The 142,346-nt window shown below is 31.9% G+C and overlaps 17 protein-coding genes across 22 annotated transcripts in view; 6 read left to right on the top strand and 11 right to left on the bottom strand.

The window, feature by feature from the left end:
• Window positions 1-1,904, top strand: part of LOC126683259 (probable ribosome-binding factor A, chloroplastic) — a 3,465-nt gene extending 1,561 nt beyond the window's left edge. The window contains exons 3-6 of one of the 4 annotated variants that reach the window (XM_056106012.1): window positions 57-264; window positions 490-777; window positions 957-1,062; window positions 1,502-1,904. In XM_056106012.1, coding sequence (XP_055961987.1) covers window positions 57-200 — 144 coding nt within the window. In that variant the 3' untranslated portion in view covers window positions 201-264; window positions 490-777; window positions 957-1,062; window positions 1,502-1,904. Of the gene's footprint in view, window positions 1-56; window positions 265-481; window positions 820-956; window positions 1,063-1,492 lie in introns of all 4 variants that reach the window. The other 3 variants (XM_050379106.1, XM_050379108.1, XM_050379107.1) reach the window with 3 other exon arrangements.
• A 2,785-nt stretch (window positions 1,905-4,689) lies between these two features.
• Window positions 4,690-6,808, top strand: LOC126681215 (probable cysteine protease RD19B). The gene is made up of 4 exons (XM_050376692.2): window positions 4,690-5,244; window positions 5,332-5,451; window positions 5,820-6,066; window positions 6,329-6,808. Exons 1-4 carry the CDS (start codon window positions 4,720-4,722, stop codon window positions 6,598-6,600), a joined length of 1,164 nt encoding a protein of 387 aa, XP_050232649.1. The 5' UTR covers window positions 4,690-4,719; the 3' UTR covers window positions 6,601-6,808.
• Window positions 6,809-9,834: 3,026 nt separating this feature from the next.
• On the bottom strand, window positions 9,835-18,457 carry LOC126680890 (V-type proton ATPase subunit a3-like). The gene is made up of 18 exons (XM_050376156.2): window positions 18,155-18,457; window positions 17,730-17,774; window positions 17,151-17,273; window positions 16,953-17,060; window positions 16,084-16,194; window positions 15,823-15,996; window positions 15,081-15,218; window positions 14,827-14,934; window positions 14,246-14,353; window positions 13,980-14,128; window positions 12,504-12,657; window positions 12,097-12,257; window positions 11,802-12,008; window positions 11,505-11,688; window positions 11,321-11,404; window positions 11,029-11,222; window positions 10,591-10,650; window positions 9,835-10,364 (listed from the first exon to the last, which is right to left on the bottom strand). The coding sequence occupies exons 1-18, from the start codon at window positions 18,314-18,316 to the stop codon at window positions 10,160-10,162; spliced, it is 2,475 nt and encodes an 824-aa protein (XP_050232113.1). The 5' UTR covers window positions 18,317-18,457; the 3' UTR covers window positions 9,835-10,159.
• Window positions 18,458-28,639: 10,182 nt separating this feature from the next.
• On the top strand, window positions 28,640-32,492 carry LOC126682911 (uncharacterized). Its single transcript, XM_056105771.1, has 8 exons — window positions 28,640-28,983; window positions 29,208-29,311; window positions 29,452-29,557; window positions 29,948-30,046; window positions 30,159-30,224; window positions 30,836-30,938; window positions 32,033-32,080; window positions 32,283-32,492. The coding sequence occupies exons 1-8, from the start codon at window positions 28,888-28,890 to the stop codon at window positions 32,363-32,365; spliced, it is 705 nt and encodes a 234-aa protein (XP_055961746.1). The 5' UTR covers window positions 28,640-28,887; the 3' UTR covers window positions 32,366-32,492.
• An 872-nt stretch (window positions 32,493-33,364) lies between these two features.
• On the bottom strand, window positions 33,365-36,580 carry LOC126682910 (uncharacterized). The gene is made up of 8 exons (XM_050378681.2): window positions 35,079-36,580; window positions 34,892-34,966; window positions 34,717-34,779; window positions 34,558-34,632; window positions 34,374-34,448; window positions 34,185-34,247; window positions 33,921-33,974; window positions 33,365-33,845 (listed from the first exon to the last, which is right to left on the bottom strand). The coding sequence occupies exons 1-8, from the start codon at window positions 35,106-35,108 to the stop codon at window positions 33,591-33,593; spliced, it is 690 nt and encodes a 229-aa protein (XP_050234638.1). The 5' UTR covers window positions 35,109-36,580; the 3' UTR covers window positions 33,365-33,590.
• A 179-nt stretch (window positions 36,581-36,759) lies between these two features.
• Window positions 36,760-37,917, bottom strand: LOC130015499 (cytosolic sulfotransferase 16-like). The gene has a single exon (XM_056105770.1). It carries the CDS (start codon window positions 37,830-37,832, stop codon window positions 36,861-36,863), a length of 972 nt encoding a protein of 323 aa, XP_055961745.1. The 5' UTR covers window positions 37,833-37,917; the 3' UTR covers window positions 36,760-36,860.
• Window positions 37,918-46,860: 8,943 nt separating this feature from the next.
• On the bottom strand, window positions 46,861-50,214 carry LOC126682909 (uncharacterized). The gene is made up of 2 exons (XM_050378680.2): window positions 47,885-50,214; window positions 46,861-47,798 (listed from the first exon to the last, which is right to left on the bottom strand). Exons 1-2 carry the CDS (start codon window positions 49,970-49,972, stop codon window positions 46,968-46,970), a joined length of 2,919 nt encoding a protein of 972 aa, XP_050234637.1. The 5' UTR covers window positions 49,973-50,214; the 3' UTR covers window positions 46,861-46,967.
• Window positions 50,215-54,574: 4,360 nt separating this feature from the next.
• LOC126680663 (F-box protein At1g49360-like) lies at window positions 54,575-55,672 on the bottom strand. Its single transcript, XM_050375820.1, has one exon. It carries the CDS (start codon window positions 55,670-55,672, stop codon window positions 54,575-54,577), a length of 1,098 nt encoding a protein of 365 aa, XP_050231777.1.
• A 3,194-nt stretch (window positions 55,673-58,866) lies between these two features.
• On the top strand, window positions 58,867-63,535 carry LOC126682914 (uncharacterized). Its single transcript, XM_056105963.1, has 9 exons — window positions 58,867-59,071; window positions 59,254-59,357; window positions 59,496-59,601; window positions 60,004-60,102; window positions 60,213-60,278; window positions 60,447-60,563; window positions 60,638-60,740; window positions 61,765-62,834; window positions 63,141-63,535. Exons 1-8 carry the CDS (start codon window positions 58,976-58,978, stop codon window positions 61,971-61,973), a joined length of 900 nt encoding a protein of 299 aa, XP_055961938.1. The 5' UTR covers window positions 58,867-58,975; the 3' UTR covers window positions 61,974-62,834; window positions 63,141-63,535.
• Window positions 63,536-63,855: 320 nt separating this feature from the next.
• Window positions 63,856-70,036, bottom strand: LOC126682913 (DNA replication licensing factor MCM4). Its single transcript, XM_056105964.1, has 17 exons — window positions 69,903-70,036; window positions 69,040-69,690; window positions 68,530-68,658; window positions 68,348-68,429; window positions 67,612-67,744; window positions 67,457-67,528; window positions 67,059-67,376; window positions 66,756-66,968; window positions 66,563-66,661; window positions 66,177-66,337; window positions 65,872-65,968; window positions 65,635-65,796; window positions 65,250-65,330; window positions 65,063-65,141; window positions 64,271-64,407; window positions 64,135-64,188; window positions 63,856-64,038 (listed from the first exon to the last, which is right to left on the bottom strand). Exons 1-7 carry the CDS (start codon window positions 69,922-69,924, stop codon window positions 67,224-67,226), a joined length of 1,242 nt encoding a protein of 413 aa, XP_055961939.1. The 5' UTR covers window positions 69,925-70,036; the 3' UTR covers window positions 63,856-64,038; window positions 64,135-64,188; window positions 64,271-64,407; window positions 65,063-65,141; window positions 65,250-65,330; window positions 65,635-65,796; window positions 65,872-65,968; window positions 66,177-66,337; window positions 66,563-66,661; window positions 66,756-66,968; window positions 67,059-67,223.
• On the bottom strand, window positions 63,964-67,037 carry LOC130015486 (DNA replication licensing factor MCM4-like). Its single transcript, XM_056105736.1, has 12 exons — window positions 67,014-67,037; window positions 66,756-66,968; window positions 66,563-66,661; window positions 66,396-66,458; window positions 66,177-66,337; window positions 65,872-65,968; window positions 65,635-65,796; window positions 65,250-65,330; window positions 65,063-65,141; window positions 64,271-64,407; window positions 64,135-64,188; window positions 63,964-64,038 (listed from the first exon to the last, which is right to left on the bottom strand). The coding sequence occupies exons 1-12, from the start codon at window positions 67,035-67,037 to the stop codon at window positions 63,964-63,966; spliced, it is 1,245 nt and encodes a 414-aa protein (XP_055961711.1).
• A 4,944-nt stretch (window positions 70,037-74,980) lies between the features above and the next one.
• On the bottom strand, window positions 74,981-76,527 carry LOC126682472 (protein SHI RELATED SEQUENCE 1). Its single transcript, XM_050378185.2, has 2 exons — window positions 76,038-76,527; window positions 74,981-75,511 (listed from the first exon to the last, which is right to left on the bottom strand). The coding sequence occupies exons 1-2, from the start codon at window positions 76,297-76,299 to the stop codon at window positions 75,138-75,140; spliced, it is 636 nt and encodes a 211-aa protein (XP_050234142.1). The 5' UTR covers window positions 76,300-76,527; the 3' UTR covers window positions 74,981-75,137.
• Window positions 76,528-84,577: 8,050 nt separating this feature from the next.
• On the bottom strand, window positions 84,578-90,155 carry LOC126680145 (coatomer subunit alpha-2). Its single transcript, XM_050375204.2, has 5 exons — window positions 89,873-90,155; window positions 89,486-89,722; window positions 88,230-88,724; window positions 85,019-87,988; window positions 84,578-84,936 (listed from the first exon to the last, which is right to left on the bottom strand). Exons 2-4 carry the CDS (start codon window positions 89,691-89,693, stop codon window positions 85,038-85,040), a joined length of 3,654 nt encoding a protein of 1,217 aa, XP_050231161.1. The 5' UTR covers window positions 89,694-89,722; window positions 89,873-90,155; the 3' UTR covers window positions 84,578-84,936; window positions 85,019-85,037.
• Window positions 90,156-91,184: 1,029 nt separating this feature from the next.
• Window positions 91,185-97,408, bottom strand: LOC126683185 (uncharacterized). 2 transcript variants are annotated; one of them, XM_050379025.2, is made up of 11 exons: window positions 97,206-97,406; window positions 96,899-97,002; window positions 96,644-96,749; window positions 96,111-96,209; window positions 95,936-96,001; window positions 95,650-95,766; window positions 94,628-94,702; window positions 94,006-94,108; window positions 92,860-92,907; window positions 91,849-91,970; window positions 91,185-91,529 (listed from the first exon to the last, which is right to left on the bottom strand). In XM_050379025.2, the coding sequence occupies exons 1-11, from the start codon at window positions 97,278-97,280 to the stop codon at window positions 91,431-91,433; spliced, it is 1,014 nt and encodes a 337-aa protein (XP_050234982.1). In that variant the 5' UTR covers window positions 97,281-97,406; the 3' UTR covers window positions 91,185-91,430. The 2 variants fall into 2 exon arrangements, with proteins under 2 accessions (XP_050234982.1, XP_055961969.1); XM_056105994.1 differs by lacking the exon at window positions 94,628-94,702 and having other exon boundaries at window positions 97,206-97,408.
• A 13,838-nt stretch (window positions 97,409-111,246) lies between these two features.
• LOC126683135 (B-box zinc finger protein 20-like) lies at window positions 111,247-113,191 on the top strand. Its single transcript, XM_050378970.1, has 2 exons — window positions 111,247-111,464; window positions 112,168-113,191. Exons 1-2 carry the CDS (start codon window positions 111,279-111,281, stop codon window positions 112,642-112,644), a joined length of 663 nt encoding a protein of 220 aa, XP_050234927.1. The 5' UTR covers window positions 111,247-111,278; the 3' UTR covers window positions 112,645-113,191.
• Window positions 113,192-114,404: 1,213 nt separating this feature from the next.
• Window positions 114,405-127,018, bottom strand: LOC126680605 (kinesin-like protein KIN-7D, mitochondrial). Of its 2 annotated transcripts, none has more exons than XM_050375754.2 (25): window positions 126,308-127,018; window positions 126,094-126,191; window positions 125,910-125,999; window positions 125,744-125,796; window positions 125,107-125,172; window positions 124,615-124,668; window positions 124,284-124,343; window positions 123,930-124,008; window positions 123,765-123,832; window positions 122,869-122,925; window positions 122,682-122,786; window positions 122,213-122,317; window positions 121,428-121,535; window positions 121,208-121,339; window positions 120,912-121,094; window positions 120,093-120,308; window positions 119,167-119,304; window positions 118,676-118,795; window positions 118,513-118,563; window positions 117,738-117,785; window positions 117,379-117,525; window positions 116,019-116,753; window positions 115,142-115,216; window positions 114,877-114,987; window positions 114,405-114,755 (listed from the first exon to the last, which is right to left on the bottom strand). In XM_050375754.2, the coding sequence occupies exons 1-24, from the start codon at window positions 126,664-126,666 to the stop codon at window positions 114,967-114,969; spliced, it is 3,168 nt and encodes a 1,055-aa protein (XP_050231711.1). In that variant the 5' UTR covers window positions 126,667-127,018; the 3' UTR covers window positions 114,405-114,755; window positions 114,877-114,966. The 2 variants fall into 2 exon arrangements, with proteins under 2 accessions (XP_050231711.1, XP_050231710.1); XM_050375753.2 differs by having other exon boundaries at window positions 115,087-115,216; window positions 126,308-127,017.
• Window positions 127,019-137,874: 10,856 nt separating this feature from the next.
• LOC126679781 (D-ribulose kinase) lies at window positions 137,875-141,281 on the top strand. The gene is made up of 9 exons (XM_050374761.2): window positions 137,875-138,019; window positions 138,125-138,354; window positions 138,722-138,861; window positions 138,957-139,209; window positions 139,318-139,450; window positions 139,915-140,003; window positions 140,180-140,457; window positions 140,576-140,645; window positions 140,935-141,281. Exons 1-9 carry the CDS (start codon window positions 137,950-137,952, stop codon window positions 141,127-141,129), a joined length of 1,458 nt encoding a protein of 485 aa, XP_050230718.1. The 5' UTR covers window positions 137,875-137,949; the 3' UTR covers window positions 141,130-141,281.
• Window positions 141,282-142,346: the final 1,065 nt, after the last annotated feature.

Here is a 142,346-nt window from a genome sequence, read left to right as displayed (position 1 = left end):
ATGTACTGGTATGAATTTCGATTCTTAGATATGATGTGTTTGATCTACCTTTTCAGGTAATTGCGATATTAGATAAACTTAAAGCCGGGAAAGAGGATGACTTGAGCGAAGATGAGCTTTCGGACTCATCTGATTCACCTCAAGATGATAGAGATTGGGAAGGTGATGACCCTGATAAAGAGATTATTTATGTAAATTAGATGCTCATGCAAGTGCCTGACTTTACCGATTTCGTAGTTTAGGCATAGACAAGCTTCCTATAAGGTTAGTATTATTCACGGCTTTGTGCTCTTTAATTGGTGATGCTTTTAGTTGTTTATGTTTGTTCAATTGTTTTCTGAAATGAAATAGTTTTGGATGGGTATTTCTGCATGCATATTGATATTGTTATATTTTCTTACCACATGAGAACTTTTTGCTTTTTGTACCTTCTTGTTCTTGGTTCTATGGCTCACTTTCCCTGTTGCTTTTGATTTGACAGCCTTGCAGTGGGATGGATGAGAATGCTGTGGGCACCTGTAGATGCATCCTTTGCTGATGATGCACCTCTTTTTTACCTTCTGGCTTTCGTATTATTTCCCTTGATTCTCCAAAGGTAAGCTGAGTTTGGTTACATTGATTTTCTATTCCATACCTTTTTTGGAGCATCATATCATCTGTTCAGCGAGTTGCATTAGCACTAACTCCTCCTAATTTGGGGTCTCATGCTGGACTTCGAACACCACTTTGCACTCCGGAGGAAGAGATACTTGCTCGTTGGATCTGCCAGAATTATAGGTATGCTGCATGCACTTGCCGCCAATTTGTGTGGCTTTATATGTATGTTGTTCATCTGATGCTTGATTGTGAGACATTAATATATTTTCCGTACTATTATGCAGTTTGAATTCCTTTTGCCTAATTAGTGTTCTACTGAGATTCATGTTTTACTTGATGGCATGCTCATTACTTTGCAGGTGCTACATGGGTGTAGATTTACTCAAAACTAGCAGTGAAGGAGGCGAATCCGTCCTCAAAACTCCATGGCATAACTCTGATGCTATCATGTGCTGCTCTCTAAAGGTGCGACTGAAATTTTATCATCTTTTCATGAATGACATTGCCTGACTGGGAAACTTTGGTTCCTGAATATGTCTTTTAATTCTTAGAAATGAGACTGGACTATCCAGTATCAACATTATGCTTTTATGATACGTGGAGTAAAATTTTCGCTACTTATCTATTGTAGCAGCATCATTTTCTGTGCTAGAGACTCTTTATAGTTGCTTTCTTTTATAAATCCCTTATTTGATGAAGATATCGAAACTGAGGAAACAAGATTATTTGTCATCATCATCTTTCAAATTTATAATTTGGTATTGTTGACATTATAAGTTGCAAATATAGTGAGCTTCTTTTTAGTTTGAGCTTATATGCATTTGCATTTATATTTCCAATTTCATCCAGTTCTAGATTATTTCCTTGTTGGGCCAGTCTGATTTAAAGGCTATAGAAAATGCAGGCATTGCCGGTCTTCACTTTTGCAAACCAAGCGGGACTTGACATGTTGGAGACGACTTTAGTTGCTTTGCAAGAGATTACTTTGGAGAAGATATTTGATGATCATGGACGGAAGACTCTTTGCTCTGAATTTCCACAGATTATGCAACAGGTTTAGAATATTGTTCTGCTGTGATTGCTAGTTCAGTACGTCAATAGGTTTAGCAGCCAGGCAGCATGCCATCGTCCTTTAAGACTCTCGTAATAGAATTCATTCCCACTCTCTGAAGAAGAAGAATGCTGCATGGAGAAAAAGGATATTTGGACACGTACTTGGAAAAATGGGATAGTTTCATTTCTATGATAAAACTGAAGCTTGGTGTTTAGTGTTCCACATGTTTATCAAATATAAAATGTTGATTTAATTTCCGGTCCATAATATTTGTCCCATTTGAAATTCTTTTGTTATCCATAATATTTGTCACATTAAAATTTTAAAAAAATATTAATTGTTTTTTTTCAAATTTATCTCTAGCATAAATAATTTAGTAAGGGTAGAAGCATTAATCAAACATAAAACTATTGGTAATTAATATGGACAATTTAGTAAAAATATATACAAATCAAGACATTTATTAGTTTCTTAATCTATGTGAAATGGCTAAATGCGACAAATATTATGCACCGAAGGGAGCACCTTCTAATCTTTACTCCCTCCGGTCCATAATATTTGTTGCATTTGAGAAATTTTTTTGATCCATAATATTTATTATGTTATAATATCAAGAGGTTATTTTTCCATATTTGCACTCTATTAATTTATTGAAAGAGAGTGTTTATCCCACACAACGGATATGCCATGTCATTTTTACAACAAGCCAATAATCATTTGCGATAGGGAATCTTTATTTATTACTTATTTTTTTATCATTAAACATTTGCACATGGCTAACGCCTCATTGGTTTGTTGTACGAATGACGTGGCGCAACCGTTGCGTTGTATAATTATTAATTGAGAGAATACAATAAACAAATGAAAATGAGAGTCATAAATGTAATCAAGTTTCAATGTAGGGTTAATTTAGTAAAAGTGTTTATAAATTAAACATATTAATTGTTTTCTTAGTTCTTGTGTCAAAGTCAAATGCGACAAATATTATGCACCAAAGGGAGTATATTTTTATATGTAATATGAATAATTTTATAAAATTCATAAAAGGCTAATTCTCTTAAAAACTATCGACTTTTACTTTTTTCTTTTCAATAGCACCACGACTTTATAATTTCGTCGCTTGCACCCTATTTCGTATTTTTACGTTTAAATATTAAGATAGTGCTATCTTAATATATATGTTTTTCTTTTAAAAAAAATAGGCTAAACCTATTTTAAGGTCCCTAAATTATACGTTTTTTGTTCATTAGGTCCCTCAACTTTTATTTGGCTTCCTCAAGTCCTTAAACTTTTATTTTTTTGGTTCATCAGGTCCCTCAATTTTTTTTGGCTTCCTCAGATCCCTAAACTCTTGTTTTTTGATTCCTTCGATCCTTAAATTTTTATTTTTTTTACTTCATTAAGTTCTTAAATGGATCTCCCTTAAAGAACCTAATGAACCAAAAAACAAAAATTTAGGGAGTAAGTCAAATATATTTTGAAGGTCTGATGAACCAAAAAATAAAAGTTTAGGGATCTGAGGAAGCCAAATAGAAGTTGAGGAACCCGATGAACCAAAATTGTATAGTTTATGGACCTCAAAATGGGTTTAGCCAAAAAATACTCCCTCCGATCCATAATATTTGTCGCATTTGACTATTTCACATAAATTAAGAAAGTAATAAATGTGTCTTGATCTATATGCTTTTTTATTAAATTGTCCATATTAATTTCAATTTTTTTATGTTTGGCTAATTTTTTTTATTCTTACTAAATTATTTATTGCTAGGAATAAATTTGAAAAATAACAATAAATGCTCTCTTAACATTTTAAATATGACAAATATTATGGACTTAAAATAATTTCTAAATGCGATAAATATTATGGAACGGATGGAGTATAATGTAATAATTTTTACTATATTTAATAAAAAAAATTAGTAAAATGGAGTCCGTTATGTTTATGCATCCAAATTCGGTCCACATTCATAATTTTCCAAAAATCTAATCCTTTTTCTTTCGGCTTTTATCCTTTCTATGCGCAAAAAAACACAACAGAATTCCAGAGCAGCCCACCAATCAATTAACTATTCAAACCCAACACTCAATCTTTTCCACGTGTCTTTCTTTAATTGGTAGCAAGCTTGTCCAACTCCTTAAGTTATCCCCAGCAAAGTGAACCTTTTTAGACGGGTAGCTGCCTTCTAAGCTACCAGTCTGTTATCTTATACGGGTTAATTACTTAAACACCAGCAAAATGTTCATAACGTACATTTTAGTATTTATATTAATCACTTTAATTTCTACTCTAATTTAGTTTACACTTTATTCCGAATCCAACTGACTTGACTCTTTTGAATGCAACTCTATATCTGATCTTGATTTGGTTCTAACCTAATATTCGCTATTAAAATCATTGGTTAATAAATTAATTTAATACGACTAGAACCATATTTTTTTAAAATATAGATAATTTTTTAATTTTAATTTGAAAAATTAAGTTCTAATAAAAAATACGAACCTAAGACAAGCTCATATTTGATGAAAAAAACTACGTGTATAAGTCTAACAAGAGCAGAATCAATACCCAATCTAATAAAATAACACTAGTAATTATGCTCGAATAAAATATTTTAATACTTTCATATGAATAATACTGAATCAATTTTTCATATGAATAATACTGAATCAATTAATTTTTAATATTAATGTAATTTCTTTTTTTGGAAGAAAAATATAATTACATTTTTAATCATTAATTTTACATGTATTTAATAAGCATTAAGCACCAATATTAATTTACATATAAAGTATTATCAAAATTATCATTTTTTTTGTCAAGAATTCAATTTTATAAAATTTATTATAAGGGTACTAGGAGATAAATATGTTCTTTTTCGAAAAGGAGATGTATTTATATATTTTGCTCATCAATAAAAGTAGAAGGATATATTAATAATACATAAAACTTTAAGGATGTATTAGTAAATTAATAACTATACGTTCAAAATACGTATAATACAAATCCGTCTCTGTGTATATATAATCACACTTCATCCCGTTGGTTTACTCTTACCTAACCTTCACCAATGGCTATTCGTTTATCATTCTTCCTTCTCTTCTCTCTCCTCTCCGTCGCCGCCGTTTTCGCGGAGGTGACGACCACCGTCGACGGCGATGATATATTCATCAGGCAGATACTCGACAAAACGACCTACCCAATACTCGACAAAACGACCTACCCAATACTCGACAAAACGACCTACCCAAGATTAAACCCTAACAACCTTGTCGGAGCAGAGCATCACTTTTCTCTGTTCAAAAGTAAATTCAAGAAAACTTACGCATCACAAGAAGAGCATGACTACCGATTCAAGATTTTCGCTCGTAATTTACGACGGGCGGAGCGTCACCAGGAGCTGGATCCGACGGCGACTCACGGTGTGACTCAGTTCTCCGATTTGACTCATGCTGAGTTTAAGAGACAGTTTTTAGGGTTAAGGAGGTTGAGACTTCCTAAAGACGCTAATGAGGCTCCGATTTTGCCTACTAATAATTTGCCGGAGGATTTTGATTGGCGGGAGAAAGGCGCCGTTTCTCCGGTTAAAAATCAGGTAATTTTAAATTATTTGATTGATTAGGATTTGAATTTGATGATTGATTATGATGCTGATGTTGAAATTTTCTGTGATTTTTTTTAGGGTTCGTGCGGATCCTGCTGGAGTTTTAGTACTACCGGAGCATTAGAAGGTGCTAACTTTCTAGCCACTGGAAAACTTGTTAGTCTTAGCGAACAACAGCTCGTAGACTGCGATCACGAGGTTTGTTTTTTCTTCGATTTTCGATGTTTTGTACTTTGATCGTATTGGAATTGATTGTTTTAAAGTTTAATTGCGAAAATTTGGCGTTGACTTTTAATATTAATACTGTAATAGTGATGAATTAAGACGGGTAAACTGATTAAAGGTTTGTTTAATTGGATTTGGTGTTTGATCGTATTGGAATTTATAGTTTTTACTTAATTATTGTGATCAATTAAAAAGTTTAATTGCGAAAATTAGCCGTTGACTTTTAATTTTAATACTTAATACTGTTATAGTGATGAATTAAGACGAGTAACTGATTAAAGGTTTATTTAATTGGATTTGTTTTGTCTGATAGATTGAAGTTGTGTGTGTATTATGTGCAGTGTGATCCTGAAGAACAGGGTTCTTGTGACTCTGGCTGCAATGGTGGGCTCATGAATAGTGCTTTTGAGTACACTCTTAAAGCTGGAGGTCTTATGCGTGAGGAGGATTATCCTTACACTGGTACTGATGGTGGTGCTTGTAAATTTGACAAGTCTAAGATCGCAGCTAAAGTATCAAACTTTAGTGTTGTTTCTCTTGACGAAGAACAAATCGCTGCTAACCTTGTTAAAAATGGCCCTCTTGCAGGTAAAATAGTGTCTCGGGTTTGAAATTGAATGATTAATTTCTTTTTTGTTCAATTGTTCGTTTAGATTGGGCTCACATAACATATAGTAAACTAGTGGAACTTGACTAAACTTTTTATTGTTTTCATTACGAGTAGTAGTTATTTATAGTTATTATTAGTTATTCATGATGAAATTACTAGTTAGTTGTAATGAATATGATTATAGATTCATATAAACCATTCGAGTCATTACTTAACTTTGTTGCTTGTTTGAATGCGCAGTGGCTATCAATGCTGTATATATGCAAACATACATCGGAGGAGTTTCGTGCCCTTACATTTGCTCAAAGAGGCTCGACCACGGTGTGCTATTGGTTGGCTACGGTTCAGCGGGCTATGCTCCCATTCGGTTGAAGGAAAAGGCTTATTGGATTATCAAGAATTCATGGGGAGAGAAGTGGGGAGAGAACGGATTCTACAAAATCTGCAAGGGTCGCAACGTCTGCGGTGTGGACTCCATGGTCTCAACTGTTGCTGCTGTCCATACTGCTTAGAAGTTGGCTGGTTGCTAATAATTGGAACTTTTGTACATATGCAGTTTCAGTTTGATAATTTAAATCTCAAATTATGTACTTGTCATATTTGCTCAAAGCATTTGATGGAAATTTCTTGGAAATTCCTATGCTTTGGACGGTTGCTTTCAGAACAGATTAATTATGTGGATTGAATTTTCATATAAATTTCCTATGCTCTGCTTTGTCACTTTGTCAGGATTTCTCCTAAGCTGTTCTTTGCTTTGTCATATTGAAATAAGCTAATTGTAAAAGATCCAATCATATCGGATAAGACATAATAGTTCTTTGTTTTCCCCATAATTGCTGCTGTATTATATTTCAAAATTGATTAATATCCCATCCCATTGATGAAGCATGGTATATCACTTTTCATATACTAGCTAGCCAATCATCACTTTTCATATAAAGTTATCGATCATACGTATGGTAAGAATCGGGAGGATTCGCAAATCTTGGCGCGTTCTTTCTCATCCAAAATCATCAGTGGTTTAGCTACCTAATTTAAAAGAAAAAATCACAATTGGCACCAATTAGATTGAGAATTTTTAAAAATTCATGGATGAATTTTAAATTAGTGATGTAAAATTCACAGATTTATAAATTTACTGTTTGCAATGAATATAAAATTCATGAATTTATGGAGATATATTAGAATAATAAAATGACACAATTCATTATGCATAAAAAATCATGGACTTCAACTTTCTTACCTAAAAGGTGAAATTTTAATGATAGATTTATAAGTTTGAAGAATTTTAAAAATTTATGTATTCTCATGTTATTTTTTCATACCAAACCATGAATTTCGGTGAAATTTACGGATTGTGCGGAATTCATGCATTCTGTTCCTTCAAAATCCTTCAATCTGCCTTAAGTGAATGTTATATATGAAAAAACATGTCCATCCCTAAATTTTAATCTTTATGTAAAATATTACATCTTATTTCTCTTAATTTCAATTAAAAGCTACTCCACTGATCATCTATGAGAAACACAAGTTTAGTAACACAATGATTCTTGAAAAAAATATAGAAAGTACTGCGCCTTGTGTACTCAATCGTGTTGATAATAAGGTGGTGTTTGGTTCAGCTTTTTGGTGGAGGTTTTAGTTTTTACTTTTCAAAAATCTTTACTAAAGTGTTTGGTGAGATTATTTTAGGAATTTTTTGAAGCTTTTTGAACCTCCAACAGCTGCTGTTTGAAAAACTCTATTTTGCAGCTTTTTGCCAACAGCTGATAGCTGTTTCAGTTCTTTTAATTATTTAGACAAAATATATTCTTTTTTTAATATATAAAATAATGTAAATTATTTTTTAATACTCTAATTGTTTATAAATTATATAAGATTATTTTATTTATATTAAAACAATTATAATTTAATAATATTTTTTAAAATAAATCATAAATTTATCAAAAAAATCTCTAAATAAATCTAAACTAAATATTGTCTCTTATAAAAAAATAATAATTAATATTTTTATTAAATATTATATAATATAATATATTTATAGTTTAATAAACAAAAAAATATATCTTTTATGGTTATTTTATATATAAACAGCAACAACTAATCAAATCTCACCAAACACATATAATCAAACAGGCCCTAAATGCCCCCATATCGGGTGTAAATGGCGATTCTATGGGGTATGAGGTATTCAAAGCATTACTCGCAACAAATGCTGTTAAGATAGTTAATTTTGTCACAAAAAAATTGTCAGTTTGGTAAATTACAATTTCAGAATATTTGCCTGGTAGAAAGTTCTTGGAAATTCCCGTGCTTTTGTGGTCCTTGTCAGAAAAGCTTAGGACGCATTTTCTTAATGGCTTTGTCAAGAATCATGAATTATCTAAATTAAGATCCAATACCACAAATGTCACATCATTTTACAATATATTTACAAATATATATATATATATATATATATACCTTTTCGACTTTTTTTAGTTTATGACCTAAACTTTCAAAATCTTTAATTTTAGAGTTAAATAGCAATTTATCCTTTTTTTTGCCGGAAAATTTGCCCTTTTAACTTGTAAGTAATGAGCAATTAACAAATAAATTAATTTTGTTAGCAAATCAGTATACGAACTTGGTAATTATGGACTATTAGCTCATTTTGGAAAATTAACTTACAAGTTAAGGGGATAAATTGTTAATTTAAAAGACAATTAAATTACAAATTGAGGGGACAAATTGCCCATAATCACCAAGTTTGTATACTGATTTGCCCACAAAATTAATCTATGTGTTAATTGCCCATTGTTTACAAGTTGAGGGGGCATATTGCCAAGTCTTTTAACTTTAGCCAATTTTAATTATAGCTATTTGTTTAAATTGGAACAAAAAAAATGGACAAATATACCTTTTACATTGCTTCATGCTTGAAAAATTTGTATGAAAAAAAAGACAAATTGAAATAATATAAAAACAGGAAGAACATATTTGACTTTTTGGAACTTGGTGATTATGGGCAATTAGCCCATTTTGGAAAATTAACTTACAAGTTAAGGGGATAAATTGTCAATTTAAAAGATAATTAAATTACAAATTGAGGGGGCAAATTGCCATAATCACCAAGTTTATATACTGATTTGCGCACAAAGTTAATTTATGTGTTAATTGCCTATTGCTTACAAGTTGAGGATACATATTGTCACTTAAGTCATTAACTTTAGCCAATTTTAATTATAGCCATTTGTTTAAATTGGAACAAAAAAAATGCACAAATATCGTTTATATTGCTTCATGCTTGAAAAATTTGTATGAAAACAGACAAATTGAAATAATATAAAAGCAATGAGAACATATTTGACTTTTTTTCCACTTAAATTCTAACAATATGATAAAATTGACGATTTTACAAATTTAGACCATAAATAAAATCGAAAAGGTAAGATATATTTGGATTATCAAGCCTTTTTGGTTCTAACTCGTCTAAAAAAATTATTTAACTTACGTTGTTACTTGTTAGGATATCATTCTTCTTTGTTTTGTTCAAATAAATTTTACAAAATTGGTTAATTTTAAAGATACAGAAACAAACCAAGTCATTTGGTTTTAGAACACTTTAAAATCCTTGAAGCAGCAAACGGGAACATAATCAGTAAATTCTGCATGACAGCATAAGCAGCATAACTGTGAAAGTCCATGCTAAATTTCCAATGCACCAATATCAAAAATAATAATAATAGTAATAATAATAATAATAATAACTTTCAATGAGGCTATATGTTTTATTTATTAAATAAAACAATAACTTAAAGGTTGAAATAAATTAAATATGCTCATTATTACACTCGGCCAGAACCGCCACATACAATATGTGTAGGATAGAATTTTTCAACACAATAACTCACCCGCCAAACAGAGAAAACTGCTCATTCATTCCAATAGAAATATCCGGAACGGAACGGAGCAGTGCTCGAAATGGCAACGATCACATTTGATCATGTTCAAATGAATAAATATCAAGATAAATCATTTCATACCTATGCACATTGAGCACCACCGACTTTGATGCTAATCGTGAATGCATCATTCATCTTCATCACCAACCAATGCAAATGAAAAAGGAAGAAACTTATAACCATCGCCCTCATAGAACTTGTTTTGGAATTCCACCCAATGAAGACGCAAAGCATGTAAGAATGCACTTAGAGTTTCCATCACCAACAACACACCGACAGTTGCAAAGATAAAGATGATGACCCCAACAATAAGGATGAGTACATTGTTGAACCTGTGATAAGCATGAAGCAGGGTCACCGATCATTGTAATCATCATTTATGCAAAAGTCTTCATATTTCTGATAACCGCTAACCAATAAAACAGAGTATCCAAATCTCTTGCCAAGATGAATTCAAAAATATTGACTTAAAAGTGAAATAAAAAAAAAGAGTGACATGTGCATGATGCTTAAATTGCTTTACTGAACCGTGAAGAGCCATCGGAGACTTTAACTTACCCCATACTAAGGAGAAGAACCTTCTCATAAAATACAGTTGACAACTCTGAGTGGGCAAGACTGCAGAAAGAATAATACAAGATAAATAATAAATTTATGTCTCTTTAAAAAGATCAACACATATTCAAATAAAATGAAAGATTATGAGAAGAAATTACACAAAAGTCAATTATTGAAATATTTTCAGGAAATAGGGGAATTACAGCATTCTTCTAACAAGCCAGCTATTCCTTTCTTTAGTTCATGTTTTAGATAAATAATAGTACTTTCATCATATTATAATTCTAGTTTCTGTAGAATAAGTATTCTCCTAAGAACAGAAGAATATCCATTTAATTACTTAGGAATAGCTATTCTATTCAATATGCGAACTAAAAATGGCCAAAAATTTGAACAGAATCAAAAGTATTTCTTTGTTTCATATTCATATATGCATACCTAAGTGCCCATAAACGAAGGTAAGAAGCTGTGTTTGAGACTGCTCCAAGTACAAACTCAATAGTATGTATCAACTGATGCACAAAAACTTCACTGAACTCAAATTCCTCATGGCCATGAGAATCATGGTTCACCTCCACTTGAAGAGACTCTTCGCTGGTCTCGAGTGGTATGTATGACTGGCCTTGGTGCCTCTAAAAACAAGACCAAAAGAATCAAAAAAAGGAAAAAGTTTTATGTGTTTATAAACATATCTGATAATAAACTTATTAAATGGAAAACCACAACATACATTTTCGTGTTGCTTCTTCAAAAGAAAAGGCTTTGGAAGCAGCATCCATGGTACGGAAACAAGAGCCAATAATAATAGAACAAGCTAAGAACATAAGAAAGGATAAAAAAAATTAGAGTTGTGTGCATCCATGATCGATATATAATGGGTATGTAAGTGTAAGTATTGAATCGATAGGACCAACCTGAGCTGTTCTTTGACCAGGGAAAAGTTCGTTTTCCCCCAACTCATCTGTTGGGCTCAAGAACATGTATATCATTACATGGTATAAATCTGCTTGAGAACCAGTGCACCACTTCACAATGATAAGGAGTGATAAATAGCCAAACAAGCTGTTTAAAAATATAATTTGGGGAATAAACTGAAACCTGAAAAAAGAATAGAATTTTTCCTTAACCACACAAAATACTTCACTGCTTCCATAACTGCAGAAAAAAGTGAAGGATAATGAAGCCGGTGGTCTCCATGTTGTTAAACTTACCAAACATTAATGCTACTCTTGAAATACAATGCATTAAAGAAACTCATTATTATTCCAAGATTCATCTGAGCAACTCCAAGTAGGATTGACATTTTCATCTTCAGAGAGTTGAGAAATGGCAGTTCACTGCGAGAGCCATGCCACACCGGATCCACACCAAATGGATATGCAGGACCCACTTTAATCAATCCTTCAGTAGTAGCATCCCTGAAGAAACATGCACGAAGTGCTGGCATTTAGTTTAAAGTTCATAGAAAATGAAATTAGAGAATGTATCAAAGGCTTAAGTCAATACCTGCAGGAAATATCGCGACATTCATATGCTGAACGACCAAACAGCTCAAAGGGGACCGAGAAGAATTCATTATAGATCAAGCCAGTGTAAATCGAGAAAAGCGACATCATTAAGATAACATAACGGCCACCAAAAGCCATTTCAGTGATATCCCCAAGTTTCTGTTGTTCACAAGAAAAAATGTTAGATAATTTTCAAGATACAGAATCAACAACTGACTTTATTCTCATTAAAGAGCACATATGAGTAGAAGGATAAAGAAGAAAATTCATCTGCCATCACATCCCTAAATGAATTTGAAAGGTGAAAGATCATTTAAGACTTTGTGAGGCCAATGTTACAGAAGAAGATAGAAAGCAAGCTACGCATGATATATTCATGATGATAACAAGTCAAGAGGAGTTCACCTGGCTGGAAAGTTTTTTTTCCTTAATTAGAAAGATTGAAGTTGCAAGTAACAAGCATATTCCGTGCCCCCAATCACCAAACATGACAGCAAAAAGAAAAGGGAACGTAACGACAGTAAATACACCAGGATTAGCTTCTTGATACTTGGCCACCCTGCAATCACATGAACAAACACCATCTTATTTCTACCAGTGAACTGTACTTCGTTAATGAAATCAAATAAAAAAGACCAATTTATAAACAAATGAACATACACATGCATGCATGTCCAACAGCTTATGTGCAGATGCTGGTGTAATTCAAGATGCTTAAATCTCAGAGCAGCAACTTTTGGTTTTAGTGTGTGCATGACCTGCCACATCATAGGCCATATGCAAAAGCAAGATTTGCGCTTGGCTTGTAAACCACATTCTTATTGTGTATTTATTATTAGGCCTAATTACTACAAAAAAAAAATTAACTTTGAAGCGTTGGTCAATTACATCCAATCTTTTCAGTTTCACCAATTCGTTCAAATTGAAAGAAATTTCGGCGAGTATTTTTTACATGGCGTCCCACTAGGCATCGGACCTGAAAATTTAAATGCAAAAAAATTCCTAATCGAAAAAACCATAAATTTTGAAATTATTTTCATATAGTTCAATTGAAAAAATATGATATCATTTCTGGTCATTAGAACTTTTTTACCCTTTATATTTTTTAGGTCCGGTGCCACATGGTATGATATGTAAAGAATACTAACCGGAATTTATTTTGATTAGACCATAATGATTAGAATCAAAAGAAAACTGAAAAAGATTCAATTACAAAAAAAACTGCAAAGATTGGATACAATTGAAATATATTTTAAAGTTCAGGAGTTTTTTTTTGGTCATCAGTCATTATTTTTATTAGCATAAGGGTCATATATGCCCCCAACGTTTGGGCTCAGGATCATCTACGTCCTCATGGTTCGAAAAGGTGCATATATGCCCCTAACGTTTTTAAATGGACTCAATTAGGACCTCGCGCTTAACACGGTTAGGGGCATATATGATCCTTAGTGGCCTAAACGAGCCCATTTAAAAACGTTAGAGGCATATATGCACCTTTCCGAACCATGAGGGCATAGATGATCCTAAACACAAACGTTAGGGGCATACATGACCCTTTTTCCTTTTTATCACTGCCAATTTGTAATTAAACCATATCTACATGATACTTATTATCAAAACTGCAAAGATTGCATCTCTAACTTGGGTGCCGTTTTCTATTGGGAAGACTTGTTAATAAGCAATGTTCATATACACAATGTTACTCTTCCAGCAATAACAAATGCATGCGGATGAACAGCATGAAGCATCTAAGTCGGATGATCAGAGGGGACAACTATAGGCGGCTCAAATGAGATCAATCACAGTACAATGTAGCTGAGTTACTTAAATTAGCAATGTAACCAAAAGATGTACATAAGAGTACTTTAAACCAAAACTCACCCATATGCATCGACAATTTCTTGAAAAGCAGAAGTAAACTTATTTGTGCGAAAATATGTAGGTGGTGATTCCTTTGCGTGCAGCACCTGGAAAATGGATCCAACCTGTGAATTGGAATCAAATGCAGCTCGTTGTAATGCTTCCTGGATCTGCATGAGTCAAGTTCAAAATTTGTTTACTTGTGATCCCAAGCATATACTTTATTTGCATGTTGTAAATGGCAGAAAAAGCTCATTTTTCACTAAAGCCAAACGATCCACATCCACCTGCTTTGAGGCAAAAATAGGACTCCATCCCTCAGCGACAAGACACTTTTTTGTTACATCAAGACTAAGCATGTTCAGAGTGTGATAGACAGATTTCTCCTTCCTCACCTGTATGAGTTCAAAGAGTTCATTAATGATTGAATACACTCCAAAAAAGCAAACACCATGAAACACACATGTGAAAGAATTAACCATACAAGACATGTTACATTTCAATAAAAGTGAGAAGTTGATGATGGGAAGTCTCAGATCTGATCAGTAATCATACTAAATGCAAAGATACAATTGCTTTATAATGAAACTGCTTCATGTTTCAAGCTTTTTGAATTATTATAATTATTAATGAGAGAAAGAACATACTGCCAATTTGATCACTGGAAGCTACACTCACAATTTGATTACTCGGTGAGAGAAAGTAAATGAAGTGAATGAAGCATCTTAAACAAGCAACAAGCATGATGCCATGATGAAAAAAATATATCAAAGTTTCACAAGGATGTGAAAAGAACAGAAGGGTCGGTTTGTCTTTCTAGCAGGTGTATTTGTATATGTGGGTGCATAGATGAGAACACAATACAGACCATAGTGTTCCACTGCACGAATTGATCACTGATTGTCTGCAACAAACTGGTCCGATGAACCAATCCCGCATCTATGGTAGTCTTCAACTCTGAGATTCTTCCTGAGACCTGAAAATGGGAGTAATAACATAAGTCAAACCATATCATAAACATAAAAGATAGAGGAAATGCAGAAAACTTCAGTCATATACCAATCAAGAAAGGTAATTATGCACAAGGTAGAAAGAGTATAAAAAACAAGAGTAAAATCATACTTCAGTGATCATCTGGTTTTGCTTGCCAACATCCTCAGTGAATGAATAACGATTTGCCCCAAAAGCTTCACATATTTTGAGTATTTTTGTTTTAGATTTTTCTCCAGAATAGAAAGCAGCAAATACATTCTTCTCAACCTGTGCATTGACATCACACGTCAAAAAATGGAAGTGTGGCATGTACGAACTGCTGAAATGAAGAAAGGAAAAAAGAGAAGAAAAAAAAATCTGCAGCAAGCTCACAATCATGCATTAGTGGATGCAAATGACTTTACAATGAATCATACATCACATTAAAAAAATGAAGAGTACCATGTAGCCTCGAAATTGAACTAAGAGTCCGAGACTAAAAATCTCTATTAATTTAAGAAAGCAGTGATTACTGGATCTACAGTATTATCTGCAATAGCACAAACATGTTCCTCCACAAAATAGAGTGTGTATGACACACAATTAAAATGAAATATGAGTTGCAATCCTATTACACATAGTATTTTTAGTTGCAGATATCATGTCCATAAAAAATATAAACTAGCCTCACCCCGATGGTATCTATCTTTCCTAACAGATCAATTCAAATGATAAAGACTACCTGCATGGCAAATCAGTAAGTCTCGGAAAGCAATTTGCACTAATTGACCGGCTAACTAGAGGGACAATTCTTTTTAATAGGAAAAAAAATGAAAATAAAAAAGAGAAGGTGACAAGCTGTTGATTGGCAAAAGCAGTGGCCGTAACTAACCTTCTCCCCTGAAACAGGATCAATCACAGGCTCCTCGATAGCAGCCTGCCTGATGAACACATTGCCTCTGGTAGCACGGAATATGATCCTCTCAAATGCAATAGACTTATTTTTGGGAACAAGACCAGTGAGAAACCCCAACTTTACTTGCTTTGACGAATCAGTAGATGCTTCCTGAGGAACAGCACAAGATTAAAATGCTACAAGTAAATTTAGGATCCAAGTATAGGTAAAAAACCAAAAATTTATAGATATACATACTTGATCTCCTAACAAAGGAGTCTCCAACGATTCTTCACCAGCTTGACGTGATTCCAATTCTCTCTGCTGAGCAGCTGCGCTGCTTAATGCTGAAGTAAAAAATTCACCAGCCTAAAAGGAAGAAATTAGAATCGTGATTGACTTATCACAAAGCTAGCAAATATTGTGACTTTAATATCTATTTGACGAGATGAGCATTTGATAAGTGGAGACTGCAAGGAAAGGATTTACTACAAAACTAACATTCAGATGAGAACAATCTGTACCCATGATTATGCTGACTGAAAAAACTAAAGCATGATCATGCTAAGTAGAAAAGCAAAAAGGCTGCTCCTGAAATACATTCTTGCACTTCACAGCTAGACAGATAAATGAGCTTTAAGATCCTTTTTTAAGAAAGACTTCTAAATTCTAAAAGCACATTAATTGTGTCAACTGGAACAGGTATCAGACTATTGCAACAAGAACACATGGAAAGAAGTAATGAACTTTACTGAGCTCAAAACCAACAAGCCAAAAGTCCATCCAAGGACTACCTTTTTAGTTCGCAACCTTGCCGCCTAAATAGCTGGCTCAAATTTCAATGGCCAGATCTACTATAAACCAGTAGCAGATTCGGGCATTATTGTTTGGAAGAATAATAACTCACTGAAGATCCACCGATTCTATATCTATATACAAAAATCCCTTCCTAAGCTTTCCTTTTCTTGCTTCTCTTTTCTTCCACTAACAAAAAAATATAGATACAGCACACTACCACTAGGGCCTCCCAACCTTAAGAATATCATATGTGCGCCTCTCTATGAAATATACTATTACTAACAAATCCAACAATTACTACATAGTACTAGAACAAAAGGTATCCATACCTTCTGGAGAACAAGCTTCAATTCTACGAGCTCATTGTAAGAGCGCTGTAATTTATCATTATTAGCATTCATTTCAACCAACTCTGCTTCAAGTTCTCCAAGTTTTATCTGGAACATTCAAAAAGTAGAAAAAAAAAAGTCAAAAGTATGACAACTAAAATATACCTAACTATGTACTTAATCAATATCTTGACGTACATCTAGACCATCCATATCAATGTCAGTTCGTGCAGTAGATTTGGTCGAAGGTGTTATGCCAGCCTTTTCCATTTGCTCCTTGAAAAAACGCAACTTCCGAGCCATCTCACCAGTTTTTTTTATCTTAACAAAACAAAGATGCATAACGATAAATAATACATGATTAACCATAAAATTAACCTTCAATACAATAAGAGATTTATCACATTGACAAGTGACAACAGAATTGATAATTCCACAACAGGAAAGGTACAGGAGCATAAACTTAAAATACTGCCATTGTTTCCATAACCACATGTATCTAAAATACAAAAAAAAAAAAACTTTCAACAGAAACTAAAACAAAGTTGTTAGGAAGCTTTTTCAACTTTGAACACATATCAGAAAGAGGTGGTCATAAACAGTTCCGAAATCATAGTTAATTTTTCTTCAACTTAAAGCTACACGAAAGTGAAGTATTTGACATAAATAATTGTTAAAAAGAAGTTCAAGAACTTTACTAATTATCTATTATTTCTTTTCATTAGTGCACGTCGGCCAGATACAATTAATATGCAGAGTAAACAGAACATAGTGCACCTGAGAAGCATAAGTTCTCTGGAAGGGGCTCTTCTCGGAATTGAGCTGTAAAAACCAAAACAATCCATAAGAAAACAAATCAGAAGCTGAATATCTTACACTACAATTCTTGCAGAGTATTTTCCGACAGTCAAAAAATACAGGAGTTCAATTTACTTGCGATAATGTAGTCGATTCTCATATCTAAAAAGCTTACAATGGCTAAATCTTTTACTTCTTTCAACTCTAAAATGCAAAAATTGAAAGGATGCTAATGATTTATTCCAAACAAGGCATAACAATATCCAAAAATCACAGTAATTGATCGGAAGTAAATTTCAACTAGCTAAACCAAAAAACACATAAAAACAACCTATAAATTTCAATAAAGAAAAATAATTAGAATGCGATTATTATGTAGAGAATTCGAAAGGATTGTAACTGACATCTTTGAATTGAAGGAGACCGAGGTCGCCGAGATAAGAGACAGTGAGATGAGCAGATTCGATAGGGATGATGAGCTGGACCAATTGCATCGCCTCTGACCGGAACAGATCCATGGACGGACAGCATCCTCCTCCTCCTCCGTGACCAGCGGCGTCCGCCATTTATCCGTTCGATTGTGGATTTTGATTCTGTTTTCACGAGATTAGTGTAGAAGATGAGAAATAAATATGGACAATAAGAGCTGGATTTATTTTTCTTTGTACTGATTTTCTAATCTGTCTATTAATTATTTTATTTTATTATTTAGAAGGAAAAATACAACTTCTCATAAGATGTGTCATGCTTGGTTCACGGCTTGTAATTAAATGGGCTTTTTACACAAACAACCTATATTGGCTAATTGTTTACTTTTATACATGTCATATTTTTCACTTACTAAACTACCATACACGGAGCTGATTATAACTTTTATACGGATCTTATACATTCAACCCTAATAGCACAATCATCATAATTTCATTTATTTTCTCTCTCCTCATCATTCAATTCTCTCTTCCTCTCAACTCATATTTCTCTCTCTTCCTCTCAGCTCATCTTCTTCTCTCTTCCTCTCCGTCGTCTTCCGCTTAGCCGTCCTCTATTTCTCCGCTCCTCCGTCATCGTTCTCATCATCGTCTCCGTTGTCATCTTCGCCAACGCCATCATCTCCTCTGCTCGTCGTATCATCTATTTGATTTCAGATCTACAATTTATTCATTCTTCTTCTTTTTTATTTTCAGATCTACAATTGTTTTACTGTTTTTCACCATTAAACATGTATATAGATTATATTTCAAGAATATAATGTTAATTTCATGTTATGTAATATAAAATTATGGTTATATGGAATAATTTTTTGTTATTTCTGCATTTTATTTTTGTGTTTGGTTGTATTTTTGTGTTTATTTATTCTGCAGCTCGATTTTTTGATGATGGTTGATTATTGAATTATTATAATGTTACAGTGTTGTTGATTTGTTGTTGATTTTGTGTTGATAATCAATTGGTATTTCCTTGATTTTAACATTGGAAAAATTTGTTTTTTAAAAAAAATTTGGCAAATTAGATAACTTTGTCAGCGAAATAAACTAAATAAAATAAAATTTAACCGAGGCTAGATAATTATATGTTTGCATTATTATGTTGACATATTGTTGATTTCTTGTTGATATTTTATCGTTTGTCACAATTTTACAAAAAATTATGTTCTATTTTATTCCTTATGTTGATTCGTTATTGATTTATTGCTGACATTATGTTGATATGTATTTCAACTTTTTTTGATTTTCAATTTTATGTTGACATGTTGTTGATATACTGTTGATAACATGTTGATTTTTCAACCATAGAAAGAAAAATAAAGTTAGTCTTAAATTGATGTATTAATGAACTATTGATATGTTTTTGATAATATGTTGATTGTTTCTGACTTAAATCAATCAATGTTCTCATTTTACAAACATCTTGACTAAATTAGCATTAATTGTTGATTCGTTGTTGATTTATTGTTGACATTATGTTGATAAGTATTTTAACTTTTTTTGATTTTCAATTTTATGTTGACATGTTGTTTATATATTGTTGATAACATGTTGATTTTTCAATCATTAAAAGAAAAGTAAAGTTAGGCTTAAATTGTTGTATTGATGAGCTGTTGACATGTTTTTGATAATATGTTGATTGTTTGACTTAAATTAATCGATGTTCTCATTTTACAAACATCTTGACTAAATTAGCATTAATTGTTGATATCATGTTGACATTATGTTGATAACAATGACAATAATTCAAATGAAAAAAATAAAATTATTTCTACATATAAAAATAAAAATATATTAAATATACACCAACACAACAGTTCACAAATTAAAGAAATCTATTTTAAAATATTTTTTTTCTCAATTCTCTTTGCAGCTGCACAGTTTCTTCAAAATCACTTGTATAATTGTTTTGCGTTCCACCTCTCATACCTAACTAAATTTCGACAAAGATGGTTATGATACAGTTTCATTTCATCCAACGAAAATTTATTTCACAGACAATATTATCTTATTTGTCAATGTTAAAATAAAAAGAATCAGTAGATATCAACATAATATCAACATAAAGTCAACATAAAATCAACAACACTGTAACATTACAATAATTCAGCAATCAATCATCATCAACAAATCGTTCTGCAGAATAAAAAAAAACGCAGAAATACAACAAAACACTAAAAAATGCAGAAATAACAGAATTTTATTATATAAAATCACAAAATTATTCTATATAACATGAAATAAGTATTAGATTCTTTAAAAATACTCTTTATACATGTTTAATGGTGAATCAACAGTAAAAGATAAACAAATTACAGATCTGAAAATAAAAAAAAGAACAAAAAATTTCAGATCTAAAATTAAAAAGATAAAAGAAAGATGGCGCGGCGAGATAAAGGCGGAATGATGGAGGCGAAACGGCGGAGGCGCAACAACGGAGGCGGAACGGCGGAAGCGAAGGAGTAGAAATCGTGATTTTTTTTTTCACAACTCAAAAGAATTTACAGTTATATAAATAAGAACGGTTGAGATAACGATGAAGTAGAGATGAAAGCAAGAGGAGTCGTGCAGTAATGGAGATAACGTACAGCAAAATCGTGGAGAAGAGAAGCGAAAATGGCGGAGAAGAATGAAGAAACCGCCAATTGAGAAGGAAAATAAGAAACCGGTAAAAAAGAAAGAAATCCAAAAAAAAAAGGTTAGGTTTCATAAAATTGATGGTGTGAAAAGTAAAGATATAGATTGGGCCGTATAAAAGTAAAGTCTAGCCCAAATTCTGTATTTTATATAAAAAGCCCTAATTAAATGGCATAACTAAATGGTCCTACAATTTTTGTGATATTAGATTTTTGGCTTAGTCACCTAAAAAAAACAAATATTTACATGCGGTTACAATTCTAATCATAATTTTAAAAATTGTCAATTTAAACTTATTTTGTTAAGTGTATTTTAATTGTAGGCCAAATGATCAAAAAGGCCAAACTTTTCATGAAACATTTACAAAAATTTAAATCTTTCAATTATATTCAATTTGTCCTGAAACTCATGATTTCGTTTCAATTATGTTCAACTATGTAATTTTACTCATGTGCCGCCTACGTGGTACTGATGTGGTAATATCACACATCAGCTTCACATAAGTAAAATTGTGTAATTGGACACAATTAAAACGAAATCATGCGTTTCGGGACAAATTGGATAGAATTAAAATGTTTGTATTTTTGTGAAATTTTTATGAAAGGTTTGGCTTTTTTTTAGTTATTTGTCCTTAATGGTATCTAACTACTCAATTTGAAGACATATTCATTTAAAAAAATAAATCGTTTTGACTTTTTTCTAATCCTAACTATTTTTTCTTAATTTTGGCAATTATATCCTAGTTTTGATAAGTATATTTTAATCAAAAGAAAAGGTTAAATTTAGTTAGGGTCGAAATTTTGCTGAAAGGTTTTGCATTTTAGACGAATAAGCCATTAAATTATATGAGTAAATGTAATTAAAAGCTGAATGTGAAAAATATGTTAAAATTTATTATAATTTATTTAAAATTGAAACAAAATGTACAAAAATGTTTTTTATATAATTGAATATGTTTTTTTGTATAGGCCGGTCTTACGTATTTTATTTTTATAATAATAAATTTTTAGCATAGTGTGTACATTACATGCGTTGTTAGTAAAAAAATAATGATTTTTATTTTAGAGTGTATTGAGATATTTCAATAAAAAAATATTGAAATCTTTACAAGATAATAATGAATATACAAAATATACAAAATATTTCTAAATAGTTAAATTAAAATTATTCTAAATAAAATATTTTTTGAAATGGTTTATTTGTATATAGTAAATTAAAAATTGATGATGAAAGAGTCAATTATGTCTTTCGTGTTTGACTCGAGGGTTCGGCTGACCTTCCATTTTTAACAACATACTGAAATGCGCTTAATATTTTAAAAACAAACTAAATAATTATCTTTCTTCTAATATTTAAAAATTAGAATTTTTTTTATGTGAATTATGATATTCTACGTAGCTCCTTGAACTTGAAATGGTTCAAATATGCCGTTCATATTTGGCATGTGGTTCAAATAGGTCTTTATATATGAATTATATATATATTTCATATATGAAAATATTCAAATATATCATTACTGTGTATAAAGAAATATACCCTTTATATGTGAAAAAGTTCAAATATACATAAAAAAATACAATATTTTTTATTTAGCAGCTTGAATCATAATGGCTTGTTCGGAGTTTAATCGAGTCGTGCCAACTCACGAACTACTCGAACTATTTGGGTTGCCTCGATAAATATGTGAAATCAACTCGGTTTTAAAATAGTCGAGTTTGGGTTCGGACTCTTCGAGTGAGTTTGTCCAATCAAGTTTGAGAACTAAAATATATAACTTGATGATCTGGTGAGCATAGTCAAGTTTTAATAATTTATATTTATATTATTTATAATTGTATAAATTAACAATAATATTTATTGTTATATGAAACTTAGCCATAGAATAGTTATACAGATAATCGAGTTAAGTTCATACGAGATTGACATTAAATTATTATATCGAGTTAAATCTCAAATTTTTTTTAAAAAATCAGCAGAGTTCAAATTGAATTTCAAATTTCAATTGTCGCAATTGTATCGACTTTGAGCTTTATCGTATTTTGTTTTTACTGTAATGATTATACTATTAATTGCAAGCATCATTAATACCGTTTTTTGACATGTTTACAATTCATATTTTTTTATTTATAAAAAATATATTTTTTATTTTTTTAATTATAAAAATATTTTTTTACTTTCTACCTTTAATGTAGTTGTTTTATCGATTCTTTTTTTATATTTTTTGTGGTGTTTTATATAGTGTTTTTATGGTATTTTTATAGTGTATTTTTATGGTGTTTTTATGAGTTTTTAGTGTAAAATACACAAAGTGACAAGAGATCTAAAATAAGTTGTGTATACAAAAATTAGATTACAATCTTAATGAAAAATCTAAACAGTCACAAAAACGATGAAGTAAAAGTTGACGACGACGAATTTTTTCTTTTAACACCACCGGAAAAGAGATGACATTGAATTTTTCTTGAACAAAATACCATCAGAAAAAAATGACGACGATGAACGTTCTCTGATGCAACTAGTGTTGATTTTTTGTGCTCGTAAATCTGTGGCTTGTTGTGCTCGTAGATTTGAAAAGGAGATAGAGATTTGAGAGAAAATAAGTCGGTTTTGGCTGTATTTGTGAGAATGGGGCTCTAATTAAGAAAAATGATATTTTTGAAATTATTTTTTAAAAATGAGTACTGAGCGAAATTAGCAAATTATGAACAAATTTTTTGTAACTAGTTTCCAAAATTAGGATAGTTTTGAAAATCTCTCATTTATTTATTTTTTCTTAATATATTATAAATTTGTAAAAGAAAATATCAACTAAAGAAAATAGATAAAAGAATCGAACAAAGGATCAATTCACCCTCTAAACTTAGCACAAAATATCAAATATGTCGTTTTTGCCGCTTTTGATACAAACAGACCCAAAACTTGCGTTTTCGTATCAAATCAGCCTCTCTTTCATTCTTGACCACTCTCAACTTGCGTTTGAAACACACTCTCATGATTAAAAATCTTAAATGATCCTTATTATTTTAAAAAATTACAAATTAATACCTAAATTTAAAAATAAAAAACCTAATTTTAAAAAAAAAAAATTGGAGGAGGTCTGCTTTCCACCGTGGAGCAGACCCATCTGGGTCTACTCCGGCTTCAATGGAAAAAACAAATCTATGAAAAGAAAAATCCGATGAAAATAAAATTTCGGTAAAAAAAGGAGGGGTGAATTAGAAAATGATTAGAGTTAATTATGTTTTAATAATGTAAAAATTAGGGTATAATTAAGAGTTTTAACTAAGTAAAATATAATATTTTTTGATGAATTTAAGTAAAATATAATTAATTTAGATTAATTGTGTTTTATTAATTTAATTAGAGTATAATAGAATTTTGATTAATTAGAATATGATTTTTTTTCACAAAGACTAAAATGTCCATTAAAAATAATGAAAATTACAAAGAAACAATTCTTCAATACATTGAATGAACTATTTTAATAAAGATGATGAGAACTATAAGAATACAGTCATCAACTAGGATTTTTCTAACCACCGAGCGGGTCACTCAATTAAGATTAGACTTGATTTTTTGATGAATTTAAGTAAAATATAATTAATTTAGATTAATTGTGTTTTATTAATTTACTTAGAGTATAATAGAGTTTTGATTGATTAGAATATGATTAATTAAATTAATTAAATAAAATTAAGAAACTCACTCTCTCAAGGGCTGATTTGAGTTAAAAACACAAGTTATGAGTTTGTTTGTACCAAAAACGGCAAAAATAACTCATTTGATATTTCGTCCCAAATTGAGGGGGTGAATTGATCCTTGTTTTAAAAGAATCGTTAGATTATTATCAACCCCTATATTATTACGGTTTTGTCTTTTAGAATTGTACCCATTTTTCACGAAGTTTCAAAATTTTCGTAATGTTTTTGTTATGGCACATCATACATATCTCAGGCATTTTATGTCAAAAATCCATCTCTTTTTTATGCAACTACGTGAATCTTTAGTAAAAAGGGATATTTTTTATTATTATAATACATTTATTACTGCATAAAAATAAATTGATTTTCTTAAAATGTGAATGATTAAATCCAATAAAATTAGTATATTATCAACCCCAAAACTCATATCATAATTGTTCATAAACTCCTAGTGAAACAGATTTGGACCGACTGAAGTAAAATTTCATTAAAAGTATTAATCATTCCTTTAATTAAAAAAAAATTAGCTCCCGGTAAAGTGTTCAAATTTGATTTATATGAATTAAAAAATTTTAAAGCTTCAATACTTAGTAGCCCAACATTTGATAAAAAAAATATCCAAAATGTGAATATTCATTCGAAAAATCATCTTATCACAAATTATTGCAGCCTAATTATAAAAAAAAAAAACAATTTAAATTTTTGCACGTGGCTGCATTTTAAAGCAGAATTTTTAATTCTACTGATATTATTTCAATTTGACAATTTTGTTGCAATTTTATTCATTTTTTCTATCAATTTAATTTTTTTTAATCTTTCACCTTAATACAATAATTATTTATTTTATTTATTTATTTGGCTATTTTTTTCTTCAAACTTGCTTGTTTTTTGTCCTTCAACTACCAAGAGTTAGAGAATTCAGAAATACATTTTAATATTATTATCGATTATTTTTAGATTAAAAGTTAAATTTTAAAATTCAAAAAAAATGAATTTTACTCATTATAGAGGTAATATAAATTCAACTGAAAATAAAGACAATTAAATGATTAAAAAAATTGAATAGAATACCAACAAAAAATAAAATTGAGATAGTATTACAAAAATTATAAAATTTGATTTAAATTACAAACACACGCAAAAATTTAGATTTTTTTTTACAATTAAGCTAATACCCAATAATAAACCATATAAATTATACTCTTCCGGTCCCCATACTTTTCGGATCCATGGAATTTATACATTTACAAGATTAACCAAGCTATTAACTATGTACTTAAAACTTTTTTTTGGGTTGCTTATCCGATTTTCAGGACTTCGCCCTAGCACCTCGTATGGTGGGAGATTCTACCAGCAATCTGCGTTTTCAGTTGTTCAAGCATCAACAAGATTAATCAAATGGATTAAGTGACTAAAATCAACCAATATTATTCATCAAAATAATAATCAACCAATATTCATTCATCTCTTCGCCTTACTGTGTCATTGTTTTATGAGCAGGAGTTGCAAGCACGTCGACAGCAATATCTATTTTTCTTGACATGAAATTGCCAAAACTTTATATAGGAGTTATTAATCCGGACCATTAGTTCAGTATTTAATGAGGTAATATCCATGTCATAACGGACTTGAGAAGGAAAATGCTATTTAACCCGCTATATTGTACCAATTTCATTATCCCTCCTTATGTGGCAGTATTTAATTCGTTAAATTCACCTCCAAAAGTGTATATCTTAAATTCCAACTTTTAATTCATCCACTCTTTTAATGACACGTAAGGTGGGTTAAAAAAGGTGGGTTAAAAAGGAGGGTTATATAGCATTACTCGACTTGAAAAAATTATAAAAGAAGCTTTGGAGAAATTATTGCCTATAATACTCCAAAATTCTTGTGAGGGAAATTAAATCATAATAAATTCGATTTAGATAACAAACCTCTGATGTTGAAGAACAATCAAATCTTTATTTCAAATAAAGGACAAACATAGAAGAACTTAACAATTTAATACACTGCGAGTTACTAAATTGAGTGTTTATCCCATGATTGTGCCTTATTTACAACAAGCCAATGAATATTTATTATTTAATTTTTTTTATCATTATTGCACATGGCTAACGTATCATCAGTTTATATCACGGATGACATGACGCAACAGTTGTGTGCAATAATTTTTCAAATATTAATCACACTACACAAATTGGAAGAGGAAAATTATTCTGGTGACAGCAAAAAAATGTTAATCCTTAGGATTTTGTTGTTTTGTATAGTTAAATACAAGAGCTAACTCTAATACTGCTTGTGGTGGGTTGAGATGTAGCTAGATATATACTCTCTCCGTCCCAAATTGATAGGCAATTTAAGAAATTTAGTAAATTTATGAGAAATGAGTAATTTTATAAAAACATACCACACCCTTATTTAATACAGTGTTGATTTTATTTCTTAGTGGATTTTACTATCTTTTAAATGTAATATGTTATAATTAATGAATGTATATATGCCATTTAAGCATTAAAGCAATAAATTACCGTCTATAATTTGAGACAAAAAAATTCAAAATAGTGCCTATCAATTTGGGAGATAGAGTATTAAATTTACTCATCCCTAAATAACACTTAATTACGTTAGTAAAAACTGCTTGCTTGCTTATAGTTATTGAATTTTGGATCCATAGAAAATGCTTGCTTATAGTTATTGATGATATAAGTTGGTAAAAACTGAAATAAACAATACATCCAGAAGAGTATATATATGTAAGTGCAATAAAGAAAATCAGTCCATGTCGAACCAGAAGAGGTTGTCGTCGAGCGGATAACGAGGGATAGGGTTGTTCCGGCGAGTGAACAAGTGGCGAATATGAGTGTCCTTTTGAATCGGCTTATAAATATCGGAAACAAGTAAATAACCCTCGCTACTAATAAAGTAGATGCCCGGTTTCCCTTTACCTATATAGGAGCAGGGATTTCCTATGAACCATGAAGTATCCTTGATGCCACTTTCGGACAATAGCTCCCACTCCATCTTCTCCTCGTTTAATCTGTAAAACGTCAAGTCCCATCTCGTCCTACGTTTGTTTGTATTCTTCATCAAATACTTGAAGCAGATGTCCACTCGACGTAGCTCACCATCTTTTTCCGCAATTTCTGTCGCAATGCTGCTTTCCTCGTCATTTGATGGTACTTCCATACTCCTTTTTTTCCATTCGCAGGTTTTCATGTCGTATATTTTCACCCATCTTCTTTCATCAATGCAGTAGACTTTGTCCCCGGCAACACACAAACGCGAGATTTCTTTCCTGAAGTGGAGACTAGTACTAAATCGGGCAACATTTGTCCAAGAATTATCTCCAGGATGACATATTCGTAGAATAACTGTACTAACTTCATCTACCCGATACAGATTAGCGACTAGTACAAATTGGGGCTTGCCATTGATAACTGAAATAACAAATTGGTAAATACGGGTGGCGGTATCAGGCATCCAGATTTTCTCCTTGGTAATTGGGTTAAGTAAAAACATCCTGGTTTTGTCATTGTAGTTAGAGTCACTGGCCGCCAGTAACCATCCATTCCTAGAGCATAAAGGAACATTGGATTGATGATCAAATAATTTTTTATCAATGCAGATCTTGAGCGTCGTTAGAGTTGAAACTCGAATAAAATCCAAATCGCTTTTGTTCATCATTAAAATCCAGGGTACTGGATCTTTACAGTGGTTGAGCTTGGTGGGCAGACTTGTGAAAGCATGTCTGAAATCCTTGCAAACCGCCGCTAATCGAATATTATCTATCGAGTGTAGTTTTTCCATAATCATCCAAATTATTTCAACTGGTACTTCTTTCCAGCCATCATCCATTACAATTTTTGTTTTTTACATCTTAGCAGTGGGTTGATTATATATAGGCATAAGAAAACGTCTAACTTTTTGAATCCTTTTAGGATTTGGAAAAGTTATCCTAATTAATAAAGGATTGAATCCGAGCATTAAATAATCGATTGCTTTGGTTTGAATGAGGATAATTTGCAAAAATTGTTCCTCCACAAATACAAATGTACGTATCAGTTCCACATTCACAAATAAAAAAACGTACTAGACTAATCACATAGTTTCAGCCTGATGTAAACAATATGTGAGATACTAAATCATTAACATAATTGAAAGTGGGGTACCAAATTGTTCGAAAGTCAATACCGATACCAAATTGTTAATTATAAGGAGCTTTAAAATAATTTGCTCAAAATTGAACGGTCATTATTAATTAATTATAGCTAGTTAAGCCTCTCCCGCCATTTTCTTTTAAAAACAGCACCATTAATGGCTTCACTATTTCCTAAATCTCTCCCCCTTCACTTCATTTCCTCCTCTACTCACCGTAATAGTCCTACTACTACTAATAATAATCATAATCAGGTGAGTGATTAATTTTGTAAATATATGTAATTTTTATCAATGCGGATCTTGAGCGTCTTTTTTTTTTCATTTATGGAATTTTTGTTTCGTTCATTCAGTCCCAAACCCTAATTGATTGTTTCACATTGAGTTATTGTATGCAAAAATCAGTTCAGTTGTTGCTTAATTTTGTAAATGTAACTTTTTTTTTGTTTAATTTTTTTTACATGTATTAATTAACACAGAATTTGCTGCTGCTCCAACTGCAAGAATGGAAAATCAGGTGCTTCACCTTTAACAAACTTAACCACCTCAGTCTTACGCCCATGTCTACGCAATTAAAGAGGAGGTAACTTATTTTTTTGATCTTATTTTTCATTATATCTAATTTTGAACAGAATTTAGGGTTTTACTTTTGTTGCATGTTTTGTATCTGATAATGAAGCTATTGATTGTAAAATGGTGTTATTTGGGTCTCAAATAAAACAGGAGAAGTTTGATCTGTGCAGTCAGTCACGACGCTGAGTCGTCATTTAAAAAGACTGTGGAAGTTGATAGGCTGATCGATACCCTTAGGGATGCAAGTCCAGGAGAAGTAATTAAGTAAAATATCCAAATGGGACATTCTTTTATGTTAGCTTTTGGAATTGCATATTTTACAGCAAGTCAGCAAGCATTACTTGCTATTTTCAATTTTTTATGGTTTGTTTGTACCTAGTTTAATTTGTTCATTTAGGGGATAATACTGATGGTTTAAGAGTAATAATAGTTTATTTGTCTTACTATAAAGTAAACTTTAAGGTAGCATTTGTATCTTGGATGCTTTAAGCAACAGAGTTTTCGACTTGCATATTAGTTATCAGTTATCAATCATCTGGATATTGATAAACTAAGAACTATTGGTAATTGAATTTGCAGCATAATGATTTATTTTAATTTTCAATGAACTCATTCTTGTTGTATATAATCTCCCTCATTTGAACAGCTTCAGAAGCTTGTGGTCCGAAATGTCCTTGCTTTCGATGCTAGTTTTTGGATACGACTTGCAGCAAGATCTGATACCTGCAAATCAGAGGATGATAAAGCATGGTTTTCGACTCGGTCAATTTCATTCATTAATTCTTATTAATCTATCCGATAGTGACCTCTTTCTGATCCTTACATTTCAAATTCTTTGTTTTGGTACCCATTTTCAGAAAGATTGTGAGGAATTGGCTGGATTGGTAATGAGCATTATGGATTCGCTTTTCCACAAGACTAAAGTACTTCTCTCCCTCTCACACACAAAAGGAAAGTTATAATAATAATAAAAATAAAAAAAGGAAACCAAACAATTAAGAAATGTCCTTTACATATATATCAGTTTTCAGTTCCCCCATAGTTAAATATGTAATTTGCATATTATTTCATTCTAACTAGCTTATGTAATGCTCTATGTAGTTTAATCATTTATTTAGATGAAGCCTTAAGAAAGGGATAGAGAGAACCACTGAACTTAGACAGAAGAGATATAGGAAAAATTATTATTTTGTTTTGAAAAATGAAAGACTAAAGCTTATAAATTGATTAGTATTTCGTACAAAAGCGCCGTTTACATTCATATTATATTGGCTGTTGGAGAATTATCTGTAATGTTTAGCACGCCTGCGTTATCTCTTATAAGAATATCTCATTTCCACAGAAAGGGCAAAAGGAAAATGGTGAAGTAGTAGGAACCGGATCGAAAGGTTGTCTTTCTAATATTTTTAAAGAACAATGAGGCGTGCTAGTTAAAAAGAGTATGTTAAACTATATTTGAATTTTGCAATTTGCGGTATCTAGTTGTACTCGGGAAGAAAGAATTGAAAAAGTGTATTCTTTCCACTGTTAGCAGGCAGTAGAAGATGGGGGTAAACCTGGACTTGTAGCAATGCTACAAAAGGTTTTGCAGCTCTATGCTTCTGAGATTCTCCCAAAACGTAGTTATGCAAAGAGAGGTAAAATTCTTTCTGTACTTGGTAGTGTATATTATTAGAACGTACATTATAAAAAATTAACAAAGTTTCTGTGTGGTTAGCATGTCTTGATCCAGCAAATGTGTGAAATCAGTTTAGTGGGCTTGATGCTTTTACTAAATTTTATTTTTTAAAGTTTGTTTTGGGTAATGTTATTAGAAGCTGAAGTCGTTTGGAGGGTTGAATAATTGTCAGATGACCCATAATTTGGTATGACTTATCCATATGTTTCAGTCGAGTGAATGCTTTGACTAATGTCAAGCTGCTCACCTGGAGCCAAACTTGGCCAACAACCTTCGAGGTTTTACGAAATTAGATTAAAGTCCACATGAACATAATAGATGCTTGAATCAAGGTCATGACAATGTTAGTATAAAACATTACTGGACACCAGTGTTTACTGTTTTTATATTGAATTCTCTACTGTTGGTAAACAAAGTATTTTTGCAATACGCCATATTTTCAGAAGAATTCATTATGTTATAGTTTTGAAAAATGAAAATGAATTGTTACATGCTTATCATATTTTAATCAGTAGAGGTATGCGACATTGGCCATTTGAAGAAATGTAGTTACTAGAAGCTAAACATATTTAGCAATCAATGCTTAAAGACCAAATATTAGGGGTGCTGCAAGATTAAGTTATGAGCTGTTAGATTGAGTGGCTCGCGAATGTGGTATTGGATTCAGGACTTGGTTCGACATAATAAAGCATTGTTGAGTCCTTTGATTTCAGCTCATGGTAATTGGTGACCCTACCCGCACATATATATTCACTGGATTTCTGCACAGATCATGAGTGGGTCTTTGCTAAGACAATGTTACTAGCTGAAGAAACGGTACTATGTTACTATCCATCCACGCATAGTGTAGTATAAATTTTACATTCAAAAAGCTGGATCTATACATCCAATCTGACCGTTAATTGTTTTGTCAATTTCTATAACAGATAAGTAACTTAACTTCTCTTCCATTTATATTATAAATACTAAGTTTCTTCCGTTTTTTTCCTTTTCTTGTTGCCTCTGCAACATGTGTTGGATGCCTTGAGTAGCTGTTACTTGTTTATGATGTAGGAGATGAAATTTTGAAGGCCGAGAAGTTCCTTGAGACGATAATCAAAGGTTTATTACTATCCTTTACATTATTTTGTTTTACTAAAGTCATTTATGTCACTGAACTTATATTTATTCTCATTGAAAAATGGAAATGTTTTTTTTTCTCTTAATTTTTTTACATTTTAATTTACTTAGCTCTCTTTATATTTGTTAAACTTGCTGCAAAATGAATAAGCAGCTTTGAAAGCATAATTTGTATTGTATTCAGGGACTGCATTTCCAACAAATGCATCAGTTGGACTCTACTCCGAAATAATTGAGCTGAAAGATGCGTTTTGCCTGAACTATTGAGACCTTTTTCTTTGTTTTCGTCTGGAATATTCATGTTTCTACATACGCTATCGGATAGTTGTTGATGTTTAGGTTGTTAAATTTCGTTTATTTCTATCCTAAATTTTGTCTTGCCATGATTTTATGAGGGAGAATATTTTTATTTTTAGTTTAATCGTCGTGCATTTATTTTGTACAATTTGGGAAAATAGATAGTATTGTCCTTAATTGACTATATGTGAGTTAATCGACTCTAACGCAAAAGTCCATACAACTCTTTGCTCTTTTTGTTATTACATTGACATTGTTGTTGGAAAATAACTATTATTGAACCATGCTTTAGGGTTTTGACTGTTTACTTTGTTGAACACAGAATAGTTATGAGAACTTGTTGAGGGAACGCCCTATAATCTACTAAAGTCGTGGCTCAACAAATTGTTTCCACCACTCTGACAGAGTATCCCTAAATCTCCGCCGGGCGTTGGGAGGCCTCATATTGCCTGATACTGCAGGTGTTCCAAACTAGATCAATTTACATGTTTGAGAATGTCTTTCCCACGATGTATCATAGAATAATGTGTTTGTAATGGAAATTGAGTTGATTGGAAACAGCTTGTAAAGCATAGTTTGTATTGGAAGCTTCAGAATATAGAAGGATTTCAGAGACCATGTCCATTAGTTAGCTAACATAAAACAAGCACTTTGGCCTTTGTAATTCTGCAACTACTAAACTACAAAACAATAGTTCTCTGCAATGTAAAAAGGAAGGTGACCTCAAGCTGCCATGCGAGCTGGTTCACGATCACCACCTCTGCCTTTGCGATCCCAAATGGGAGTGGTCTCAATAAGCTCGTGGGGAACAAGCCTCCTCTCCCGCTTAGATAGCTTGCGGAAATTATGTACTCAGCTTCGGGTGTTATCTCCCTAAAGCAGCAAGCAAACCTTCTTAGGAGTCTGAAATCAGCAAGCTAAAACTAATCAACCCTGTCTGAGTCCTATTTCTTTAAAGTGGACATCTAATTTTCAATCAAAGTAACCACAAACAATCGATTGCTTTGGTTTGAATGGGTGCGAAATTGTTCGTCAACAAATACAAATGTATCAGTTCCACATTCCCAAACAAAATAACGATATCAATCCTACAAACTAATCACATGGTGATGTAAACAATATCGACAGACTTCAATTAAACTAATGACATATATGGTCCATGATGTAAATCAACTCAAATGAAACCAATTCTCATCTACAAACAACGGTGGCGGTGGCTGCGAACTATCTGCTGAAAAAAATGCTTTTTGGCCTGCCGGTTCACATGAGGCGTTGGATGACTGTGCTCTATGTCACCCGCATTTGTATGAAGGGGAGGAGTTCCGTCAAACTGGTATGTCATGCTGCTGAACGAATAGAAGTAAAAGATGCAGTTCGTGTGTGTGCATCTTCCTCCCGAATAAGGCCTACGCTGATATGGCAGACCCCGACCCGTCCCTCCTTTCCTTTTCTGCTTAGTTTAAAACAAAATTTCAATTAAAATCAAAAAATATAAATTTAAAGAAACATATAAACTGTAACTTACCGTATTAGTATTCCTTTTATTGTCATCTCCACCACAAGGCTCCTCTTTATTATTCTGAATGCAAAATTTGATTTGGTGTTTGTCAAAATTAAGATATAAAGATTAATTCAAAAGAAATTAAATTCTTTATTTTCAACACTCTAAATGTAAATCTTCCATGCATTAGATTCTTTATTTTCAACACTCTAAATGTAAATCTTGCTCATGACATGGAAATAAAGTCAAACTAATATGAAACAAAAGATAAGTTTAAAGAACACTTACCGATTCATCACAAGGCCGATCCGATTTAGTATGGTCATCATCACAAGATTGCTCTTTATCATTCTAAATATAAAATTTAAAGAAACCATTTAGCATTCAAGAAATTAAAAAGAAAGACTATTCAAGAAATTGTTACACGATGTGCTTCATTTTAAAGAAATACAGAACATTTAAAACAATAACACTTACCGATTCAGTATGGTGAGCATCACAAGGCCGATCCGATTTAGTATGGTTATCATCACAAGATTGTTCTTTATCATTCTATAAATTAAAATTTAGAAAAACCATTTAGCATTCAAGAAATTAAAAAGAAAGATCATTCAAGAAATTGTAAATGTAAAGAAACACAGAAAAATTAAAGAACACTTACCAATTCAGTACGGTGATTATCACAAAGCCGATCTGATTCAGCGTGGTCATCATCACAAGGTTGTTCTTTATCATTCTAAATATATAATTTAAAGAAACCATTTAGCATCCAAGAAATTAAAAAGAAAGATCATTCAAGAAAAATTAAAGAAACACTTACCGATTCATCACAAGGCTTATCCGATTCAGTATGGTCTTCATCACAAGGTTGTTCTTCATCATTCTAAACACAAAATTTAAAGAAACCATTTAGATTTCAAGAAATTAAAAAGAAAGATCATTCAAGAAATTGTAACATGTAAAGAAACACAGAAAATGTAAAGAATTACACTTACCAATTCAGTATAATGATCATCACAAGGCCGATGTGATTCAGTATGGTTATCATCACAAGGTTGTTCTTTATCATTCTAAACACAAAATTTAAAGAAACCATTTGATATTAATCTACAAGAAATTAAATTCATTTTCACGAATTTCAACAGCTAAATAATAATCTACAATGCAATGCAAAAGACTTACCATGATTGAGAAGAGTCTTATAATCTTCATGTTCTCTCAGGTTTGGTTATTGTGAGATTTTTGTTACTGTGAGTTGTGAGATTTTTGTTAACTCGTCTCACTCTTTCTTATAAACAGAAAGATTCAGTAACCGCTCCTAATTGTATTAGCTCACATGCAACCGATCGTACAGTAAAATGGTGCACACCTCATCCGTTTTGGCGCCAAAATGTTTGGTGATTAATTAATACAATTTTATTCAATTCATTTATACCAATTTATTTTATTTAGACTTAATGTCTTAAAACCCTTTCACTTTTTAACCCCTTTTTGATTTCACCCTCACGTTGTAAAATCGTCCAATTCCACACTTTCGGTTTTAACCATCAAATTGACTTTTTTTCCATTTGACAAAAATTCAAATTAATAATTTATGTTTTAACATAGTACTTAATATAATAATTAGGAAAAACAATATTATTTATAATACGAATTATGATTTTTTAAGGCTCCAATATTCAGTAGCCCAACATTCAATAAAAAAATTCAGAATGTAAATATTACACTCGAAATATTATCTTATTCAAAATCAATTATATTCCTCCAGTCCCGTATTATTGCCTAGACTCAAAAATCAAAATTCATGCGAGAGAGATTCATTATTAATCCAATATAGATAACAAATTTTATGATGTTGAAGAACATTCAGATCTTTATTTCAAATAAAGAACAAACATATAAGAACTTAGCATTTTAATAAACAGGTCAAATACAATGTGGGTTACTAAATTTGTTAGTTATTTCGAAAACAATACTAAACATAAATTGATTTATTTAAGACAATCAAATTTCAATTTTTATTTCAAAAAATTATTTCCAATTTAATTTTGCTGATACAGTCATTTAAGTTAAAATATTTAGATAATACTCTTCAAGCCCACAATTCAATTACATGTCAACAAGGCTAGTATTAATTTTTAAATAAAATACGAGCAAAATATCAATTCGTTCTCTAAACTTGTGACTCGAAGCCAAATAACTCATTATTATCGAGACATCCACTTTAATCAAATAGATTCTAAACTCTCTAACCTCATGTCAAATAACTCCCTATTTGAATAAAGCCTGTGTGATGAACAAATCGTATATGTTTGAAGGAGTTATTCGATCTGGTTTTATAGAGGTTAGATTTGATTGATTAAAATAGTTGAGCCTCAGTTACTTGATTGCAAGTTACAAATTAAAAAATCAGATTAATTCTTATCTAATAAAATATGTGGTGAAACCAACAATATTCTCAATTTAAATTTTGATAAATCAGCAAAATTAGATCGATAAACTTTAATGAAATAAAATCGAAAGTTTGTTGAATTTAAAGAAGTAAATTAATAAGTAGTATTATTTTTGAAATAACTTAAACTTTTAGTGATTCATAGAGTATTAAACCTTAATAAACATATAAATTAAATAAAAGAACTCATTTTCACGTCTTTAAACTATACGTGTTTTATTTATCTGGTTCTTACTCTATTTTTTGTTCTAATCTGGTCCTTCAACTTAGTAAAAAATCATTTTGCTGACTAATAAAAACGACGCCGTTTAGGGTAACAATTTGCATCTTTGAAAATAACGAAATAACGCTGCTTTTATCATTTAGGATTTGAAAATGCATTTTCATTTAGTTAAAGGATCAGATAAAGATAAAAAAAAATTTAAAGATCAGATAAACAAAATATTTATAGTTTAGGAACCTGTAAATAGATTATTCCGAAATTAAACTTGCAAATATCGAGAGAAAGAGAGCTAGCTGGTAAAGCTTAATCCAGAACCACCGAACTTCATCCCCGCAATTTCATCCAACTTGGCAGCCATCTCAGCCGTCAAATAATTCTCCCAATCTCCAACCTCACCCTTCCTAAAAAACGCACGATGCTCAAATTTAACCGGCCATATATCAAAACATTTCTTACTCTTATTCACTTCCAAATTACTCAGACTTTTAAAACTACACAGCTCCACAACTCGCTCCACTAACCCGCTCCTCTCTTCCTCCACAGAAAACCCGCAACCCATGAACTCAGCAACTCGCTTCACCAACTCGCACGTATCAACCTGAAGATCTTCATATTTAATAACCATCACTCTCTCAGGAAATTTCAAACTCGCTTCCCAGTAACCCAGTACATGATCCCAATACGGTCCATAAGCAGAAACTCCGTCGCAAAATTTCTGAAACGCTTCTTCTAACGGAATCGTTTCTGACCCGCCGATTGTGGCGATGAAATGCCATAGCGAAATTAATACATCTTTAGGGTTCCGCCAGATGTAAATAATTTTGCAGTTAGATTTAACGATGGAGTTTGGAAGTAGATTAAACGGAGTGTGGGTAGCCCATAATGGAAGATCGTTATGAACTGGAGTCTCGAGGAATGGTACGATGTTATGGGGTAACTCAGTGAGTAAACGATTTGCGGTGGAATCGGTGAGTTGGGTTCTTTTCATAATGGCGTAACACAGCGATTTAAGCCATGTCATGCCGGATTTTGGATAGTTGCAGAGGATTATATCGTTGGGGTGAGGTGTGAAGTGTTCTTGAGATGAAATCAGGCCTTGTAACTCGGTTGGGTCGAACCAGTAGCCTTTGAATAAATGGAGGTTTTGAGCTGGGTACCAGTTTTTCTTCTGTTCAAGGTTTGAGAGTTGGATTTCTTTAAATTGATTTGTTTCTGATACAGAAATGTCATCACTGTTTTTCAAGGATGAAGATGATTCCATGGAAAGATTTGTAAGTAGATAATCGCAAAAATTATTTTGAATCACAATGTAAAAGTGAAATGAAACATTGGCAACTCTACCTTTTAAATCAGAAATTGTTGATAAGATAGAATAAATAAAATATAAAATAATATTTTAATAATATTTTCCGGTTCCATAATTGTATGGCGTAGAACACGGACACATTATCCAATCAACATATCATGTTTCAAAACGTTTTAGACATAAAATTTCATTTTTCAATAAAAAATTCTAAAACAACACTATGTATTTGTGCTATCCAGTTGTGTTGTAGGCAAATTATTTTAATTATGGTAAAACTATACTAGTATATTGAATAAATAAAAATAATAACTATATATCTTGGTAATAATAATTTTTTTAAATAATTTATCAAGTTACATCAAGTCAAACACAATTAACACAACTAAATAACATTGTGAGTTAAACAAAGTGACCCAGAAGATCGAGTTAGAATTAGCTCAGAACAATGAAGGATCAAGATTCGAGCCAGTACTAGCTTAGATCTAGACAAGACTAAGATCCGAGCAAGGACTAGTTCGAGTCAAGGTGAGACCAAGACCCATAAGAGCCGATTTAGAATAAGGCGGGAATCAAATTTAAAGTAAAAAAATAAATTACATAATAATAAAGTTGGATATATATACTATTTGAAAAAAATTATCCACCAAATTGATAATTTAGTGTGCTATCGGAAATGGGCTAATAGAAAGAAAATACATACCATATGTAATTATGTCCTCCTTAGAGGAACATGATAAATTTTCACATATGGAGCACTTCACAATTATTTTTATAGTTGTCTTAATACTTGTACTACACTTTTTATGAAGTTTCTTTCAATTGTACCCTATTATAGGTATATTTAGGTTTTGGTCATTTTATGTCAAAATTCTTTTTCTTTTCTCATACTCAAAATGCGTCAACATTTCATTCAATTAACATTATCTGTTTTGAAAATGTTTCGAATATTTGATGTTTCAGATACGAAAGATCATTTTTTTAACTGAATACCTTAATGTTTCGCGGTGTGTGTGTTTAAATCTCCCGTTTTTCCATGTCCATGCTGCCTAGTTAGAAAAACAGAGAATTAATTTTATGAAAATAATCAAAAAGGATATAAATTAAATTTTACATATTCAAATGTATTAATTTTACAAGTAATGTTATACTATAATTTTTGCATTTTAATCCATCCGACGTGACAGTAAAAAAATGAAGGGATTAAAAGTTGGTTTTTGAAATATATACTTTTAGAAAGGAATTGCACGAATGAAATACTATCATGTAAGAGGAACACTGAAAATGATATAAAAAAAGTGGATTAAGTAGCATTTTCCCAATTCCATGGAATATTAAGCATGCCAAAATGCCCAAAACTAGAACGAAAGGATAGTTGTCGTTCTGTGACTTCATGAACCTCAAAGGTCATGTTGTAGTTGTCTATATCCCATAAGCTTTCCGCGGAAGTTTTAGAGTCTTGGATTTGAAGATGGGAAAATGACAAAACTATATAATGGAACTCCATAATTTTTAAAAATATACTTAAAGCCCAAAAAAATTATCTAATATTTTTTAAATTTGCATATCTAGACAAAACTAAGACCTGAGCAAGGACTAGTTCGAGTCAAGGTGAAACCAAGACTCATAAGAGCCAACTCAGAATAAAGCAGGAATCAGATTTAGATTAAAAAAATAAAATACAAAATAATTGAATTGGATATAAATAGTTTTTTAGAGGAAGTTGAATATAAATACTATTTGAAAGAATTTGTACATCAAATTAATAATTTAATGTGCTAGAATTTGTACATCAAATTAATAATTTAATGTGCTATTAGAGATAACTAATAGATAGAAATTACATACATTGTGGCTTAATTACTTAAAAAACCTCCACTTTGTAATATTTTTTCGTTTATACCATGACCTAGGAAAAAGTTCATTTGTATCCTTTTTTTGATTTTTTGTTTTCAATTCTACCCTAAAGCACTAAATTGAACTTTTTTTATCTAGAAAAAGCTTAAAATAATCCTTTATTTTTTAACTTATTTGTATTTTTTCAAATAGAAAAAAGATGATATAACCCTTCTATTTAATTATTTTTAATATTTTCATCCTATAATTAATTAAATTGTCAAAAAAAGAAATTTTGGGGTACAATTAAAAACGAATTGAAAACGAAAAATCAAAAAAGGGTACAAATAAACTTTTTCCTAGGTCAGGGTATAAACGAAAAATTGTTTTAAGGTGAGTTTTTTTTAAGTAATTAGGCCTATATTTTTCTATATTCTATAAGCATTCCGTGGAAGTTTTAGAGCCTTGGATTTAAAGATGGGAAATGGACAAAACTATATAATAAAACCCCTTAATTTTTAAAAATATTTTAAAATATACTTAAATTTCAAAAATATTATCTATTTTCTTTTTAAATATTTTCACCTATAGAATATACATGCAAATATACCTCACAAATGCGATGTACTTAGAATTATTTGCATATAAAACTTCAACCTTTCGTTGTAATTTAAACACAACATTTAAAATTTGTCATAAAAAAGCTTTATTTTCTATGTTTTAACATTCTATAGCTCAATCATTAAATACCATCAAAATAATATCGTTTGGTGAAAATAAAAATAAAAATATATAGGTGCTATAGAAATAACAAATGAAAAGTTGAGCCTTTCCCATAAAAAGTTGAGAGTTTATATACAAATAAGTCATATATATGATAGCTTTTTATAAAGGCCTAATCACTCAAAAACCCCTCACCTTTAATTTTTTTTCAATTCCACCCGACGTTGAAAATTTGTCAATTTTACCCACTTTTGAATTTTCCGTTTTCAATTGTACCCCAATATTTTAATTTTTGTTAATTTTTTTACTTAAATGATGAAATCATTCAATTAATTAAATCTAAACATGAAATTAAATTCTTTTTTATTCAAAAAAGTACAAATAAGTCCTTTATTTTTAAAAACTAACTAAAAACCATAATCAAATTAACACTAATTTAAATTCTTAATTAATTTAACTAAATTTAAATAAATTTTAAAAATATACAATCAATATATGCGAGACATGGAGAATGTTTTAAACAAATTTCCAAACGCAAAAGACGTTAATTTAATTTTTCAGGGTACAATTGAAACACAAAAATGCAAAATAGGGTAAAATTGACAAATTTTCAACGTCAGGGTATGATTGAAAAGGGGTTAAAAAGTCGGGATTTTTTTAAGACATTGGGCCTTTTATAAAATCTGATTGATTTTAAATCACTTTTGCAATTTTCCTTTTAATAGTCTAGCCAACCAATCATTCATTCAAGAAAATAGAGGCATCTTCAAATATTCTCAATAAGAACAAAAATTAGTCATCTGTTAATAATTAGAAATGTTGAATTATGATATTCAAATCATTACTGTTGACCCGGAAATTTTGGCCCATAAAATAAATTGGGCTTAGTATTATTAGACTTTCAAATATATTTAATAATTTAAAATTAATTATTAAATAAAGTCTAATTAATATTAAATAAATTATTTTTGGTAAGTTAATAAATCATACTTACCTAATATTAAGAATATACTAATTTTTCTATTAGTTAAGTGAATATTCTCATTTAACTAATTAGAATAAATTAATTATTCTTTCCAAATATAGAGATATGTGCATAAATACATATTCTCTATACTCCTATAAATAGGAGTGTCTTCACAACACACAGACATAATTCTTTAGCCGCCGGAATTCTGCAAACAAAGCAACATAAAAGCTCTGCATAATTTCTTCAAGCGACTACATACACATCACTCTCAAATCGTGGAAACTCTGCAAACAAAGCGATAAAGAAGCTCTGCATAATTTCTACAAGTGACTACATCAAATCAAGCCTCCATATTTGAATCTTCATACGTTGTGTTCATCACCCGTCAAAGATTCAACCAAACGACTGCATATCAAATCAAGTCTCCATATTCGAATCTTCATACGGCGTGTTCATCACTCGTCAACGGTTCAACTATTTCCTTCACCAAATCGAAGGAGATTCTACAACGGATTCAAGAACAAGCTTCAAAAGCCCTTGATCCGCAAATATTGAAGGAAAGCATCAAAGGATTTAATTTCTACACGTGTAGAAATTACCCCATAGAGATTGTACTCGCTTTTTGATTAAATTCAATAAAATTGACATTTGTGCATATTTTCTTGCTTCTTAATTTCAGGACAAGAAATTCGTGTTAACAAATTTCTGGCACGCCCAGTGGGACATCTCTACCTTTCATCTCTTTCCTTCGCAAATTCAAAGAAACAACAACCAAGATCCATGACTTCAAGAAACAACAACTACGGTCGCCAATCCAAGGCACCAGTGCGTTTTACCGTCCGAAATACTACTGATGCTAGCCCTGGAGCGATAATCAAGGAGAGATTGGTTGAGGATATTTATGCCCGCACTCTTCCCCTTCTTCAAAAGATGTTTGTTTTCCAACCATCGGATGAAAAAGCTCCATCTCCAACTCAATCTCCACCAAAGGAAAAAGGAGATCCTAAGTCGCCATCAAGCAAGGATTCGCCAACTACTCCATATACGCTAACATCGCCAAAAGGTTCTTCTAATGTTATGAGCGTTATGATGACTAGCACTACTTCCTTGGAAGAACAAGTCGCTAAGATGAGTAAGGTGTTGGAGTCTCTTGCTGATTCCATTAAAGAAAAGGATGAGCAAATCTCCTTTTTGATGAAGAAGGTGGACAATTTAACTGATAAGGCGGTTGTCGTTTCTAAAACTACACAATCACAAGAAGGGGATGATATTGCGAATATCTTTGCTCCTACTACCATGAATGATACTTCTTCTGGTGATACTTCAAAAGAGCTTCAGATTTCAACCACAAACGGTTCTATTCATGGAGATCAATTGAAGAATCTCATTAAGGAGGCTGTCAAAGATCAAGTTGAGAGTGGTACACAACCATCATATTCATATGCCAAACCCTATTCTCATAGAATTGACCTCAAAAAGATGCCCACAAGCTATCAACCTCCAAAGTTTCAACAGTTTGATGGCAAAGGCAACCCAAGACAACATGTAGCTCATTTTGTTGAGACATGCAACAACGCTGGTACTTATGGTGACTTGATGGTTAAGCAATTTGTTCGCTCCTTGAAAGGAAATGCTTTTGATTGGTACACGGACTTAGAGTCTGGCACAATTGATAGTTGGGAACGGTTGGAACGTGAGTTTCTAAATCGCTTCTATAGTACTCGTCGAATTGTTAGCATGATAGAGCTAACGAGTACACGTCAATGGAAAGATGAGGCTGTTATTGACTACATTCATAGATGGAGAAACTTGAGTCTTAACTGCAAAGATCGTCTTTCAGAAGCATCCGCTCTAGATATGTGCATTCAAGGCATGCACTTTCAACTGCTCTACATTCTCCAAGGTATCAAGCCTAGAAGCTTCGAGGAGTTGGCAACTCGTGCACATGACATGGAGCTAACTATCGCCGCTGCGGGAACTCAAGGTTCAATGATAGAAGATCCCCAAAAGGGAAAAGAAAGACAAGAGGCTCGTAAAGTGGGCAAAGCATCAACAAAGGTTGAAGGGAAACATTCCATGGTTGTAACTACAACACCCTTCAAATTCACCAAGTATGAAAAGAAACAAGAAGGAAAGCCTTCTGCCTTCAACCGTCAAGAAGTAAAGAAGAGTACTTTGAAGGAGCGACAAGAAAAAGTTTACCCTTTCAATGACTCTGACGTTTCTAAAATGTTGGATGACTTGCTTGAAGCTAATCTCATCCAATTGCCGGAAATGAAGCGTCCCGAAGAGGCTGACAAAGTGAATGACCCAAACTATTGCAAGTATCATCGACTTATTAGTCATCCACTCCAAAAGTGTTTTGTCTTAAAAGATAAAATTATGCGACTGCATGAAAGGGGTGATGTAGTCTTTGATGAAGATGCTGCAACTTCTAACGTAACCACAATTATGAACGAGAGTTCCTACGTTGTGGCTTTAAAGTTTGGAGATTTTGAACCAGTCAAAGCATGGATACAGTCTTCCCCTAGTGAATATGCATCTCATTCTCTACAAGTATCAAGTGACAACTCACACCTTACTGGGGGCATCAACATTCAAGACGGAGAGATTGAAGACAATTCTGATGAAGGATGGACTCTTGTTACTCATCGGAAAGGAAAAAAGAAGAAGGCAGCTGTGCCTAAAGCGGCTCAAATTAGGTTTAAGATGATAAAGACTAAAACTGTTAAAAGATCAATCTCTTCAAAAGTAGTGAAAGAAAAGTTGATTTTGACAAAGAATGAAGGCGGCATCACACAAAAGCCAAGAGTGCCCATAACTCTCAAAGAGTTTTTGCCAAAGAAATTGCTACAATTCGATGAAGGTTTTCCATGCTACCATGTTGACGAAGAAAATCATGATGACATAGAAGAAGAGGCAAAATCTGAGGGTAAAGAACTCGCTTTTAATCCTTGCACGGCCAAGATATGCTTTACCGATGAGGACTTATTTCTTGGTTCTAAGCCTCATAACCGTCCACTATTTGTTCAAGGTTTTATTCTAAAACAAATGGTCAATAGAATCTTGATAGACGATGGATCTGCTGTCAATATCTTACCTCTAAAGACTATGAAAGAGTTGGGCATACCCATGGATGATCTTTTCAAGAGTCGTTTGGTAATTCAAGGCTTCAATCAAGGAGGTCAAAAGACTCTAGGGAAGATTAGGCTTGCAATGACAATGGATGATATGGAGTCAAATGCATTATTCCATGTGATTGATGCAAGGAATACTTATAAAATGTTGTTAGGAAGGCCGTGGATACATGAGAATGGTGTAGTTTCGTCCACACTTCATCAATGTTTTAAGTATTGTCGAGACGGACAAGTGAAAAGGATAGATGCTGATTCTAAACCTTTTACAATGGCAGAGTCTTACTTCGCCGATGCAAAATTTTATAATGACTTGTCTACAAATGACGATGAATCTTGTAAAGAAGCATATGTCAAAGAAGATTATGGAAAGGAAGCTGATATCCCTGCATGCACATCTTCTCCACCTGTTTGTGCGCCTCATGAAGCATTCAAGAAGGGGGTACAAGCGCCGAATGCACATGAAGTAGAAAAGATGATCAAAGGCCTGCAAGATTTAACTCTCCCAGTTACAGGTTTAGCATCTTCTAGTGTTTGCAAGCTTCCCTCAGAAGAAGCTCCAAAGCCATCACAACCTTCTATAATAAAGCATGGTGTTCTGCCGACTAAAAGAGCGAATGGATTTGATCCAAACGCTTATAAATTGTTGTCTAAAGCAGGGTATGGACAAAATAATACCTTTCTCCTAGCAAAGGAAGAAACATGTGATGACTATGAAAATGAAGGAAGTATGAAGAAACCTCAAAGGGTGTGGAAAGAGAAAAGCCAACCTTTAGGTTCTAAGGCTGGTCTTGGATACAATACTTGTCAGCCATTTCGCCTGAAAATTCGCAAGGAAAATGCACAACATATCACCATTGAAGAACTTGAAGAGAAACAAAATAATGAAGTGTCTACATCGAGAACTTCAGTTTTTAATCGCCTCGGTAGTCCTCCCAATTCTGTATCTGTTTTTGATAGGATTGGAAACCAAAAATATGTCAATCCGCGAATTCAGAAAACTTCAGTGCACAAAAGGCTTGGAGTTTCAAATAAGTGGAAGTCTAAAGAAAATAAAAACTATGTCGTCGATTCGAAGGACATATGCAGCAAGTTCCCGTCCCGCATGAAAAGGTGCACTAAGTGGGTGGTATCAACAGGGGATTTGCTAAAGGGAAAACAACATACGGTAGTAATCACTTGTCAGAAGCCTCATTCAACTTTGAGAAATGAAGAAATGGAGAATGCAACCGTCAACCATGCCACCGTGGTAGAAGTAAATAATGATGAAGCACAACAAAAATTGAGGTGTTATCAAGCCAGAATGTCAAAGTCCTTTAACAAGAAGGTGCGCCCGCGCTCTTTTCAACTTGGAGATTTAGTTCTTGCAATAGGAAGACCTATAATCATCTCACGCCGAATGGGAAACAAATTCCTTTCAAATTGGGATGGCCCTTATGTTGTTCAAGAAGTTTACTCTAATGGTGCATACAAGATTGTTGATCAAGATGGACTACGTATTGGACCAATCAACGGAAAGTTCTTGAAGAAGTACTATACTTGAAGCTCGGCGACGCTCCTGGCCCGCATGAGCTAAAACTGTGCACGGCTTGATCTTAAAAAAAAAAATTGTACTTGAACTACGTTTGACTTGATCTTTCGCGAGAAAGTACGTAGGCAGCTTGAATCACACCAAGTTCAGTCATAACAAAAAAAAAATCAATCAAAAAAATTCTAAAGTCATGAACTACGTTTGACTTGATCTTTCGCAAGAAAGTACGTAGGCAGCTTGAATCATACCAAGTTCAGTCATAACAAAAAAAATCAATCAAAAAAATTCTAAAGTCATGAACTACGTTTGACTTGATCTTTCGCAAGAAAGTACGTAGGCAGCTTGAATCATATCAAGTTCAGTCATAACAAAAAAAAAATCAATCAAAAAAATTCTAAAGTCATGAACTACGTTTGACTTGATCTTTCGCAAGAAAGTACGTAGGCAGCTTGAATCATACCAAGTTCAGTCATAACAAAAAAAATCAATCAAAAAAATTCTAAAGTCATGAACTACGTTTGACTTGATCTTTCGCAAGAAAGTACGTAGGCAGCTTGAATCATATCAAGTTCAGTCATAACAAAAAAAAATCAATCAAAAAAATTCTAAAGTCATGAACTACGTTTGACTTGATCTTTCGCAAGAAAGTACGTAGGCAGCTTGAATCATATCAAGTTCAGTCACAACCAAAAAAAAAAGTTCATTCAAATAAAGAAAAAAAATTTTTGTTCAAAACACTCCAATATATTAAAAGACATGTGCATTGATAAGATAAATATAAAAGAGAGGATATGAAGAAGGAAATATAAGTCTTATTAAATGATCAAAGGAGTCTTATTACATAAACATAAGACAAAATAAAGGAAATGCATCAAATGACAAAAACAAAAGAATAAGATCTAAGGTGACCATTGAAAATGGTTAAAATCATCAAAGTTTGCTTCCAATAAGCTTTCAAGCTCTTGTAGCTTAGCTTCATCATTTGGATCATGAACTGAAGCAACCTCAACATGGGAAATCTCATCACGGGTCTTCGAAGCATTTTCTTGATCATCTTGAATCTTCTTCTCGACCACCTCTAAGGACGACTCGAGCTTTTTCAGTTCCTCTTTGGCTTCATCAATCCTGGTTTGCAAAGTGGAACGATCATTGGCAGCTTCATTCTCAACTTCGATAAAAGCATCCAGTTTTCCTTGAAGCCTCTCAAGTTCTTTATCTCGAACAATCACTGACATGCTAGAATGAAGTTCAGATTTCTTCTTGTTTACTTCTCTAATATTTTGAAGAAGACTATTGAGGCGTTCTTTTAGAATCAATGTGTCAAGACTATCATACTTCTTCATCATATCAAGAAAAGTAGATATAGCTTCGGCCATTGAAGGAATCTCTGATAAAGGCGTAGTAATGAGTCTCTTTTGTAGCGCTTCCCAAGATAAAGTGGCTACTTGACGTTCAAAGCAAAGAAACATGTCAGCACCACATAGTTGAGTCTTCTCAAAAGCGTTACGCTTATCCTTTGGCGCGACCTCCTTTTGTTGTTCCAAAGCATTCTCCTCTAAAGGAGTAGTGTCATCAACTAGAATCGCATGTGAGGGTTGTATGAAGTTTGTTTGATGACCATCTTCTAATGCTCTAGCCACCAACTTGAAAGATTCAGAGCTGAGTGCTGTGTCTTCTATGTCTCCATATTCTTCACAATTGCTTTCAAAGTTTAGATCATGGAGATCAAGCTTCAACATAGAAAAAGAAGAGGTGATGAGTAAAATGGTAAATAAAAAAAAAGTTTATAAAGACAAAGTTAAATTATAAACATTACCAATTTGTCGCATTGCGGAAATGAACCACTTGGGATGCTACCAAAATCCTTAGGATCCCCAGGAATCCACAACTTAGTCTTCTTTTGCCTATTCCAATGCCGGTCAGAGTCATCTTGATCAGTTCCTTCGAAATCCAGACGGTCTTGATCCATGTCCTTGATGCCATCCTCAAATGTATGAGTAGAATCATTATTCTTTGAAGGAGTCCTCTTTTCTGCTCGACTTCCAGAAGAAACTTCATAAGCCCTTGCTTGTGTTGTGCGCTTCTTTGTTGCTCCTATCGGTGCACAAGTAGACGTAACATCAATAATTTCATTGGTGGCGTCTTCAGAAATCTTATCTCCTGCATTCTTGGTTTTCAATTTGATGACTAGCCTTGATTCTTTTACTGGTGTCTTTAGCCATTTTCTAGACCACCAATCAAAGTAATCTTTGGTGACAAAAGTTTTCCCATCATCAGGAACCATATGGAGCTTTATTCTTGCTAGAGTCGAAGATCTAGTGCAAGATTGCCAAAGACGAACTATTTGATCCAAATTCAAGCCCTCCAAGTGTTGTTTAAGATCACCGGGAATGTCTTGGCAAAATCCGAATTGTCTGCTGAATCGATGAGGACTGTATGGTTCATATATGTAGACATGATTAAGGCGTGCAACCAAATAACTCGATCTAAGACTAGCAAGGTACTCCCAATAACCAAGGGACAAGTCTTTATCATCAGTTAATGTCGTTCTTTTTGTTGAAGGATTGAAAGAAGGAATAATGAGCTGCGACGGATTTCTAAATAGAGCAAGGGCGGCCGAATCTTCAAAAGTACGAGCCATTCTCTCACCAGCATAAGAGGTCATCAAGGGAACTCGTTCGCGATTGGAAGTAAAATGCGTCTCAAATCGATGAGCAAGCCATCCATAAACATAATGAGTGGGAAAAGAAACTGCACAAGTCTTGAAGTCAGATGCAGTCGAAATTCCTCGCAGACCATGATAAATACTTGCTAGAACTGGAACTGCCAAGCAAAAACGACGAGAAGTTGCCATCATACTTGCAACTTTGAACGTGCTTGGGCGAATTAAACCCGCGTCTCTTCCGGGAAGCACAAATTTACAAAGCCAACAAGATATGAAGGCGGCCAAGTAAACTTCTTCTCGGTCACTAACCTTGACGTGAAGATTAGAGAATGGCTTGTACCATCCTTTTGCCCGACGTTGGCATTTGTCAATAACACCAGAAGGATTATAGGTCTCCCTTGGTCTTGCACTCCTCTTCTTGTTATCTCTTTTTGGAGGCTCTCTATATCTTGAAGGGCCACAAAACCAACATTTGATCCAATCGCTGATGGTCATCTCGTAATGGTTACCCATTTTCTTGCAGCCTTTATGAAAAGCGAGAAATAAGAACTTGCAGCTTATGGGTAGAGAAGGCTTGCCATCACGATCAATCCCATTTAATTCATTTGCAGATGGGATGACTTCATCATAAAAGGAACCATCTATCGAAAGACCGCCAAGCATCTTCAAGTCCCACAAAGAGATAGATTCTTCTCCTTTAGCAGTACAAAGTGTGTTTGTAGAAAAATCCCAATGCTCACAAAATCCACGCATGACATTCTCCTTGAAATCATAAGTGAAGAGTGAAGCAAAGATAGGCGCATATAGATGAGATGAAGTCAAATTGTGCTCGTTGCTTGCTAATACATCCTCCGCCCATTCCCAATAGCATTCGGTGTAAGTAGCTCCAACGAAGAATGAAGAAGATGACCCCCATGATAGCTCTCCATTTTGGATGCGATGCCTTAGAAGTGGTAACACGTCATGTGAAGATGAAGTCTTATGAAGAGAAGATTGTAACAATGTGACCCTTGAAGATTTGATGATAGCATTGTCGCAACCATAAGTGTCTCGCGCCGTCTCTAGACTCCAAGAAGAAAGATGAAGACCATCATTTGAAGAAGACCAAGTGGGGGCATGACGACCGATGATGGGTGTGTAGACCGCAAGTGTAGTACCCTCCTCCACGTTTGAAGCTTCATTGTCCAAGATATGAAGATTTGTCGAGGTAGAAGATGTAGTCTCCTTGAAGATGACCATTTTGAAGTATAAAGTGCAGCTTTGACGAAGAATGCAGAGTGCTCTAAATATGAAGATTTCAGAATTTGTAGCTTGAATGATTGGGGCAACACTGAAACTTGACAGAGAAAAAAGTTGATTTAATCAAATTGGAACGGATGAACCAGAGATATAGGTCGACATTGAAAAAAAAATGATTTACTTCTGACAACAAGTTTAAGAAAAAAAGACTGCAGACCTCAAAATTTGAAATTTAGGATGAACGGGCTCCTAAAAATACAAACAGAAGCAATATAATATCATCCATTCAATTTGCAGTCCATCTCATGGAAATATGCATGCATGAAAAGAGAAAAGGATATTCATACATAAACATGCATAGATCAAGAGAAAGTGGCTATAAATTGGAAGCATAAATTGTCGAGGCTTAAATTTTATGTCCACAGTAGCATATAAAAATTGAATGAAGACAAAAGTAAAAGAGGTCAAATTAATATGGTATCATATGTGACTTACCTGCTTAATTAAGCGCAATTTGGTTGCCAAATATTAAAGTGGACCAGATGTTCGAAGAAGACAATACATATATGAAGATCATAGATAACAAAATTCATGGGTCATTACGTCTTCTCAATATTTGACTCAAGTTGAATTAGATACGAGTCACAATAACAAACTTCAGAGCTGTATATATAGAGACCAAAAAAAGTCTGCTCCAAAAAAAAAGATTCATCTATATCAAAGAAGTTCCTATTCTAAATTGAATAAGGAAAAGAAAGATATTTTTTTTAAAAAAAGAACACTTGAAGAGCAAGCAATTCTTAATTAGGAAAAAAAGAATTGTTCAAGACAAATCACAAGAAAAGAAACAAAAAAAATATATTGGCTCATAAAATTTGGTCATCTCTTTGACTATTATTTTTTTGAAAAGAAAAAATATGAACAAAAAAGAAAAGAAAAAAGAGCTCATGAAAATTATTGTTCACGTAAACAAAAGAAAATGTTTTGTTTAAATTAAGTATTTTAATATATCAAAAGTGATAATTAAAGTATTTAATTAAATTTTGAGACATTGATCGCTAAGAAGAAAAAAACGCGAACAAGTCTCAAGGGGGCATTTGTTGACCCGGAAATTTTGGCCCATAAAATAAATTGGGCTTAGTATTATTAGACTTTCAAATATATTTAATAATTTAAAATTAATTATTAAATAAAGTCTAATTAATATTAAATAAATTATTTTTGGTAAGTTAATAAATCATACTTACCTAATATTAAGAATATACTAATTTTTCTATTAGTTAAGTGAATATTCTCATTTAACTAATTAGAATAAATTAATTATTCTTTCCAAATATAGAGATATGTGCATAAATACATATTCTCTATACTCCTATAAATAGGAGTGTCTTCACAACACACAGACATAATTCTTTAGCCGCCGGAATTCTGCAAACAAAGCAACATAAAAGCTCTGCATAATTTCTTCAAGCGACTACATACACATCACTCTCAAATCGTGGAAACTCTGCAAACAAAGCGATAAAGAAGCTCTGCATAATTTCTACAAGTGACTACATCAAATCAAGCCTCCATATTTGAATCTTCATACGTTGTGTTCATCACCCGTCAAAGATTCAACCAAACGACTGCATATCAAATCAAGTCTCCATATTCGAATCTTCATACGGCGTGTTCATCACTCGTCAACGGTTCAACTATTTCCTTCACCAAATCGAAGGAGATTCTACAACGGATTCAAGAACAAGCTTCAAAAGCCCTTGATCCGCAAATATTGAAGGAAAGCATCAAAGGATTTAATTTCTACACGTGTAGAAATTACCCCATAGAGATTGTACTCGCTTTTTGATTAAATTCAATAAAATTGACATTTGTGCATATTTTCTTGCTTCTTAATTTCAGGACAAGAAATTCGTGTTAACAATTACACAACAAATTTGGTTCTACCAATAAACTATATTCTTTTTACACTATCACCATGAACAACAACAAATCCTTCACTTGCTAGATTTGCAACTGCATTCCTCAGCTGAAACATAAACAACAACAAAACAAAAATTTATGACATCAGTTTCACCATTGTCTTAAACAATGAGTATTTATAAATTATAAGTTTTTTACTTACATCTTGAAGATGAATTGAGAACGGTGCAGCGGAAGACGGCGGAGCATAGAAATGCAGGACGGTAAATAAGAGGTGATCTGAGAGTGAAAAAAAAAACGTGACTGTATAGAGAAAAAAATTGAGTTGAGAGAAAGAAAAAATTGAATAAGGAAGAGAGAAAAAATAATTGAAGTTATGATTGTTTGTGTTATTAAAGTTATATATATAGTGATGGTATAAAAGTAATAAATATATCCGTGTATGGTAGTTTTAATATGTCAAAGTTAGAGCTGTATAAAAGTAAAAAACTGTTGAATGTTGGTTATTTGGGTAAAAAGCCGTATAAATATAAAAAATATCTAATCCCTAATTTATTATATAAATTAACGTGATATTTAAAGTTTTAAAATTATAAAAGAATAATTGAAATTTGAAAATCTTTAAGCATTATCAGCTTGAAAAATGATACAAATACGGAGGATTTTTTTTTTCAAAAATTCCCATTTTAAATTGGAGAGTGTATTTTATTTTCGGAATCTTCATGATTTAATTTAGATTATAATAGTTAATTAAATCATGTATTTTAGCGTGTTTTGCAAATTTAACACAAACTTTTAATTTCGATAAATTAACCCATCAACTTTTGATTGTTTTATAGTTTTAACACTAAAAAATTTTCCGTCAAAAAAATGTCGGTGTGGACGTCGGAACAATGGTTATTCCGGTGTACACAGTGACGAAGCTAGCCCCAAAATTAGGGCACAAATTTAGTTTTTAAAAATTAAAATATCAATACCATGAAAAATATAACAAAAATATATAGTTATTTTTTTTAATATAAAATAAATTAAAACGTAAAAAACACGCATTACAAAATCAAAAAATCATTGCTACTTTTAATTAGATGTAATTATATTCTATAAGTTTTCATTTTCTGACATCGGTAATATATTCTTATCGTCAATACTCTAAAAAGATTTTTTTCTATAAAACATAAGCTACTCGTAATATCAATACTAACCGAATAAGTAGAAATATATAAAGAAATAAACGATCTTTTTTCCATCTTAGTTTTCATTTTAACAAGACCACTAATATCATAAAGATCACAAAAATCACTAGTATTTTTAACATCAAAAATATAAATTTAAATGTGATTTTTAAAAACTAGTCAAATTGTTAAGTTGCTAATGCACATTATGTGTACTTATAAAAAATAAATTTATCATATTTAAAATGAATTAGGAAATTAGGGGTATATTTTTTAATAGAAAAATATTGAAAGGTTTAGAATTAGGATTTAATTTGGATAGGAATTGTGTAATCTGATATTTTTTTTAAGTTGATTGATATAATGATTCGACTTTGCTACACTCTTTCAAATTTTAATTGTATTTTAGGTTTATTCAAATTGTACATTAGCCTTTGCTATACATTAATTTTTCATATCAGCTTATCCAAGCCATGTATTAAACTGCACTTTACCTACTGATTTTATTTTGCAAAGTTAATAAGGAAAATGTAATTGACCCACAAATCTAATTAGTTCAGAGTAGTAATAATTCTTTTATAATGGCCTGGGCCCTACCTTTCATCCGTCACTTGGTGTATACATCAGCATGTATCTTTTTGATGGTAAAATTGATCGGTGTCTAAAATTATAAAAAACCGATAGTACATGTATTAATTTTCCAACATTAAAAGTTCATATTAAATTTATAAAACACGCTAAACTTCGTAATTTTTTACGCTATTAAGTCTTTAATTTAGGCCGAAAAACTTACAAACTTTCTTTTTTTATTTTTCAACGTGGAAAGATGTAAAAAATTCCTCAAATATTTCAAAAGAGCATAGAATTTCTTTAATTTTTTGGTGGAATGCATAAACTTTTTAAAATTTTAATGTGGTGCCAGTAATTCCGCTCTTTAAACTCCATTAGAAATAGCCGTTAATTTATTGACGTATAAGTCACATTCAAACCTATTAAAAAAGTTAAAAAAATAACCTTAAGGTTTCGGATGCTAAAAATATGGATTTTTTTCACTTGTTTTTTTTTTCAAACCTACAAATTTATTAGTCTTACACATGCACCGATATTTATGCGTGGTAATGAATATCTACACTCAAGTATTAGACACACTCTTAGTAATGAATATGCTTGGCACGACACAAGTTGGAAGAGGAAAATTAATTTGCGGACAGCGTTAGGGTTAAATGTTAATCCTTAGGTTTTCTATAGTTAAAAATTGCTTGTGGTGGGTTGAGATGTAGATTCATGTAGCTAGATATCAAATTTACTCATCCCTAAATAACTCTGTTTTTTTTTTGATGAAACTAAATAACACTTAATTACGTTAGTGACTAAACAAATAAATTTCCAACAAGAATTATATTTTCGATTCATGAAAAATGCTTGCTTATAGTTATTGATGATATAATAATTGAAATGAACAATACATCCAGGAGAGTGTATATAGTTATAAAGCAATGAAAGAAAATCAGTCCATGTCAAACCAAAAGAGGTTGTTGTCAAGCGGATAATGAGGGATAGGATTGTTCCGGCGAGTGAACAAGTGACGAGTATGGGTATCCTTTTGAATCGGCTTATAAATATCGGAAACAACTAAATAGCCTTCGCTGCTGATGAAGTAGATGCGCGGCTTCCCTTTACCTAAATAGGAGCAGCCCGGATTTCCTATGAACCATGATGTATCCTTGATGTCGCCTTCGGACAACAACTCCCACTCCATCTTCTCCTCGTTTAGTCTGTAAAACGTCAAGTCCCAATTCGTCTTGCGTTTGCTTGTATTCTTGAGCAAATACTTAAAGTAGATGTCCACTCGACGTAGCTCGCCATCTTTTTCCGCGATTTCTGTCACAGTGTTGTTGTCCCGATCGTATGACGGTATTGCCATGGCCGTTTCTTTCCATTCACAACTTTTCATGTCGTATATTTTTACCCATCCTCTTTCATCAACGCAGTAGATTTTGTCTCCCGCAACACACAAAGACGCGATTCTTGTACTGAAGAGGCCGGTACTGGATCGGGCAACAGTTGTCCAGGAAGTATCTCCAGGGCGACATATTCGCAGAATAACTGTACTAATTCCATCGGTTCGACGCAGATTAGCAGCCAGTACAAATTGTGGCTTGCCATTGGCAACTGAGATAGCAAATCGGTAAATAAGGGTGGCGGGCATCCGGAATTTCTCCTTGGTAAACGGGTTAAGTAAAAACATCCTGGATTTGTAGCCATAACATCCTGGATTAGAGTCTCTGGCCGCCAGTAACCATCCATTGCTAGAGCATAAAGGAACATTGGACTGATGTTTTTTAGCAATGCGGATCTTGAGCGTGGTTAGAGTTGAGACTCGAATAAAATCCAAATCGGGTTTGTTCATGATTAAAAGCCAGGGCACTGCATCTTTAGAGTGGTGGAGCTTGGCGGGCAGCCTGGTGAAAGCATGTCGGAATTCCTTGCAAACCGCGGCTAATCGAATATTATCTAGCGAGTGTAGTTTTTCCATAATCAACCAAATTATTTCAACTGGTACTTCTTTCCAGCAATCACCCATTACGAGTTTTGATTTTTCCATCTTAGCAGAGCAGTACTGGGTTATATATAGGCATAACAGAACGTCTTTGCTGAATCCTTTTAGGATTTGGAAAAGTTATCCTAATTCATATCACTTAGGTTTTAAAGTTCCTGAATATGTAAAATCCAACTACTACTACTAATATTGCATTTTCTTTTCTTTTTCCTTTATTTAACATTTATGTCGTTCCTTCACTCCCAAACCTCAACTCATTATTTCACATTGAGTTTTAACCATGTTAATGTTATCCTAACTACTTGAATTGATCCCATACACTATTCTATTTTTATTAATAAATATTAAAGTGAATAAAAATATAAATTACATATAAAAAAGTTAACAATTTTAGAATTATAAACATCATGTCCTCATGGAGACGGATTCCTACGGGGTAGGTACTGTTTCGAATATATGCCTTAATAGACACGGTTTGAAAAAAATACGATTTTATAAACCGTTTCAAAGACAGCTTGTAATGGGATTTCAAATGATTTTTTTAAAAATAATTTGAAACCATTTTAAAATACCATTTCTATTGCAGTTGCAAAAGATTTTAAAAAGTTTATAAATTTATATTTTTAAAACCGTTTATAATACATTTTCAAACAGTTTATTTCTACAAATTTTCAGAATAAAAAACTGAATTTTTGGAAAAAAAATTCCGAAAGCGAAGTATTTGTACAAACATTTTCAAAACACGGAGTATTTTTAACAATTTTTCTTGAGAAAATTAGGATAAATACTCTATTTTTAAAAATAATTTGATTTCCTACCTCAACAAGGAAAAGATATAAAAAATACCTCACAATTTTAATGTTTTTATTTTTTTACTCTAAAACATATTTATATTATAATTGTACCTACTATTTATTATTTTTTTACTCCAAGTATATTTTTCCTACTCCTATCATGTTACAGTTGGCTTTTTTTTATTTTTGTCTTTCCTTTTCTCTCTCCTCTCTCCTCATTCTTTTATTCTTCTTCTTCTTCTTCTTCTTCTTATTCTCTGGTTCTTTTTTCTTCTTTTTTATTTCTTCTTTCTTTCTTTATTTTTTTCTTTACTCTACCGCCGTCCTTCATCGCTCCGCCGCTGTTCCTTCGTCGCTCCGCCGCCGTTCTTTCATTGCTCCGCCGCCGTTCTTTCATTGCTCCGCCGTTTTTTATATTTAATTTTGGAAATTTTTTCTCAACTCGTGGTGATTAATACGATTTATTTTAATTTTCAGATCTAAAAGAATTACTCTTAAATTTTTTCATTTTTAGATCTAAACATTTGCATTAAAAATAATTTTATACACAAAAAATGATTTTCTGCAAAAAAAAAAAAACAGATTCTGATTATCATATGAGTATCATCACTGCATTATCATGTAAGTATCATAACATTGCAGAAAAAATTGATTTTTTTTATTAAAAACAACCTCTGATTATCATGTTATTATCAATATATTATCATTTCGTTATCATAACACTGCAGGAAAAAAACCCTCTGGTTATCATGTTATTATCATATAACACTGCAGTATGATAACTAGATGATAATGAAATATGATAAGATTATGATAATTGGATGATAATGTACGTGAAAATATAATTATAAAAAGATTCATGATACCAGTGATAACCAGATGATAATTAAATAATAAAGTAATGGTAATAGTATGATAATATGATACCTATATAGAAAAAAATGCATAAAAATTATGATAACGAGATGATAATGTGAAGATAGAGTAGTATGATAATTGGATGATAATGTACGTGAAAATATAATTACAAAAAGATTCATGATACCAGTGATAACCAGATGATAATTAAATAATAAAGTTGTGATAATAGTATGATAATATGATAATATAGTGATAATAACATCATGTTATTATCACTATATTATCATTTTGTTATCATAACACTGCATGAAAAAAACAACATCTGATTATCATGTTATTATCATAATATTATCATATAACACTGCAGTATGATAACTAGATTATAATGAAATACGATAATTGGATGATAATGTACGTGAAAATATAATTACTAAAAGATTCATGATACCAGTGATAACCAGATGATAATTAAATAATAAAGTTATGATAATAGTATGATAATATGATACTTATATGGAAAACAATGCATAAAAAATATGATAACGAGATGATAATGTGAAGATAGAGTAGTATGATAAGGTTCTTATTGATAATAAAATGATAATGGTATGATAATATGATACCTATATAAAAACAAATTACAGAAAAATTATGATAACGAGATGATAATAATCTGCTACATACGATACTAATAATGACATGATAATAAAATGACAATGCAATATGATATATTGATAATTATATGATAAGGTGAAACTGTGATAATCATATGATAATATAATATTGTGATAATCACATGATAATATGATTTTGTCTAATATTATCCAGCAGTATCATCACATTATCATATAATAATCTGTTACATACGATACTGATAATAATATGATAATAAAATGACAATACGATAGGATACACTGATAATTACATGCTAAGATGAAACTGTGATAATCATATGATAAAGTGATACAGTGATAATCATATGATAATGTGATACTGTGATTTTTTATTTAATTCAAATAATTTTTGAATATGCTATTAATATAATAAAATATTTAAATAGTAGTATATATTTATAAATTATAAAATATTTGATAATACTGAAATAAATGAAAAGAAAATGTTTTATTTATTGGTAATTTATAATAGCAAATTTGTTAATTTAAAGTATGAAGAAATAAAAAATATCTAATTTAAAAAAGTTTGAAAAAAGTTTGAAACAAGTAAACAAAATAAAAGTTTGAAAAAAAGAAAGAAAGAGACGTCAGGTATGAAAAGAGAGAAAGAAAGAAAGAGAAAGAAAAAAGAGAGAAAAGGAGAGAGAATGTGTCAGAGAAGCCTATAATAAAGGCAGAGTAAAATTCTAATAAGTTAGACATGGAGAGTAAAAATATCAAAGTGGCCAAATCATGGAGTATTTTTGTTGACTTTTCCGTGTTGAGGTAGAAATTCAAATTATTTTCTTTTTTTAGGTAAATCCATAAATCTCTCATTTTTCTTGTGAAAATCCATAACAATTGGGCCTTTATCGGAGGCCCAAGGAGATCCATCGTCTACGCTTCCCAGCCTCACAATCACAGTCTTAGTGCAGGTTTCAGGATTTCGCGTGGAAAAAACCAAAAATTGAACGGTCATTATTAATTTATTATAGCTAATCAACCCTCTCCCGCCATTTTCTTCAAGAACACCACTATTAATGGCTTCACTATTTCCTAAATCTCTCCCCCTCCACTTCATTTCCTCATCTACTCACCGTAATAATCCTATTACTACTAATAATAGTCATAATCAGGTGAGTAAGTAATTAGTAATTATCTCCATTTTTAAATTTTTATTTTGCTTTTCATTAACGCAACATTTATGTCGCTCGTTCAGTTCCAAACCCTAATTTGTTGTAGATAATGCAAAAATCATTTCAGTTTTGCATGATTTTGTAACTATAATTTTTTTACATGTATTGATTAATTAACACAGAATTTGCTGCTGCTCCAACTGCAAGAATGGAAAATCAGGTCCTTCACCTTTAACAAACTTAACCATATCAGCTTCACGCCCACGTCTATGCAATTAAAGAGGAGGTAACTTATTATTTGATCTTATTTTTTTCATTATATGTAATTTTGGAACAAAATTATAGGGTTTTAGTTTTCTTGCATGTAACTGATGGTGAAGCTATTGATTGTAAAATGGTGTTATTTGGGTCTAAAATGAAACAGCAAAACTTTGATCTGTGCAGTCAGTCAAGACGCGGAGTCGTCATTTAAAAAGACTGTTGAAGCTGATAGGCTGATCGATACCCTTAAGGACGCGAGTCCAGGAGAAGTAAGTAATTAGCTTTTGGAATTGCATATTTTACGGCAAGCATTACTTGCTATTTTCAAATTTTTATGGTTTGTTTGTACCTAGTTTAATTTGTTCATTTAGGGGATAATTTTGATGGTTTAAGAGTAATAATAGTTTATTTGTCTTACTATAAAGTACTCTCTAAGGTAGCATCCGTATCTTGGATGCTTTAAGCAACAGAGTTTTCGACTTGCATATTAGTTATCACTTATCAATCATCTAGATATTTGATGATTTAGTGTAGAGTGTGTATACCTTCGTTGAATGCCTGTGAAGCCCATAGTTATAAACTTAGAATATTTTGTAATTGAATTTGCAGCATAATGATCTATTTTAAATTTTAATGAGCTCATTCTTGCTGTAATCTCCCTCATTGAACAGCTTCAGAAGCTTGCGGTCCAAAATGTCCTTGCTTCCGATGCTAGTTTTTGGATACGACTTGCAGCAAGATCTGATACCTGCAAATCAGAGGATGATAAAGCACGGTTTTCGACTCGGTCAATTTAATTCATTTCTTATTAATCTTTCCGATGGTGACCTCTTTCTGATCCTTGCATTTTAAAGTCATTGTTTTGGTTACCGTTTTTCAGAAAGATTATGAGGAATTGGCTGGATCGGTAATGAGCATTGTGGATTCTCTTGTCCACAAGACTAAAGTACCTCTCTCCCTCTCACACACAAAAGGAAAGTTATAATTGTAATAAAAATAAAAAGAGGAAACCAAACAATTAAGTAATGTCTTATACTTTCTTGAGTTTTTCGTCTTAAACAGTTTCAGAGCTAAGTTGTTTATCTTTTCTCATCATGCAATTTTGTATCTTTAGCAAAAGATTGAGTCAGCTACTGACGTTCTTAAGTCAGTCTTAAGACCTGCTATTGATGAAAAGGAAGAGGTTACATGGCCTCCTAGAGATCCTGGGGTTCTCAAGCTAATGGAGAAGGTAATTATGTTCTTTATTTTTCCTTTGATTTAACTCTTTCATCAATATATTCATTATCTTTCTACTATTTGCAGGCAGTAGAAGATGGGGATAAACCTGGACTCGTGGCAATGCTACAAAAGGTTTTACAACTCTATGCTTCTGAGGTTCTTTCAAAACGTAGTTATGCAAAGAGAGGTAAAATTCTTTTTCTGTACTTGATAGTGTATATTACTAGAACGTAAAATTTACAAAGTTTTTATATGGTTAGTATGTCAAGATTCAGCAAATGTGTGAAATCAGTTTAGCAGGCTTGATGCTTTTGTTAATTTTTTTTTTTTTAAAGTTTGTTTTGGGTAATGTTATTAGAAGCTGAAGTCGTTGGGAGGGTTGAATAACTGTCAGCTGACCCAAAATTTGATATGATGTTTCAGTCGAGTGAATGCTTTGATTAATGTGAAACTGCTCACCTGAAGCCAAACTTGGCCAACGACCTTCGAGCTTTTATGAAATTAGATTAAAGTCCACATGAACATAATAGATGCTTGAATCAAGGTCATGGCACTGATAGTATAAAACATTAACTGGGCACCAGTGTTTACTGTTTTTATATTAAATTCTCCACTGTTGGTAAACAAAGTATTTTTGCAATACTCCATATTTTCAGAAGACTTCATTATGCTATAGAAATAAAAATGAATTGTTACATGCTTATCATATTTTAATCAGTAGAGGTATGCGACATTGACCAATTGAAGAAATATAGTTACTAGAAGCTAAACATATTTAACAATCAATGCATACAAACCAAATATTAGGGGCATTCTGCAAGCTTAAGTTATGAGCTGTTAGATTGAGTGGCCCGTGAATGTGGTATTGGATTCAGGACTTGGTTCGACATAATAAAGCATTTCAGCTCATGATAATTGGTGAACCTGCTTACTACAGATCACGTCTTAGCTAAGAGAATGTAAGTAGCTGAAGAAACGGCACTATGTTACTATCCATCCACACAGTGTAGTATAAACTTTACATTCAAAAACCTGGATCCATACAGCCTATCTGAATGTTAATTGTTTTGTCAATCTCTTTTACAAATGACGTAACTTCTCTTCCATTGAAATTATAACTGCTAAATTTCTTCCCTTTTTTTTTTCTTTTCCTGCTGCCTCTGCAACATGTATTGGATGCCTTGAGTAGCTGTTACTTGTTTATTGTGTAGGAGATGAAATCTTGAAGGCCGAGCAGTTTCTTGAGACGATAATCAAAGGTTTAGACTATCCTTTACATTATTCTGTTTTAGCAAAGTTATTTATATTTCCGAACTTGAATTTATTCTCATTGGAAATTGGAAATCCTTTTTTTCCCTTAATTTTCTTACATGTAATCTACTTAGCTTCCTTCATATTTGTTAAACTTGCTGCAAACTGACTAATATGCTATGTTAAGTCTCCTCACAAGTCAACAATTTGATCTCAGCACGTTACCTTTTCGTGTTGCAATATATGGCAATATTTCCTGTATGCAGTGAACAATAAGCAAAAAGATTATTTTGTTAAACTCGATGCAATGACATCATAGACTTGGATGAAAATGACCGGTGTTGATGCAGATTCTCTCACGAAAGGGCATCAAAATCCAAACTGCCTTTGTAATTTTATGATTATACTTCATAGTTCAAGTTCTGTCATAAACAGCTAAGAATTTCAGTGTGAGTTTTGGGTATCTCCAAATTTCCCGTCATTCATAGGCTGAGAAATAAATCAGCAATTGTTTTATGCCATTAATTCCAAAATTAGATCAAGAAGATAATTTCAGTACTAAGATCCAATCCAAGACTGTCAATATTTATATTTCACAAGTGAGTAAGCTGAATATGTGATGGGCACTTGGGCAGTAGTGTGTTGGTTTTGGAAATGATATGGATCATAACAGAATTCTTATTATTATGCCCATTTTGTCTCCGGTAATTAATGATGCATTTTAAACCACTTCACCTTCTAATGCTGTTAGACCTTAAGCCCTAGAAACAGGATGTTCTGAAACAGTGCACATCCATAGTCAGGAAATTTGACCTTGTCAAGACCATTTATGACCATTTGCTGATTTAAGGGATGTCTCTTAACTTTGTTCTATGCTGTTTTAATTAGCATATTAGAATTTGACCTTCGTTGCCAATAAGAATGGAACAAGCTTTTGATCGATGGCATGACACTCGGCAAGGGAGAAATTTCTCCTGAAGAATTGTATGCTGTCATCAACAAAAGAATTGAGCGGATGTTGATCAGAACAGTAAGAAAACCTTCTGTTACATTTAAAGTTACACTACACTGGTGTTTAGGGGTGTGCAAAAATGAAACCAAACCGAACTGACAAATTTGGTTTGTTTTGGTTTAATATTATAAAAAGGTTCAGTTTTTTCAGTTCTGTTGACTCTGGAGCCAGAAAAGATAATTTGTAAATGCAGTTGGGTTGGAATTTGAAAATAAAATAATTTGCAACTGAATGTACACTCCTACCTAGCACACGTGAATAGACGAAGCACACAACCCTTTATGTCGATATTCTGCATCCTCATTTAATCATTTGTCTCTTCAGGAGGGAGGTTCTTATGAGCAGCGCATTCTTAGCGAATATCTTAATGGTATCCAATCAAGAGCAGAGCAGATTGTCCAAGTTCTTGAGGGAAAATTATAATATCAACCAGTGTGAAATCATATTTCACAAGGTATCGAATCCACAAATTCCCTAAGAAGTTTCTATATGAATCAGAGAAAGACGAAGAATTCGAGAGGCAAGATGTTATACATTCTGTGCCGTGTTGCTGTATTCATAATGTGGTAATTATATCTTCTTCAGGTTGAGAATAAATGTAGGTTTTTCTTCTGTAACTTTATGTTATGAACAAATGATTTAGTTCATAAAAAGTACACTTCATAAAAGTGACACAATGTATTCATTACCGAAAATATGAAAGTAGGATCTAATAATTACTGAAATTTGTAAAATTTAATTTACTATGAATAAATAATGAACAAATAATTATAAAGATACCTATAATACCCTTATTCAAATCTTAAAAAGTTAGGCATTTTTTTTCTAACTAAATCTAATTAAACCTAACCTAACTTTATTAATCTAATTAAACCCTAATGAAAAGTTGAGTCTTTTCCCATAAAGAGTTGAGAGTTTATATACAAATAACTCATATCTATGGTAGCTTTTTATAAAATCTGATTGATTTTAAATCACTTTTGCAATTTTCCTTTTAATAGTCTAGCCAACCAATCATTTATTCAAGAAAATAGAGGCATCTTCAAATATTCTCAATAAGAACAAAAATTAGTCATCTGTTAATAATTAGAAATGTTGAATTATGATATTCAAATCATTACACAACAAATTTGGTTCTACCAATAAACTATATTCTTTTTACACTATCACCATGAACAACAACAAATCCTTCACTTGCTAGATTTGCAACTGCATTCCTCAGCTGAAACATAAACAACAACAAAACAAAAATTTATGACATCAGTTTCACCATTGTCTTAAACTATGAGTATTTATAAATTATAAGTTTTTTACTTACATCTTGAAGATGAACTTCACTGCTAGAGTTTTGCTTCTTCAGTTCTTCCAGTATCTACAAAATTTAATTGGGCACAAGTGTTAGAAATGTGACTAACATTGAGCAGTTAGTATTCATAAAATGTAATTGATTATACCTCCAGCACACGCATTGAAGGTCCCCCAATTTGCAACTTCTCCATAATAATGATGCGAGTTGCCGATGCGAGATTTTCTCTTCTCATCCTTTCACTTGCTGAAACTCCAGTTGTGATGAGATCCATATCAATAGTTCCTGTAGAAAAGAGAATAGAAAAGGAAAAAAGGTCATTATATATTAATCAAACAGGCAAATTTTGGTGCAAAAAATACCAAACTAAATCAAGACAAACTGAAAGGACAGGTTTGGTTGGATTCAGCTTGAAATATTTAAACTTCTTATAGGCTTTGCCTGGTTGGGATGAGTACATATATTTTTTGTTTGGTTCATAATTTGATCCTACTTCCCAAAAAGTTGATGGTACATCTATTTAACTAAGAAAATGACTCAACTAGTAAAACCTAGGTAAGTTCTACTTCCCTAATTAAATGCACGTAAAAGATAATGATATCTCAAAATTTAATCACTTTAATTAATTAATAAAGATATCATTGTCTTTAATATTTATTAATTAAAAAAAAGCTTCCTAGAAAGTTAATTAAACGCCATAGTACCTATTTCCCGAATGATAACTTCTCAAAAATTAATTTCTCATGAAGTATATACTTTCCGCAAAGTATACAATTTTGAACCAAATGAGGCCAAAAAAGTGGTTAGGTTCAGTTTCTTTTAAAAATAAAATTTAGTTTGGTTTGGTTTGGTTTGATTTGATTTGAACCAAAAGCATATCTCTATATGGCCCTTAGAATAAATAAGCAAAGGAATACTACCACTAGTATTGGAGGATTACCTGTGGAATGATCTGTAGCAGACTGTTGCATTGCAACATCCAGAAGTCGAAAGGCTTCCATTACATCAGGTTTCTCAACCTGCATAATGTACAAAAAGCACAAAAGCACAAAATAAATTCAGGATTCTGATACTGTATTCTCTGAAATGCAAGTATTGCTGACACAAAAAGGAAGTTATATACAAACCCATTCTGAGAAACGCATCCGAGCTAGAGCTTCACTAAGGCGTATCAGACTTTCTATCTGCCTAGGAGTTGCTGTTATCACCTAATAATAAGAGTTTTATCAATTTGCATCAGAAAGCCATCAATGTATAAATCAGTTAGAACTCTTAGGAAAGCCTTAAGGATGTAATTCTTCTCACTATTTTCCCCTGAATTTAAAGCATTACATAACTGAAATTTCCGCTATAAGAGGATTTGAGTTAAATGGAATGAAAATGCCAGGGAAACAGGAGGGAAATGATGAAAACTTCAGGAGAAAACTGTAATTTTGAACTAACATCGGGGTGATAGTAGTTATCCCCAGCAGTAAACAACGTAAGTATGAAAAATATACACCAAAATCACACCTTTTTGCTACTTCCAGGGAAATTTCCTCTTCTTCTCATCTCAACATATCCTCGAGTCAACTCTTCAGCAGCTTCATCAGATAACTTTGGATGAATGCACTTACGAGCATAGCTCAAGTATGCAGTCAATGTAGCAATGTCTAATACATCCTGCTGAGCACTCTGCACATAGACAATGTTTTAGTCGAGATAAGTGAAGTAGGCTCTTAAGAATTGGTTTGGCTACAGTTCACCCACCTCAGGATTCTCAAAGTGTAATGCAACAATATGCTTGGCGAGGCGTCTGTCTGTTTGTTCATCAGCCTTGTCAAGAATCAAGTATATTAGGTCAAACCTGTGAAAGCACTTAAGATCAGATTCATTCCAGCAATAAGACTAAAACGAGAGTTATTTTCAGCCTTTATGCATCGACTAATAGCTGAAATCAAGGATATCCTCAGATCCGAATTGGAAAGATGCAACTTATTATCTTTTCACACATTAGATGCAAAAACTATGCTCCAATATTAGGCATTTCAAAGAACTATAATCTTGTCTCTTACCTAGACAACAGGGAAGGAGGAAGGTGTATGTTGTCTATTACAGACAACCGAGGGTTATAGCGGGAACCAACAGGATTTGCGCAAGCTAATACTGAAGTTCTTGCATTAAGAGAAGCAATAATTCCAGCCTTTGCAATGGAAATAGTTTGTTGTTCCATCACCTGAAAGAATTAAATGAAATAAGGCAATTTAATGATAAGATATCAGACGATTCAGGACATTCAGATTGTCTATATCATGGGCCTCATGGCACAAATAATTCTTTGAGATTCTCATCTCCAACTTTTATGCAGGCGACAAACATACCAGTTAACAAAGAAGTTTGTGAGCACAAAAACAAAAACAATAGCAATCTGTAAGACTCTGAGAAGGAAAAGACAACTAACCTCATGTAACATGCTCCTTGCATTTTCAGACATTTTATCAAATTCGTCGATGCAGCAGATTCCTCTATCACTCAGAACAAGTGCTCCACTCTCCAGAACCTATGTAATTACACCATAAGCATGGACATCCATAAAAAATCCCAAAAGCTAGTTTGATGAATCAGAAATCTAAAAATCAGAACAGATTTCATACTGTTTCCCCTGTCTCAGGATCTTTGCTGACATACGCAGTCAAACCAACAGCAGAGCTCCCTCTTCCACTGGTATAGATGCCACGGGGAGAGAGTTTGTGTATGTATTGGAGCAGCTGAGACTTGCTAGTTCCAGGATCACCAACAAGAATAATATTAATATCACCCCGAAAGCTAGCACCAGATGGCAACTTCAAAGCATTTCCACCAAAGAGCTACATCATGGGCAATCAATTAACAGTCAACATTGTACTGATAACTGGAACAAAAATCGCCAGTGACATTTCTCAAACGCAGACAAGTACCTGGCAGAGAAGACCTCTCTTCACATCATCCAGTTCCCAAATATTTGGCGCCAAAGACTTTGTTAGTCTGTCATATATATCAGGCTGTTTTGATAGCTCTTTCAATTTCTCTATCTGCAGTTTCAAACACAAATTGACTAAAGGAGACCAAATAGCAAAAGTTCTTTAGAAAAAAGGAAGGTGCTTATGACATGCCTTGGCTTCATCTATTTCGTCATCTTCCTCTGTTCTTTGTGAGCCATCATCAACTTCCATAGGATTTTCTGCTTGCATTCTTGACTTGTCAGCTTTTTTTACATGAAGACAATCAATGTAAGTCTGCAAGCAAATGGGGAAGACCATAAATTTCATGCATAAGAGGCTTCACCTTGCATAACAGAAAGATGATTGATTTGTACCTTGAATAATGATTTTACAGTCCTCTGAGTGGGCCCAACTCTAACACTCATGGCTCTATAAATCCCAGTGACCTATTCAGAGAGCAAAACATTACATAATAGGAAAGGTATGCATTGCAGTCCTGTCTAAAGAAAATGATTTGCCTTAGTCTTACCTCAACTCTGTCACCAGGCTTTCCAGTGTCCACCAGCTTGTCATGCATCAACAAGCTCACAGTGTGTGGTGTTCCTCCTTCAGGAATTTCATCAGGAGTCTCCTGGAGCCTCACAATTTGCTTATCAGCAAACCTAGTTGTATCAACCAGAAACAGTTAAATATGATCCAATAACACTGAGGCACCAATGCACAAAACTTGAACTCCTCTGATTGGTGTTCTAGAATAGTTGGTCCCATCTTGTTAAAAAAAACTTCCTCCTCTAATTTTAGATGTCAGATGTCCAGTAGAAAAATTATTTTTGGGTGTCTATCAAACTATAGGTGCTATGCAAGCCTTAATATTAAAGTTTAGTCTGTTAAACTACAAAAAAGTTTATTTATGTCAACATTAGTTAAACTACATAAACGTTTATCTATGTCAACATTAGTTAAACTACATAAAGTTTATTTATATCAACATTAGCATTCTAACCACAACACAGTATAAAAGTGTGCACAAAAACAAAAAATTAAGCAGCATTGAAAACTTCGTGCTAATCTCATACAGTTAGACTTCAGAGAAACAAAAATAAACAAGCAAGCTATTGGACAGCCTTTTTGATAAACTTCTACCATAAAATCTTTTAGATGTGTACGACTATACAATAGAAATAGATAAATAAATCTTGTAATGAATGAAATTGAGATTTTTAAGCCCAAAAATGACAGCAAGCCAAAGTGACAACAGTTATTACCTGCATCGGTTATGAACTAAAGTCATAGAGTTTTTAGCCAGACATTCTTCCTTTGAACACTGTCCTGGTTCATTTATCCTTCCTGATGACACCCAAGAGTCAAAAAGCAGTATAGCATTATAGCAGAAAAAACTCATATACAAAAGCAGGTCAACAAAACCAGATCAGCTTGCTAAAATTACCTCTTTCCACGATAATCGGGTCTGAAAAATACCCACACACTAGGCATCTAAATACTGCTTCCCTGATCTCTGGTATTATAGAGCTGCAGCGTATTATCATTCCTTTGAGCGACATCATCTTCTCGACATCTAGCAAAATCACAACCACAATCCATTGAACTATTGGATTATAAAAAATTACATCCTATCATATCATAACAAATGAAAACCATTAACAATCAATTAAAACAAGAAGCATACAAATACAAAATTAGCTACTCAAACCATGAAAAAATTACTCTAAATACTCATTTACATTTGAATATTGGCAATGACATCACATTTCATTGACTTGACAGTCTTCATTTATTTACTAACACATACCATCTTTAGCAAGAATTTTAACATTCAAAATTTACATGTCAGGATATCATTGATAAAAGGGCAAATGAAATAGATAAAACATGGAAGTTATAGCATTTACAAAACAGAAATGAACCAAAGTGCACAGCAAAGATAAAGAAGAATTACCAGAAGGATTGAGATTCCTCATTGTAGTAGAGGACTTAAGATTAAAAACCCTAACTTGTACATGCTTCTCGAACAACGGGTTAATCAAACTCACAATATCCATCAAAACAATATCAAAAATTGCCAAAACCTCAAGTGGGTACCTAACCATTTTATTATACAAATCACAATCATAATCAAACACATCATGTCCATCAACATCAAGCCACTCTCCTTCAATTTCAAGAACTTTATTAATCCCTTTCATATACTTCCCCTCCTCAAAAACATCTTGACTCTTCTCATTATCCCTAAAATGCTTCAAAAACATCTGTATTTTCCGCTTCACATCCTCCACACTAATATTAGTCCCCCACACAAATGTCGGGGTCGCGTCGTCCATGTCGTCATACCCGCCTTCTGACGACGCAGGACCCCCTTCCGACATGGACGACGGAGTCGACGTAGCCGGTCGGTGGCGGCCGTTGGATCTGTGGCCGCCTGTTCTATTAGGAGTAGGGGTTGATTCAGAAGCAGTTTCTGCGGCAAAACGGGATTGCGGAGGCGGCGGCGGTGGGGTGGCGGCGCTACTTGATCTTCCTCTACGGCGGGAAGGAGATGAAAAGGTGTTGCCGATTGGACTTGAGAGTGAATCATCTGGTGATGATGGATCTGTTTGAAATTTTTAATCAGAATTCATCAGTCTTACTTATCTTTAAATTTAACTAGATAGTATAGATACGGACACGGCAAAACAGTGTTATTTTAATATATTTTTATGTAAATAAATGAAATTTCGTGTCCGAAATGTCATTAATTAAATGAAATATCCGTGCTATCTATGAATAAATGTGAAACAGACAGATAAATAGAGAGAGAGTTACCGTTGAATGAATCGGAAGCCATGGCTGGTGCAGAGTAAGAGAGGAGAAGATGAAATTTGGTGGCTGGAGAAGAAAATATTTGGGGTTTTTGCAGAGATGGTGATTTGGCGGGAAATGGGTTGTTGAATTGGCGCCAGAAGTGTTAGTGGGTTATTATAAATGGATTTGATTTGTTATTGGGTCAACAAGTTTGAGCTTTTGATTTGTCCGGTCCATACTGTTATATTGGGCCTCGTTTAAAAGACGGCTTTTAATCTGAAAATAGAAAAAAAGGATCATTTTGGTTCATAAATTTATAATGGCGTAGTCAATTAGATTCAATTTCACTTATTAAGATGAAATAGGTCCAAACATTTATTATTTTAGCTCAACATATATCGAGATTTTTATTCTTTTAAGTACCGCCTTTTTTCTTTCCTTTTATTTAAAACTTTAATGCAACCATTGTCGATGTATTTTACTGATATGTGGACTGTGATTATTTTTATTATTAGTAGTTCAGTATTTAATTTATTTTGATTCAATAAATCTACTCTATTTTGTGGATTCTTTTTCTTTCTTCACAGATGTTTCTCTTTCTTCTTTTATGGATTTGTAATTTTGCTAATGGTCGGTGGGGTTAAAACCTGAACTATTATAATTGAGAATTTTTTTTAATTGACATTTTATCAATCAAATGCATTAAAAAACAAATGAATCGAGCTGTAGTTTGAAATAATCGTTGACTAGAACCGATAATCGCTGGGTTAAAAAAATCAAAAAGTATTTATTATTTTATATTAACCCGATTGTAAAAAGTAAAAACTATAGGTCTACTTGATTTAATTCAAGTTAATTTAGTAATTAAATTGTAATCGTAATTATCAAAAAAAATTGTAATCCTAATAAATCACTGAAATCACTATGACATTTTGGATGTGTGATGTTAAAAGGTATTCGTAAAATTGGAAGGAATAATCATAAACTATATAAATAAAAACATTGACGAATTGGATTCACATGATTAAAGAAATATATGCCTGAACTAATAAAATAAGTAACATACTTTTTTTTGTTTACTAATTGATTAGCTAATTTAATTTCTTGAAAAGGTTATATTGTTGTCTAGCTAGTGCTCATATAACTAATGTGTTTCTAAGCATCAAAACTAAAAAGTATACGTTTTAAGAATAATTACTCAACCATATTTCAGTGGCGGAGTTATACACAAGCGGACCTAAGCGCCCGCCTAGTCGGAATTGATTGAAAACCCAAATTTCTTTATAAAAAAAATTTCTTCAAATTCTCGTCGCAGTATGCATAAAAAATTCACCTATTGTTTTTTTTAATAGTTAATTTGGTCTAATAATATTTTTTGACGACATTACTGTTTTATTGCACGCAAAGAGAAAAAGAGACGATCGCTTTCTCGTCGGACATATATTACTGTTTATAGGTCATCGCCAAAATCTGCTAGATCAGCAATTCTATTAAGGGCAAAAGGGCTCAAAAACTACCGAGCTTTCAATTTTTTTTCAATAACACCCTCACCTTGTAATTTTGTCAATAGCACCCTATTTCGTATTTTTCAATTTCAATAGCACCCTAATTGAGAAAATTAGATGATTTGATTACTATAAGGATGAAAATTTTCAAAAGAACTAAATTTAAAGGTGAAATTATACTTTTTTCTACTTGAACACATTTAAACAAGTCCTTTTAACTTAAAAAAAATTCAAATAAGTCCTCGATAAATGAGTTTAATTTGATGATTTAGGGTGCTATTGAAATCGAAAAATACGAAATAGGGTGCTATTGACAAAATTACAAGGTCGGGGTGCTATTGAAATCCAAAAATACGAAATAGGGTGCTATTGAAAAAATTACAAGGTCAGGGTGCTATTGAAAAAAAAATGAAAGGTGGGTAGTTTTTGAGCCCTTTTGCCTTCTATTAATGACCTATAAAGCTATTCAATGTCAAAATTCATCGATCATTGCTCATTTCCTAAAGTCTGATGTTTTTGAAAGCTAACTAGTTTCGGATAAGGCTATTTACATGAATGTCTCAAAATTTTATTACATTTACATTCATATGACCCATGAATACAGTTTGTGCAAATATCTCATAAAAAATAAAGTTTACATTTATAATGCAAATTTGAAAACAAATGAGAAATTCTTGAACTACAAAAATTTATAGGTCACTGATATAAAATGTAATATTCTTTTTGAGATATAAACATTTGTTATTGGTATTTTCATAAGTTGGAATCATGATAGGTCTTATGATCAACGTAATACAACCTCTATGTCTATCTAATTATATGAACGTTGTCGCGGTGTGCAGATTCAAACTATGAGTGAAGGTTTAAAAAACCCCCTGAATTTGTCACGAAGTATCAAATAAGCCCAACCTCACAAAACCGGATCAAACCACCCCACAACTTGTCGAAACCGGATCGGTTTCACCCTTTTGACCAAAAAAGAGAGTGGAATAAGTTAATTTTAAAAATTAACCCTAATTAATCTTAATTAAAACACTAATTGATTTATTTAATTTAACATTTAAGTAATATATAATTGGGGGCTTTTTCTACCTTTTTCTAATCACTCTCATAATCAACTAAAATTAACCCTAATTACTAAACTGAAAATACTAAACCGGCCGCCGACCACCTCCGGAATCAATTTCGGCCACCGCTCCCCGACCTACCTCCAGAATAATCAAATGAAGAACAGATCCACCTGGGATCTGTTCTTCATTTTGTTCTTCATTTGAAGGACAAATCCCAGATGAGATCTGTCCTTCACGAAGAAGGACAGATCCCAGGTGGGATCTGTTCTTCAAAAACGAAGAACAGACCCCAGAGTGGATCTGTTCTTCGTTTTGAAGAACAGATCCCACGCTGGGATCTGTTCTCCGTTTTTGAAGAACAGATCCCGTCTGGGATCTGTTCTTCAACTGAAAACAGATCCCAGACGGGATCTGGAGCGGAGACGCCGGGGAGTAGCGGCGATGGTGGAGTAGCGGCGGCTGTGGGTATGTGGCCGGAGTAGAAGATGATAGTTGGAAAAAAGCATAAAAAGATCCCTTTGATTTTATTTTGAAATCAATTTTATTTTTAAAGTATTAAAATGTAATAAGTTATAAAAATATATTAAATGTTAATTTTGTAAATGATCTAAATATTAAGGACTATTTTAAACTTTTAACCCTCTAAAACCACTTAAAGTCATTTAAAACCGGAAAGTGTGCTCACTTTCTAGGGTGAGAGTGGGGAAGGGGGTATTTGATACGTTTTTGCATAGTTCTGGGGTGGTTTGATCCACTTTTGCGAGGTTGGGCTTATTTGATACTTCGTGCCAAATTTAGGGGAGGTTTTGAACCTTCACTCTTCAAACTATATACATAAACAATTTTCATATAAACAGAGTGAGAATACCGATAAAACTATTATTTTCTAATTGGTTTATTGGTATTCTTTTACCATCCAAATTGCAGGATACATCTCAACATTAATTTTTCTATACCTAAATTAGGAAAGCTACCTAGCTAGCAAAGAATTTACCAATTGGGTTTGTTTAAGAAGGCATTTCTAGATGCATCCAACACTAACAATTATATATACAAATAACTTTTGAAGCCATTTTCTGAGTAGTACAAATAGTTGTGTCTTTGTTGAGGGCATCAAACTATTCTTTCCCATATAGAGTCATTGGTATCATCTCTTTTTTTATTCATAGAAGATCCGGTGGTTTTGTGTGAGCTATACAACACATTTTTTTTCATAATTCATCATAAATATGATCAATTCTTGTCTAAATAATGGTAGTATGGAATTGACAGATTTACAAAAAACTATTTAAATTATTTAGAAAGAGCACATAAATATTTTTAAGTAACTTACCATATGGGCCCTTAATATTTTTAAATAGTGCAAATAGATCCCCAAGCTTGGAAAAATATGCAAAAATAACTAAAAATGTGGGGTTACGTGTCAAAAAAAAACTAAAAAGGCTAATTGTTCTTTTTGAAAAAATTTAAAGCTTTTTAGTGGCCAAAAAGAAACTAAAAAAACTTACGTGCTCTTTTTGATTAACTTGAAAGATATATCTTTAGCCATGAAAATTCAAAGGATTGGGATTCCCTCAAACTCATTTTGAACTTGAGGGGTTCATGTTCACGATCTACATCATTCATTTGATTAAAATTGTACTTTTTTATCTACCGTTTATTTTACAATGAAAGGTATAGATCGTGAACATGACCCCTTCGAATTTATTTTGAACTTGAAGGAATTCCAATCCAAATTCAAACTCGAAAACTCCACAAATTGTGATAATACCAATAAGATTGTTCCCTTAGTAGAGGTATCATCTTTTTTAGCATCAAAAAGTTGTAAAATGGGGAGATTAAACAATGTCTTTGCTTTGTGATTAAAGAAGTCATTATGGCCAAAATCTCACAAGATGCCCACCTAATCTTTTTGTGTTTAAGACCTAATTAAAGAATATAACCTAAGGGTTTAGCTTGTGCTTTATAGTTAACATAGGGTGATTCCCAAAGCTTGTACCCCTTGATTAAACTATAATGTTAAACGTTGGTGCTTCACTCAAACCTATATATAAATAATAAATATGACTATTTAAAAGTTAAGACATGGACATAAATCATCAACAAGAATGAAAAAATGAGTATATAATATAGTTTATGCATGTGGAGAAAGCAGAGATGGAGTAATTAATTTTTTTTAAAGAGAATAGCAAAATGCAGTGAACATTTTTAATTGTTTTCGAAATGTAAAACTAATTAACATGCGGCTGTAATGCTCGAATTTTTTTGGGGGTGATGCTCATGCATTGGTGACATAACAATTAATTAATGAAAATGTAAGAGATTATCTCCAAGAATATCTTTGTATAGCTAATTAATTTGTCCGTCAATATGGTTCAGGTCGGCAAAGAACCGGATAAACAGGAAAAAAAAAACAGCTTTGAAATTGATAATTAAACAATAAGCATTGATCAGTTAATAATCAATTTTCATATCAAAGACAAGATCATATTTATAACTAGACATTAAATTATAAAAAATATAGTATGAAACCTTCTTACTTTATATTTCTTCTAGTTTATAAGTTGCCACCAATAACATAAACACACAATAGCAAATGTTATAATGATGATAAAGGGGTAATATTATATGTTATTGAACAAAACATCTGTTTTTTTTTTAAGTTATAATTTATTTTTGCCCTAAGATTTAGGGTGCAAGAAAAGTTGCGTACCAGACATGAAAGCATTAAGGGGAAAAAGATAAGAAGGAGGAGCTGAATCTGCAGCAGCAACTGAAGATGTTGACGCTAAATGTCCTAAACTAGTACTATTATAACCAGTTGTTAGGGCACCGCCCCCAGCCCCAGCCCCAGCATTATTATTGTTAGGTTCTTGATCTTGAAACTGCAAACTGGAGGACCTTTCAGGACCTTGATCATAAAGGATACCCTTAAAAACATGGCCTCCAATGCTCACACTTGTCTGATACGCAATCTGGTCGTCTCCTTCGTCTATTGAGCTCACTTTAAAGCAACGAAATGTAGCTATGGAGTTCACTTGAGCAGGAAATTTCCCTAAAAAGATGATTATTCAGCTTCAAGAAAAGAATATGAGCGAAAGAATCAAACCTTTTGTAGATGTCACGGAGTAATTAATTGATTCCGGAGTTACTAAACTATCTTCTTATTTTATTTAGCGACCAAACTTAATTTAATTTATTAGATAATATTATACTTTAATTTTATATCAATATGAGATTTTCAGGCAAAAATGCATAAGCGACAATGGTTTTTATTAGGCTATGAATGAAAACTTGTCATATATGCATAAATCAGTAGAACTAGACAAGAATCGATTGTTGCGTATGCACTCTTATCTGACAATTTCCCGTTGAGATAAAATTAAAGTTGATAACATCTAAATAAAATACATGAAAGATTAATCACCAAAATAAATTAATATGATAGTTTAGTAACTTCGAGAATCAATCAATTAATTACGAGATGTTACAGCTGAGCAGTAAAAAGATAAAGAAACTAAAGCTGGTAGCTAGGGTTAATTACTATACAGTAGAATATATAGATAGATCTATAGAACTACCTGTAGAAGGATTTTGTCTGAATCTTTTAGGGTTTTGTAGTTGATGATCTTGAAGAAGGTGGTACTGTGGTTGAATAGAAACAGAAGAAGAAGATCTTTGTCGCCGTGTAAAAGCCGGAACCCAAGTACTTTTAACGTGTGTTCGGCACTGAAAACCTTTAGATTTGCAGCAAGTTCTGCATCTCATATGAATGCAATCTTTTTTGGCTTGATTTCCACAGTCTTCACATCTTGAGCTGCCTTGTCTCATCATCATCATCATTATTATTATTACATGAACTCATCTTGTCTCATTTTTTGTGCTGGTTTTTGATGTACAGTTGCTGCTGATGGTGGTGGTACTGGTACAAGCTAGTGGTGATGGGATTGGTGCGATGATTTAGGTTTGATTTTTGGGTTTGGTGGTGGGTTTTCAGTTCTTGAGTTTGTAATCATGATTCATGAGATTTTTTAGCTTAATGCTTCGACAGAATTTATATAGCGGCCATAGAAGCTACATAAGGAGCTTGAGAGTTGGAGATTAACATAAAGATTATTAGACAAAATAATTTAATTAGTGTACTTAATTATGACCACATTAACATAAATATATAAAAATAACTTTTATCATAAATTAGTCCATAATTTGATAAAAAAAAAAGGTTATAAAATTTTAAGAAATTAGCTATTTGATTTTATAAAGATAATATGATATTATTGAGATATTAGATTGTTTGAGAAAATTTTGTCAAATTTGAACTAATCTATCATAAATTAAATAACTTAAGATAGTAAATTGTATCTTAATTTTATCATATAAACTCTTATTTTATTCGCTTCTTACATATATAGATATAATAGTAAAACTCGCAAAGTTAACATATCGGATAGTCAAAATTATTATTTAAAGATATTTCTATTAATTTAGTCATAGTTATGGATAAATCAAAGGGATAATGGTAAATTAAAACCAAATCTTTGTGCGTTGTTGCAATGTTTTTCCAAAAAAATCAACTTTTATTATAATAGCCTAATTTCAATATTTTGTTATAATTTTAGCTATTTTTTCATTCAATTTAATTTCCTCAACACCTGATTAATATAGTACATATTCGTTTGACTTGTCTAGTCCTTTTTAGCTTCAAATTCATTTTTATTGCTTTAATCATCGAAAAAGTTAGAAAAGTTCTAATTAAATTTTAACGTTGTTTTGATTTAAAAAAATAGAAGTTAAATATTGAAAAATTCAATTAAAAACATGGAACAATTAAATTAATTGGGAAAAAGTTAGCTAATATTGTAACGTACAAAAATTAATTTTTTTATATAAAATTGCAACAACCTGTAAACATTTGAATTTATTTTAATATTAAACCTAAATGAAATCACTTTACCTTTATTCCATATTGTATAAATTTTCATGAATTTATTGTATGGATAATATAATTTAATTAGTTATAAATCTGTATAAAGTAAGAAGAATATATAAACACTTTCTCCACTAAAAATTTATAAATTATTATTATCAAAATAGAGGAATACCAATTTGAAATTTTCATAAATTCTCATAAAACGATAGATAATACAACCAAATTTTCATAGTTTGCAACATTTTTTTAATTCAACATAAGTGTGGTCGCGGGTTCGAACCGTACTCATGTATGCAGCCGTTTAAAACTTGGGGCCAGAGGTTTGCCTCCCGTAAGGGACCTACCCAGCTCGAGAGAGGGATTAGTCTGAATGTGAAAGGCTTAAAGGTGTTGTTTCATAGTTGGAACCCGTTCAGGACACCTCATGATCAAATAAACAAAAAGGAAAAATTCTCATCATTTTTTAGTGTTAATACTTGGATAATTTGATTTACATTTTTGTTTGCCGTAATTGATATATTACATTTTCAAATGAAATGATATTGTACAACTACAAGAGGTGTACGACTATAGTCTATATCTATATTTTGATTTATGGTCAACAGTAACGTACTTCGTGAGCCCATGTGTATACTGCAAATTGACCATATAAATTGGCTTTTTCTAGCTACATGAAATGATAGGGAATTATTGTGTGTGGGTGGAATTCTTTTATGGATTTATCTTAATATATACATCTATTATGTTTAAATTATAAATTTTATTTATGTGATTTTAGTCTGTACTAAATCATATTAAAAATTTACTAATTTGTATAAAAGTGAATATCCAAAAATATTTGAGTTGTCTTTCAATTAATGACCTAATGAGTAATATACATATTATTTTGTATTTGACCGATTTGATTAATTAAAATCTCCTAATGAAAATTAAACGAAAACAGAAATTATCTCTCATATTATAGAGTATATTTGACATTGTAGTTGAGAAAAGTATTTTTTATTTTTTTATTCATTTCTTTGAATTTTAAAAAATATTATTTAAAAAATAAATTAGATTAGATACGTTTAGATAGTAAACTAAAACAGTTTTAGGAAATGAAAAATGAAACTGAAAAATATTTTTTTTTATTCAAACAAGAATCCAAGTAGACCTGCAGTCTACTAATAAGAGTATTATATGTACATTTACAAATTATATATGGATTAAGTATGATAAAAAATAATAAGTATGATATTATAGTTTTTTGATTCTTTTTGGGTTAAAAACGACGTGTCATTTTCTCCTAAAAATAATGGGAACGTCACTAGCTAGCTTAAAGCCATTTTTTGGGTGACAAAGGTACCAAGTTTTCAAAGGAATAATTCGATAATGTACTAAAAAAATATGTCATAAAACCTTACTTAGTCCAGACTCGTATTTTATTTATGGATCCAATCATATAACTTAAGATATTTTATAAACTTCTCTTAATTTATTTTTATATAACTATACAATTCCCATTATCTACCGGTGCTAAGTAAAAATTACTACTAGTATTTATTAGTGTCTCTTTTTTCCGGTTAATTTTTCTTAGATATTTCACTATGTGTTAAATGATTCAAAAGCAACATTTGATATTATTATGCACTAATTATACTATAATCCCTATGGTTTAACATGATCATGATACTTACTACACAAACTTTAATTTATAAATATTTTATTTCCCTGACATTTAATTAACTAATAATTATAAATAGAATTACAATTAAAATTAGGTTATTTTTTCTTACGAAAATATTAAATTAAACAACATTTCTTTTTTAAAAAAAGCGTGGACATTATAGATGGTGTAGGTCTATGGGTGCATGATTTATAGTTGAAGGACATTTATCTCAATTTGAACTGATGCTGCTTTAAAATGCTTTTGACCATAGTACAAATTTGCTCCCTATAATATATAGTCTCTTATAGGAGAATGTAGCAATTTTGTTTTACAACAATGAGTATTTCATTGATAATAAAAGAATACTATTAATACGAGATAGATAGAAAAAGAAAATAAAAAGGAGAAAATGTACTAAATATGTTTAGTTTTAAACCAATGAACTTTAGCTCAAATGGTATAAGCGCTAGGCAGCAAATTGCTAGGTCGTGGGTTCGATTTCTCCCACAAGCGCTCCCCCCTTCCCAATTATATAAAAAAAAATGTTTATTTTTAAAAATTATTTAAACATTATAAATAACATTTTTAGAAAAAGGTCTAATCATCCACAAATATTCCATATTTTTCAATTTTTTGTTTATATTTCAAATCCCTTTTTCTTTAGAATTAGAGTTTTTTCATTATAAAAATTTTCAACTTTGTCCTCCATATTTGACATGTAATCTAAATAAATTCTAATTATTCTAAAAATACTAAAACTTGAGGCTATTAGTCAAATATAAAGAATATATTTGAATTTTTTTGAAGTGAAAAAATATACTTTTAAAAAAAAGTATTGACAAAACAAATCCTAACACTTCACTATTTTTACGATTTATGCTAAACGTTTAAAACGTTACCAAACAAACCCTAATTTTTCCAATTTTTGCATTTTGTAGCCCAAACTGTTATTCAGCCATTATTTGCATATGTGGCAATCATATTATTGACATATTAAATTTCAACACTTTAAAATTTTGCAAATAAAATCCCAACTTTTCGTATTTTTACACTCTATAGCCTAAAAAAGATGAAAAAATGACCGAATTTTGGAATGAGACTACAAAATGCAAAAATTGAAAAGATTGCGATTTGTTTTGTAACGTTTTAAATATTAGGCTTAAATCGCTAAAAAAAATGAAACGTCAGTATTTATTTTGCCAATACCTCTAAAAAAATAAGTACAATTGAAATTAAAAATGTAAAAATATAATTATATCGACAATTTTAAAAATTTAAAATATAAGCTAAAAAAATAGAAAAAATAAGAGTATTTTCCGGAGACGAAGTCTTAGAAAAATAAGGTAATTAGAATATTCAGTCTTTCTATTTTCTGGTTACAGGTTTCTCTTTATCCAAATTGAAATCATCTTATCTTTCAATGTTTTCCGGTAACAAATCTGAGCAACCGCTGTTTGATATAACATCTACAATTCCACATACTATTCCTAAATGTGCTATCTGACAAAGCTACAACTCTAACGCCGTCAGTCATCCACAGAGCCCCTAGTCTGTCACTCCGCAGTTGAGCAAGATAAGATGGCAACACTCACTGTCTCACACACACTTAGACTTAACCATGGGCCGGATCAAACCAGATATGATCATGGGCCGGATCAAACCAGATATGATCATGGGCCGGATCCAACCAGACCAAATTCATTTATATGCAAAAATTAATTTAATCTAGATTCATTTATTGTTTAGATGTACGTGAGAATTTAATTTTAAAAAGAAAAAAGCAGATTTAATACGAATTCAGACTATAGCTTGGATCGAATTTGGTAGTACAACTAATTGTCCAAACCGATTTAAATGAGCTGAATTAGGCAGGCCTAGACTGATACTTAGGCCCACTCTCTGAAAGAGATGTCCTCAACAAGAGGCAAACAACGACTCAATTATCAGGAGCGCGCTCTACCAATGAACTAATAGCCCGTCGTGCGAATATCATTTCAAGTTAGAAATGAACTGCTATAAAAGAATTAAGTTATTCTTTTGTAACCCAGCCTGCCTCCATAAAATTGCAAAATTGGATGAACTAAAAAATGAAATTAATATTTTTCATTTCATGATCATTGATCAGGACCACTATTTAAAGATACCATCACTTAAATTTCACACTGCACTAAACCTCCAATACGCTTGAAAACTAAAGAAATGCATACAATTTCACTGGTTTGAAACGAATAAACATATAATTCCCACTTTCTCTCATCCTTCTTAGGATTAATGGCCAAATAAATCTAAACAGTTAGCGAGCTTTGTCCAAACTTATTAGCTAATTGATTAATTTTATTTAAATTGGCTACGGTTGAAACAAAAATGGCTATAATTAACAAGTTTAAATATAATTGATGTTCTCACAAAGCGTTTGTTTTTGTTTGGTCGTTAATCCTTTTTTTTAAGAGGATTAAAGGATTTCACCTCGCTTCAATTAACTTGTACTCGAGATCTATTTGGATGAGACGATTTTACCGCTTGAGTTAATCCATCCCGCCTAATCCCCTTTTTTTAATTAGTAATTCCAATCGTAAACACCATTGTTACTAAATGGTGAACAGTAAACAGTGCACATATGGACACTAAGATCCATCTTTTCCTCAAAATTATTACAAATTAGACCCATTTCCTAGATTTATTATTCAATCAACTCCAAAAAAAAAATTAGGTCGATATCTTCACAAACTCCTCAATTAAAAAGGTTTCAAATTCACAATACATACAAATAAACCACTAATCAACAGTTAATCCAACACACAGAAACAAAAACACATAAAAACAAAGATCATATACAATTATAAATGAACATTAATAAGCCAATTAACATCCATAACACCACAATTCCATCATCACAATCTAAAAAATTAACTACCCCTAGTTAAAATTCCACATACTTACATCACATCACATCATCTAATTAATCAGCCACTTAAAAACAAATATAAAATCTTTTAAAATGGACATAAACATCCATTTTTTAAAGATCAAATAAAATTTCCCCCAAATTCAAATTTTACCTTCAAAATTCAAGCCTTAATTCCCCATCCATGCTTCCCAAAAACAGCCCCAGGTTTCACATGAAGAAGCGCATTCCTCTTCGAATTCCCCATTTTAGCAAACCCCCTTTTCCCCAATTTTCTCATCCTCTGCCGCCCTAATTTCTCACACACATCCCACGGCACCAGTTCATCGTCCAACCCATAACCGCCCTCTTCCTCGTCATCATCATCATGATCATGATCAAGATCATGATCTTCCTCGTGATTATCATCAATTAAAATCAACGCCTCAACCGGATAATCCTGTTCTTGAATAATTGGCTCTAGGGTTTCGATTTCTTGGTGGGTAATGGGTGAATCTGAATCCGGTGTTAGAATTCGCCAAGAAACGAACCCATTTTCAATACTGAGTAAAGATTCAGTATCAGAATCAGCGTCGGATTGGTTGATAAATTCCCAGTGATCAGTTTCTTGATTGTCGTCGAGGAAATGAAGATCTTCACCCTGTTGTTGAGATAGTGATTCCATGGTGATCGTTGCCTTTGCCATTGAGATTTGATTTTTTTTTCTTCTGTGTTTCGTGTTGTTGTGTATTTTGAAGTTTTTTGTCGTGAGTGAAACTCTGATGAAGTATTATCATTTCGATTTATTTATATTATTTTTGTTTGGTGTGGGATTTACACGTACTGTCTCATGGGCTTTACTATCTCTTTTCATCGGTCCACGTATTTTTACCAATTGGGTTCCGACACGTGGGCAGACTTTTAAACAAAAAGTGTCTACGTTACACTAAACTTCTTCAGCAAGAATAAAATATAGCTCCCCTTTTTCTGGATCTAATTGAAAAGAATTTTACACATTATTTCAATAATTAATAATTTTATATCTTTGTTCTTATAGAATGTTAAATATATTACATATTTTAAAATAAATTTCTTTTTAAAAGGCATTAATTAAAGAAGATAAAAAATTAAAATTAAAATTATTAATTAGACTAGACATTAATTAATTAGTGTAAATTTAAATTAAAATAGAGAAAACACATTATTCAATTTTTTTTATTTAAGTATAAATAAATCACAATTTGTAGTGAAAAAGAAAGCGAAAATAAAATGAATTTAGCAATGGAAAGAGCTAACTGAGTTAAATTGGATGTTCCCTAAAGTTATATTTTGACGTTGGTTAGCTTTTGATTCAAGTTGAGCCAAACAATTGCTACCTACCTTAACGGGGAAGCAAAAAAATAGTTAAATGTTGGGTAAAATATCATAAATTTACCATGTTATAATATATAATATAAACATATTTTTTTATTAAATATCATAAATATAAAACCAATACACATACAAAATTATTTAAACACAATAATTTTCATATAAAAAGTCACTTGTACAAATTAATAAATTATATCAAAAATCTAATACAGGATATACTTATAAGTTACTATAAATAAACAAATAAAGTGAGAAATACATTATTGAGAAATGCAAACATTTAATTTTACACTATATGATATAATATCATTTTATTTCAATCTAATTGAAAAAATTATACATGCACATTGTTTAACAAATTTCAATAAATAAAGTATAATTTATATTCATATGATCCTCTTATGACATTAATATTTATAACAAAAAACATATAGCAGAAGATATTGATCAATAAAGAAATTTAAACTAAAAATACTTTAAAATTATTTTTTAATTAATACGTAATATTCAAAAAAATATAATGAAATTAGAATAAGAGAAGTATTAGTCTAAAAGAGAGAAAAATCTAAAAGGTGGTCAAATTACCATTTCATCAAGGTAGAATTAAGCATTAGTCTTCATGATTGACAATATTGGCTACCTTAATACTCATGGGGAAATTTTTAGTTGCTAAAAATAGTGACAATTATTAGAAACTAAAATTACAAAAAAGTTACAAAATACAAGAAATGTGGTTTTTGATACTACATGCTGCAAGAATTCTATAGCAGATCTTCCAAATGCATAATATTTAATAAATTCATAATCTTTTTATGTCTAATTAACTTATATACTTGCCACTTAATTAATGAACTATTTATTCCTTCATCTAAGCACAGAAAATCTTCAGTGTCCAGATTTACATTTTATGACAAGAAAATCCACAGCTCGTCATAGTTTGCATCCCAAAATTGACTAGTTGATTCAAAATTAGGATATAAACTGATCTAAAATTGACAAAATGTTGACAATTTTGTTAAGACAAACTTGGAAGTTGGAAATCTTTTTATCTTTTATAACAAGTTGGCAGAATAAAATGAACCTTTGTTGAAATCAATGATCACAATTGCGAGATTATACATTTATATCACGTAAAAAGACTTCCGTCACTAACGAATATGACATTCGATCCTCGGGGATTTCAAAATATCTCCCATGTTAATGAAGAGAATTTTTGCCAGTGTGGCAAGTTCTTCTGCACTTTTATCACAGGACATCAATTCATTTACGACAAACCCAAGGCATCTCATTTGTACCAATATGAAAGGTGATGATTTAATAAAATCGCTGGATACAAACAAACTAGAAAAACTACAACCAATTGAAACCCAAAATCGTCACAAATAAGCAAATTTGCCATACAACTGGTATGTAATTTGTCGTGCCTATAAAGATTATCTAATATAACAACAAGAGCCCCCTTGCCTATAAACAGCTAACAAGAATAAGCCCAAGTCAAAATTCTCAAGTAGTTTATTACATCCAAAATCATTATCAACTAAGTAAAAAGGGGTAAAAGGATATGATTTAGCAAAAAAAAATATAGCACGAACAAATTCACAGGGCAATTTAACTCTTCTTACTATAGCTCGTACCTTTTCTTTTCTCCTGCAGATAGAAAACAATCAATCAAGATAAGCCGACCAACTTCCGCTGTCGATAAGACGAGCTGAAAAATAATTGAAAAAACCTCTCGGTCTCGTATCTGCTCATCGTATCTGGGTAGGAGAACAGAGTAACCCAGAAGCATCTGCACCAACAACAGCGAGTTCACAAACGGAACATAACTGTCCTTCCTGGCTTGGTACAAATCGTGAACTACAATAAGGGCAAGTAACGTCCTTTTGTCCTCGGTAAATCGGAACGTATGTTGCACCACATGTCACAAATGGGTTTCTGAAATCATAGTTTAGCTCAGAAGCATCTGTCATATTTCTTTCTGCAGCCACCAGCACTTGTCTGGCCATCTTAGCCTGGCTCTCAATTGTCGGGTTCGTCTCTAATAGCCGCCTTGCAAAGTTACCTGCAGTAGCAAGATTCTTTGCCTTGTAGCAAACAGTCATTGCATTTTGCAGGGCGAGCCTTAAATGAGGCAATTGAAGGTTGCAGTGAGTGAAATAGGCTGCTAGCTCCTGTTGACGAACTGGATTGTCTTTCATTTCCCTCCTTTTAAGCTCCGTCTTCAGACCCAGAACATATTCTTTGACTATAATAATCAACTCTTTGACTTCATCAACTTCCCTCCTTGACTCGACAACAATTAAAGGAATTGTATGAAGTATGCTCAGAAACAGTCGAAGTGCGTCGCTGAATTTCCCAGCTGTTGTGGCTCTGTATCCAGCCCTCAGCTTCTCGTCCAACTGAGCGAAATTGAATACCAGAGCTGGAGGACCCCTTACGTTAGGGCTAGAAGATTCGGACCATCCTCGTTCAATAGCCAGAGATATCACTGGAGTTGATGAAAATGCACGCAGATAAGTGTGGCTACCTGAATGAAGATCAAGAAACATGGATTTCAATGGAGCAAAATTCCGGATCCCTAATTGCCTGTTGAGCAATCGCATGGCAGTATCGAAATTGCCAGCTGCAGCATGTTCAGCAGCAAGTGATGATCTCTGGGTCCAAATTTGGCTGACAGGCATTCCAGGAGTTGGGGCTACAAAAACGGATGAACGAGCACTAACAGAAGCCCTCGGTGTGTCTGCCTCAGGGGGGAGCTCCAAGTCTTCAAGGTCCCATCCTCCCTCGCCATTTTCATCAGCCTCTTCCCCATCCTCCAAAATTTCTGCAATATCTCCATTTTGTAAGCCATCTACATCATCCATATCTAGATCGCCGCCCCAATCACCTTCAGCTGCATCCTCATCCTCATCAACAGCACCTTTACCCATTTCGTCCAATCCACCTTGAAATATGCCTCTCATGACTCTTAGAAGTGGCCAATCACCGCCGCACATCACAGGAGCCGGAGGTATCAGAAGAGAGGGCACCTTACCCTCAGGCAAAGATGGAACATTATCTCCTAAATCAGCAGCTAGACGTTCAGCAACATCCCCTAGTCCATGGACTTTAGCCGTAATATAAGCAAGCGGCAAATGACCAGAATTCTCCAAGATCTTGACACGTTCTTGTATATCACCCAAATAGAGGGCATTATGAAACTGGCCCATGACATCATTCTTAACTTCAGCAATTTTCAGCATTTTTGAAAGCTTTTCTAAATTTCCAGTCATGAGATAGAGGAAAGATAACCTCTCAAAGTTTTTGGTCCTCTGGTAGGCATATTCAACAATAGCCGCATTACCTTGGCGAAGAGCTTCCACCCCCAACCTATACCAGTGATCTTTCTCATCAATTTCCTTTGCTGAAGCAACAGCAATCTGAATATTTCCACTTTCTAGAGCCAAATTAAATCGAGTTCTCTCATCCTTCACAAAATGCAAAGCAACTTCAGGAAAACCCTTTTGCTGCAAATAAGCAATCATCGCTTGCCCACAAAGCTGGGAGTTCCTAATCATGCTCATGACATGGTCATACTTCTTCCGCAAAAGAGAAAGTTTGAATACGTATTCTGTAGCATCAATGTCAATATTTCTGCTCTTCCCATCCCGATCCAAGCAGAATATGGTATTTCCAGATACCTTGGTAATGTAAATAGGTACATCAAGAGTTCTGATTATGCCACTATCACCATTGGGTAAGCAGTACTTTATGTGATTTAAAGTGGTATATATGAAAACACCATTATCATCCCAAGCTCCACTTTTTACACGGATTGTCTCATGGAGAGTGCACTGGTGCACAAGCTTCTTGCTAGCAATGATGATGGCATGTTTACTGAGCAAGGCAACATTTTCCATATCATTAGACCAAATGACATACTTAATAAATGGTGTTTGAAGATCCCCAAGAACTATTCTTTGCTGGAGATCAAATATGACTACCCTGTCCTCTGCCCTGCAAAGCAAGTTACCAGTACCAGCATAGAATATTGCATCAGTAGCAATGGGAAGACCGCTCTTCTTAACAACTTCATTCTTCAGGTTTTTGACTAAGACTTGGTTGCTGCTTTTTTCAAGAACCGCAAATCGATTTCGAGCCACAAATACAGCTGATCCTCCAGCACCCCTCTTTGCCTCTTGCACAGTATCACCCCTACCAATGCTGTCTTTTGGTATGATATACAACTCATAAGTTCCACCATCCACATCTGAGCATATAAGAACAGCATTCTCAGTAGGACTATAAGACAGTGTTCTTGGGCTTTGATTCAGACTAGTGGTACCAGGTCTCCTAATAGGAATCACCTGAGTATCTTTTTGAGTTGAAAACTCATAAAACCGCAAAAAGCGATCTTTGGCATAGAACAAAGAGTCACCACTCACTGCAAAAGCAGGCCTTTCTCTCTCTAACTTAAAGACGATCATACCACTATCATGACCTGCAGCAAGAAGATTCATCTCAGGGTGTGATGCAAGGATCCAAAACCGGTCATGCTCTCGGCGAAAAGTTTGAACTCCAGTTCGTTTAGTTACATCCCAGACACGGATGCTCTTATCCTCTGAATTTGAAACAATGATATCCTGCTTGGCATGAAACATAACACATGATACATTATTCATGTGTCCTCTCAATGTGTCCACTTCCCAAGCCTTTGTATCTGAAATCAAACCAGACAATTCAGTTAACAAATTTACCTGAATTCAAAATATGACTTTAAAAAATGGATTTATGGAGGCATCAATTGAGGTCTCATATATAAATGCAACTAGAGTTTCAAGAAGCCTAAAACAGACGATACATGAAAGCTATGTATACGAATTGCTAAATAATCAGTTAATATCAAATGGTAAAACTAAAAAGGGAGTTAAGGGATGCATGTTATGTCTTTGCCAACTAACCATTCATGCGCCACAATTTCACTTGACGATCATCTGCTCCTGAGACAATCAAGGGAAGATTGGGGTGAAATGATGCCCAGTTGACTCCTCGATCATGGCCTTCCAAGACATACTTAACAACGGCATCAACCCCACCAAATAGATCAGCATTCATCTGACTCAACCGCAGAATGTCATCAGCTGGGGAAACTGTTTTCTTTCTCAGTGCACCAATATCCCACACACGAACAGTCTGATCTAGAGAGGCAGAAACAACAAGATCCTCTTTAAGATGGAATGAAGCACACATGACATAATGATTGTGACCAGTCAACACAGATATGCATGTACGCGACTGCCAGTTCCAAATACGGATGGTCTGATCGTCACTTGCACTCACAATCCATGGATACTCATGGTGAAACTGCACAGTACGGATGTAATCAAGATGTCCAAGAAGTGTAAATAGACACCTATGCATCTTGTAGTTCCATACTTTAATCTTGTAATCATCACCTGCAAAAGGCCACCAGTTACTAAAAAAAAAATGTACCATCCATAAGAAAAAAGTTTCTTATTCACAACAATCTGAAATTTGACTTATCAATCTTTGAGGTATTTCAATATTTTCACGTGCAAAATTTTGAAATACAAAGTAACAATTGACTGAAATTGCAAACTCGAATTTCAATATAAGCTACATTGTTTTTCCAAAAAAATTCCAAAAGACGGTTCAAAGCAGCAGAACAACAATGCATATGTGAGTTAGAAAACAAGGTCCTTCAACTGAACCACGAGACTATCAAGAAAAAGAAAGACATAATCACATAACTGTAGTATTTAGTGGCAAGCACTGGAATCAAGTTGCAGAAATTAAATTTTTCCTTCTAATCACATCAAAGTAACTACACTATCACCCCAATTTACAGCATGATATCTTGTTTTAGTTATTAATATTATCCCCAACAGTACTTCCAAGATTCCATTAATTTCGTCACAGTAGATCCAAATTACATACGACAACTGGGAAAACAGACTCTCCGTAACTGTAAGAGCTCAAATGGAAAGAAACAAAAAAACCTCAGTTAAAGCTAAAATTTGCACCAAAAAAATTCAAACAATACGAATCGCCTAGATCTAATAGACAATTACTTAATTCTACTACGCAATGTGAATCCACAACTAACAAATCCTACAACAATAAATCGTAACACGAATCAACTCAATATTAACATATTAATAAAAGAAAAATGCAATTATAATAAAACTTAAATTACCTCCAGAGACAAAGAGAGGCTGGGATTTGTGAAAATGGACGCCGCGAACCGGACCGTCATGCTCATCAAATCGATCAATGAGAGTTCCCATACGATAATCCCATAGTTGGATCACACCGCTGTGAAGACTCGCAAGGATCCACGGTCTCTTACTGTGGAAACTCAGTCCTTTCACTCTATTACTCTTCGTTTCAAATTTCGTCAACATTTTTTCTTCACTCTCTATTCAATCAAAATCTGAACCAGCACAGCTTAATCAAAATCAAAAATCACAATACAAAACCAATTTATAACTACAAAAACGTGTTGTAACAACAAAAACGGTGCGTTTAATGCATAATCCAGGATCCACAAAAAACAGAGAAAAAATTGGAGTTTTTTAATTACCTGAGATCTGATCTGATCAAGAAGAGGAACTGAATCGCATACAAAAAAGTAACGGAACGGCGCGTTTTATGTGCATAAAAGAGAAGAAATGAGGAAGATTTAGATCAGAGAGGGGTTTTGAGTTGTTTCTTTCGATTTTAGATCTGTGCGTCGATAAGTGTCAAAAAAATGAAATGTTAATTTGAGGATTCGTACTTAGTAGAATTTTTAAAAATTTAAGAGGGTAGATTTGGGAATTTTAAGTATTATTTTGTCTGTTAAAATGGTGTTATTTTGTAGATGTATGGCCGTTGGATTGGAACTTGGTGGTTGTGATTTGTTGGGGATGAGTCATTTATTTTTACAGTTTGATTATTCTTTTATGGAAGTAGAGAGACTTAAATGTCAAGCAAAAATGGACCAAAAAGCTTACGACATTTCACAGTAAAAAAATTTAAAAATATAGTCAAAGAAGAGTGATGGATCTGTTTTCTCAATTAAAATTAATTTAATAAATATGTCCTTAAACTTATAACTTCGAATTGAATAATCCATCTTCAGACATTTTAATCAATTAAGATAAGATAATATTTTTCATTTTTAGATAAATTAAAAATAAATCTATACACTAACGAGCTGTAGCTCAAATGGTATAAGCGCTCAGCAGAAAACTGCTAAGCTTGTGGGTTCAATTCCTCCCACAAGCGCTCCCCCTCCCCCAATTATCAAAAAATAAAAAATATATACAACATAGAGCAAATTTAAGCACCGATATGATTTAATTTTATTCTTAATTGACCTAAAAATAAAAAATATTATCCTTGATAAATTGAAATGATTGAAAATGAATTATTTGATCCGAATCATAAATATAAGGACCATAACCCTTTGCTAAAAAATTATTTAGTAAATATGTTATTGAATTGGCTTGATGATCAATATGTGTTGGAACTTCCTCAAGGATAAATTGAGCAAATTGTAAATTTGTAGAGTCTGATTTTTCAGCCGGAATTTCGCAAAAACTTCTTACCTTGATTTCAACCACAGGTCATGTTGATTTCAGCCAATGTTTCGTCATTCGGATAAATTCTTACATAAATATTATTCATAATATTTGTCTTTATATAGAAATAATGTAAAAGATAATATCTATATAATTATTTGTTCAACAATTATTCATAGTAAATTAGATTTTACAATTTCAGTAATTATTTTATTTTATTTTTACAAAATAAATCTTACTTTCATATTTTCGGTAATGAATACATTATGTCACTTGTATAGAGTGTATTACTGCCTGATCATTTCTACCAACTTAAAGCCCCAATTAATGTACTTTTAAATTTTGCCTTTTATGAGCTAAATAATGTGTTCTTAACATAAAGTTACAGAAGAAAAACCTGCATTTATTCTCAACCTGAAGAAGATATAATTACCACATTATGAATACAGCAACACGGCACAGAATGTATAACATCTTGCCTCTCGAATTCTTCGTCTTTCTCTGATTCATATAGAAACTTCTTTCGGAATATGTGCATTCAATACCTTGTGAAATATGATTTCAAACTGGTTGATATTATAATTTTCCCTCAAGAACTTGGACAATCTGCTCTGCTCTTGATTGGATACCATTAAGATATTCGCTAAGAACGCGCTGCTCGTAAGAACCTCCCTCCTGAAGAGAAAAAAAGATTAAATGAAAATGCAGAATATCGACATAAAGGGTTGCGTGCCTCGTTTATTCATGTGTGTGCTAGGTCGTAGGAGTGTACATTCGGTTACAAATTATTCTTTTTTTCCTTTCAAATTCTAACCCAACTGCAGTTACAAATTATCTTTTCTGCCTCCAAAGTCAACATAACTGAAAAAACTCAACCTTTTTATAATGTCAAACCAAAACAAACCAAATTTGTCAGTTCGGTTTGGTTCCATTTTTGCACACCCCTAAGCAAAAAGTGTAGTAGAACTTTAAATGTAACAGAAGGTTTTCTTACTGTTCTGATCAACATCCGCTCAATTCTTTTGTTGATGACAGCATACAATTCTTCAGGAGAAATTTCTCCCTTGCCGAGTGTTATGCCATCAATCAAAAGCTTGTTCCATTCTTCCTCAGGAGCTGCAGCAATTGGCAAGGAAGGTGAGATTCTAAAATGCTAATAGAAACAGCATAGAACAAAGTTAAGAGACGTCCCTTATATCGCAAATGGTCATAAATGGTCTCGACAAGGTCAAATTTCCTGACCATGAATGTGCACTTTTCCAGAACATCCTGTTTCTAGGGCTTAAGGTCTAACAGCATTAGAAGGTGAAGTGGTTTAAAGTGCATCATTAATTACCAGAGACAAAAGGCATAATAACAACAATTCTGTTACAATCCATATCATTTCCTGATTTCCAAAACCAACACACTACTGCCCATCACATATTCGGCTTACTCATTTGTGAAACACAAATATTGGCAGTCTCTTGATCTAATTTTGAAATTAATGGCATAAAACAACTGCTGATATCATTTCTCAGTCTATGAATGACGGGGAACGTGGAGTTACCCAAAATTCAAACTGAAATTCTAAGCTGTTTATGACAGATCTTGAACTATATAGTATAATCATAAAATAACAAAGGCACTTTGGATCTTGATGCCCTTTCGTGAGTGAATCTGCATCAACACCAGTCATTTTCACCCAAATCTAAGATGTCATTGCATCAAATTTAATATAATAATCTTTTAGCTTATTGTTCACTGCATACATAAAATATTTCCATTCATTGCAACACGAAAAGGTAATGTTCTGAGATCAAATTCTAGACTTGTGAGGAGACTTTACATGCAAATTAAGCAGTTTGCAGCAAGTTTAACAAATACGAAGGGAGCTAAGTAAATAAAATGCAAGAAAATTAAGAAAGAAAAAAAAAAGCATTTCCATTTTCCAATGAGAATAAATACAAGTTCGGTAATATAAATAACTTTGCTAAAACAGAATAATGTAAAGGATAGTATAAACCTTTGATTATCGTCTCAAGAAACTGCTCGGCCTTCAAGATTTCATCTCCTACACCATAAACAAGTAACAGCTACTCAAGGCATCCAATACATGTTGCAGAGGCAACAAGAAAAGGGAAAAAAACGGAAGAAATTTAGCAGTTATAATATAAATGGAAGAGAAGTTATGTTATCTGTAAATGAAATAGACAAACTAATTAACGTTCAGATTGGCTGTATAGATCCAGCTTTTTGAATGTAAAATTTATACTACAGTATGTGTGGATGGATAGTAACATATTACTGTTTCTTCAGCTAGTTACAATCTCTTTGCTAAGACCCACTAGTGATCTGTACAGAAGTCCAGTGAATATATATGCGTGGGTGAGCCAGGCTCGCCAAATACCAGGAGCTGAAATCAAAGGATTCAATAATGCTTTATTATGTTGAACCAAGTCCTGAATCCAATACCACATTCACGAGCCACTTAATCTAACAGCTCATAACTTAAGCTCGCAGAGTGCCCCTTATATTTGGTTTTTATGCATTGATTGTTAAATATGTTCAGCTTCTAGTAACTACATTCCTTCAAATGACCAATGTTGCATACCTCTACTGATTAAAATATGATAAACATGTAACAATTCATTTTTATTGTTCAAAACTATAACATGCTGAGTTCTTCTGATAATTAGGAGTATTGCAAAAATATTTTTGTTTACCAACAGTGGAGAATCTATTATAAATCAGTAAACACTGGTGCCCGATAAAGTTCCATACTATCTCGTCATGACCTTGATTCAAGCATCTATTACGTTCATGTCGACTTTAATCTAATTTCATAAAAGCTCAAAGGTTGTTGGCCAAGATTGGTTCCAGGTGAGCAATTTGATATTAGTCAAAGCATTCACTCAACTGAAACATAGGGATAAGTCATACCAAATAATGGGTCAGCTGAAAATTATTCAACCTCCCAAATGACTTCAGCTTCTAATAACATTACCCAAAACAAACTTTACAGAATAAAAATTAACAAAAGCATCAAGCCCACTGAACTGATTTCACACATTTGCTGGATCTTGACATGCTGACCATGTAAAAACTTTGTCAATTTTATACACGTCTACATTCTAGTAATATACATTACCAAGTACAGTAAGAATTTCACCTCTCTTTGCATAACTACGTTTTGAGAGAACCTCAGAAGCATAGAGTTGCAAAACCTTCTGTAGCATTGCCACAAGTCCAGGTTTATCCCCATCTTCTACTGCCTGCAAACAGTAGAAAGATAATGAATATATTGAAGAAAATAAAAAAATACCGACTAAACAATTCATCATTCATAGAGTTGTTCTGATTTTAATATTCAGAGATAAGTAGTTCAAGAGGTTGCAAAAGTTTTACATGTTCAGGGACTCTAAAGCCACACACTTTAAAAGAATAAGGATGCCCCTCTTTTTCTGTCACATTAGAACTTTTTAAAAATTTACCTCTAGTTATGCTCAAAATAAGGTTAGTCAAGTTTTAAAATATATTAAAAAGAAAAAACAAAGGACATTTTCATAATTCAAACAAAAAATTACTCCAAGCACTAGTTTCCTGATTAGTTGACTATAATATTATGTAAAATTCCAAATAATTAATTCATGCACATTGTTGAGTACACCACCGGCAACACCTCCATCAAGTTACACCAACCACATAGACAATCCTGTCAACTTTTCAAAGTCCCCTATAAACCCTACAAAGGAAGAATGGGATGCTCGGTAAAATCTTTAAACCATACACACCTGGCGTAGTTGTGCACTGACTTCTGCAAGGAATCCTTCATCTAGTTGACCTTCTTGGTCCCTGTGACTAATCTCCTGAGGATGGCAATAATTCAGAGTTGCACAAAATCAATAGAAATGAATTGGAAAAGTAAATCTCCGTAGCTAGTTTAAAAGACATAAAGCAAAAAGAATTGCATGAGGGCTCTTCCCTGAAGCTATTTGCCTGGATAGAAATACTAACGGTAATGTTCTATCCATGTTTTAATAAGGAAACAAATGGTTGAGGGTCTAAGTATGAACCTCCAGTATAGTTGAAAAAGAAATAGAAAAAAGTATCTGAAAACAATAGTGGTTAAAGATAAAAGGAAGATCCTTTTGATATAATTGAAAAAGGGAAAAAGTTTTTACTTCTTTCTTCCCAAGCACAACTAGAGACTGCAAAATTGTAAAATTCAAATATAGTTTGACATACTCTCTCTAACTAGCATTCCTCATGCTTCTTTGAAAATATTAGAAATACATAAGACAACATATTCCGATCCGGTTCCTGCTACTTCACCAATTTCCTTTTGCCCTTTCTGAGGAAATTATATTCTTATAAGAGGTAACGATAGGCGTGCTGAACATAAGAGATAATTTTCCAACAGCCAATATAATTTTGATGTAAACGGCCCTTTTGTACGAAATACTAATCAATCTTATAAGCTTCACTCTTTCATTTTTCAAGACAAAATAATATTTTTTTCTCATCTCTCTTCTGTGTAAGTTCAGTGGTTCTCTCTATGCCTTTCTTAAGGCTCTATTGACCTAGAAGATTAAACTAAATAAAGCATTACATAAGCTAGTTAGAATGAAAAAATATGCAGATTACATATTTAACTACGGGGGAACTGAAAATGGATAAATATGAACTTTAAAATCACAATAGATTGTAAAATAATATGAGAAGGTTTATGAAAACATGTAGATGTGCGAGTTCATTATTCGGTTCAGCAAAGAAAAAAGATGTAAAGGAAAAAATAATTTAAGAACATAATTACCTTCTCCATTAGCTTGAGAACCTCAGGATCTCTAGGAGGCCATGTAACCTCTTCCTTTTCATCAATAGCAGGTCTTAAGACTGACTTGAGAACGTCAGTAGCTGACTCAATCTTTTGCTATAGACACAAAATTGCTTAATGAGAAAAGATAAACAACTAAACTCTAAAACTTTTAAAGATGAAAAACCCAAGAAAGTATAAGGCGTTACTTAATTGTTTGGTTTCCTCTTTTTTATTTTTATTACTATTATAACTTTTCTTTTGTGTGTGAGAGGGAGAGAGGTACTTTAGTCTTGTGGACAAGAGAATGCACAATGCTCATTACAGATCCAGCCAATTCTTCATAGTCTTTCTGAAAAATGTTAACCAGAACAGTGACTTTCAAATGCAAGGATCAGAAAGAGGTAACCATCGTAAAGATTAATAAGAAATGAATTAAATTGATCGAGTTGAAACCATGCTTTATCATCCTCTGATTTGCAGGTATCAGATCTTGCTGCAAGTCGTATCCAGAAACCAGCATCGAAAGCAAGGACATTTTGGACCACAAGCTTTTGAAGCTGTTCAAATGAGGGAGATTACAACAAGAATGAGTTCATTAAAATTTAATATAAATCATTAAGCTGCAAATTTAATAACAAATTATTCTTAGGTTATAGCTATTGGCTTCGCAAGCATTCAAAGAAGGTGTACACTATACACTAAACCATCCAATTTCCAAATGATTGATAAGTGATAACTAATTAATATGCAAGTCGAAAACTCCGTTGCTTAAAGCATTCAAGATAAGGAGGCTACCATAGAGTTTACTTTATAGTAAAACAAATAAACTATCATTACTCTTAAACCATTAGTATTATTATTATCCCCTAAATGAACAAATTAAACTTGATACAAACCATAAAAAATTGAAAATAGCAAGCAATTTTTGCTGTCAAATACGCAATTCCAAAAGCTAACATAAAAGAATGCCTCATTCGGAAATTTTACTTACTTCACCTGGACTCGCCTCCCTAAGGGTATCAATGAGCCTATCAACTTCAACAGTCTTTTTGAATGACGACTCAGCGTCTTGACTGACTGCACAGATCAAAGTTTTCCTGTTTTATCCGAGACCCAAATAACACCATTTTACAATCAATTACATCATCGAATACATGCAAGGAATTTAAAACCCTATAATTTTACTCAAAATAAGATTATCAATAAATATAGACAAAAATCAGGATGAGTACAAAAAATAAGTTACCTCCTCTTTAATTGCATAAATGTGGGTGTAAAACTGAGGCGATTAAGTTTGTTAGAGGTGAAGGACCTGATTTTCCATTCTTGTAGTTGGAGCAGCAACAAATTCTGTGTAAATTACATGTAAAATAATTAAACAAACTAAAAAATTACATTTACAAAATCATGCAACAACTGATATTATTCTTGCATCAGCTACAATGACTCAATTAATTAGGGTTTGGAACTGAACGAACGAAATAAATGTTGAATAAATGAAAAACAAAACAAAATTTTAAAATTTATAAAAAAACAGAGAATTATTAATTTACCTGATTATGATAATTACGGTAAGTAGAGGAGGAAATGAAGTGGAGGGGGAGAGATTGAGGAGATAGTGAAGCCATTAATGGTGTTGTTCTTAAGAAAATGGCGGGAGTGGCTTAACTAGCTATAATAATGACCGTTCGATTTTTGTATTTTCGTCACGGATTCCTGAAAATTGTACTAACCACTGAGCCTGTAAGTAACTGTGAGGCTGGGAAGCGTAGACGATGGATCTCTTTGGGCCTCCGACGAAGGCCCGATCGTTATGTATTTTTGGAAAGGAAAATTATATAGCAAATTACTCTAAGACCCCTCACGTTTGTCATAATTCAGAGTTTGATACTCGTTGTTTGAAAATCAAACAATTTGTTACCTCAATTTTGATTTTTTAAACTATAACGTTCTTCTGTTAGTTCCGTTAATAATTTGATATGTACTTTCAAACGATTTGATACCTCAGTTTTAATCATGTAAACGATTTGTTACCTCATTTTTAATTATTTTAACGATTTGGTACCTCACGTTTTATTCCGTTAACAATTTGGTAACTATATTTAACAAAAGACCTCTAAAGTTTAAAAAATCAAAACTGAGGTACCTAATCGTTTGATTTTCAAACAAGAAGTACCAAACTGTGAACTTTGACAAATGTGAGGGGTTTTAGAATAATTTTGCTCAAAATTATATAATGCAACTAATGTGCCATGTCATTCGCGAAACAAATTAATAGTGCGTTAGTCATGTGGTGTAATACCCCAAAATATTTAAGTATTTAATTGGACCACGTGTCCAGTTTTGAGTCGCCAGAGTGACGATAACGGAAAGTCTTCCGATAAAAATAAGATAAATAAGTTTTAGTAGATCGGTTTTGAAAGAGATTATAGCAAAGACTTAACATTATATTTTAGTTCTAAAGTTGGAATTGAAATTAGAAAAGAAAAATGTCAAGAAAAGCTCGAAATGAGGTACAGGGACTAAAGTGGTAATTTAGCCACTATGACTTAAAATGGAAATTATTTCGCCAAGGTCCGCGAAATGTTTTATAGTATATGTGGTAAAAGTTTCGGGTCAATCGGAGACCTTTTAAAATTTGGACGCGGATACGTTTTGGGTTAAATTGTAACTTTTGAAAAGTTCAAGGGCCAAAATGTAAATTAGCCAAATAAATCTCGATAATAGTAATTAAAAGATTATTGACGGGAAATAATAATTATAGATTAGTATTATTTATTTGGATATAAATAATACGTAAGTAATTGAGTTAAAAGAATAATTTAACCGTTTGGTTAAATTAGAAAGTTTAAAAGAGAATTGGTTTAAGTTAAATAAATGAGGGATTAAAAGGGACAATTAACCATCATATATATATATATATATATATATATATATATATATATATATATATATATATATATATATATATATATATTCATTCCTTAAGAATAAGGAAAAGAAAGGATCAGAAGAGGGAGAAGGAAGGTTACAGAGGGATTTGACGATCCCTTTCGATCCGTCGCGGTTTCGTCGTTTCTCGTCCAAATCGCGAGTTCTTTATATCGATTCGTCCAGAATTCGATTCTCTATCATCGTTAAGCTTTAAATCGAGGTAAGCTTGACGTTTTTATTGTGAGAATTAGTAAATTAGGGTTATTTCGTTTAAACGAATTAAACGAATTGTAATCGCGTTTCTATACTCGTTTTTGGTGAGATATAGATTGGATTATATGTTAAAATGAAGCGTAAGCATGTCGGGAGTGTCGGAAAGCGGCGCAGCGCCCGGAAAATGACTTTTCCGGGGGCTGTCAAGGGTGTGCGTTCGCACACATTGAGTGTGCGATCGCACACTCCTTGAATTTTGGGGTGTGCGTTCGCACACTCATTGTGTGCGTTCGCACACTACCCAAATGTTGCCAGATTCAGAAACCCTACGGTCAGTTTATAGATTTGCCTCTTAGGAACGCCTCTGTCCAATTTTATCTCGATCTAACGGTTCAATTGGGAGAGATCGTCGTTTTACTAAACAATGTCAGTGCGCAGGCAGCACCTGCGCATTGTCCTGAAAACTATTTGAAACTTCATCGGAATGAAACTAAACCCTAAAGTTTGAAGGTATCATACGTATTGGAATACGACTAAGAGATATAACAAGTATCTCGACTAAGTATTAGAATACGATCAAGGTTAAAAGTCGTATTTGAACTACGATTATATTAACCTAAGTTTATAACTTAGGGTTTTGATATTAAGCCTACGTTTATGGATTAAACGTACAGGTAACTCGACTAAGTAACTGACGTATCGACGAGCTACCAAGCCATTGGGCCGGAGTGGTTACGTGAGTGGACAATGCATGGAGCTTACGCTTGCGGGATTATAATAATGCAGTTTTGGATAGCGGTCACTGTGAGTGGCAATTTACTTTTGCGTATTATTATAAAAGTTATTTTCTTATATTATGAGTATTGATATTAAATATCTCGTATCTATATGATTTGCTCGTATAAGCTGTTTTGTTTGATAGATTTGATTATATGAATGTTGTTGTATTCGTTATTTTGGAGATAAGTGTCTAATGTGCGGTCCGAAGAGACCAACTATCTATTGGGTGTCAATAGGCTATATGATCATTGGTGAGTCAGTCTAGAGTACTTGACTTTATGATTAAGAATTAATATATGTCTATGCATAATATATTATGAATTTGATACGAGAGTGAACTCGGCTACGGTGTAGTCTGGAAGTCCCCGTATCTAGTGGGCTGGGCCCACCAGTGGCTGGGCCACCAGTGAGTTGGACTCACACTTTATGATTTCGATACGAGTGAGCACTCGGCTACGGTGTAGTCTGGAAGTCCCGTATCTAGTGAGTTGGACTCACATCTTTGAAATTAATAATGTTGTTTATATCATAAATTTATATATGTAATAAGCGTGTGACGCTATATTTTGATAATACTATAAGTAACTTGCAAACTCACTCAGTATTTTCCCAAATACTGACCCCTCACTCTGATGTTTGCAGGTAGACAGAGTCGGATCAGACAAACCATCTCCACTGTGCCAGAAGTCATTGGACTTGCACAAGTTTGGGTTCCTAAAGCTGCAGTAGTCAGTAGGTGTCGGTATTAGATAGATATTTTGACTTCAAACATTATTTTATATTGTAAACGCTAGTATAATATTTATAAATGCTTTATCCGAAAGAGTTTTCCCGGAAATGTTTTATACATAATATTATACTTTTAAATGCGAAAAATTATTAGTGGTTTTAGGCTTACTACGGGTTTCGGAGCTACCACTCCCATTCCCTAGCGCCGGTCTCGGCTCAATAATTTGGGTCGTGACATGTGGGATGTCTAATAACAAAGAAAAAGAGTCATAATTGTAAGATTCTATATCGTAAATGTGCATTGACTTAATGTAAAAATAACATGGTACAACGGGATAAACAATCAGAAATAAAATTATTTAATTTTTCGTTATATGTATAATTGTTTTTGTCTGAGATATGGTTAATTATTAGTGTTACAATTATTCATATTTAAATTGGCCTAAAACCACTACTGAATTGATGTTTATATTTTTAGTATAATAGTTCAGTTTTAATACACTTTAATAAATTATATGTATATTATTGGTATAGTTTTAATATATCAATAACTAGGGCTAACAATTTTTGACACGGCACAAAATTAAACGAATTTGAATTGAGCTTACACATATTTAGATCATAAATCGGTCATCCGATTTATTTAACTGCAAATTCATTCGTATAACATATACGATAAATATTATAATCTTTAATTTTAAATTTGAATATCCATTAACCGGTTTGGTTGTTTAACGTGTTTATGATTATATTTATTTTATCAGAAAATATGTTAAATAGATTATTAATAAATGTGTTTAATATATATATATATATATATATATATATATATATATATATATATATATATATATATATATACACACAAAAGGATCAAATATAATTTTATATGTAGAGTAATTTATTACGACTTATTTATAAATACGATGATACAAATTGTCAATTCCAGTTAACGTTAATTTGGTGACATAAATTTGCCCTTCCACATGTATAAGATTTTATGATCCGCATTTTCTAAGGACTAAGGTCATTGGTTTTGATCAATATCTTTTAATTTGCCACCAAAGATTTTGGTGTGATTAAATTAATTTGAAACCTCTATGGCATGTCAAGCTTTTTTATATAACTAGCTTTAGTCCCGTGCGTTGCACGATTTTTATTAAAACAGTTATTTATCATTGTTTCACAAATATCTATTGAAATAATGATAATTAGTTATTTGTTTCTTCATTCATTAGACTTTTCTTTACAACAAATTTATTTTTTTTTTCAAAAATAATTTTATTAATTAGTAAACAAAATTTTATAGATCCATATAAATAAAATGATAATAATATGAGATATCTTATTTGTTTTATTAAAAATTGATATCATCAAAAACAATTATATTATATTAATAAAATATGCACAACACTAAAAAAATTATAAATTCTCAATATTTTTTACATTGAAGGAAAAACAATCCTTACCTGAGAAGGTGTAGAGATAAATTTTTTTATAAAATTATACGAATTTCAATTAATAATTAATGGATTAATTTAAAAAAACATAAAAAAATATTAATAGTTAGATAAATAAAGGTTACCAAATAAAATAAAGGTTTGCAATCATATTTTGTTTGGTTTTTTGAAGATGTTTTCATGTTTGTTTAGTGTATAAATAAGGTTAATAAATATAAAAATTTAAATTTATATTTAGTGGAATAGTTTAGGAAATTGCAAGAAAGATAATTGTTATGAAATAATTAATACTCCACCCATTCCATTTTATTTATCATCTTTTACACTTTTTGATGTCTCAAAAAAATGTTATTTTTATATTATAATTTTTTTATCCTTCATATAAATGAGTTTGGTAGATATAAATTAATTACGTATTTAACTATTTCATATTTTCAAGATAAAAAGGGATGTAAAAGAAAATTAATCTTATCACATTTAATATATTTTTCATGTGTTAAAATGGAAAAATGACAAATAAAATGAAAAGAAAAGAGAAAAAATATAAATTATCAAACATATAATTAATCATATATGTTAGCGATTTGCAATTATATTTATTATAAATATTTATATTTACTAATGAATTAATAATATAGACAACTTGATAAATAAAATCATTAGTGCAAATCTTAATATTTGACAGATTTAAACATAAATTGATTTATTATAATTTAAATAGTTTACAATAATTTATTAAATGTATATTAGTATAATTAAATATATTTAAAATATAATATGATCAAATGTGAAAAGCTTTTTTCGCTCGGATTTTCTTTGCCTCCCACTCTTTGTGGATATGCTAACATAATTATATTTATAAAAAAAGTACTACAATAATCAATGACATAAGTTTATTACAATAAAATAATCTTTACTGAGACCTACAATAAAGACCTAATAATTTTTTTTATTTCATTAGTTATAAATTAACCTAAACATATTTTCATAGTACATCAAATAGTGAAAATTGCTAGCATAATAAATCATAATGAAGAAAACCAAAAGAATTTTAATTTTTAATGAAGTAGGAAAAAAAAGTAACTCACCAAAAAAAATGAAAAAATACCAATAACATTTAAAAAATATCAATGATCAGAGTCAGACTTCTTCGTGTTTCCAAGAAGATCTTCACTATAATATATCCAATTTTTTAATCGGATTGGAGGTTTTAGTGCCTTTTCCACCTCTAGGACCACCTAAATCAATATTTACACATAATGATAGTTTTCAAGTATCAGTAAACTTTCGGCAAAAAAAAAGTATCAATAAACTAACATATATTATGATGCAATTACAATCACTAAATAAGAGTATACAAATCTCAAATATAATTTTGCACAAAAACTTATTAAATTTTAGGATATGAAACACTTTAAAAACTCTAAAATTCTACATCTAAAACAGTGTTTCTATACATCCATATAGATTAACAAAAATTTAAATAATCAAGATAAATACCTCTTTATTTCATCAAAAATTGAACCTGCAAAATTAACAACATGATGTTTATAAAAATCTAAAAACACTTTCTAGTAAAGAATTGAAATGTTAAAACTCACAAGAAAAGTAGTGAAGAAGAACAAAGATGTGAATATATATATAATAGTAATTTATGGAGAAATCAAAAGAATTTTAACATTAATGACATAGTAAAATTCCTTTTAAGTTTTCAATATATTTATTACTAATTTATTATACCTTTTTAAGCTATGATTATAAAACTTACTATTAATAAATTGGAAGACTAAAAATTTAAGCCTCCCGTTTATGTCTTTTTTCATTCTTTTTTAAATTATGGTTATAAACATACTACTAATGAATTGGAAGACTAAAAAATTATTAAACCTTTCATATATATACAATATTAGCATTAATTGGATATTTGTAAATGGAAGTTTTTTTAAGTTTATAGCAATTAAAGAAAAAAAATAGAGAGTGAATAAGTTGTCACGGCCCAAATTATTGAGCCGAGACCGGCGCTAGGGAATGGGAGTGGTTGCTCCGAAACCCGTAGCAAGCCTAAAACCGTTATAAATTTTTCGCGACTAAAACATATTACTATATATAATACATTTATTAAAACATCGTATTTCTTTTTTGAAAACATTCGCGAACACATTCTTAGAAACCAGGGTCTTACCGAGCGATATCTCATATCCAGCACCGCCCTGTTTCTGATCACAAACATAACCAATTCCTCTTAAGGCAATTGGTACACAATTCAAACGGATAAAACGCCATCTTTATAAGCAACTTATTTATAAAACTATATCAGAATTTATTTTTCAAATACCGTTTGAAATTGAATCATACACCTTATACTGACACCTACTGACTACTGCAGCTCTATAAAAACTCGCACTTTGTGTAAGCCAAAAGGCTGCCGACACAAAGGAGATGGTCTGTCTGATCCGACTCCTGTCACCTGAAAGGAAACACTGTGAGGGGGTCAGTATTTTGGAAAATACTGAGTGAGCTTGCAAGTTACTAACAGTATTAATATAAAAATCTAACATCGCATCTTAAGAAAACAATAATATAAAACATATAAACATGTATTTGATCCGTACGAAACTAATATCCTAGCATGCGACACATCTCTTGAATAATCATATATTATTCAACCCAATCGTAAATATCAATTGCGAGTCCAACTCGCTGGTGGCCCAGCCACTAGATACGGGGACTTCCAGGCTACACCGTAGCCGAGTTCACTCTGCGTATCTAAATCATATGCCCAATCGTAACTTTCATATTCATCAACAGCTCACAGCTGTGTCAAGTCATTTCTCAATGCAAACATACTAGACTGACTCGATACTGGTGATCACACAGCCTATTGACACCCAATAGGTAGCTAGTTTCTTCGGATCGCATACTAGTTCTCGCATATAGAAATTAAATAAACATATAACATCCAATCAATTGTATATAATGCGATGCGTATAAACAATATACGTATATATATATATATATGAAAATAACTTTTATACTAATAATACGCGAAAGTAAATTGCCACTCACAGTGACCGCTATCCAAAACTGCATTATTATAATCCCGCAAGCGTAAGCTCCATGCGTTGTCCAATCACGTGCCCTCTCCAGCTAAATGGCTTGGTAGCTTGTCGGTACGTCAGCTACTTAATCGAGTTACCTATACGTTTAATCCATAAACGTGGGCTTAGTATTCAAACTCCTAAGTTATAAACTTAGGTTAACACAATCGTATCTCTAATACGATTCTTAACTTTGATAATCTCTCATTCACACTTCTCTTTTAAACGTCCTAGTTTATGTTTTGATATTCAATCGAATCGTGATTGATTATGCGACTTGAAACTGTTTGTAATCAAGTTTTCGCGTCGCGTCACGGCTCTGGAAGCCAAAGTCATCGATTCCTACTAACGAGGGACTGCACGTTCGTGTGCTCCACGTTCGTGTAGTGTACTACACGAACGTGTGCTGCACGTTCGTGCAGTCTGCTACACGAACGTGTGCTGCACGTTCGTGCAGTCTGCTACACGAACGTGTACTGCACGTTCGTGCAATATGCTACACGAACGTGTACTGCACGTTCGTGCAGCAAACGACTGCCGATGTGCAGCCCCGGGGTTCATTCCCCGGGCCAATTCCGACGTGCTTAAACGTCCAAAGTCGATTCTAGCACGATTTCCATTAATAACCATCTCAAATATCATCAAAAACGCCAATAGAAACGCGATTACGATTCGTTTAATTCGTTAAAACGAATTAACCCTTATTTATCAATTCTCATAATAAAAACGTCAAACTTACCTTGATTTGAAGCTTAGAGATGATAGAGAATCGAATTCTGAACGAATCGATATAAAGAACTCGCGATTTGGGCGAGAAACGGCGAAACGGCGGCGAAACGACGGTGATCGTCATTTTCTCTCTTCTCTGGATCATTTCTTCTGATCCTTTTCTCATTTCCTTATGCTTAAGGAAACATATAAATGAGTTGGAAAATTTGCCGTTTTAATCCTTCATTTCTTTAATTTAAACCATTTCTCTTTTAAACTTTCTAATTTAACCAAACGGTTAAATTACCCTTTTAACTCAATTACTTTCGTATTATTTATATTCATATAAATAATACTAACTCAAAATTATTATTTTCCGTCAATAATCTTTTAATTACTATTCTCGAGACTTAATTGGCTAATTTACACTTTAGCCCTTAAACTTCTCAAAAGTGACAATTTAGCCCAAAACGTATCCGCGTCCAAATTTTAAAAGGTCTCCGATTGACCCAAAACTTTTACCACATATACTATAAAACATTTCGCGGATCTTGGCGAAATAATATCCCTTCGGGTTTTATATGGTTAAATTACCATTTTAGTCCCTGTACTTTATTTTGCAACTTTCTTAGTATTTTTCTTTTCCAATTCTAATTCCAACTTTTAGAACTGAAATATAATATTAAATCTTTCACAATAATCCTTTCGAGTCCGTCCTGCTAAAATTTAATATTTATCCTAATTTCTCGGAAATCTTTCTGATATCGCCATTCTAGCGACTTAATACTGGACACGTGGTCCAATTAAATACTTAAATATTTTGGGGTATTACATAAGTAAATTTTTTTTTAATTAATTGTTTTGAAGTAAATAAATAGAAAGAAAGGTTGGCAAACATATAATTAGTCAACCATTATTAGTGATAAAAGACATTTCGTAAGTTTTTGCCGAAAATCATTACTATGAATTGTTTCCATAGCAAAAATAAATGTTATCAATTAATTATTTTCATATCAGTTTTTGTTTCTTTCAAATTTCCATTAAATTAATTGGTGTATAAATAAAATTGACAAATCATCAATTAATATAGTAAAATTAGAAAGAAAGATTATTGACAAATAAAAATTATTGAATATTAGTTAGTATTGTCAAATATATTTTAATTTTATACCTATAATTTATTAAATTTTTAATGAATTACACACTCGGTGTTGTAAAATTAGAGGGACATTTCTTTTGCAGATTCATCTAGCATGAAAAGATCCTTTTAAAAAATCTTAAAAGACAAATAATTATTAGTATTTAATGTAATTAGTTTCCATTTACATACTATTATAAATGAAAGAATAAAAAAGAAGAAAAGATATTAGAAAGAATAAAATGTGAAAACCAATTGGAACATGCCAAATGTCAATCTCTCAAACCATGGGAAAAAACATCCTGCTTTATATATATATAGTAGAAGTAGATAGATTGGGCTAAATCTTATAACTCAAGGAAGATGAAGATTTTACTAGAAACTTGTATTGATGTAAGGTAGTTCATATATAAAAATAAATTTTTTAAAAGGTAGAATTCATTGATGAAGAGTAAATTATAATTAAACAATGATATAGTAAAAATTAATATATAATTTTTCAATTTTGATCTAAAATATTAATAAATAATCCAAGATACCAACCAATAATAAATCGAAATTAGGCAAATCTAGACATCGATTCCGCATGAAAGAACCGAACGAGATTTGAGAGCGAAGTTCCGTTGAAACGGATTTTCAATTTGTCCTTTCGATTTGACCAGCAATCCGTTTGATCCGTTGAAACTTAGTATTTCCAATCCCTATCTTCAATGAAATTCTAAAAAATTAAAACAATATCCATCCAAAAATCTTAGATCTATAAAAAATTAACTATATGAAGTTTGAACAATCACTGAAGATTTTTGAGAGATCTAAGAAAACACACCTTAAAAGCATAAAACATAAATTTTCAAGTAAAAAAACACTAAAACTTTATACCCGAAAAATTATCAAACGGGTAAATTTATGAAAATAGAGCCTAAGTTTATAAAAAAACTAAATTTTTATGGACGAAGAGAGAGTGATTTTTTATTGATATTGGAAAATCACCTCCTTCCACTCTTTAATAAATGAAGTGAAGAGAAAATTGTCTATAGAGAAGGAAGACGAGGATTTAGATAGTTTTATCATAGCCTATCTGTTATTTGATCATGTATAAAAATAATTAATGCTATATGATTTCTTTAAATTTTTCATATGTAAGTATGTTTTTATATGTTTAATGTCCCTATTTTTGTTTTTGACAAAACTTAAAGTGAACATTAAAATATACATATAAATGTCACTTTTAACATAAAAGGTGTAATGGGTGTCCACATGATTATCGGCAGTTTGTGTAGAAGGACCCATGACCCTTTGTTTGTGTATAGCATACAAATAGATGGAAGGTCTTATCATCTGAGATTGGAACTAAAGAAAACAATAATTTTTAAATTATAGGCTTAATAGTAAAAAAAATCTAAATTTTTACGACTTGTTTCAATTATATCCAAATCTTTTAATTTTTACAATAATATCCAAATTGCATTATTGTGTTGCAATAATATCCAAATTAAACTTTTTATGTATTTTTTTTTAATTTTTTGCCATTTTTTGGGACTTTTACTATATTATTTTACATCAAAAGCATAATAATAGCCTAATATTTTAATTGAAAACAACAAGTTTAGCCATCAATTTGACTATTATTGCTATAAAAAATGCAATTTGGATATTATTGCAACAAAAAAAAAATGCAATTTGAATATTATTACAAAAATTAAAAAATTTGGATATAATTGCAACAAGTCGTAAAGATTTGGGTTTTTTTTACCATTAGATCTAAATTATAATATTCCTCTTCCTTCCCTTTTTGTTAAAATAGATAATAACTTGCACTTTATCTTCTAACTAAAATGTCCAATTTAAGTAAACCCCACCATTGCAGAGTTTTTTTATTTGATCTAATTGAGAAAAAAGAAATTCGTCTTTTGGATAGTTATAATTTAACTTAATTTTTATAATTTTATAATAATATCTCGATTTTATAATTTCACTGCCTTCCAACTATTATTTTAAAACAGTTTGATTTTGTCAGCATGGCACGCTAGGCTATAATGTTTTAAGAAATACTCAGTTTTATCCAAATAAGTGTTATCCCTGTCGGCAACTTTCTTTTTGATTAGTGAAGTGAAACGACAACGTTATGAAGAGGTAAATTTTAAAGTTTGTATTTTGTTTACAAATTATGTTAAAATTTCATACTTTACTTAGTATTTAATCTCTTTTTTTCTAATTATTTGGAAGGAAATTCAGATTTGTTGTCACAATCATCTTAGATATGCAGCCCGACAAAAACAAGTTTATTCTGCTTTGGCAATTAACTATCTCATCATATCATATACCACTTTCAAAACAATTTATTTTATTTTATTTGTTCTGAACTAATCCATAACTTTTTATTAATGCTCTATTCATTACGTTTTATATTTTTTTATTAATATTAAAAGCAAGGTATTGGTCCAATTGATTGGGTTTGCTAAATTAATGTTTGGATGGTACCTTAGCAACTAGGTGTAGTAACTTGTAATGTGGGGTATGTCTTTAAGATTTTGGTCTCTTTTGGACTATACTGAGAATATTAATCAGATCGAGTTGGCAAAGTTTCTAGTTCTTCAGACTTCTCCTATTATATCTTCAATGCCAGTCATGTTTATAATTATGAAAAGTTATAGATCGGATCAAAATCCAAAATTCCGACCAGCGGTTGTGGCCGCCGGCACGTGCCCGCCCGAGTCAAAGTTGATCTTAGACGCAAATCTTTTTCAAAAATATTATATTTAAAATTCCGCCATGATTGGTATGAAAAAATCATCTGTTAATTTTTTTTTCTTACAGGTCGCTTCTCTTAACAATATTTTATGAATCGCTTGCTAGGACTATTTATACCGAGTTCTTTTGATAGAGCCCTTAAAAAAACAGAAACAACGGAAACTAGCTTTTTCTATGGTACATTACTGCCTGACAATTCAGACCAAGCCAGATAGGCCCGATTAAGGCAAAAAAACTATTTCTTAAAGTTGATTTTATGGATGTAACCTAGGAATTGACTCAATAAATACTCGAAACCGATTCGATTCGTATCGACTCGAGCCCGAGTTCGAGCTGCTCAAGTTAACTAACGAATATAGACTAAGTTTTAAAATGCTTGATTTGGTGGATCGCGAGTCTAATCGAATTTTAGTTAATTTATTTTTGTACCCTTTATACTTATATATATTTACAATAATACCTTTATTTTTATACTAAAATCTAAGTTTTAATTCTTTATATAGGTAATCGAATCGAACTCAAGTCGAGTTTAAAATTTAGTTATTTTACCTAATTCGAGGTTGAACTCCCAAAATAAAATTCAACTGAGTTCAAATCGAGTTTCAAACTTTAAATAGAGTTGAGTCGAATTTAAACTTGACAGTTTGTGGACTCGACGCTATTAGACCCGTAGCTAGTTGATCTCACAAGCTGACACTTTCTTTTGGTCCCATCGATCTTTATATCCTCTCTCAAGTGCTGGTAATGGATACTAAATAATTTTGAACACTGGAGTCGCTCAGAGATAAGTAGATAAATGCTAAATGTCAAGTCCCATACTCTAAATCTTTCATCACTGACCACTGCATAAGGACGAAATTGAAAGGTACCTTGCCATATAATATATTTTCATTGTATTGTTTTTTATATAGTCACAGTTACATATCTGGAGTCACTGTTTCTATTAATTCGGACCGAGTTTGATATAACATTTTAAGACGATTTTATTTTCAAACTCATAATTAATATTTATAGTTAAGGCGAAAGGAGCTCTTATCACTTTATCGTAACCCATTCAACAGTAACATAATCAAGATTTAGTTTCAACCCGAGGTTAACCTCTAGTACCACCATAGTCCACCTATGATTAGTGGCGGAATCGATTTTCTTTTTTCTTTTAAATTGGGCTAGATTTCATCTAAATATTTAGTTCTTTCCGACTTTCCAGCAATCTTGATTTAACTTCTAACCCTGTCTTCACTATAAAATTATGTCCTATTCTTAAAATTTCAAAAAGTTTCAACAACAACTCGGGCTAGAGCCTAGTTCATGTTTCATGTGGTTCCACTTCCACCATTGATCTCTCGGCAGTTCGGATTTAACCTCTCTCTAACTCTCTACATTCACTATAGATTCTATTTCGTTTTCTTGACATTTTCAACGACAGTCCGGACTAAAGTTTACTCTACTTTTAGTGATTCCGCCATCGAGCCTGATTTATTATATTATTGTACAAAATCATTAAAATATAATATATATAGAGAAATAAATAACTCAACTTGCTCTTTCTTCTTTACTGAAAAATAAAGAAAAGAAAGAGATAGGAAATCTAAATATCAAATCCAAAATTCCAGAGCTTTCTCTTTAAAGTCTTCAGATACTTTCAAGATCTTTAAAGCTTAGCTGTTTATCCTTTTGCCCATAACCCTTTTGTCTCTTCCCCCTCCATTTTTTCTTCTATATTTTCCACTCTTTTTATATATATACAATGCAATAATGTTCACATTCAAATGAACCAATAAGATTAAGATCATCATCATAAACATTTAAGATACTATGAAGATCAAATGTGATGGCTGTGACCAATCAGAAGCCTCCGTTTTTTGTTCTGCTGATGAAGCTGCTCTTTGTGATTCTTGTGATCGCCATGTTCATCATGCTAATAAGCTTGCTAGTAAACATCATCGCTTCTCTCTTCTTCATCCTTCTTCTAAACAATCGCCTCTCTGCGATATCTGTCAGGTATTTTTTCTGATCAGTCTCGGTCTTGAATTATTCGAAACACCGGAGAAACGTTTGTAAAAAGAAGCTATATATGAATATAGAGTTTAGAGTTTCGGAAGTCTTTATATTTTCCGAAATATGAGACTTGACAAGTTTACGTGCAGCATAATTCTTCCGCTCTTTTTAAGTTTTAATAGTATTCTGTTTTTCGAAATATAAGATTTGATAAATTTCGGTGCAACATAGTTTTTAATTCTTTTTCAAAAATATGTGCATCAGCTTGATGAGTTTAGTATCATTGAATTTCTAAACTGAATCTTTATTTGTTATGTCATTGAATTTCGAAATATAAAATAAATGTTTCATTCATTATATTTTCATAACTGAATCTTTATTTTTACATCAACTGAAAGTTATTATAGCAATTCAGACATAAAATTACTTATGCCAAAATAAACACATTAAATAACTACACAACTTTATGTTTCCATGCAAGCAATTTTTAAACTAAACTGCTTTAATAATATGTTGTTGATGTAAAAATAAAAAATACAGTTATCAAAATATAACAAATAAAACAGCGGTAATCGTTCTGTAAAATTTATAGTTGAGTAACCGTAAAAAGTTTGGCATTCTAATTGGCATTCTTGGTCATTTTGTGCAAGAATTGGTGTATTTTTAATGATTTTTACATGTTTTTTATGATAATTAATTATTCCAGGAAAGAAGAGCTTTTCTATTTTGCCAAGAAGATAGAGCAATTCTTTGCAGAGAATGTGACATTCCAATCCACAAAGCAAATGAACTCACGAAAAAACACAATAGATTTCTTCTTACAGGAGTCAAACTCTCGGCTTCTTCATCTATATACCAACAAACATCATCTTCTTCCAATAGCTACACGGACTCGACGAAAAATACTAAGAAAAACATTCAACAACATTACAACAATAATGTTAATGCAACTCCAACATTTTCTAATGAAATGTTGAGTTGTTCTTCACTCGAAAGAGCATCGTCGCCGTCTCCATCGCCATCATCTAATGCGGCTTATACGAATTTCGACGACAATGGTTCGATTTCGACGAGTAGTATTTCGGAGTATTTGGAGACACTTCCGGGTTGGAGAGTTGATGATTTTCTTGATCCTAACTCATTTGCTGCTGATAGTTTCTCTAACATTTGGAGCTCACCTTAACTATATTTTTGAAGAAAATCATACTTGGTTTATTTTTCAACAAAGGTTCATTTAGCTCCCTCAATTTAGCACAAAATATCAATTAAGAACAAACTCATGGTTTTGGACAAAAACACCACAGATTGATTAATTCGGCTCATTTTACCCGTTAGTTGAGGTGTTAGAAAATGATTAAAGCATCATATATAAATTGGAGCCGAGGAAGCAAAAAACTATTAGTTTTAATTGTGGTTTTTGTTGTGTTTTGTTCTTTTGTTCTTTGGTTTTTTCAAAAAGCTTGGACTTATTTGATCCTTTGTTCCAAATTCAAGGGCAAAATGAACCTTTATTGATTTATTTTTCGTCTTGTCGAAATAAACTTCCGGGTACCTCAAGTTTCACTCGTGATCAATCTCTTGTATATAGTAATGTTTTTGCAGCTCTCTGTCAAGAAATCCAGGCCTAATTTTCTATAGAAAAATGAATATGTAAAAATTGGAAGTGTTCAGTTTAATATGTTTTTGAATCTATGAGACATGAATCTGTCTCTTTTGTTTTGTTTTGTTTTGTTTTGATGGAGGGGTGTTTTTAGTCAATGATGACTTTTTTTTTCCTCTCCATTTTTCAGTGTAATTTTTCTTGATTAAAATGAGAGTTCAGTGCCAGGTATTTCACTAGTGGAATAAAAAGGCACCTTAACTTCTTTGTTGATGTAATGTGAGTTTCAATGAATGTAGACTAATATTGTGTTATCAGCTTGCTATAGATATTTCTTGTTTTTTACATAGATATTTCAACATGGAGAGCAATATTAGCAGCTTATGTCGTTGGTTAGTTTGAAATAATAATTTATGAAATAGCTAAAGCCTAAGTATTCACTTTATACTTTGTTCATTTTTATATTACAATTGTAAATAAAATATACAAGTTTTTGGAACATAATACATGGTCCAAAGTCTCACAAGCCGACATGGGATATAACATATCGACCCCCCAACTCACTTTTACACCCTTGCATATCATTGATGCACATATAAACAAGTACAAATAAGTACAAACTTAACATAGGTGATTATTGGAGAACAAAATAAATGTGCCAGTTTTTGCTAAATAATGTATGTTTTGGATGGGAAATGAGTTGCACTTGCCAGAAGGGGATAAAGAAGAGATAATTGCACCATGTGAACGAAAAATTTATGGCCACAACTCAACCCCAAGAATCACCAAGCTAAAAAATCAAATGTTGAAAAATCACCATACATTCAAAGACTAAATAGTTGATTTATAATTTAAAATAATCACTGGAAAAGTAGATTGATCGCAGAGTTCTTATTGTACATTGAAAGAGTTTCATCGACGCAGCTAAAAAATGTAAATCTGAATTATGATTATTTGTTTGATATTCTCCTTTTTAACTTCTTGAATACACAATTTTAATTTATTCTTTGATCACAGTATTATTTCTCCATTAAAGTAATATTCAATATTATTGATAAACATTCACCATCAAAGCGATGAAAACAATATCGCACTATTATCACCAAACATTACTATTTTAACTTCTCCGCTTAAAAGAGGACTCTGAAAATATCTTGGCCATTTGAGCCAAGGTAAGTCAAGAAGCAACCATTGATATTGCGGGAACCTACAACTAAGCAATATTTAGCAGTTTGTGTAAACTTGCGATCCAAGAAACCAACTCGAGTTCTGCCATTTTTGACTCAGCAACATCAGCTAACAGAATGTCTAGCAAATAGCATAATAAGCATCAAGATTTTAAATTGAGAATATGAAAATAGATTTGGAACCAGGAACCTTGAATTCTTCGTATACAGGGGTAAAAATGCTTCTGATTGGAAGCATATATCATTTCTATACATTTACTAAGATAGAAAAGTGTATATACTGTTTTTTTCCAAAGCATTGCAAGTTTGCAACCTTTCAAATATGTACTTTTGCATGTACTGATTTTCTTACCTGTCAATTCCAATCTTATTTTACAGCCCCCCAGGAAAAAACCAAAACGAATCAATACATTGATATACCTTTTTGATAATTACATGCACCAATCTAATAAAAGAATCACACCCGCCGTTGCTTCAATATTGAAAACCGGATATCATTTCTATACCCTGCAATAAGAGCAATAAAATAAAGGAGATAAATTCGTCAGTTTATACAAGCCATCAGGAAATCAGATACTAAAAAACACTACAAATTTAAACAAAGAAACGATAGAGATCGATGCATAACCTTTTTAAGGGTATAAACTGCAGTTTTAAGACGCAAAAGCAAAAAGCCTATCTACAATCGTTGTGCGACAAATGGGACACTCGGAGCAAGCTAGCGAACAAGGTTTACATACTGCCAACAGAAACAAAAGAAGAGCTTAGTTGCAAGGCAACCATAGATGCCGAGAGAAAATTATAGTTCAATTCAAATACAAAAAATAGAATGCCTTACAACAAAAATGTCGGCATGGGAGAAGAATTGCAGCAGTTGATGATTCGAAGCACACCTTACATATATGTGAATTGGTATCTCCATTGCCTAGGTATTTGAGTTCTTTATCTTTCATCTCTTGCATTCTCGCCTAAAACCAGAAAAGTGCATATCAAAATTGTTTCTTGGTATTCCCTCAAAAAACAATATTCCTATAGCAACATTCAATAATTTGATTTATTGTTGGAGCCGATAGAGTTTCTCAAAGTGAGAAAAAAATGAAGAAAAATGCTATAAACGATGACATTATTGAAAGGAAATAGATATGGCCTTGTGCAGGAATTTCCTTATCAGGCAGAAAACTATAGTGGCATATAATTACTGAGAACTGAGAGATAATAAAACCAATTAAAGAAAACTGCACTTGAACATTTCCTTAGTTCAAAACTATAAAGTTGAGCAAAATGTCCGACCGACCGAGCCGATGACTTTCGGTCAGTTCGGTGATAAATTTGGAATTGGTCAGTTTGATTTTAGGATTTTGAAATTTCCATTTCTGGTTCAGCTTGAAATTTGGATTATCCAAATTAACCGACCGAATAAACCTAATATTTGATATTTTTTATTTTTTTATAATGTGTATTTATGTCGATTTTAAACGAAACAACCGAATTACTTTAGTTTGGTTTTGATTTTGTTTTTTGTTTTTTTAATCGGTTTGGTCATGGGCATTTGGATGATGGGTTTGGGTTTTTGGTTCGGTTTTAACCGAACCGACCTAATGCTCACTCCTACATAAGTAGATCTAGGTTTATCCTTCTTATAAGATACTATACTATATCTAGATAAGCTTTTGAACTGCAATCTTTTAGAAGTATCAAGGAAAACCCTCAGACAGCAGATAAAGCAGAACACCCAAAACAGAAAATAAAATCGACATGAATTGTCATTACCTTCAAGCGAACAACTAGGGGCTCTTCCAGATTTTCATCAGATGGTTTTGACGCATCCACCATTAGTGTCTCTTTCAGGGCAGTATTTTGATCAACCCCATTCATCTTTGGTTCACTTACATTGATTATATCATTAAGTCTCTCATCACTATTCATCTCATGGACAGCTCCACCCTCCTTCTTTAACTTAGCAACAAGCACCCACATGTTTGCCAAATCATTTTCTAGAGCCTCCTCCCTTTTCTTTGCCTCTTCAGCTCTCCTCCTGTATTCCTCCTCTATGAACTCTTTTTCAGCTAAGGCCGTTTCAAGAGCTGACTCCCGTTGTTTCCTTGCCTGCAACTCCATCTTCAGATCTTCTAGATCAAGGCTCCAAGAGCCAAAGTCATCGGAATGCATTCCTGAATATTCATTTGTTCTACCAGAAAGCCGGCCTCTCCTTCCTGGTCGCATACTATCATTATATTTGCGGTTAGCACCATTAACAGAATATAAGCCAGCTCCCCTAGAATGCATAGACTCCCGAACTGTCAACAATTCCTTTTCCTGTTTTGCATTTTGTAAAGAGAGTTTGGTGACTTCACTAGCTAAGTTCTTTAGCTCAACTGCAGCAGCAGAGGCCAATTCCTTCGCATAAGAAGCTTCTTCGGCCAGTTTCTGATTTTGCACACGTAAACCGCTATTCTCTTCTGATAGCTGAACCTGTTCTATCTTTAGCCTTTCATTCTCAATTTCCTGCTCATTTAGGAAAAGAAAATAGATAATCATATCAAAAGTAGTCATCTTTAGAAATCATAGCAGTTGTGTTCTGTGGGTTAGTATTCATCAATAACGTGGTATTAACATGGCCCAAGTATAACTGTTTAAGCCATTCAAGCCTGGCTGCCTAAACTTTTCTAGAACAGGTTCGGGTCAAATAGCAATGATTTGAAACTTATTTTTGCACTATTTCGTAAAGCCCTCAATCATATGGATAAGTAAACTGCAACATTTCCAATCGTAGCATTATATGTACCGGCATCACTATCATTTGCTAGATGTTACAACACCTTTATAATAAGAGTCTAAGAGTTGTCAAATGGAAAGGGTCACTTGCCATTTTATAGTTCTATGGTCTGTTTGACCTCCCTAAAAAATGCATGAACTTTTAAAGTCTTTGAATATAACTCTACAATATTAGTTAGCTAACAAATTTTGCTTATTTTTTTAATGACAGAGTTCGAACTGATGTCATAGACATGCAATAAATTTGCATCAACACTTCACGACATATTCTAAGTTACTAAAACATTAGCTATGCACAATATGACAACAACAGAGATTGTCAAAAGCTAGTAAATGTCACCATAGTATTAATCACCTGTAACTGGATCTTCTTTTTCAAATCATCAATGCATTGCTCGGAGACATCATGTTCAAAACTTAGTGATGATTTATCACCAGAAGATGAAGCCAGCTGTTGCTCGAGGAGATTTACTTTTTCTTGTAATTCTATATTTGCAGAACACTGTCAAGGAGTAAGCATATGAAGAAATCATGTCTCAAGAATTTCAAACATAAGGCAAACAAATGGAAGCAAAAGAAAGAAACAAAAAATGGCATTCAAGATTAAAAAACAGGTTTACAGCATCCTCAACAAAAATAGTAATAAACTTCAAATAGTTTGTAGGATACAATTCAAAATAGAAAAAGGAAAGTAAAAAAGAATGGAGCTTCAACCTTATTATGTAGTTGTTCCTGGAGGATACGGTTGTCTGCTGTCTTTAACTGCATAAATAGATCAAAATTCATGTGATTATCAAAAAAGGCCAAGTAAAAGCAGTTATCTAAGCATAAAAAAGGGAAAGTAATCATGAACATTATCAAAATTCATGTGATGATCAAAAAGGCCAAGTAAAAGCAGTTATCTAAGCATAAAAAAGGGCATGTAATCATGAACATTTAATAGGGCAAGTAATCATGAACATTTAAAAGTTCAAGTTCTTAGGTGCACCGACTATAGTTTTATTATTTTAACACACTTAGCACGCAAATGTACATTGGGCTTGAAGCATGAACAAACAAGCATGCAGGCCCATCTTATCCTGTACTCAAATATTTTAATTAACTAAATGGGAGATGCTAAGGATCGAACTCTAATACCATGTCAAATAACTAATTCACCGAAGCTGATAGGTGAGGCTCTAAGTGAGGCTCTAATTGTAGTGTTATTATTCTTAACATATACCATAGACCAGAGCTCTGGCAAAAGCTTAATCAAGTAGTGGACCTCTTTTGCCACAGGCGGGAGAAAAATTTAGAAAAAAGAATTAAGTCCATTGTTAGTAAAAAGATAATTGTTAGTAAACTAACATTGCCGATTTACCTATCAACTAACACTGCCGGCTTACCTATCAACTAGCATGACTATTTTAGTCACACAAAAAAATCAAAACTCCTTGTGCTTAATAATCTTGTTTACATGCAGTAAAATATCAAGCATGGTAAAACTCACCTCCAGTTCAAAAGCCTTTTCATTACACTGGGCCATCAATCTCATAACAGTCTGTCACAACACAATTCAGTTAAAAGAATGAAGCAACAATTTTTTACTTTATATATAAATTGAATAAAACAACAGCATGTTAGGGAAGAAAGTTGCAAGAAAATAATATTACCTGCTGCATGTCAACCATTGATGCATTAGCAATTGAAGCCTCGCCACTCTCAATAATGTGCTGCTCTAAAACCCTCATTTGTCTCTTCTTTTCCTGGATCTCACGCTCCAAATTTTGGACCTGTCATTAAGAAAGCGTGCACTTCTCTTCATCGGAGCCTTGCATAATCATGACAATAAATATGCTAATGACGAGTTTGATAAGTTGGGTACTAAAATTAACACATTGACTTCTCTCTTTGTAGTCTAAAGTCTAAACAAAGACAAGCAGTTGTATGATCTAAGATATTAGATATTAATCAGCTGAGAGCAAGACATGAAGATATTTTAGGAGCTAAAGTTAAGGAGCGATCTAACTATGAAAGATTACTTCAGTGAGCCACAATATCGTCAATGGTAAAGCATCTATTTTAGAAAAACTTAGGCTAAGAGGGGTAAACACCAGCTAGTTCCTTGTAATTTATTATCATATTAGTAGGAAGAAAGGCATACCTGAGTCTTTGAGCTATCAGGATTATTCACAGACTGCTCCACTAGACGCTTGAGGGTACTTGTACTAAATGCAATCTCTCCAGCAAGCATCTTTACTTGCTCAACAAGAAGGTCCATCTGATCTTGTGTAATTGCACCCTACAACACATTACACGAGTACTTTCACAATCTTACAAATAACCAATAAAAAGATGAAGACAAGCTAAAGGCAGATCTTTATTACTACATAATGATTACTACTAAAATTATTCCTAGCGTGAGTTGGCCTCTCTTGCATGTACGTTGATGTTATTACGGACAAAAAGGAACCAAGACATCCTTAATTGTTGATATCAGTTGATTAGAATCAATCACGGGGAAGCTTAGCAATATTAGAGAACTGGGTATTCTTGAAAAGGTGGATAAATTCCAAGTTATCTCAAGAACTTCTACTATTGAATTGATAATAAGTGTTCTTTTTTAGAAACAATTGATCAGAAAGTTTGATTAAATGAACATAAAAATGATAAAGGTTCACAAAAAGACGGTCTTCATAGTCCAGTAATGGTTCTCATAAAAGAAAAATAAAACGTAATCCAGTAATGCTTCTCATAAAAGAACAATAAACTGTGGTACATAGACCACAGAAGACTCTGAAGAAGGAAAATTTGAATGTAAAGGAAATTAGAGCCAACAAGAGACGTACATGTATTTTTTGAAAACGAAAGGGAACCAAAATTAGTTTGGATGTAGAACAAGTTTTCAAGTCGAGCACACTACAAGTCATTGATATATTCTATATAAGAGAAGGACTGGCATTGTATTGCTTGGTGCGTCATCTTTAATATTAGCACTAAGCCGTCAGTTCAGTAAGATGTAACAGCACCAGATCAATCCTTCATACTAAATGTCGCAAAAATAAGCAGTAAGACAAATAATAAACATACTGCAGGTAGTTTTGAAGAACATATAAGTTCACCAGCTTGTGTGGACTCGGTAATTGTACTGCTAACAGAGGAGAGATCTTCATTCCACTTGCTAGAAGATCTCCGGTGTTTAAATTCATGAGATGCGTCTGATAGAACCCCGGAAGCAGAAGACAAAGAGTCTTTCTGACTCTCACTTTCTAGAAGTGAAACACCCTCTTTCAAAACTTCCAGTTTCTGATCCAAGAGAAAGAGAATCGTCATCTATTTATATTTTGAAGACTTAAAATGAACATCTGAGACAAGCTAGTAATGTGTATAATTTCGAGAAAGAAAAGTTACACCAAGCTTTAAAAATAGTGGAAGTCAGGAAAAAAAAATGTATGCTCATTTTCATATTTACTAAACAACCAAATGTTTACAAAGAAAGGAGAAAATTATGACAAACTTTAGCCGGTAATGTAACATATTTCAAGAAAGAAGAGTTACACTAAGCCAAAAAAAAAGGAGAGGAAGTCAGAGGGGAAAAAAAGAAAAGAAACTGTAAGTCATTTTCATATTTACTAAACAGCCAAATGTTTACAAAGAGAGGAGAAAATCATGACAAACTTTAGTTTTCACTTTACAGTGCACAAGACTTTATACTATTGGGTGCGGAAAACACGCATTGCTGCATGTCACTAACTCAAATATCAGAGCTGGCCATGTAACTTTCAAAATGTATTTCAATTAGGAAGAAAATGGCATAATTCACAATTAAACCCCCAGATCTTTCAATTGTCTAGAGATAGTAACAAAAATCACAGGTCATAATTTTGTAAGAGAGAAAATAATACTCACATCATCCTCACCAACAGAGTAACTCCGTTGATGACTAGGAACATCGCTAATATATCCAGGAATTACATTCTTTGTAGAGACAAGTATGAGCTTAGTTAACCTCTGTATCCGACTCATTAGAGCAGCTTTGGCTTCTTCTTCTTCCTCCAATCTTGACTGCATCTTCACTTGACCTTCTTCCAGCTAATGATGAACAATGAGGACAATTTAAAAAAATTAATCGAACAATTAAGGAAATAAAGCAAAAGAGAGAATTGGTCAAAGGGGAAGGAAGAATATGAAAATACAAAAAACACCTTTTGCTTTAAGCTCAGAATCTCTTCATGATTGACACCAACTACAATCCCCTGCTTTAATTGGTCAAGTTCCTGCTTGAGAGTTGAGATTTCTTTTTGATACTTCTTAATCAAAGATTTTTCATCAATGATCTGGAAAAAAAGAAAACCACTATCATGATTAGTGTTAATTCCTACGCCACCAACAATCGCATCAACACCTTCAAAGTTGATAGACTACCTTATTCCGTGAGGCATTTATTTCAACTCTTTTTGCCCTGCTAGCAAACTTCAGAGTATTATGAGTTTCCTCAAAATTACTTGATGCGGGAGTAACAGTACAAATTAGCTGTACAACAAATTAGGATATAAAGAAGTTACACTCATTAACCGGTAATTTTTTTGATTAAGAGTGATAAGACATGAATATGATCATTGGAGAAGAGTTTTATTATAGTTAGAAACCAAAAAAAAAAGGCTGTAAATAAGATAAGCGAGATATAGAAATCACTATATGGCGCACATCATGAGATGAACAATATCAATGAAAATTTAATACCATATGTTAAAGTGGGAAATCCCACATTGGTTGTGTGTGTGAGTGGACATGTGTTTATATATTGGTTGGGCACCTCCACTTAACACCAATTGGTTTTAAGATGGAATCTAACATGGTATCGGAGCCTTGTCCATTCACACATTTTAAGTTTGGCCCGGCCCACGTGAGATTTACGTGAGGGGGGACTTTGTTGCTCGGCCCGTACACGCTACGCGTGAGGGGGAGTGTTAAAGTGGGAAATCCCACATTGGTTGTGTGTGTGAGTGGACATGTGTTTATATATTGGTTGGGCACCTCCACTTAACACCAATTGGTTTTAAGATGGAATCTAACACCATATGCAGGTGTGAGCACCAGTCTTAACTTGAATTTGACATAAAATAGGTCATACATGATTAATGGCATAAAAAAATCTTAGTTTATGAGTTAACCACTGATTTTGAAAAAATATTGTTTTCTGAACTCACTGAAACATGTCCATGCCCACTCAATGACGACTGCAGAAGGCGGGTAAGTTTTGAGTCTCGATAAGGAACATGAGATGCCTTCCCTTCACTTAGCTTTCCAATAACCTTCACAATGTAATTAGAAAGTAAATATAAATGTCAAAATTATTATTTATAGGAAAGATTTTTTGCATATAACGCTGTGAAGTCAAAACCTTTTCTTAAGAAAGAAAGACATACCCTACTGTTTTACATTTAGAACTCACATGAAGTAGAGTAATTCCATTTGAACTTATCACTGAGACTATAGATAAAAAAAATTCTTTGACTATCAATTTCTTAATGAACTCAGTTAAAATATAGAATCGTCACCAGTTGCAGGCTTAGCTTTGTTTAATCTTTTTGGAAAACTGAAACCAATCTGAAATTAAGAGTAAGAAAATGATACAAAAAAAGACATATCTTATCATAAGTAGGTACAAGTACGCACCGTTCCAAGAGTTAGAAGACTTTTGTTTATGTAAGCTCCCTCCTTTCTCCTTACTCCAGTTGTTTCGGTTTTTGAACTCTCAGATCCAGCTAAGTCGATCAAATTCTAACAAAAGAAATAGATCAGACAGCAAGATGAGTGCAGCTAAGTAGAATACTGTATTTAGAAGAATACCAAATGAACTTACAAGTTGCGAGAAGACAACACCGTCATACTCGTCGCCATGAGCACTGCTTTCTATCATCTAAAAAAAACATAAAATGTTAGTGAAGGATAATCATAAAGAAATGCAATGAGTTTAAATGTGCAGCTTTGATACTAATTAGAGTAAGAGGAATGATAAGATTCTTATGAGAAGGAAATTAGGATATCTATAAGTCCACCTGGAGTAAGAGTGATTAGATTTAGTTCAGTATCAGGATTTATGTTTAATGATTCTGTACAATCATTCTTTACCACCAAAACAAAATTAAAGTTGTAGAAGGAGATACCAAGTAAGAGAGAAAACAAAACAGGCCGCTGCTATTTCATCAAATAATGTAAGAACAGTTATGCCATCAGTATTTGAATTGAAAAACTCAATATTGTGATGTTTAAGTGCTACTGTAAAAATAGCTGCAAGGCACACATTCCATATATTATCTACAGAGCTAAAAATGGTTTAAACATGATGGATTTGACATTAAATTTAAATCATAGGCAGTATAACATTTTCATTCTTTTAAATAGGCAGTATAACTTATTCGCGAGAAAAACCGCAAGTTTTCTTGGACAATGCTACGCTAGATGTATCTTCTAAAAGGGAAGCATGGAAAGGGGGGGAATTCTATAACAACCAAATAAAGCATATAAAATGAAAAATAAAATACTGCACAAGAGCATACTAAGCGACAAGCTATTAATGTTAGTCGCATAATAACCTGAAGTTTAATCACTTTAAAAGGGTCTATATTATTGCATATATGAAGTTTATAAAAAAAAATCAAAATGAAAGACACTTTACTGCATTACAGAAAACAATCCAAGTTATTTGCAAGGCACCATTATAATGTTAGTTGTGAGTTTAACAGATGTACAAATTACCAGTGTAAAGATGGTGTGACTTCTGCTGCTGAATAAATTAAAGTTATTTGAACCAACATGACGATGCTCTGTCAAGACCAAATATCCATTAGTGTTTTAGCAGAAACTTGCAGCAAGCTAATTTACAAGCAAGAAAAAAGAAATATAGGTTTTATGTGTTGCTACCTTCTCCAGCAGCGATGAAAGAAAGTGCATGCCCAGGAGACAAAACCACTTCTTCCTTTATACCCTCAACATAAGTACCCTATAATCATAGCACAAGACTCGATGAGACAAAAAAACATGAGATACATAGCAATTCCAAGGCCAACATTCACATGTAATGAAATTTTCACAATTGCAGATGAACATATTATTCATTCGCTCCTAAGAAAAATTATATTTTTCATTTGTTAAGGGATAAATATATATATATCTTTTAATCAACAAAGATAGACCTACACTTCTTATGAGCAAAAAACAATAATGATAAAGACAATGGAAACATTAGAATAATGTTAAAATACATAAGTAAAGCACCTGTGCATCTTCTCTAACACGCAAATTTTGACCGGTTGGATCAAGCAAGTCGTTTATCACCTGATATCATTAAAGCATTCATAAAACCATGAATCAAACAATTGTCAATGATAAATAATTATAATTTGCAATTAAACTTCATGGTTGTATGCTTAAATAGTCTCTAAGAGGAAGTAAAGCCACTGGGAAAGAGACTTAAACCACAGAAATTGGATAGCAACAGAATCCTAATGAACTTAAATTCGTGCACTACGCAGCAACTTTCATGGAAAAAAAATTGAATAATTAGGGAGCTATGGTATTGAATAACCATTTTCATGATATTACTGACCTCATTGTAGATTTCAAGATAAGAAACACGCAGTAAGAACTCGCTTCCTGGAGTCTGAACAAAAATGCAATTGGTCAGTCATATCTGATGATGATTAACAAGTATATGACAGTAAGATGAAAATAAGAAGAGGCACAAATACAGTAGTCTCAATATCCGGTAAGGCAGTAAAGCAGTATTAACCCAATACATTACACGTCAAACACCAGAACCCTAAATACATCATTGCCAGCAAATTGATCTCGTAAATTCTAATGATTATTTTAAACACTTCACACCGTGACAAACAATGAATAGTATTTAGTCATTCAGATTACATATGTCAGAGATGTATTATCCCAGCAATTATTGTTACATACTTGCAGAAATCCATGTTATTAGAAATCGACCTCAAGAAGTTATACAGCATATCCAGGACACTTTGAAAGGAGGAAAAAAAGTCAGATGCGCTTAGAACTAGGGATACAATAGTATATCCTAAAGTTTACTTACTTCTTGTATAATGCTGAATACATCCTTTATAGCTAATGGTATAATACCAGGAGAATTTTGATCTCCCTGCACAAATTACAATGAGAAAAATAGTCAAATAAATGAGAGTTGGAACTCGCGGATGAATAACAGTATTTAAGAACTAAAGTTAGAAAACTGAGTAGGATAAAATATATAAATATCAATCCTTAAATATCAATAGCATTTAAAAGTGGCTACATTTTGAAAGTATTAACCATAACAACGTGAGCCCCATACCCAAGCACCATATGCATTCATCATGCTATTGAATTGGGGAAACTATCTGAGAGGACAACAAAACTATGACATTCTATCATTTTGACTAATGAAGAAAGCTACATTGATGAATTGATTAAGTTGTTCCAATTAAACTACGACAAGAGTATACACTATGCAACAATCAACACATTTCTTGCAGAAAACATAATAAGCATCAGCCAAAAAGAGATGTCAATCTCAATTTGTTAAATGTTCTTACATATGCATTTGACTTCATCATTTCCAATAAACAACTAGAAGTCTGTAATTGCCTAATGTAAAAAAAAAAAAACTAATCCAAAAGCACAAACACATTCCGCGTATAGGTTAGCTTAAGAAAACACAAAAGAAAACTCACATGCATAGTGTGCGTCTTTCCACTGCTAGTAACACCATAAGCAAAAACGGTTCCTGCATTATTGTTAAAATTAGAAAGAAAAGAAAAAAACAGCTCAATTAGTTGCTAGAAATGCTAATATTCAGTTTCAGATAAAAAAGTAAATCTGAATTGTAAATGGCATTACCATTAACACCTTCCATAGCAGCCTTGACAACTGGTTTAGCAGCAACTTCATATACCTCATTAGAAACAGAATGTGGTCCAAAAACTTTATCTAAAAATAACAATAAAACATTTAATTCGATTCGATTAGCTGCAATTCAAATAATTAACCTAACACAAACTAAAATTGAAAATTAAATACTCACCAAATGCATAAGCTGTAGCTGGATTATACTCATTCCTAACGAGTTTATCTCCATCCGCATACCACGCTATTTCATCCCCTCTCTGGTACTCTCTATCACTGCAACCACACAAAACAAAATCCAAACCACTTCACTAAACCAAAATTAACCTAAAATCAAATCTAAAAATAGATCCGATCCGATTAATTTCAGATCCATCCGTATTTTTACATACCTCAGCGGTCTAAAACGAATGGTGACAGATATACTATCTCCATTAATCGGCGCGTCAATCGGCTCAGCTGCGGCGATTAACTCATCGCCTCCATATCCTACCGGAGTACGATTATTGTAGCTTCTCGGAGGATACATTGACTCGGAGCGAGACCGGTTCGGAGTCATGGATCGGGGCGCAGCGAAACCGGACGAGTTGAAATACGAAGAGGAAGCAGAAGAAGAGCAAGAGCGAGGTATTAGTTTAGTATTATTATTGTTGAAATTAGACGAAGTCGAAGATGTTGAAGAGTATGGACTTGACGGTTTCCTATACGAAAATGGTGAGCTACTACGTGCTCGATAAGATGATGATGCCATATAACTAACTACCTTTCTTTCAGTAAAAACAAAAAAAAGTAGCTGAGTCGAGTTGACTCACTGAGTCACGAGTTAGCGACTCGGATATCAGAAAAAATGTGGAAAAAACCAAAAAAATTACAGAAGTAGACGAAGAAGAAGAAGAATGAGTCAGTGATATGAAATCACATAGCGTCTGGTTCAACACTGAGTGACATTATTTTCTCCGGTCCGATTCTTCAAGCGAGTCGAGCTGTAATCAAAAAATAAAATATAAATTGTTTCGTCTGCTTTAAGATAAAGAAGTTGCAGAGAAGAAAAAAAATGCTGATAGAGAGTTGAAGGGAGACTGATGAAGAGAGAGTGATATTTTTTTAAAATTTGCTAAAAAAAAAAATGTTTTATTTGGCGTGGTTAATTGTAATGGTGGTGACGTGGACGGTGAGGGCCGCGAAGTAGGGAGATTTTGAAATTAGGCAGTAATAAAAATTTGAGCGGGAATAACAGTGGGGTAATGATATTTTGTTATGGTTGTGATTAGGACAAATTGAATTATTGGAAATTAGCTAAGATTAAGACAAATGGGAATTTAATTGTTAATTAGGTAGGGACTCAAATTCAATTTTTAAAAATTATGAGTAGTTAATTTTGTTTTTAGTAATTAATTTAATTTGAATTTGAAATGCTTAACCTTATTATTTTAATAGTCTAATTGGAGTTTAGTTTTAAAAATTTAGATTTGATTACTTCATCTTAATTAAAATTATATCTAAAATCTAAATGTAAAGTTTAATTTGGAAGGAGTTGTATTTTAATTTTTTAGCTAGCCACACTAATTGTGCTAAAATATCCTGAAAATTCCATAGGGAGAAAGATCAAAAACCAAAAATGGATCCTTAACAAAATCATATGGTGACTAACATTTCATAAGCAAATAAGCAACCATTTAAATATAGTAATTGTTATTTTATGCTAAACAGTTTTTAAATTTGCTTTAAAAAAATTAAATAATTAACATCATACCTTAACATATTACTTTCAAGAATAATAACATGCTCCTGATGTGGACCAATTCAAATTGGATTCAATGATTCCTAATATTTTTAGGCCAAATGTCCTAAAAAGGCCAAACCTTTCATAAAAGTTTCACAAAAGTCATGACCTTTCAATTTTGTCGATTTTGGCCAAAAACAAATTATTTGGTTTCAATTGTGGCCAACTCTCAATTTGATTTCAATTTGCCTATGTGGAGCCTATGTGACGCCTATGTGGCATGCCAAATATTGAAAGGTCCGGACTTTTGTGAAACCAAATAATCCATTTTTGGCCAAAATCGACAAAATTGAAAGGTCATGACTTTTGTGAAACCAAATAATCAATTTTTGGCCAAAAACGACAAAATTGAAAGGTCAGGATTTTTGTGAAACTTTTGTGAAAGGTTTGGCCTTTTTATAACATTTGGCCATATTTTTATATACAAAGTTTGATAGATATGATTTTGGTTCAAATCTAACTTTTTAATATCCAAACTTGATTTATAAATTAAATTTATGTGGATATGAATTAATTTTATGAATTTATGTAAAATTTTATTTAAAATAAAAAATTAACCTGCTCAAAAAATTGGATTGTAAATTCAATCTGGTGGTTATTGCTTTGGGTGGCCAGCTGCCAAGTATTTACATTTACAATTGAAAACAAATATTACATTTATATATATAATAAAAATTGTGTTTTAAAATAATGATTAATTGTGTTTATGTTTTCATTTATGTGTTTGTTTATACAGTATTTTAAATCATAAAAATATATATAATTATTAAAGTTAGTAATATGTTTGAATTCTGTTAATCAAAATATTTGTATTAGATTTTAAGATTTTGACAATTTAAAAATTATTTCAAGCATTTAAATAAACTTTTCATAAAAATTAAAGGGTTTATTTAAACCTTTTACCAAAAATCTTATATTCCCCAAACGTGTATGAAAACAAATTAAGGCTCCCATCATGCTATTGCAGGGACGCCAAGGTAGCCGACCAGGGGAAAGTAGGGATGTTAAATTAAGTAAAGACATGATAATATGTAAATTTGACGAATCCGGATTGAATTTTAGCGGATTCGTGTCAAAAACGTGTCAACCCATTTATGATACAAAATAAATGGGTCGTATCACAGTTTGACTCGCCAACCCATCTAACCCGCCTAATCCGTTTACAAATTATATTATTTATAATAATAAAGAAATAAAATAGTTTTAATTTCCTAAAATTGAAATTAAAAATAAAATTAATCATATTATTAAATTAATCATATTATTATTATTATAAATAAAATTAATTGTACCAAAATTTTATAATTTGAATGTTAAATGATAAATTTGAGGTTAAATTTATATTTGTATAGTTTAAATATTTTTAAATATTAAACGGGTAGTGTTAAGCGTATCGTGTTAGTCGTGTAATTGTATTAATCGTGTTACCTGTTTATCTTAACGTGTTAATCATGTTATGTCGTGTCACTCATTTAAAATTCGTGTCGTTTCAGGGTTGAAGATTTTGACACGATTAGTTAAATGGGTCGTGTTCGTGTTGACTCTAATCGTGTCAACAAAGTGGTTAGACACGAACACGACCCACTAACCCGTTTTGACACCCCTAGAGGAGAAGAACCAGTCTTTGGCTTCTCGCTGGCAGCCGGTGTCACCCTCCTCTGGTTCTGCTCCTAATAAAAACTTACATTTTTTCGGTTTGTTCCACTGTAAATATACTTTAAACGATGAGATTAAAATCTTAAATTTTCAAAAGTTTAAAATCTGAACAAATGCTAAAAAAGCTTGAATAATCTAAAAATATGCACAAACAAACTTCAAAAAAAAACTCAAAAAACACATAAAATCTCCAAAAACAGAGGAATTTATTCGAAAATACAACAAACAAAAATGACTCAAAAGACGATGTTTTCTAGCTACAAGTCGAAATCACCGTATTCTAGGCTCGAAATCAAAGAAACTAAAATTTCCTATCAATAAAATAGTGAAAGGTAAAGGAAGATGGACGGTGGATATAACGAAGAGTAACATGCTTCATGTGATAGGGGAGTGGGTGTAACCGAGTCAATCTCACTCGTGAGTTACTCGAAACTCGGCTCGATAAAACTGGCTCGAACTCGAATTTTTAAGGCTTGTTTAGTAAACGAGTCAATCTCAATTTTAGTGATACTCGGCTCGAAAGCTCGCTCGTATACATATTTATATGTTAATTTGATATATTATTTTAATTTTAAACTTTAAATATTTAATTCATATATTTTTTGTTGATAAATAAATATAATATAGATAATTTAAATTTATTTATATGTATAAAAAAATATAGTATTTAAATATTTATTAACTAATTTAGTTTTGATTTAAATTTATTATATAAAAATGAGACGATTAAACTTGTTAAACTCGTGAGTTTTTAATAAACTCGAAAAGTATTCGATACATAAATTTGAAATTCGACTCAAAAGTAAACGAGTTCAATGTAATTTTTCTCGACATTCAATTTGACTCAACTTCTAAGAGAGTATACTTGAAGATTTGACCCAGTTGGCTAAACTCCAATGACATGTGTATGAGGTTAAGGGTTCGATCTTTAACACTCACAGGCAGTGTGCCTATTTAAAAAAATATCTAACATTAACTCTCGCTAACCCATTAACAATTAGAGTAAACTATCTTTAACAAAAAAAAAAAACCCTCCTAGGAGAGTTTTTTGCCTGTCGAGCTTTCCACGTAGGACTATGTGATACGGGCCCTACCCTCCATGATGTTAATTTGCTATCGCACGGTATGAGTCTTTTTCCGGGCGTAATCGTAAATTCAGATGGAACCGGTGCATGTGATCTATTCACTCGCACTACAAAAGTGTCTCCTTATTCACACTGGATATTTATTCCCTTTTCCATCACCACTTTTTATTTGGGTGGTAATAGGTTTTTTTATAAGGATAAAAGTATATGATATATCATAGACCCTCAAATAATTAATATATATAATAATTTAAAAATTTATTAATTATTAATTTATTAAATATTTTATATGATGTGGTTTCTCAATTTTTTATTAATTTTTATTATCAATTTATTAAATAATAATTATTAAAAAAATATATTGTATATAACATTACTTTTCGTCTTTTGAGAAAATATAGCATTACTTGATATATTAATACTTTAAAATCAATATGCAGGGTTTAAAATTACTACATATAATACTTGTAAATCAACAGAAATTACAAATATCATGATGCAGAAACAGTATTAAATTATTCATGCTGAACCGTTATAAAACGTGATGCTTGTATAAAATATGCACACCACTGTTTATATATTATCTATCAAATTTAAATATAGATATATATATACACACACACACACATATATATATATATATATGATTTTTTTTATCATTGGATAAAGAAGATTTGTGTGAAATAAATTGAATCCATTCTAGCAGAATGTCGTTTAACGTTTATATAACTACATGATTAAGTAAGAACAATCCTCTGACATAGCAGTCTTCCGAGCGAGCCTCTGGCCATCAGTCAAAAGATATTTTTTCAACGGTTGTCTAATATCTGAAATAATTTCGAGAGCATCCGATTTGAAGATAACGTTGGAAATATGTGAATTCTAGCAAACAATAATGCAACAAATCGAGAACTGAACTCATTCCAAAATTTATAGTCATGCAATTTTTTTGTAGCATCGTTCAATAAAAAGAAATGTTGGTATAATTTTTGGCATTATAGTGGTCAGAAGTCAGAACCATTTCCACCATTGGGATGGCCAAAGTGGATAAAAAACTTCCTATAGTTTGACCAATTTTAAAATAATGTTCTCGCTTAATTCAACATCTTATTGGTAGCAACTACTCATGTAGTAGAACCCTAAATAATTGTGTCTAAACAAGAAATTTATGTAATAAATTCTTATGTTATTTTGTTGGGACATGCGTAGGTATTCCTTACCACAATCTCTCAATCATTGTCATGCAGCCCATCTATTTTGATTTTTCACTTATTGATCTTATTCTATTTTCTCACAATAATTTAAAATTATTTTTCTTTTCTAAAACATGGAACTAAGCAGTTTACCTAACAATTTGAATAATTATATATTACTATTTTCTACTAGAGTTTCTGAATCTAGACATGTAGTTTAATATTCTTTCAATCTCAGATTGATAAATGCTATTCTAAACTGCAGACAAATAATTACCTAAATAATTAAATATTTATATATTTTTAATAATTATGGTATAATTAGAAATGTAAACAATTTGAGTATCGAGTTTGAATACAATTAAATTCTCAAGCTCGAATCCGAGTTTGAATGACATCCTCAAATTTAATATGAAACAAATATAATTATATAGAAGTTACTATATTGGATATATATTTTAAAAATATTCCACTATATAATATAAATTCCAGCTAATTAATATGATGCATACTTGAATTTAGAGATACAAAAAGCCATTTTATACATTATAAATTATGTGTATAATAAGTTTGTTTAGGCTTATGAACCTCACAAGCCTCTTTAATCAATCATCTACTGACTCGAGCTCAAACTCAAACTCGATTTCTAACGGCATCCTCGAATTTAATAAAGAACATAATCATTAAAAACTATATTTTTGTAAATTAACTAATTTTATCTAAACTAATTAAATTTTTCAATATTTATATTTGTGATAAACTGATTAATTTGAAGAGGCAGAATAAATTTAGATATATATAATTCTAAGTTTAACATTTTAGAATTAGATATCACTATATTTATTTTTGTTATAGTAAACACAATCATATCATAAAAGAAAATGAAAAGAGATGTGATGTGATTGTTGGTCTTAATAGTAACATAATCCAAATTAAAAAGATGGGTTTGTTTTAAGCAACCAAAAAGTATATAAAGAAAAACTAAAGAAAGTGATTTCCACTCAATCATTAAAATGACTTTTTTTCCATAAAATTTGCACCTTCCATCTTCAAAGAGTAGAAGCAAAGAATAGATCTATTCTTCTCTATGTTGTGTTGTGAATGTTTTTGTGATTCTTAAAGCCTTGATTGCCACATGCAACCTTTCTTTTAGTGGTCCTTTTTAGTGTAGCAAAAGAGTATACAATTCTTTTTCTTTTTCTCTGTTCGGGCTTTGTTTTGTCTGAGTTGTGAGATCAATTTTCTTAGCTGTCTTGCCTCGACTTTGTGCTTGCCATAGTGGCTCACGTGCAACTAAGATGGGATACATTAGCTTCATTAATACAATTAGTAAACTTTATTAAATTGATCTTTTTTTAATTATAAATAGCTACTCACTCTTATATATAAAATAAATCAAAACTTTTTAAATTTTTGCGATGACATTTTATTTAATCACATATATTTAGAAATTAAAGTATAATTTGTTCTATTTTGATTCATCAGTTCGAACGAAACAAATATAAGTTCGTAATACAACAAATTAAATTCAAGCAAATCTATAAGATCATGAATTATAATCCATACAAAAACATCAATACTAATTCATTTTAATGTAAGAGATGGGTCATGTGTGTTAATAACTTAATGTATCAACTTTAAATCAAATATAATTTAAGGTTTGGTGTGAGCTATGATTAATCGACGACACAAGTGTCTAATTTTTTTATTTTGCTTATATTTATAACTCATGATTTTTTTGTTAAAAAGTCCCTTAAAAGTTTAAAATTTATATTACACTTCATAATTAATCTCAGGTTAAATAGTTGAATTCAAGTTGATTTTAGGTTGATATAGAGTTAACTTGTAAATTCATTTCAGTCATAATGTATATAAATATAAACTTTAAATAACTGAAGAGATTTTTGAGAAAAGTAAATTATGGTCACTAATGTAAAGTTTATAATTTATTCCTCTTATTCAATAGAAAAGAGAGTAATAAACCAAATAATTCCATGATGGGCTCTATAGTAGAAAAGGTAATTAATGGACTCTCGGCCTTTAAAGCCCAAACATGTCATCTTTTGCAACTTGCAAGCAGCTATGCTAATGTTGCCACATTGGCACATTATGGGAGGGAGGTTCAATTTTAATTAGGGTAATTTACAAAAATCCCTCAAAAGTGGTCCACTTTAATGTTTTTATCTCAGCTTTTTATTTTTTGCATAAATCACTTAAAATAATAAAAAAGTTTCTATAAATCCCCCATACCTCAAAATAAGTTGGGTTTACTATAAAACTGGACAAGCTTACCTTTATATACAAAACACGTCAACTGAATGCATGCATGCACCATGTTTGTTAGTATAAGTGAATACATATATGCAACATGATTGTTAATATAAGTGAATGCATGTGCGGCAATACTTGTAAGTTTAACAAACTCAATTAACAATGTCTTTCTAATTAGATAATAATAATTGAACAAGTAAAAAAAATTATGAGTATATTCAGTTATTTATCAAGACAAAAAATATATTTAACGTGATAAATAAATGCATGTTTGTTAAATATTTCAATTTATTTTTTATAGAGTAAATTTATAAAAATTTCAATTAATTTGAATTAATTAATTTTAAAATTATAATTAATTTATTAAAATTTTATTTTCTATTAATTTACTTTGACTTTACATTAACTTAATATTAAATTTATATTGTAGTTAGTTTTACATTTATTTTATTTTAAACTTACATTTGCTTTAAATTTAACATAAATTCATCAATGTCAACTTAATGTAATTTTTTTATGAATTATTAAAAATTAAAAATTAACTTGGTGTAATTTAATTAATTTATTAATATTTAAAAAAATTATAAAGTGACAAAGAAACTAATAGTAAATTGAAAGTAAACTATCTATTTTTTCCGCGGTGGTCAGTGTAAAACTTATTGTGAATTTAATGTGAAATCAATGTCAACTCTATGTGAATTCAATACGAACTCAATGTCAATTTAATATAAATTTATTTTTATATATTATAAATTGAAAACTAACATGGTGTAATCAAATTAATTTATTAATTATTTAAAAAATAAATTTATAAAGTTATAAATAAACTAATAATAAATTGAAAGTAAACTATCTAATTTAAAAAATTAAAGTTAGTGGATTCATATATTAGTTTATTTTAAGTTTATACTGAACCGACTATCGTATTTTTCTTTTTAATTTTGACTTTCAACTTACTATTATTTTATTTATCATTTTATACTTTATTTTTAATAGTATAAATTTTTAATAAATTAGAGTAAGTTAATTTTAGATTTATAACCAGTTTACTAAGAATTAATTTTAGATTAGTTTTTATATTGAGTTGATATTGAGTTTACATTAGGTTCATATTGAGTTTATATTAAGTTTACACCAACTATTGTGGAGAATTTTACAAAATTTACTTTCAATTTATTATTAGCTTATTTGTCACTTTATAATTTTATTTTTAATAGTGTAAATTTTTATTAAATTAGAGTAAGTTAATTTTAGATTGGTAATCAGTTTATTAAAAATTAACTTTAGACTAGTTTACATTGAATTGATATTAAGTTTACATTTAGTTGATATTTAATTTATATTGAGTTCACATTAGTTTCATATTAAGTTTATATAAAGTTTACACCAACCACTATGGAAAAATTTAAAAAATTCCCTTCAATTTACTATTAGCTTATTTGTTACTTTATAAATATATTTTTTATAATATAAACTTTTAATAAATTAATTTGATTAGAGTAAAGTAATTTTAGGTTTATGATCAGTTTACTAAGAATTAATTTCAGATTAGTCTATATTTAGTTGATATTAAGTTTAAATTGAGTTTATATTAGGTTCATATTGAGTTTATATTCAGTTTATACCGACCACTGCAGAAATTTTTTAAAAATTTTAATTTTCATTTACTATTAGTTTATTTGTCATTTTAGAAATTTATTTTTGAATTAATAATAAGTTAATTTGATTAAACCAAATTAGTTTTAAATTTATAGCAATTTATATAAAAATTATATCAAGTTGACATTGAATTTACATTAAGTTTACACCGACCACCACATAAAAATAGATAGTTTAAATTCAATTTATTATTAGTTTATAAGTAACTTTTTTAAATTATTAATAAATTTATTTAATTAAAATAATTTAATTTCAAAATTAAAATAAGCTTATTAAAGATTTACTTTATACAGTTTACTTTGAGTTTATATTAAGCTGACAATGAGTTGATGTTGAGCTTTCACTGAAATACATTGAATTTATACTGACCACTGCGAAATTTTTTTAAAAATTTTAATTTCAATTTACTATTAGTTTATTTATCATTTTATATTGTATTTACATTGACCATAACAGGTCGTCACCATATATAAGACTATAAATAATTTTAATTTAAATAATATATAAATTTCTTTAATATAAAATTTATAAAATTACTATTAAATATTAAAATTAAATAAAAAATAACAGACATGTGACTTTTAATTATAATTTATACACTTTAGAAAATAAGAACAATATCAAATAAGGGATTAAGAAAATTTGAATTAAAATTAGTCAATTAACGTGGTAATGCATGCTCTTAAAATGAAGTGACAGTGCATGCTATTGAAAAACATGTGATAACGCATACTATTATGTGAGCAGGTAAACATTAGCAAATAGAGGGAAATTATAGTGTGTGATAAAAACACAGTAGAAAAATATACTTAAGGGATAAAATAGGAATGACAAGGACTAAAAGGTAGACATGAAAAGAACTTTTAAAATTTGAGAGATTTTTGCAAAAAATAAAAACATGAGTCACTAACATAAAGATTTGAAATTTTGGGTGATTTGGTGTAATTTTCTCTTTTAATTAAGACTTCTAAGTTTCAATAGATATTTTTATATTTTTGTATGACAATTGCCATTTGAATAAGTTTTTGTATATAATGTCACAATTTTGTACATGTTTCTAAATTTTCTAACTAAATTTTAATTATCTCTAATTTTTAAATAAATTCAAAATATACATAAATTGTTAAGTTTTTTATTTGCCGAGATAAGAATATTTCTATAGTGGCTCTAGCTTGAAATTTTAAGATTTTTAGAGATAATTTATATTACAACTTACTCTTTGCGATCTATAATATTTATCGCATTTAATTTGATATAAAAATTAAAAAAGTTATTATTATATTTCAATTTTAAAATATTTTTACTAAATTAATCCTATTTTAAAATTTGTTGATATTTATGAGTATTGTTTTTATTTGTGTTACTGTATTATATTGATAATATAATTGAGATGAATTTAAAAAAATAGCGGTAAATACTCTTTTAATATTATGGACTAAAAATATTTATCAAATAATTTATATATAAAAATTTTATCAAATGCAATAAATATTAGAAGCCGAAGAGAGTATCAATTAAAAAATTGTCGGTATGAGGCATTATTTTTTCTTTTAATATTATAGTAAAATCAAAAAAAAAAGATTAAAAGAAAAAAAGATAAATATGCCCCTAACGTTTGGGGTCAGGATCAAATATGTCTTTAAAGTCTAACAAGGGACAAATAAGCATATAAGCAAATAAGCCTTTCTCCCAACGACGTGTTAATAATTATGCATGGTGTGTAAATTTTGCTGATATGAAGAACGTAAATCCTACATGTCAATCCTAAATTCACGAATCATTATAATAAAAAAACTATTTCAAAACTAAAAACTTTAAAATCCTAAATCTAAATCAATCAAAAACTCTAATTTAAAAAATTTAATTTTACTTTAACGCCTTAAGTTAAGATTCTTAATTGATTTGGATTTGAGATTTTAGTTTTTGATTTTGAAATCGTTTTTTTATTGTAAAGAGAGCCAAAAAAATACAATTCGTGAATTTAAAAACGCCATGTAGGATTTACGTTTGTCATGTCAGCAAACTTTACGCACTGTGTACACGGTTAACATGCCGTTTAGAAGAAATACGTATTTGTCTCTTTTTAAAGACGTTAGGAGCTTATTTGTTTTTTTAGACTTTAGGGGCATTATTTGCTTCTGACCCCAAATGTTAATGGTATATTTTTTCCTTTTTTCAGCGCTTCGCCCTGACTAATCTGGATCGATCCGCGTCGCACACCTAGCATGGTGGGTAAGTCTGCTGGTGGAAATTTTCTGCATTCACGACATTAAAATTCTTAATCTGCAGGAAAGGAAAATAAAACAATATGTTAACAGTTAAATTAATGCATTTTTTAGATTTCGTTGGGCAGAAACGCACTCCTTATCCATTGGAAAGAGCTGAACATGGCCTGCTCAGTTCACCACCCAACGCTAGTTCTTCCATTTATCTCCTCCGCAACATCTCCAAAACACAGTACTTTTTTTTTCTTTTCATTTAAGTTGCTAGAATCTAATTAAAAATGAGACCATTTTAATAACTCCACTAATACGATATTTAAATACTTTGATCTCATTTCAGGGCAGTGCAGTTTATGGAAGATTTTTCAAAAAGCTGAGCTACATACTTTCACCGCAAGCAAACCAAGAATCAGACCACTAATGGCTGTTGCAGGCAATAAAGATACACAAAAAAGTAGAGAAAAACTGTATCTGGGTATGGATTTTGGAACGTCTGGTGCTAGATTTGCTCTTATTGATCAACACGGCACTATTCATTCTGAAGGAAAAAAAGAATACCCTCTTTATCAGGTAAATATTTTCCCCAAATTTTATTTATATTATTTATGAATTTTAACATTGTTAAGGGGATTTAATTATTTTGACGGTGTCATTTTAAGATTTTCTATGTTAAAAATGAAGTTTCATGTCCGAAACACCAAGTGTTTGACGTTTCCGTATCGGGAAATGTTGATTAAATGAAGTGTCTGACGGCTATCTACAGTTACTGAGGCTTGTTTATGGATAATTAGAATAGAAATTTTAATCTAGTCATTAGCAAAATAAATTAAAATTAATTAGAAGTTTAGTGATATGCAGCTTGAATTAGTAATGGTGTGATTCCAAGTAATTTATCTTATCAAGTAGTTTTAGAACCTTGGTTGTGTTGTGTAGATAGAATGAAGAAAGAATAGACTGGGCGCGTTCTTGGAAAACGACACTTTTCGCTCTACTTGAAGATGTTCCGGATCATCTTCGAGCCTTCGTTGCTGCCATATCTATTGATGGTACATCTGCAACTACTATGATTGTACACAGGTAATTGTTGTTGATTTGTTCATTCTCGATACCATTTTCGTTATCCAAGTGATTGCTAACTGCTAAGTTATGAATCTGGAATGTTACCATTACAGCTCTACAGGAGAACCATTATGGAGACCATTCCTCTACAATGAGAATTGTCCGGATGCATTGGATTTTGTAAAGTCTATTGCCCCTGCTAACCATACAGTTTGCACTGGATCATCTACACTATGCAAGCTTGTTTCCTGGTGGAACAATGACGATTCAAATAGAAAATCAGCACTATTATTGCACCAGGCAGATTGGCTTTTATGGCTTCTTCATGGAAAGCTTGGAGTGTCTGATTATAATAATGCTCTAAAGGTTTACTTAAAAATCATTGTTCTTGTTGGATTTTTGGTTTTACTTTTTACAATTTTCTATTTGATGCGCGTTCATCATTTGTGTCGAACAACATATTATTTGCTGCAGGTTGGTTATGATCCAGAAGTTGATTCCTACCCGCCATGGTTGCTTGCTCAGCCGTTTTCACAAATTTTACCATCTGTCATAGCTCCAGGAACTGCAATTGGTAGTCTAAAAGAGGATATTGGGACCCAATATGGTATGCTTTTCTTATGTGTAACAGAAATCAGAGTTCATTCGTTTGGAATTGTAATTAGCATTCTCGTTTAAGTGATAACAATAGTAGTGCTAGTCTGAGAGAAGACTAGCTTCCACAGATCTGGTTGAAGTTTCGGTTAAAAGAATTTAATCGGATAGCTCAACAAGCTAATTACTACGTACTCATGACATAAAGATGTCTGTATATTAGTTATCTTACTGTACTGTCTCGACTCTCAAACTAGTCGTTTAGAAGTCATACAGCATTTGAACTTGACAGTCTTTAAATTCCATGCTGCTTTCCCATATATATGGAAGAATCTTAAGGAAACTTAACTAGTAAAATTTCTGTATCTTGCCGCTTCATGTAAAATTTCTTGAAGGTAGAACTGAATATCAAGCTGAAGCTACAATCTGATAGAATATTTCATAATTCAATACTTTATATAAGATACATACTTGCAGGATTTCCAGAAGATTGCATTGTTTGCGCAGGAACAACCGACAGTATAGCTGCTTTCCTTGCAGCAGGAGCGACGAAACCTGGGAAAGCTGTGAGAAGATTATTTTTACTTTGTATTCTTTTCGCGAAGCATGCATTGTTATCTATAGAAGGGTATATAGTCAATTATATGATATTAGATATATCATGTCAAGCCACAATAAAACATGTGAGACTTGTCCAGAAAATGAAAGTAGTTTAATGAAAATCAACAATGCTTGCGTTTAGGTAACTTCTTTGGGTTCTACACTTGCTATTAAGCTGTTGAGCACTAAGCGAATTGAGGATGCACGTTTTGGGGTGTATAGCCATCGTCTTGACGATAAGTGGCTAGTTGGAGGTGCTTCGAATACCGGCGGAGCTGTTCTTCGACAAATTTTTACGGATGAGCAATTGGTTAAATTGAGTGAACAAATAGATCCCTCAAAAGCTTCTCCTTTAGACTATTATCCGCTTAAAGCAGTTGGCGAGAGGTTTCCTGTAGCAGATCCAAATCTGTCTCCCAGGTATTCAGGTCCTTTTTGCCATTTTTATAGAAGTCCGAAAGTGATTTCACATGTCCTGTTTGATCTACACTAGGTTCATCTTTTAGTTGATATTATGATGTATTGCATTTCTATGCAGGTTACATCCAAGACCAGAAAGTGATGTTGAATACTTGCATGGAATTTTAGAGTCCATTGCGCTCATAGAGGTAGGTAGACTAACTTTTCCGTATAAACCAAGTTCGTCATCTAGCATTATCAACCATTCAATAAACGTATAGTATTTGACATTATTTACTTGAACATCTAATCGCATTTGAGCTGTGTTAAAATATTACATTAGTAATTTTTTTTATTAGACATTCAACTCAATAATGCAAAATATTATACATATACATATATTTGATGACGACGAACTGAATTCACACAAGAATTCTTCGGTAGTTCGTCAAAGTACCATTTATGTTCCAATGTTAATTGGTTATGACATACTTACAGGCGAAAGGGTATAGCTTATTAAAAGAAATGGGAGCAACCCAGGTGGAGGAGGTGTTTACTGCCGGAGGTGGTGCGAAAAATGAGAAATGGACGGAGATACGGGAGAGGGTTCTCGGCTTGCCTGTTAGCAGGGCAATGCAAACAGAGGCTGCCTATGGAGCTGCATTATTGGCATTCAAAGGTGCCCAACAGTAGACTATTTTTAACTATCATTTTTATTTTCAAGGGTATTTTCACTTGGAAATAGAAAAATTAATTCATCAAATGTATATCTCATTTTTCTCAAATTTATAGTATGAAAAATGAATTGATATTGCAAAGAGGAATACGAAACTATTTAGATCTAATATGAGAATTGATCAATCAAACGAACAATATGATAGAATATGATTAGGAATACAATTTCTTTTAGAAAGTTCCGATTTTAAGTTTCGTACGGGTTAATATGAAAAATCGTCCGTTAAAGTTTTAACCCTAAATTTGCCCCTCTTTAACATTATTTTCTAATTAAGCCACTAATATTTTTGTAGTAAATGTAAGAAATAAATTACTTTCTATTGTGATTACTATCAGTTTGCATAAAAAAAAGATGAATTGAATAAAAAAGTGAGTCTCCTTAAAAAAAAGAGACAAAAGATGGAGCAATTCATTAAGAAAATACAAAACAAATCATAGTTGAACTAACATTAAGTTGACAACTCTATTGGGACGGAGAGATTATAAATTAAATCGAATGTTTTTCTTATATTAAAATATCAAATTAAATTTAAATTGCAAGTGAGCGGATTCATCCAAGGTTAGCTATAATCACAAATTTTGACGGCAATTGCAGGAAATGGGATGGAGCATTCGGCGTCAGACTCGAACAGAGTGACAAACAAAAATGAAACTACAAAGAAAAATTAACGTCTTTCAAAATCAAAGCATTAAATGGAAAGCCGCAGATATATTTGAGTTTCCAAAGAACATGATGACCTTCACCGATATTACCTGCCACTTTCTCTTTCAATTTCTTACTATAATTAGTAGTATAATGCAAAATAATGCTGCATTCCAGCATCTTCAAATTCATATTTATATGTTTTAATAAATTTTAAATGTTTTTTTCTACTCTATATCTATATGTACTTTTTCTTTTCTCTAAATATAGACTTTCCACCGGAGATTATTTAGGAACCATCATCCCACCGGTTAGATCTACAAATACAAGATTCTTGCTTTTTATATGGAAGATCAACTTACGAGTTTGATATTTCTACGACTTGATATATGTCTTTTAGATTTATAATAGATTTACGATTTTTTTGTTGTATTTTTTTAAAAAAAATAGTAAGTTACCATACCTATTCATCTAGATCTATATATGGATTTAGTTTGTTCGATCGGGTTTGTAATATATGGTTTTCGGTGGC

The sequence above is a fragment of the Mercurialis annua genome, linkage group LG5, assembly GCF_937616625.2.
Source record: "Mercurialis annua linkage group LG5, ddMerAnnu1.2, whole genome shotgun sequence".
Taxonomy (NCBI): domain Eukaryota; kingdom Viridiplantae; phylum Streptophyta; class Magnoliopsida; order Malpighiales; family Euphorbiaceae; genus Mercurialis; species Mercurialis annua.
Note: the sequence above shows the minus strand (reverse complement) of the source record. Positions and strands in the feature narration are given on the sequence as shown.

Coding starts and splice junctions, on each gene's coding strand:
- LOC126681215 (XM_050376692.2), top strand. CDS start 4,720: ATGGCTATTCGTTTATCATTCTTCCTTCTCTTCTCTCTCCTCTCCGTC. Junction 5,452..5,819: donor TCGTAGACTGCGATCACGAG/GTTTGTTTTTTC, acceptor TATTATGTGCAG/TGTGATCCTGAAGAACAGGG. Junction 6,067..6,328: donor TAAAAATGGCCCTCTTGCAG/GTAAAATAGTGT, acceptor TTGAATGCGCAG/TGGCTATCAATGCTGTATAT.
- LOC126680890 (XM_050376156.2), bottom strand. CDS start 18,316: ATGGCGGACGCCGCTGGTCACGGAGGAGGAGGAGGATGCTGTCCGTCC. Junction 17,061..17,150: donor TTGATATGGATGGTCTAGAT/GTACGTCAAGAT, acceptor TGAATGTTCCAG/ATAAAACTTGGAGAACTTGA. Junction 16,195..16,952: donor TGAAGCTTGTTCTCCAGAAG/GTATGGATACCT, acceptor TCTTCCTTTTAG/GCTGGTGAATTTTTTACTTC.
- LOC126682911 (XM_056105771.1), top strand. CDS start 28,888: ATGGCTTCACTATTTCCTAAATCTCTCCCCCTTCACTTCATTTCCTCC. Junction 28,984..29,207: donor CTAATAATAATCATAATCAG/GTGAGTGATTAA, acceptor TAATTAACACAG/AATTTGCTGCTGCTCCAACT. Junction 30,939..32,032: donor ACGTAGTTATGCAAAGAGAG/GTAAAATTCTTT, acceptor TTTATGATGTAG/GAGATGAAATTTTGAAGGCC.
- LOC126682910 (XM_050378681.2), bottom strand. CDS start 35,108: ATGAAGATTATAAGACTCTTCTCAATCATG. Junction 34,449..34,557: donor ATAATCACCGTACTGAATTG/GTAAGTGTTCTT, acceptor TTTAATTTATAG/AATGATAAAGAACAATCTTG. Junction 34,248..34,373: donor ATGCTCACCATACTGAATCG/GTAAGTGTTATT, acceptor TTTTATATTTAG/AATGATAAAGAGCAATCTTG.
- LOC130015499 (XM_056105770.1), bottom strand. CDS start 37,832: ATGGAATCATCTTCATCCTTGAAAAACAGTGATGACATTTCTGTATCA.
- LOC126682909 (XM_050378680.2), bottom strand. CDS start 49,972: ATGGTCATCTTCAAGGAGACTACATCTTCTACCTCGACAAATCTTCAT. Junction 47,799..47,884: donor TTCCGCAATGCGACAAATTG/GTAATGTTTATA, acceptor TCTATGTTGAAG/CTTGATCTCCATGATCTAAA.
- LOC126680663 (XM_050375820.1), bottom strand. CDS start 55,672: ATGGAAAAATCAAAACTCGTAATGGGTGATTGCTGGAAAGAAGTACCA.
- LOC126682914 (XM_056105963.1), top strand. CDS start 58,976: ATGGCTTCACTATTTCCTAAATCTCTCCCCCTCCACTTCATTTCCTCA. Junction 60,564..60,637: donor TTCTCAAGCTAATGGAGAAG/GTAATTATGTTC, acceptor TACTATTTGCAG/GCAGTAGAAGATGGGGATAA. Junction 60,741..61,764: donor ACGTAGTTATGCAAAGAGAG/GTAAAATTCTTT, acceptor TTTATTGTGTAG/GAGATGAAATCTTGAAGGCC.
- LOC130015486 (XM_056105736.1), bottom strand. CDS start 67,037: ATGTCACTGGCGATTTTTGTTCCA. Junction 66,969..67,013: donor CACTGGCGATTTTTGTTCCA/GTTATCAGTACA, acceptor CCCATGATGTAG/CTCTTTGGTGGAAATGCTTT. Junction 64,039..64,134: donor GTGAAGTTCATCTTCAAGAT/GTAAGTAAAAAA, acceptor TTTATGTTTCAG/CTGAGGAATGCAGTTGCAAA.
- LOC126682913 (XM_056105964.1), bottom strand. CDS start 69,924: ATGGCTTCCGATTCATTCAACG. Junction 67,745..68,347: donor TTAGTTCATAACCGATGCAG/GTAATAACTGTT, acceptor TGATACAACTAG/GTTTGCTGATAAGCAAATTG. Junction 67,529..67,611: donor AGCCTGGTGACAGAGTTGAG/GTAAGACTAAGG, acceptor CTCTCTGAATAG/GTCACTGGGATTTATAGAGC.
- LOC126682472 (XM_050378185.2), bottom strand. CDS start 76,299: ATGATGATGATGATGAGACAAGGCAGCTCAAGATGTGAAGACTGTGGA. Junction 75,512..76,037: donor CAGACAAAATCCTTCTACAG/GTAGTTCTATAG, acceptor TCATCTTTTTAG/GGAAATTTCCTGCTCAAGTG.
- LOC126680145 (XM_050375204.2), bottom strand. CDS start 89,693: ATGTTGACGAAATTTGAAACGAAGAGTAATAGAGTGAAAGGACTGAGT. Junction 88,725..89,485: donor GCCTCTCTTTGTCTCTGGAG/GTAATTTAAGTT, acceptor GGCCTTTTGCAG/GTGATGATTACAAGATTAAA. Junction 87,989..88,229: donor GAAATTGTGGCGCATGAATG/GTTAGTTGGCAA, acceptor GTTTGATTTCAG/ATACAAAGGCTTGGGAAGTG.
- LOC126683185 (XM_050379025.2), bottom strand. CDS start 97,280: ATGGCTTCACTATCTCCTCAATCTCTCCCCCTCCACTTCATTTCCTCC. Junction 96,002..96,110: donor GCAAATCAGAGGATGATAAA/GCATGGTTTCAA, acceptor AACATTTTTCAG/AAAGACTATGAAGAATTGGC. Junction 94,703..95,649: donor TTCTCAAGCTAATGGAGAAG/GTAATTATGTTC, acceptor TGCCATCCTCAG/GAGATTAGTCACAGGGACCA.
- LOC126683135 (XM_050378970.1), top strand. CDS start 111,279: ATGAAGATCAAATGTGATGGCTGTGACCAATCAGAAGCCTCCGTTTTT. Junction 111,465..112,167: donor CTCTCTGCGATATCTGTCAG/GTATTTTTTCTG, acceptor TAATTATTCCAG/GAAAGAAGAGCTTTTCTATT.
- LOC126680605 (XM_050375753.2), bottom strand. CDS start 126,666: ATGGCATCATCATCTTATCGAGCACGTAGTAGCTCACCATTTTCGTAT. Junction 121,340..121,427: donor TAAATGCCTCACGGAATAAG/GTAGTCTATCAA, acceptor CTTTTTTTCCAG/ATCATTGATGAAAAATCTTT. Junction 118,564..118,675: donor CAATGGTTGACATGCAGCAG/GTAATATTATTT, acceptor GTGTTGTGACAG/ACTGTTATGAGATTGATGGC.
- LOC126679781 (XM_050374761.2), top strand. CDS start 137,950: ATGGCCTGCTCAGTTCACCACCCAACGCTAGTTCTTCCATTTATCTCC. Junction 138,020..138,124: donor CGCAACATCTCCAAAACACA/GTACTTTTTTTT, acceptor ATCTCATTTCAG/GGCAGTGCAGTTTATGGAAG. Junction 140,646..140,934: donor AGTCCATTGCGCTCATAGAG/GTAGGTAGACTA, acceptor ACATACTTACAG/GCGAAAGGGTATAGCTTATT.